General features: G+C 44.0%; 15 protein-coding genes and 4 long non-coding RNA genes across 36 annotated transcripts in view; 10 read left to right on the top strand and 9 right to left on the bottom strand.

Annotated features, from left to right (window-relative positions):
• The window catches only part of LOC144040049 (cadherin-20-like), a 93,122-nt gene extending 79,967 nt beyond the window's left edge, over positions 1-13,155 (top strand). For all 3 annotated transcript variants that reach the window (XM_077553835.1, XM_077553836.1, XM_077553834.1), the window contains 11 exons: positions 3,983-4,244; positions 6,442-6,736; positions 7,080-7,199; positions 7,277-7,444; positions 7,908-8,095; positions 8,166-8,425; positions 9,241-9,377; positions 9,594-9,715; positions 9,787-9,904; positions 10,674-10,925; positions 11,266-13,155. In XM_077553835.1, the coding sequence (XP_077409961.1) occupies positions 4,056-4,244; positions 6,442-6,736; positions 7,080-7,199; positions 7,277-7,444; positions 7,908-8,095; positions 8,166-8,425; positions 9,241-9,377; positions 9,594-9,715; positions 9,787-9,904; positions 10,674-10,925; positions 11,266-11,771 (2,355 nt within the window). In that variant the 5' untranslated portion in view covers positions 3,983-4,055 and the 3' untranslated portion in view covers positions 11,772-13,155. The remainder of the gene's footprint in view (positions 1-3,982; positions 4,245-6,441; positions 6,737-7,079; positions 7,200-7,276; positions 7,445-7,907; positions 8,096-8,165; positions 8,426-9,240; positions 9,378-9,593; positions 9,716-9,786; positions 9,905-10,673; positions 10,926-11,265) is intronic.
• A 366-nt stretch (positions 13,156-13,521) lies between these two features.
• Positions 13,522-16,069, top strand: LOC144040055 (uncharacterized). The gene is made up of 3 exons (XR_013289622.1): positions 13,522-13,724; positions 14,581-14,650; positions 15,537-16,069. It is a non-coding gene; the product is annotated as an uncharacterized LOC144040055 (long non-coding RNA).
• A 742-nt stretch (positions 16,070-16,811) lies between these two features.
• On the bottom strand, positions 16,812-19,269 carry LOC144040054 (uncharacterized). 2 transcript variants are annotated; one of them, XR_013289621.1, is made up of 11 exons: positions 19,109-19,269; positions 18,675-19,027; positions 18,493-18,605; positions 18,379-18,408; positions 18,115-18,156; positions 17,886-17,960; positions 17,758-17,808; positions 17,338-17,636; positions 17,178-17,258; positions 17,023-17,114; positions 16,812-16,950 (listed from the first exon to the last, which is right to left on the bottom strand). It is a non-coding gene; the product is annotated as an uncharacterized LOC144040054 (long non-coding RNA). The 2 variants fall into 2 exon arrangements; XR_013289620.1 differs by having other exon boundaries at positions 17,758-17,960.
• A 1,199-nt stretch (positions 19,270-20,468) lies between these two features.
• On the bottom strand, positions 20,469-35,166 carry rnf152 (ring finger protein 152). 5 transcript variants are annotated; one of them, XR_013289618.1, is made up of 3 exons: positions 35,045-35,166; positions 34,793-34,820; positions 21,554-21,693 (listed from the first exon to the last, which is right to left on the bottom strand). XR_013289618.1 is itself a non-coding variant. In XM_077553844.1 (2 exons), exon 2 carries the CDS (start codon positions 21,389-21,391, stop codon positions 20,786-20,788), a length of 606 nt encoding a protein of 201 aa, XP_077409970.1. In that variant the 5' UTR covers positions 21,392-21,547; positions 34,793-34,820; the 3' UTR covers positions 20,469-20,785. The 5 variants fall into 5 exon arrangements, 2 of the variants coding, with proteins under 2 accessions (XP_077409970.1, XP_077409969.1); XM_077553844.1 differs by lacking the exons at positions 21,554-21,693; positions 35,045-35,166 and adding an exon at positions 20,469-21,547; XM_077553843.1 differs by lacking the exons at positions 21,554-21,693; positions 34,793-34,820; positions 35,045-35,166 and adding exons at positions 20,469-21,547; positions 31,131-31,295.
• Positions 35,167-36,742: 1,576 nt separating this feature from the next.
• Positions 36,743-40,199, bottom strand: LOC144040050 (uncharacterized). 2 transcript variants are annotated; one of them, XM_077553837.1, is made up of 5 exons: positions 40,035-40,199; positions 39,713-39,967; positions 37,556-39,235; positions 37,035-37,121; positions 36,743-36,951 (listed from the first exon to the last, which is right to left on the bottom strand). In XM_077553837.1, exons 1-5 carry the CDS (start codon positions 40,069-40,071, stop codon positions 36,923-36,925), a joined length of 2,088 nt encoding a protein of 695 aa, XP_077409963.1. In that variant the 5' UTR covers positions 40,072-40,199; the 3' UTR covers positions 36,743-36,922. The 2 variants fall into 2 exon arrangements, with proteins under 2 accessions (XP_077409963.1, XP_077409964.1); XM_077553838.1 differs by having other exon boundaries at positions 37,035-37,118.
• Positions 40,200-42,057: 1,858 nt separating this feature from the next.
• On the bottom strand, positions 42,058-48,353 carry buc (bucky ball). Of its 4 annotated transcripts, XM_077553840.1 has the most exons (7): positions 47,847-48,350; positions 47,043-47,213; positions 44,539-45,891; positions 43,262-43,348; positions 42,871-42,999; positions 42,752-42,799; positions 42,058-42,679 (listed from the first exon to the last, which is right to left on the bottom strand). In XM_077553840.1, the coding sequence occupies exons 1-6, from the start codon at positions 47,851-47,853 to the stop codon at positions 42,780-42,782; spliced, it is 1,767 nt and encodes a 588-aa protein (XP_077409966.1). In that variant the 5' UTR covers positions 47,854-48,350; the 3' UTR covers positions 42,058-42,679; positions 42,752-42,779. The 4 variants fall into 4 exon arrangements, with proteins under 4 accessions (XP_077409966.1, XP_077409967.1, XP_077409965.1 ...); XM_077553841.1 differs by having other exon boundaries at positions 42,058-42,799; positions 47,043-47,201; positions 47,847-48,353; XM_077553839.1 differs by having other exon boundaries at positions 42,058-42,799; positions 47,847-48,349.
• Positions 42,711-43,617, top strand: LOC144040056 (uncharacterized). Its single transcript, XR_013289623.1, has 3 exons — positions 42,711-43,199; positions 43,277-43,409; positions 43,488-43,617. It is a non-coding gene; the product is annotated as an uncharacterized LOC144040056 (long non-coding RNA).
• Positions 48,354-49,497: 1,144 nt separating the features above from the next.
• On the top strand, positions 49,498-57,410 carry kbtbd2 (kelch repeat and BTB (POZ) domain containing 2). The gene is made up of 5 exons (XM_077553854.1): positions 49,498-49,733; positions 51,519-52,039; positions 52,861-53,026; positions 53,612-54,316; positions 54,912-57,410. The coding sequence occupies exons 2-5, from the start codon at positions 51,588-51,590 to the stop codon at positions 55,752-55,754; spliced, it is 2,166 nt and encodes a 721-aa protein (XP_077409980.1). The 5' UTR covers positions 49,498-49,733; positions 51,519-51,587; the 3' UTR covers positions 55,755-57,410.
• A 287-nt stretch (positions 57,411-57,697) lies between these two features.
• avl9 (AVL9 homolog (S. cerevisiase)) lies at positions 57,698-65,192 on the bottom strand. Its single transcript, XM_077553855.1, has 16 exons — positions 64,963-65,192; positions 63,667-63,787; positions 63,265-63,350; positions 63,080-63,151; positions 62,639-62,728; positions 62,500-62,566; positions 62,181-62,221; positions 62,023-62,061; positions 61,867-61,936; positions 61,417-61,796; positions 61,087-61,230; positions 60,807-61,017; positions 60,424-60,541; positions 60,046-60,099; positions 59,546-59,634; positions 57,698-59,107 (listed from the first exon to the last, which is right to left on the bottom strand). Exons 1-16 carry the CDS (start codon positions 65,044-65,046, stop codon positions 58,986-58,988), a joined length of 1,788 nt encoding a protein of 595 aa, XP_077409981.1. The 5' UTR covers positions 65,047-65,192; the 3' UTR covers positions 57,698-58,985.
• A 54-nt stretch (positions 65,193-65,246) lies between these two features.
• On the top strand, positions 65,247-66,934 carry lsm5 (LSM5 homolog, U6 small nuclear RNA and mRNA degradation associated). The gene is made up of 5 exons (XM_077553859.1): positions 65,247-65,753; positions 66,310-66,405; positions 66,490-66,517; positions 66,601-66,673; positions 66,756-66,934. The coding sequence occupies exons 1-5, from the start codon at positions 65,708-65,710 to the stop codon at positions 66,786-66,788; spliced, it is 276 nt and encodes a 91-aa protein (XP_077409985.1). The 5' UTR covers positions 65,247-65,707; the 3' UTR covers positions 66,789-66,934.
• On the bottom strand, positions 66,935-69,264 carry psme2 (proteasome activator subunit 2). Of its 2 annotated transcripts, XM_077553857.1 has the most exons (11): positions 69,060-69,260; positions 68,784-68,816; positions 68,611-68,673; positions 68,398-68,478; positions 68,026-68,065; positions 67,849-67,946; positions 67,699-67,767; positions 67,463-67,530; positions 67,332-67,386; positions 67,166-67,252; positions 66,935-67,103 (listed from the first exon to the last, which is right to left on the bottom strand). In XM_077553857.1, exons 1-11 carry the CDS (start codon positions 69,105-69,107, stop codon positions 67,023-67,025), a joined length of 723 nt encoding a protein of 240 aa, XP_077409983.1. In that variant the 5' UTR covers positions 69,108-69,260; the 3' UTR covers positions 66,935-67,022. The 2 variants fall into 2 exon arrangements, with proteins under 2 accessions (XP_077409983.1, XP_077409984.1); XM_077553858.1 differs by lacking the exon at positions 67,332-67,386 and having other exon boundaries at positions 67,166-67,283; positions 69,060-69,264.
• Positions 69,265-69,506: 242 nt separating this feature from the next.
• LOC144040668 (E3 ubiquitin-protein ligase RNF31-like) lies at positions 69,507-82,885 on the top strand. Of its 3 annotated transcripts, none has more exons than XM_077555048.1 (24): positions 69,507-69,566; positions 70,145-70,358; positions 70,967-71,113; positions 71,181-71,336; positions 71,407-71,466; positions 71,534-71,669; positions 72,576-72,725; positions 72,807-72,957; positions 73,959-74,065; positions 74,277-74,461; positions 74,639-74,869; positions 74,958-75,233; positions 76,011-76,196; positions 77,309-77,515; positions 77,668-77,841; positions 77,912-78,010; positions 79,328-79,417; positions 79,496-79,610; positions 79,681-79,793; positions 80,702-80,815; positions 80,892-80,940; positions 81,079-81,175; positions 81,328-81,493; positions 82,156-82,885. In XM_077555048.1, exons 2-24 carry the CDS (start codon positions 70,185-70,187, stop codon positions 82,222-82,224), a joined length of 3,252 nt encoding a protein of 1,083 aa, XP_077411174.1. In that variant the 5' UTR covers positions 69,507-69,566; positions 70,145-70,184; the 3' UTR covers positions 82,225-82,885. The 3 variants fall into 3 exon arrangements, 2 of the variants coding, with proteins under 2 accessions (XP_077411174.1, XP_077411175.1); XM_077555049.1 differs by having other exon boundaries at positions 69,542-69,566; positions 70,134-70,358; XR_013289792.1 differs by lacking the exon at positions 82,156-82,885 and having other exon boundaries at positions 81,017-81,175; positions 81,328-81,478.
• Positions 82,886-83,186: 301 nt separating this feature from the next.
• irf9 (interferon regulatory factor 9) lies at positions 83,187-89,079 on the top strand. 2 transcript variants are annotated; one of them, XM_077555050.1, is made up of 10 exons: positions 83,187-83,315; positions 83,592-83,707; positions 84,289-84,411; positions 84,823-84,994; positions 85,081-85,232; positions 85,396-85,477; positions 85,675-85,734; positions 86,760-87,134; positions 87,277-87,392; positions 87,474-89,079. In XM_077555050.1, the coding sequence occupies exons 2-10, from the start codon at positions 83,651-83,653 to the stop codon at positions 87,606-87,608; spliced, it is 1,272 nt and encodes a 423-aa protein (XP_077411176.1). In that variant the 5' UTR covers positions 83,187-83,315; positions 83,592-83,650; the 3' UTR covers positions 87,609-89,079. The 2 variants fall into 2 exon arrangements, with proteins under 2 accessions (XP_077411176.1, XP_077411177.1); XM_077555051.1 differs by lacking the exon at positions 83,187-83,315 and having other exon boundaries at positions 83,338-83,707.
• Positions 88,915-90,381, bottom strand: emc9 (ER membrane protein complex subunit 9). The gene is made up of 5 exons (XM_077555055.1): positions 90,187-90,381; positions 90,019-90,095; positions 89,876-89,945; positions 89,704-89,798; positions 88,915-89,328 (listed from the first exon to the last, which is right to left on the bottom strand). The coding sequence occupies exons 1-5, from the start codon at positions 90,379-90,381 to the stop codon at positions 89,148-89,150; spliced, it is 618 nt and encodes a 205-aa protein (XP_077411181.1). The 3' UTR covers positions 88,915-89,147.
• Positions 90,382-90,709: 328 nt separating this feature from the next.
• Positions 90,710-101,170, top strand: LOC144040670 (neutral cholesterol ester hydrolase 1-like). Of its 2 annotated transcripts, none has more exons than XM_077555054.1 (11): positions 90,710-91,898; positions 92,810-93,032; positions 93,727-93,796; positions 94,694-94,865; positions 95,081-99,915; positions 99,985-100,097; positions 100,182-100,211; positions 100,434-100,475; positions 100,628-100,678; positions 100,778-100,827; positions 100,946-101,170. In XM_077555054.1, exons 1-5 carry the CDS (start codon positions 91,764-91,766, stop codon positions 95,699-95,701), a joined length of 1,221 nt encoding a protein of 406 aa, XP_077411180.1. In that variant the 5' UTR covers positions 90,710-91,763; the 3' UTR covers positions 95,702-99,915; positions 99,985-100,097; positions 100,182-100,211; positions 100,434-100,475; positions 100,628-100,678; positions 100,778-100,827; positions 100,946-101,170. The 2 variants fall into 2 exon arrangements, with proteins under 2 accessions (XP_077411180.1, XP_077411178.1); XM_077555052.1 differs by having other exon boundaries at positions 100,628-100,702.
• A 1,411-nt stretch (positions 101,171-102,581) lies between these two features.
• LOC144040673 (uncharacterized) lies at positions 102,582-105,431 on the bottom strand. The gene is made up of 3 exons (XR_013289793.1): positions 105,222-105,431; positions 104,012-104,081; positions 102,582-103,118 (listed from the first exon to the last, which is right to left on the bottom strand). It is a non-coding gene; the product is annotated as an uncharacterized LOC144040673 (long non-coding RNA).
• A 6,957-nt stretch (positions 105,432-112,388) lies between these two features.
• On the top strand, positions 112,389-122,027 carry tnfsf10 (TNF superfamily member 10). Of its 2 annotated transcripts, XM_077554224.1 has the most exons (6): positions 112,389-112,592; positions 114,598-114,723; positions 118,156-118,201; positions 119,977-120,093; positions 120,713-120,981; positions 121,740-122,027. In XM_077554224.1, the coding sequence occupies exons 1-6, from the start codon at positions 112,485-112,487 to the stop codon at positions 121,947-121,949; spliced, it is 876 nt and encodes a 291-aa protein (XP_077410350.1). In that variant the 5' UTR covers positions 112,389-112,484; the 3' UTR covers positions 121,950-122,027. The 2 variants fall into 2 exon arrangements, with proteins under 2 accessions (XP_077410350.1, XP_077410349.1); XM_077554223.1 differs by lacking the exon at positions 119,977-120,093 and having other exon boundaries at positions 112,391-112,592.
• Positions 122,028-123,281: 1,254 nt separating this feature from the next.
• msl2b (MSL complex subunit 2b) lies at positions 123,282-128,815 on the bottom strand. Its single transcript, XM_077554222.1, has 3 exons — positions 128,674-128,815; positions 125,125-126,335; positions 123,282-124,724 (listed from the first exon to the last, which is right to left on the bottom strand). The coding sequence occupies exons 1-3, from the start codon at positions 128,813-128,815 to the stop codon at positions 124,425-124,427; spliced, it is 1,653 nt and encodes a 550-aa protein (XP_077410348.1). The 3' UTR covers positions 123,282-124,424.
• A 912-nt stretch (positions 128,816-129,727) lies between these two features.
• LOC144040224 (uncharacterized) lies at positions 129,728-133,746 on the top strand. Its single transcript, XM_077554225.1, has 4 exons — positions 129,728-130,869; positions 131,651-131,774; positions 131,906-131,978; positions 133,615-133,746. Exons 1-4 carry the CDS (start codon positions 130,692-130,694, stop codon positions 133,660-133,662), a joined length of 423 nt encoding a protein of 140 aa, XP_077410351.1. The 5' UTR covers positions 129,728-130,691; the 3' UTR covers positions 133,663-133,746.
• The last annotated feature ends 889 nt before the right edge of the window (positions 133,747-134,635 follow it).

Below are 134,635 nucleotides of genomic sequence, written 5' to 3'. Positions count from 1 at the left end.
CTTTTGTGCAAGGTGGGAAGTGAAAAGTACAAATGCTTTGCTACTGAACTTAGATGCATTTCCAGAGTGACTGGAAGAGTCACAGAAAGGAATGGAAACTATTTGCGATGTTGTGAATGGTGTGACATCACCGCAGCGAGACATCTTGTAACTTGTTCACAAATACACAAAGACGAAACGTGATACGCTAACGGCTAACGGCTAACGTTATTCGGAAACCATTCCTTGTTTTCGTGAAGATCGCTCGCTTTTGGAGGGTTTGTTACGCAGAAGAATCAATTCTTTGGAGTCGACCAATCAACGGGCAGAAGTCTTGTTTCCATTCGAAAACTCAATTGCGACTTGTAGACCATCTTATGGTCAAAACGGGGACTGTGTGGACCAGGACTTGGAATTACTTTTTTGTTGTGTTTTCAAAACAAGTCAGCGCTTTCTTAAATGGTTAAAAATGTGACTTGATTTTTATCGCTCTCCATTTTTCCGTTTCCTTTTTTTTTGTCTTCCTTATTCGCACGTGGTGGCCGCTGTGTGAGGCGGGCTGGACCCCAAACCCGACTTGAGACTGGGGAGTCGTGACCTGATGCCGTTTTTGTAAGAAGTTGAAGTCTTGGCAGTTGTCAGATGTTCTGCTGAGTTGTCCGATTCCGAGCACGTCCAAACTCCCGTTGGCATTCACACCTCAAAGCTCAACCTGAGCCAAGGTTCGACTTCCTTCTGATGACTTGTGTTTTGAAGAATCGGACCTGAGGTTGAGCTCTGAAGCTTTTTTTTTTTTTTTTTTTTTTTTTGTAAATCAACCGACGGCACCCGCTGCTACTCGGCGATGCCGTCTGACTTCATTTGAGCGGACGCGTGTCTTAATTTGACTGACGCTGATTGCAAACTCTCCCGCTTGATGTTTATGCGCGATGACATCATCTTCTCGCCCGGGCCCGCCGCCAGTTTCGTGTGATTTGATTCCCTCGTCAATGACAAGACCCGTTTTATGGCGTTCTGCTGAGCGCTAAATGAACCCGCCGGGCTTTGAGCGAAAAGTCGCAGCCTTCGAATACAGCAAAAGTATTGGGACACGATGCACCTTGTCTGCTTGATGTCGCATGCACTTCCGGCTGATCATTTGAACGTTCTTCTCTAAATACCTGTGAGAAAATTTCTTCCACAGTGACATGTAAAAGGTGTGTGTGTGTGGGGGGGGGGGTTATATCACATATGTAAAAAGTTTGCTTAAATTTGCATCGGTTCCAAAGCCGCCAGGCTGGAATCCGGCGTGCAAAATTGATTGCGCTTAACAAATTGGCCGTGACCCTTCGACCAGCCAGAAAAGGGACGGGAGCCTTTTTTCACGGCCCCTCCCACTTTGAAAGGCCCTTTTTCCACGGTGTGGGGGGTTTCTTTTTGCATGGGAGGTGAGCATATAGCGCAAACATGACCAGTGTGAAATTAACACTTGATTGCGCTCGGCGTTCCCAAATTGTACGTTTGCGCCACACACTGAGATGACTTTAGTGATCTCATCCAATTTCATGGGCAATCACACTCAAGCGGGGGCAGACCTCCGCCAAGGCGCATCAGAATCAATACACTCCTTCTCGACCCTGTTGCTTTCCAAAGCAAAGCATGGCTATCCAAATCTTGGTTTTATTCTTAAATAAATAAATGCATTTTTATTCTATATTTTTAGATGCATGGTTTTTAATTGATATTTTTATGCCCAAGAGGAAAAAAAATGTTATCTCCCAAACTTTGCTGCGTTTGCAAATTAATTAATTAAAATTTAAAAAGAATAATACAATTTAAAAAATACCTAAAATTTAAATGAAGTAAAAATAAAATAATAATTTAAATCCCCAAATCTTGTGGGTAGGGGGGGGGGGGGGGCACGGATCCCCAAACCGTGCCATGTTTATCCAAATTTCCAATAAACAGATGCTTCTGCTTTTAGAGTTTGAAATTAAAGCAAATCCTTTTTTTTCTCATGTTTTCCTTTATCCCCGTCTAAGAAATTCAGGGCGCTAATTATTGGACCGTCAGGCTTTCCTATTTTGTCGCCCACTGTTGGCCATTGCTATTTTTCATGTTACTTGGACAGGTTGTGACTGTGAAGACAAATTCATTGCATGGTTTACATTTTACATATTTGGTCAATAGAAATTATTCTGATTCTGAAATAAATAAATAAATAAATAAATAGATACATATAGATGGATAGATTTTATTTTTTTAAATGCTTCTGTTTGTAAATGGGATAGAATTTATGGATCCCACTTTTAATCCAGATTTGTACCAAAACGAAACTCTCTTCCTGCTTTGTATTTGAAATGTTTCCACAATTCTGCAAAACAACAAAATGTATCCTGTCCTTGGATGCTGAATTTTTGATTTGGCGCCACGCCAAAAGAGCGACAAAGTGTGTAAAAATAAAGAATGAGAGAGATTTAGTTGGCATGACGGCTTTGTGGTGACACATATTGATGAAGTCGTAGCGAGCTTCTATCGACTGCTGGCATTATGTGCCGATGATGAAGTGTGTTGTTGCTGGTGCATTTAATGGAGCAGCAGGTGGAGCGGCGCTGAGGCTGCCACTGCATGCGCTCCATCATTCGCTCCCGGCAGATGCCGGCGCTCTCCCTGCATCGCATCCTGCTTTATTTGCCCTTTAACCACCACACAAAAAAAAAAAAAAAGTTATTTTTCCCTTTCGGCTTCCAGAGCTGACGTCGCGTGTGTGCGTCGGAATGTAGTGGGAAAAGTTAAGCTCCTTCATATGATTACCCCCCACCCCCAACCGGCCACCTCTTCTTCGTCTCCCACCAGCTGCTCGCTCTTAAACAAGCCGCCAGCACGTTTAAGGCAGCCGCAAAGCCTCACAGGGGCGGAGTGGGAGCAAATTTGGCTTCTTTGTGGCGAGCGGCGAGGTGAAATGTCAGCCGTCCCGCCCGCCGCACGCACACAAAGCGGTCACGCCCCCCCCCAGCGACGGTGCGGACAATGATGGAGCGAGCTGGCAGATTGAGAGAGTCTGCAGACAGTGGCACAAAAAGCACAAAAGCATGATGGAGTCCAGCAGTCTCTTGGCCTCACAAAAGTGTCGCAAAGGCCCAGCAGTCCACAAGAAAACTTTGAGGCTCCTCCCACCCTCGCCGCCTTTTTGCCGCTCGCCACCTTCCGAGCAGATGCGTGCGTCCCAAGCGTGTCAAGTCAGACTTAAAAGAAGGCTTCATTCATTGTACGTGTGTGACTTGATTGCTCGTAATTAACTCAGCCATTTTTACTGAAGCAACCCCCTTCACTCCTGTCTGTTTTACTGGATTTGGACTGATCTTGCAAGGCCCACATAATATTGTGTTCTCTTGCTATATAAACATGGACTCTACCAAAAGAAAGATTAGAGTCTCTTCTTTCATCAGGAAAAAAAGTATATTTCTATAAGTTTCATTATTAGTCACGTTCCTGCTGAAAACAATGGCAAAAAGAGCTTGTTGCAAAATGGCCCTGGCTGATCTCTTATACTCTGCTGCCACCTGCTGGCCGTTTTTTGTAATGTCTATCATTGCTTTAAGCCACCTCTTCAGTTCAGAAGCTGCATCAAAGCATTCTGTATGAAAAAAAAACATCAAAACGTGTAAATACGTTTTTCAGAGTGAAGGACAAAGTATTAAAAACGTGTTTACACGTTTTTGGGTTTGAATGAGTTAATTAGTTTGCCTTGCAAAAATGGAAAAAAAATGCACCTCTAGATTGATTAATTTCACTTTTACGGCAACATTTTCAACACACGTCCATGTTTTATCCAACCAGACGTATCAAATGTTGTCGGACGATAGTTTAGAGATTCCACAACGAGGAGGACACAAAGAAAAACAATGAAGTAAGAACACATTGCAAAAACTTGCAAGGGTTCGACCGGAATACGCACGCTGACATGTTATGGCGCAATTTGCCAACGCTCGCTACTGTAACCAAATCCAATCACTGCTTTCAGGCACATTCCCACCCGCATCCGTCCGTCAGGAGAAAAGAGGACTGGAAAGAGGACTCGGTCGGTGGACGAGACGATGGAAACCCGCTCGGGATCACGACTGCACTTGATGCTCTGCGTAATGAGCCTCCTGCCCCACGGCCTGCTGGGTAATCATCCCGCCGACTCCACGCCGCGGGTGCAGAGGGTCAAACGAGGTTGGGTGTGGAACCAGTTTTTCGTCCTGGAGGAGTACACCGGGCTGGACCCGCTTTACATCGGAAAGGTTGGTCGACACGCACGCACACACACTGCGTCAATTCTTAACTCATTCAGTGCCATTGACGGCTATTGAGGTCAAAAATCCATTTTAACTAGGCTGGCATTGAATGAGTTAAGGTTTGACTTTAGTTAGTTAGTGGTTAGAACGATCGTGTTTGAGGTTAGGAGTAAGAATGATCTCTAGGCCAGGGGTGCTCGAATCCGGTCCTCGAGAGCCCCTATCCAGCCTGTTTTTGATGTCTCCCTCCTCCAACGCACCTGAATCAAATCATCAGGATCAGGCTTGTGCTTGAGCTTGCTGATGAGCTGATCGTTTCATTCAGGTGTGTTGGAGGAAGGAAATGTGGAAAACAGGCCTGCACGGAGAGTTCACGTTGTCCCGCTGGACTGTGGCGGTGAAGCGGTATTAAGCGATCATCCCTCGAAAGCCCCTTTTAAGACTGATGCAAACGTACCTAATGAGCGTAGGGGTGGTGGGGGGGGGGGGATTTCCCCCTGAAAAGTCCTGATCGGTTGGCCGGCTAACGAGTCCTGAGGGAAAGACGTCTGAGAAAAGAAAAAGTTGCTCCATCTACATTTGTGGACTCGCTAGAACTGGTCATTGGGGAGCCGATCTTAATCTGCTTCAACTTTGACCCGGCGCATGTTTTTTTTTAAATATTTACTAAAGCTGAAGATCTTGGCCTTGACTTTTTTTTTTTTTGGTCACAAAAATCCAATTTTCAAAGTGTGTCCTCTTGGAAAAATACTTTTTTTCCCTGTGACCAAGATGAGCATCAAGGGTTGCGTTGAGAGACCCTTGACAAAAGCCCCGAGTGATTTGCCATCAATAGGCGGCCATTTGCACTCCCGGACCACAAAAGGTTTCTGATTGCGCCGCACGGTCGGTCGTCCCTGGCAACAAAAGGGCGCCGATTGGCTTGTGATTGGGCGGCGATTAGAAGTGGCCGTCGAATCACAGCGAGGTCAGCGTTTGCTTTTCAGCTTGTTGTTTTACCGAACAAATGTCAAAATTAACATTGATTGCAGCGCTGCGTTGTTTTTAATTAAGCGAATTTGGAAGGAGCCCCCTGGAGGTTCGATAAAGGATTATCTAATCTGAAATGCAATCAAGAGTTGAGCCAGTTGGGCCCCCGGCTTTGAAATATTCTGATGATCTTATTACACCTGAGGTTCACTTCCATTTCTACGTCTACAAGACGACGTCTTAAAATAGAAGGATTGAGCACATTTTTGTTGATCTTTTTTTTATTTTCTGGAGATTCTTTTGGTCATCTGGGAGGGGTTCAAAGTCGAGCAACTGCTCCTCTGCGTTGAGAGGGGACGGACTATTTTTTTTTCAAGTGGAAGTCAACCTTAAACATTTCTTGACAATGTGATATGTGATCTAAACATGACATTTGTTGAATATGAGTTATGAAGCAAAATCCAGCCGTTTTTACCCATCTCAGGGGGCGGCCATTTTGCCTGTCGACTGAAAAATGACATCACAGTTGCTCAAAGCTCGGGCACCGACCAATCACAGCTCAGCTGTTTTCTGAAGCTGAGCTGAGCTGTGATTGGTTGTTACCCGAGACCCGAGCAACATTGATGTCATCCTCAGTCGACAGCAAGTGGCAAAATGGGCCAGGAGTTAGGATTGGGATTTGAATTGAGCCTATTGTACATATTGTAAAACAAGAAATAATGTCAAGAACATAAAAAAGAAAACAACTTGGATGTGGAAAGAACCTGGGGGGAAATTGGCTCTTTCATGAGCCTCTTTCTGTTGTTCTGCTGTTACTGTGGCAACTCTTTCACACTGATTGCGTCGTAACAAAAATCATTTAAATGATTTCCTTTGTGTTTTTGTAAGCACTGAGATGAAGAGTTTGGCACTGTTGTTTTCATGTGGGTTAGGGATTGGGGGTCACGGTTGCTTTTGGGCTTCGGGTTGCGTTTGTGGGGGTTATAGGATTGGAGCCTATGAATTGGTGATGGTTCGATTTGGGATTTATGAGTTAGGAGAAGACGGTTGGGGGTTCAGGGTTAATGGGTTACGACGTTCCTAAAAATCTGCAGTCTAGATCCTGAACTGAAAAACCTTCACAGAGTTCACGTTGACCTTTGACTCGATTGACTCTGAACATCCATCAAGTCCTTATTTTTGCCGATAAGCGGAGACGGTGACGATTTAGCAGCTGTTTTTGCTTTTGCCGCAGCTCCACTCGGACATGGACAAAGGCGACGGCTCCATCAAGTACATCCTGACGGGCGAAGGCGCCGGCACCACCTTCACCATCGACGACGGCACGGGCGACATCCACGCCATCCAGAGGCTGGACCGCGAGGTCAAGGCTCAGTACGTGCTGCGAGCGCAGGCCCGCAACCGCCTCACCGACAGGCCGCTCGAACCCGAGTCCGAGTTCATCGTCAAGATCCAAGACATCAACGACAACGAGCCCAAGTTCCTAGACGGACCCTACCGGGCCACGGTGCCAGAAATGTCCAAAATAGGTACCCTAAACAAATGTTCCATTTTCAATGATAATCCTGCTAATTGTCAATGCTAACGCTAATAGAGCTAGCAATTCTCTCAGAGATGCTAAATACGGAATGATTACAACATATGTTGAATTGAGGGAGGAGCTTTGTCAAATAGAGAAAGTGCTTTGCCGCCAAATTTGAAATCGTGTCACGGTTTATCTGTAAACTACCAGGATTGTCATAATTATAAATGTTCCATTTTCAGACCCCAATTTCCTGCACATGATCGTCATGCTAAGTGCCAATGCTAACGCTAAAAGATTTAGCAATAAGACCTTGTCTCTCAAAGATGCTATTATCTGTAAACGACCAGGAACGTCAGTGATTCAGCTGACCGCCACGGACGCCGACGACCCGACGTACGGCAACAGCGCCCGCGTGGTCTACAGCATCCTGGAGGGTCAGCCTTACTTCTCGGTGGACCCCAAGACCGGTACGTGAGGCCCGGGGGGGGATTGGGGCTCGATGTAGCTCTCCGGGTTGCTCGTAACCGTCCGCGTGTCCCGTCAGGCGTGGTGCGGGTCTCGCTGGCCGACATGGACCGGGAGACCAGGCAGAACTACACCGTGGTCATCCAGGCCAAGGACATGGGAGGCCAGCTGGGCGGACTCGCCGGAACAGCCCGCGTGGACATCTCGCTCGGCGACATTAACGACAACCCGCCCGTCTTTGATCAAAGTGAGATAACGCACACACACATACACACTTCTTGACATTTTCAATACAATATAATCATAACAGAAAATATTGCAAAAGACAAGCCACTCCCATTGTTAGTCGCCAGCATATTAGCGCCATCTGTCTGAACGGAAAGGATTCAAATTAGGCTTTTAAACCACACTTAGTTAAGTTCAAGTTTGTTTTTTCAAAAAAGTTAAGGTTTTTAGACAATGGTGGAATTTCACTGTAAAGTTTCAAGGCAGGGTTAGGGGTTCAAAGGTTAGGGGTTCAAAGTAGGGTAAATTCCTTAAGAAGCAGCGTTCTTTTTCAATTCTGTTTGGTTTGTTTGTTTGTTTTTTATTTCATGCCCAGAGAAAGGATGTTTTGTCTTGTTGTTTGTGGAACTCAGTGGTCATCCTGTGTGGAGGTTTGTCTCCCTCTGGTGGTGGTTTGTAGAATGACGATCTGGTCCTGCGCGCAGGGTTGTACCAGATGAGCGTCCCCGAGTCGGCGTCTGTGGACTCGGAGGTGGGACGCATCTGGGCCAAAGACCGCGACGTGGGCCTCAACGCCGACATGACCTACAGCGTCATCGACGGCGACGGCAGGGACACCTTCGGCGTCGTCACCGACCCCGGCAACAGATTCGCCATCATCACCGTCAAGAAGGTAGGGACGCCCCTTTCCAGGTGGGATGTCAAGATGGCCGTTGAACTGTTGTCACGTGTTTGACTGCCAGCCTCTGGACTTCGAGGCCAAGCGCAGTTACACGCTGAAGGTGAAGGGTGCCAACACGCACGCGGAGGCCGCCGCCGCCGCCCCCTCCTCCGTTTCCTTCCACGACGTCACCATCGTGCACGTGAGCGTGGACGACGTGGACGAGCCGCCCGTCTTCGACGCGCCCGCCTACCTGGTGGACGTGGCCGAGGACGCGGACGTGGGCACGCTGGTCAGGACGGTGGCCGCCAGGGACCCAGACGGCGACAACAACACTGTGAGGTCAGAGGGCACGCCGCCGACGCGTCATTAGGGACTCGCGCGCTCAAGACTAAACTGGTCAGGCGTACCTAATAATGTGTCTAGTGAAGACGCAGTGTTGTTTAGTTGCCAGCAGAGGGCGCCATTACATCACATTTAGAGCAGTCTCCTTTTTTTCTCATTCATCTCTATCGCCTCCTGCCTACTTTTTTTCTCATCCTTCTTGTCTTCTTTCACCTTCCCTTTCTTCTCCTTCTACCCACCTACTCCTTTTCCTCTTCATTCTCCCTCTCCTCTGCCTCTTTTCACCTCCTTTTCTTCACTTTTTTCCTCCTGATCCCCTTCTCCCCTCTTCCTCCTTCCCTTTTCTTCTTTTCCCTCTTGTGCTTCTCCTCTTCCACCTTTCCGTCCCTCACCTCCTCTCATCAACTTATTCTGTTTGTCTTCCTTTTCCTCTTCACTCTCCATTTTCTCCACCTCCTTTTTCAAATTATGCTTCTACTCCTCCACCTTTTCCCCTCCCTCCTTTTTCACCACCTCCCTCAATTCTCCTCCCTTTTTTCTCTTACGCTTCTCCTCCACCTTTTCCTCTCTCTCCTTTCTTCATCCTCCTCTTCCTTCCCCTCCACCTATACCTTGCTCTCCTCCGTCCACCTGCTTTTCCCCTCTTCCTCATCAGCCACCTCTTTTTTCTTCATCCTCCCCTTGCACTTCGGTATCCTCCTGCTCGTCTTCTCTTTCTCCTCCTTTTCCACCTCATCCTGCTCTTTCCTCCACCTCCTCCTTCTCTTGCATCTCCTCCTCCTCATCTTCTTCATCCTCATTTTTCTCTTCAGGTACTCATTGGACCGTAGCAGTGACCCGGACAAGTTCTTCTACGTGGACATCACGTCCGGCGCTCTGATGACGTTGCGTCCGCTGGACCGCGAGCAGCTGGGCTGGCACAACATCAGCGTGTTGGCCATGGAGATGAGTATGTGCGGCGCCACTTTTGCCTTTTAGCCAAAATGCAGCATCATAATAAAGAGGAATTGTCAGAAACAAAGATTAGGGTTGAAGCCAAGGGTTAGGATTTCAAAGTAAGGTTTCAAGATGAAGCTCGTGTTCGGGTTTCAAGTCTGAGGTCGGGTTTGAAAAGTTTGCGATGATTGTGCTGATGTTGGTCCGTGTGTGTGTGTGTGTGTGTCAGATAATCCTTCTCAGCTGTCCAGCGTGGCCGTGTCCATCCGCGTGCAGGACGTCAACGACAACGCGCCCACGCTCAGCGACTCCCTGGAGGCCTTCGTGTGCGACGGGGCCAAGGCGGGACAGGTAACGCGTGTCACCTGGCGGCAAGCGTGCGCGGGCGGCACGTCACCTGCTGACGCGCTCTGCCGTTGTAGTTGATCCAGGCGGTGACGGCGGTGGACCCCGACGAGCCGCCCAGCGGACATCACTTCTCCTACGCGTTAGCGCCACACGCGGCCAACAACCCAAACTTCACCCTGCGAGACAACCAAGGTAAACACAGTCGCCCCCAAGAAATATATACTGCATACAGACAAATGCTGGTAAAGTAAGTAAGTCCATTTTATTTATATAAGACCTTTCACAGACAAAAAGGTCACAAAGTGCTTCACAAGTAAAATGAATCACAACAATCAAATACACAATACACAAGTAAAACAATAGAAGATTTTTCAAAACATTTATATTTTTTATTTGAGAAAAAATTGCTAAACATTAAAAAAAAATAGATAATGGGTGAAAATTATTACATGAAAACTATATTTAATGTTGGAAAAACATACAAAAACTAGGTAAACTAATGTAGAGAAACTGAAAAATATTACGGGGGAAAAAATATGCATACATGTGAAAAATATAGAAAAAGAATTATAAAAAGAATTAGAAAGAGTATTATGACAAAAATATATATTTTTAAAAATAATAATACTAATACAAAATATTACCCCCAAATATAAGATTAAATTTGATGAAAAATACACATCTTATTTTAAAAATGCTTTACAAAAATAGAAAAATATTACAATATCTTTAGGATAAAAATGTTGGCGGGAAATTTATAAAATGTGAAAAAATATAAGTGAAAATTTGACAAAAATATTGCAAAATGTGGTCATTGTAATTTATTAAAGTAATTAGTAATTAAAAAAAGAGAAAGAGTTAGAGAGAAAATTGTTCAAAAATACAAATATTAAGGAAAAGTACCGACAAATATCTTGATAATACTAATCCATAATATCATTCCTTTTTCATGTGTCATTAGACAACACGGCGTGGATCCTGACACGTCGCGGCGGCTGGTCCCAGCGTGAGCAGAGCGTCTTCTACCTTCCCATCACTGTGACGGACGGCGAGGCGCCGGTGCGGACCAGCACCTCCACGCTGAGCGTGCGCGTTTGCGCCTGCGACCGCGACGGAAACGTCATGACCTGCAACCCCGAAGCCTATAGCTTGCCCGCCAGCCTGAGCAGGGCCGCGCTCATCGCCATCCTGGCCGCCATCTTTGTGCTCCTGGGTCAGTGACACACCACCAGACTCTGACTAACTAGTTAGTCAACTAACTAGCTAGCTATTTAACTCACTCATTCGCTAGCTAAAAGACTAACTAGCTAAGAAACTCATAAACTATCTTACTAGCTGACACACACACTAACAAGCCAGCAAACTATTTAACAAATTAACTAGATAATAGACAAACGAAATTGATTGCTAAAAATGATCTGGCTAACTAGCCAAAAGATAACTACCTAACTAACTAGCCAATACACAAACACATCATCTTAAAATAACGAAACAAGAAACTAAATGAGAAATTAGCTAACATTGTTTGTATTTTTTGGTTTGTGTTGTGTCAGTGATGATCCTGCTGATGCTGTCGCTGCGAACCCACCGCAAGAAACCGTACCTTAGCGACCAGGAGGAGAACGTGCACGAGAACATCGTCCGTTACGACGACGAGGGCGGCGGCGAAGAGGACACGGAGGCCTTTGACATCGCCGCCATGTGGAACCCGCGCGAGGTGCACCCCCACGTGGGCGAGACGCGGCAGGACATGTTTCCGGAAATCCAGAGTTTGTCTCGCTACGTGCCGATGGCTCGCGCCAGCAGCGGCGGCGGCGTTCACGGCTACGTCCTGTCCAAACTTCTGGAGGCCGACGTGGACCCGTGCGCGCCGCCCTACGACTCCCTGCAGACGTACGCCTACGAGGGTGAGGGCTCTGTGGCGGACTCGCTCAGCTCGCTGCAGTCGGGGGCGTCAGGCGGCGACCACGAGTACGACTACCTCAACGACTGGGGGCCGCGCTTCAAGAAGCTGGCCGAGATGTACGGCGTGCTGGACGCTAACTGTCCTCCCATGTGATAGCAACACACACAGCCTTCAAGAACCATCTGGAAAGAACACAAAGCACTAGACTGATTGAATTCCGCCTAGACAGGCCTGGTTTTAACCCTGCAGTGGCTCATCGGCAAGTTAGCTACATCGTCGAGGGCCTCTAATATGGCGGCAACACACGCCTTCGCGAACCATCCAGAAAGAACATCAAGGCAGACAGAATACCGCCTTAATGGGCCTGGTTCAGTGGATTCTAATTCAGGGCCTCTAGAGAGTCAACATGCTGAGGACATTAACAAAAAACTGTCACAGAAGTAGAATAAATCGTTCTAGCAGAAGAATGCCAACACCGCTGCCTCATCGGGTCTGGATTTTAATTTCTTGGTGTCTATTTATGTTGGCGCTAAATTATTTGAATAGTCAAAGATGTACAGCAGACTGGACGCTAAGAATCCTCCAAGGTGGTAGCGACACATACAACCTTCAAGAGTCATCTGGAAAGAACATATGAAGCACCAGAAAGTGACTGAATGAAACCTCGACGGGCCTGGCTTAAGCATCCAGTAATGGGTTTGCTACATCGTCGATACTGCTGCAGAGTTTCAACAAATTCACTGCGGTGTAAAGCGTGCTGGATGCTAGCAATCCTCCGATGTGGCGGCACAGAGACAAATCCGCCTCGACGTGTTTAGTTCAGTGAGTTACAATTCGCAGGCTCCAGAGAATCGACATCCAAGCAAGCACAATAAAAAATAAAATAAAAAAATAAAAAGGGGGCGGCGCCGCAAAAGAAGGTTGATAAGTCAGACAAAATACCGACACTGCCACCACCTCTTCAGGTCTGGAGCTTAATTTAATGGTCTATTTATGTTGAAGCTAACAAATTTGAGGATGTTATGAAGCCGTGCTTAAAAGAACTAGCCAAGATGTTTGGCATTCTGGACAATTCATCATTCATAAAGACAAACCGAATTACGCCTTGTCGGGCCTGGTTGTAACCCTTCAGTGGAGAAAGACAACTTTAAAGCACACGTGATGCAAACCGCATCACAAACAAAGAATGAATGATTCCCAGCAGACGACCGCCGTGCCGCTTCATCGGGTCTGGAGCAAAATGTATTGTTTTCTATTTATATGTGGGCTAACTTATTTGAAGGCAAGAAGCAGCTCACTCAAACGAGAAGTCGTCATGAGCGCCTTTCATCCGGGAGACCATGGTGCCAGCAGAGCCCGACGGCCGCGCGCATCGACGGGTTGGCCAAGTCGCCACGTGAACGCTACTTGACCACAGAGACTGTGGAGCGCAAAGACGCTGTCATCTGCATTAAGTGCCAAATGTACAAAGAACATTTTGGATTTTAAAACAAACAAAAGAGCACCAAAAGACAAACTGTGAGGGTACTTTTTTGACCTTTTTACTTGAACACGTGGGGTTGCTCATGCTACGCTAACGTAGTATGCAAATGTCCGTACTTTTTTGTATTCTTGCTAATAAAACACTCAAAAGCTAATTTGGTGGCTTGATTATGTTCTATCTAGTGCTAGTATATATATTAAGACATTTAAAAAATAGCCATGTATAGTAAGGCTTTTTTTTTTTAGAGCGAGTAATTTAAAATGCTTAAACTCCTCTAATCTGGACCGTTCGACACACATAAATGACAAATTTGCCCTCTAGTTTGCTATTCCTACGGCGTTTATTATTATTATTATTATTATTATTATTATTATTTTAGCTAGTTCACTCCGGACTCGGCTGCGACCCGGAAGTTAAACACCGACCGGAAGAGGAAATGAGAAATTATTTGGCTTGGCGTTTTTGCTTTGAGCACGTTGTCGCCTCCAAGTTACGTTAGTCGGTAATTTTGGATTGTTTACATGCACAGAAGCGTCCGCAATTAAGGAATATTGTCTCCACGTCGGCTGCTGCCCGTCTACCTGCACGTCATCTGAAGAAAAGTAGAGACGTTTTGTGAAAAGGTAACTCGTGTTCAATTTTTCCACGTTTTCACTGCATGGTCCTCTAAAAGTATATTTTTGTTTAAAACGGACAATCGTCCTTTATTTAGCGTGTCCTCGGTTGACTCTATTAGATCAATATTGTCCAATGTAAGTTGTGTTTATTAGTTTACTTGTCAAAAACGAGAACGTTTGAGATAATAATAATGAATACAAAAAATAACAGCAGGATTCAAGAAAATCCAGTTTGAGCATTTGAAAATGTTCTAATGAGTCAGTATTGCTGATGCCTCGTGGGATTAATTAATGCTGCATTCGAGGATAATCGGAATTTATCCGAGTTGTTTTTTCCAGTTCCGACCTGAAAGTGTTCGAGGCGGAAGTAAACAACCAAAATGGTGGATAGTAATAAATTTGTATTTTTATTTTGGTCCTCAAAACTCATTTTGACCTCCAGCAAACTTGCCTTCTTGCAATTTAGCAATTTTCCCGACTTCTCAAGTACGACACCCCCCACCCCCCCAAAAAACCGTTCAAGAGGGCGTTCCCGACTTCCAGAGGGCGGGGCAACAGCGGTTGGCGAAGCGGGTGATGGGCCTGAGAAGGGTGGAGTCAGCAGAGCGGAGCGAGCGGGTGGGGGCGGGGCTTAGGTTGCAATGCACTGACCTGCTTGCTCACCTCATGTATCACTTGCATTCTATGAAAAAATCAACAGGCAGCCTATGGTCAAAACTTCAATAATATGACATTTATCAAGTAGTGACGCGAATATATAAGAGTATTTCAATTGTATGAAAGCCAAGTGTTTTATGCAAATTGGCACCTACGATATGCAAATGAGCAGTACTCACCGCTTCCGTTTGTGTTTTCTTGACAGGATCGAGTCCGTTTGGGACGTGGATGGGTCTGCGCTCCAAACATGCAATTGGAAAGCTGCTTTTCGACAGGTGAGTGTACTTTTTTTACACCGAGGGTGTCGTGCTGTGTGCTTGAGGAGGCGTGTCTGATGCCACAAAGCCGTTTGTCAGTTAGACACACACCAGAACAACATTCAATAGTTCTGAACATGTTCTTTTTTTTAAAAAATCACATTGGTGTGGCCTACATGATTAAAAAATTTATTACTTAAAAAATGTAAACAACTTATTTTTTCAAATGTATTAAAAAAACCTTAGGTTGATATTATGTTGCCTACTTATTAAAATACTATTTTTACAACAAAAAAAGTATTCATAGCACATGTCCAGAAGCATTGAATGATGTACATGATGATTTGTGTTTGACCTTTAGAGTGATGGGTCAGCTAGTTGGTTTTTGGTTGCGCTCATCTACCTAATGACTTTCTGAACTGGCCACATTTTTAGGTACACCCTAGTTGTTGTCTTGACTAATGTATACAGGTTCTGATAGTAGATGGACAAGTCATGAGGTGTACCTAATCAAGTGTCCAAATATTAGGCCTTATTTCTTGACTATGCGTCTATTGACAGATCGCTCACGTTCACAAATGTTATGAGTTTTCAGACTGTCTGCATGTTTTTCCATGTGGTCTGTGAACTTCAACATGCTATTAAGGGATGTGTGCTACTTCGACTGCACATAGAAATAGTTTTAATAGCTAAAAATGCTTCTGCTTTTACTAATGATTCCACATGCTAACCTTTGTTGACGCTTTTCAACGGAGGCATTTTAATGACAATTTAATTGCTCACTGAGTTCCCCCCCCCTTTTTTTTGGGGAGGGGGTTGAGCTAGGTAGCATCGGACTTAGCTGCAAGCCCGAAGTGTTGTGAAATGAGCATGACTGACTCCTTTTGTTTTTGTTTCCCGACAGGATGGAGGAGGTCTTGGACGAGCACGCAGCCAACAGACTCAAGACTTTTCGGACATGTCGGATGGGTCTGCGCTACATTGACAGCAAGCTGCTTATGGACAGGTGTGTGCGCTATTTGAGGGCAAATGTTGTGTGCTTGAGGTATGTGATGTCACCGAGCCACTTCTCAGCGCGCTTGAACCTCTGCTTGATGTACGACACACAGCAGAACACCATTCAATGCTTGTGAACATGTGCTTTAAGAAATCAATTAATGGATGTTATTTTTGCCCACTTCTGAAAATAATGGTATTCAAACAAATGTCCAGAAGCATTGAATGATGTTCTTGTCTGTTAGTGTGTTTGTTGGCTTTTGGAGATGATGGCTCGCTTGTGTTCATGTGACATCACGCACACACACACAACATGGTGCCGTGTGCTGCTGCTTCCATGTACAGCCTGCCAACCAGTCTTTGTAACTTAAGTCCAACATTAAATTATTGCTGTGTCCATAAAAGTGCTTGTCTCAAGTCAAATATATTGTTGAAGTGGAATGAGTGTCTCCGTGTTTGATTTCCGACTGCACTGTGCTTGTATTCTCAGGGCCTTGGATGGATTGTACGTGGATTGTTCTTGAAGACGTTTGGTCTCACGTCCGAACTGGCTTTCTCGCTTCATTCTCAAGGCCAGATGGCGGAATTTTCAACATGAATCGAGGAAGCCTGCTCGGACCAGAGGCCAAAACATCTTCAAGAACAATCTGAACAATCCACTTGCAATCCATTCAAGGGCCCAAAAATGCTTTCTTGCTACAATGAAGCTTCAACATGCAAATGAGTGGGCATAGCTCCACCCACTTTAGAAAAAATCTTGAATAATTTACATAACTGGCCACTCCCTCTCAGAATTGACCTATCAGCTGGCTGTATGCAAATTAATTTACATAGCCACGCCCACTTCCCCAGCTCAACGTGGGGAATATTGCCTAATTTGCATAGTTACACCCATTTATGCAAATTAACAGGGCTGGAAATTTACATAAACCATGCCCATTTATGGCACCAACCAGTCAGATTCTAGCAATTAGTACAGATCACACCAATCATATTGCTTCCTGCTCAGGAATTTGCATAACCCCGCCTACCATGCAATTCAGCCACACCCCTTTATTTTGCAAGATATATTTTATGAAACATTCCAGGAAAGGTTTTGTAATGTTACAAGAAGATTTCAGAAAAGTTTCAATTTGTCAACTTTTATTTATTTTTTGCAGATAACGTGTTTGAATGGCAAAAAGGGAAAAAACTCAAGAAATTTTTTTTCTAAAGTTTTTATTTAAAACTGACAAAAAAAAATATTTGTTGTATGACTTGATTGCTGTCTCTTTGTGGTCACCAGATGAAGTTGTGAGCCAGCGGGAGCAGATCGTGCAGCCCTGAAACAAAAACGACATCAGTGGGTCAAGTCAACTTGTTTTACAGCGTTTTTGAAATGTGATAAAAGTCACCAGCCCCGAAGGAGATCCGACAACTTTTGTGCGATTTGGGCCAATCGCGCACACGGCTGCATCGCCAGGAAGCCCGCCATGTTCCTCGGCACCTGCGGCAGAATAACATTGGAAGACAGGAGAAGCTCGCCGAATCGACAACATTCAAAACTTACCGTCAACTTCAAGCTGATGGCAGCAATGCAGCACCAAGAACAAAAGTGTTGGACAACAGTCACTGCCTGGTCAAGTGGACTCTAAAAACAAAAAAGGACATAAAGTGCTTTTTTTCTCTTTTTTTTTTATGCAGCAAATTTGACCGAAGATGAAACCCACCAGTACAGAAGAGGACCTGCGACAGTCAGTGATGACGCAGCAGCATTCACAGGAAGATGACATGAAGAAAACATTGACGTGGCATAGCGTACTGGAACCTTAAACTTTATTTGCAGTGGACGAACCGACACACAAACAGGAGATGAGCAATGAACCAGTTCAGCTTCTCCTTCAATTAGCATGTCAAAAAAAAAAAAAACAGCTCCAATGAAGACGGTGTACAAGTTTGTATTTTTCCTCCCCACAAGTGCAGGATTTTGGTGGCCAGGCAGTTGGCCAAGTCAAGACCGGAAGCCTCCCTGCACAAAAAAATACAATAAAAAAAAAAAAGTGGTTAAGCTTTCCCAGGGATGCTTTGGCACCATTTAATTGACAAAAGCAGAAGAAAAGCAACATGTCGGTACAAAAAGGTAAGTGTACCTTTTTGAGGGTCCCGGGTGAAGCGCACTTCAATGCAGCTTTGGGGGAAAACTACAAAAGGAGAGAGATGTTCAAATAAGTTTATCAAATGTTCATGTCAGCCATTTTGTTTTGCAGCATGCTCAAACCCAGCGATGGCCAGCCTCGTTCACATTTCTTGTTCCTCAGGCAGCTCTGCTTCAAGTCACGATGCCATTTTTTACCTGCACGCGCATACAAAAAAAAAGAAGGTTGTCAGGAATTGTCAGTGCAAGTCACTTGACATGTCCTTACCCTCCTTCCGTCATCTTTACAGTGAGCTAAAACAAATTAAAACATGACATCACATTTTAACGTGCATGAGTGTTTGTGTCTCACCAGTGATGAGAACAGGGTTGAGCTGGACACAGTGTCAATGGCCTGCAAGACACGGAAACATAAGATAGTTAGCTTTGAAACATGCAAGCACGTTTAGCCAGTTTAGAGCAAAACAAAAAAAGTCTCTCAAAGCCTTAATCAAAAAGAGGGGAAGTAAGCAACTTGATTTCAAGGAGAGTCCATTCGCTTCAAGATGCAAGCCTGTGGACAAATTAAAAGTAGATTCTCATGAAAGTTGTCCATGTACAAACGCTGGCAACCTACCTTCTGCCAAACGGTGCTCTTCTCCAGACGCTAGAAAGGGAAAAAGTACGTCGTGTTACTCAAGATCTTCCGTTTCCAAGTTTAATAAATAAACGTTTTAAGTACTTTACTTACCGCGAGCATTTATTGCCAAATATTTCAAACATATGTGTTGGTGCCATTTTAGCACGCGGTTGACGTTAATTAACCACGATCGAGCAAACATTTTAGCTAGCATGCCAGCAAGGCTAAAAGGCGGAAAATGTGAACATGTTAAAAGTAACAAGTACGAGTGTCAGAAGAAAGTTTAAATAAACCTCTTGTCAAAGTTTTTGGTCATCTTGTCGAGATGAGTGGCGAACAGCAGGCGGAAGATGTCGACGTGATGCTGGCGAAGAAAAGAAAGATCGCTCGTCCAATTAGTCACGCCTTAAATAGGTTTTCGGTAACTACGTCATCACGTGATGTTTTTTTTTCAAAAGCTTTATTTAACCAAGAGAACAAAAAAAGTATTTAGACAGAAAATCCTGGTAAAAATAGTGAAGTTTTCTGCGGGGATCGAACCTCGCTCGCTCGTTCGATAGCCCATGTCGCTAACCATTCGTCCAAACGTTCTTGGCACTTCTGGTCCTCTAAGCCCTTATTATCCCAGAGAATGAAAAGCGGCGGCCTAATAACACAAATTCCATGAATAGAACCAAAAATACTGAAGTTCTCAAAGCCGAGATGGTCGAGTGATTTACGACTTTACCTTCGGTTCACTTGTTCTCGTGTTCGAGTCTCATTTTCTACACACTGTAGAATTCTTCGCAAGGTATGTTCGTGCGAAGATTTTCGACGTCCAATCTTGGGTATTTGTATGATTCTCACACGAGTGTATACACAATAAATCAGAAAAGATTCGCCATTTGTGGAGAAGGTTCTGGCCGAGTGGGGTGTGACAAAGGTTACAGTTGACACGGACTTCGCTTCTTTACTACTTTTAAAGGGTTAACTCTCAAATTATTGAAAATGAGGGCGAGGGGTGGGATCGAACGCGTTACCACCGGTACGGGAGTCGGTATTTTATTACATCCACCACTTGTTTACGTTACGTTGAGCAAAAATTAATGAAGGTGATGTATACGCATCTTTTAATCCGAAATTTACTAAAGGGTACCCCCAACCTTCACCCCTCCCCACATCCTGGTCGTCAACTATGTAATCTACTCAAGTACGAATCCAACGATTGTTTTTTTGATATTAATTAACAGCTCACGAACAAGTCAATCCTATTCCCAGTCATCCACAGGGGGGCAGTATTGCATCGTGTCTCGATTGCTTCTCCGTTTTCCTCTGAACTTTCACCAGACTTTGATTGACTCCACCCACACGGATTCTCAACGATTCTATTTTTTTTTGTCGAACTATTATTTCCTTGGCGGCTTTAATGATGCGCGTCTTATAACGGCACGCTTATTGTTTTATCACGTTATTGAACAATTACAAACGAGATGAAACCCAGATATCCTTACCTGAAACGTCACCCTTCCGAGGAGTGCGCTACATGCTGGGGACATGTGGTACTGCACCCAACCCACTAATTTCTATGTGTGAGCCGGTTTTCCACGTCTCCATATTCCAAAGCAGGTGAGGATCGTTACCAGGCTTGTCCTGAGCTTGCTGATCTGGATAGATTAAATATATGTTTTATTTGCACAAAACCGAGATCAGAAAAAAGTACAGAAGAGCCCTTCTAATTTGTTTCCTAACAAGTTATTGTCTACAAAAGTGTGTCAAATTATGTACTTATTCAAGCCAATTTGAATGTCTGTTTTTACATTAAATAAGGTCATTTAATTGTATGTTTTTTTTCTTAATCACCATTTTTATAACTAAAACTACTTTGATATTTAGTTAGTTTCTGTCTAATCTAAATTACAGGGTATTTTGTAAATTCGATAATTGGGGCACCTTCTTTCTCATACTCAATCTAATTGAATAAAAAACATTTTTGTACAAATGTAGCACTGTAAAGTTTTTTTTCGCAACTATTAAAAAAAAAAAAAGAAAGAAAGAGAGAGACTATAGAATTCAGGCATCAAATATAATTGCCAAAGTGGACAAGAATGAAGTAACGCATCACGTTTTGTGTTCAAACACCACAACTTTATTGACAACAAGTCACACACAGACGATGTCCTTTCCCACGCAGTTGGGAGTTCCCGAGTCCCCCAAGTCTGCATCCGAGGACTCGCGCCAACAACTTGAACTAATCATAAACTAAACAACCAATCAGACGAGCCTGAGTCTAGAATAACAAAAGGGTCAAAGGAGGAACTGGATGAGGTCTTGAGAGTGTTTGTTTGGGAATGTTTAGTCTCCAAAGGTAGACCTCCGAAAGGTGGTTTGGCATCCGGATGGGGTCAAAGGTGACCCCGTCGACGTTTCATCCGCAAGAGATGACGGTGAAGCGCTTGGAGATGCACGACATGTTGTGCAGCACGATGCCGAGCAGGAAGAGCAGCACGCACGCCACCAGCACCACCGTGCACACGCCCGACCACGTGGACCCTTTGGCCGCCCCGCCAGTCGCCGGCCCGCTGGCCCGCCGCTCCCCCTCGCCGTCCTCCCCCTCCAGAGGCTGCTCCTCGGGCACGCTCACCACCGCCACGCCCTTCCGCCCGCCGCCCGGCAAGAAGCGGCACGCCAGCAGGCTGGGCGCGCGGTCGTCGTCGGCGGGCAGCGGCAGCACGTAGCAGCCGCTGCCGGCCAGGCGGATGAAGACGGGCGTGCGCTCGGAGGCGTGCGGGATGGCCACGGCGGCGAGCGCGTCGGGGTCGTCGGGCAGGTGGGCCACCGAGAGGCCGGGCGGCAGCTTGGTGACGCCGCGGCACCACGGGCAGCGGATCTCCTTGTGGCTGCTGCGCATTTGCGACAGGCACAGCGAGCAGCACGTGTGGCGGCAGTCCAGCAGTTTGGGCCGCCGCCGCGGACTGAAGTAGTTGAAGCAGATCTGACATTCCAGAAGGGAATCTTGGGAAAGAGTCTCCATGGTGAGAAAAAATATGTCCCGACGATCCCTCAAGTGCGTCTCGATTCACCGCAAAGACTGTTGAGAAAACATCCTCGTCCTCGATGCGCTGCCGACAACCTCGATGGCGCCGCGGCGACGTCACGGCCTGCTAGCGCCGACATGCTCGTCGTCCATCTGCAACAAAAGAGACATCAACAATTGAAGATTCAAATGAGACCTGTCATGAGATTTTTGCATATTAAAATACTTCCCAGGTGTTTTGGTAACATCCCTTCAGTCCAGTGATTCTTAACCATTCAACCTTGGGCTGCGAGCGCCATCTAGTGGGCCACAAAGTCATTTCAGTTTTGTAACAGGCTTTGTTCACACGCAGCAGGGTTTTTTTTTTTTACAGGAATATTTGGGCCCCAAGATTAAAAAATATTATTATATAATAAAGATTAAGAACCCCTGCTTTGGTCAACTTTACATGTAAGCAAACAATAAACTGGTCACCAATGTCAGGACAAGGGCCCAACCAGAATTTGATTTGATTCCGACATTTTGCAGAAAAAAATTATGATAACCGATTAATTGGGTAATTCATTAAAAAATGAAATAACTTATTTTTCTCAGTCACGTTTTTTTGGGGGGGTGAATTTTATTGTCTTTGCGTTGTGTTATAACGCGGAGGGGAAAAAATAGGCCCATTTTTACCGATGACAAAAGATGTCATTTCGTCCGATGCGAAAACGCGAATCCAGTCTGCTGATTGCGAACGGTGGAAGCAACTTGACGGCGAGCGAGGACGCGAAGGAAATGAAGCGGCTGAAGGTTGCCGGCGGGCGTGTGGGAATATCGAGCCACTCGACATTTGCCTCGAACCAAGAGATAATCCTCGTCTCTTTTCCCGCAAGGGAACGTCGCCTCTTTCTCCTCCTCGTCTTCCTCAGCAGCCCATCAGGATTTGCCTGCATTTGTCCTTCACCTTTGACCTGCATTTCTCCATCCTTATCAAATAAGCTTACAGAGCAAACCTTGCAGTACCATCATGAAGCCCCGGGGGCAGTGTTTCTAAACTAATTTGAAACCCAACCCTAGTTTCAAACCTTAATTTGAGACCATACCTCTATTGGTGATTGGTGGATACATTAATGTGATATCACGACTTGTTTTACGTGAGAGAGGAGGTCAGAGTGGGTTCGTGAGAGTTTTCCAAAAGTGCTGACTAATGAGTTGGTGGCGAGTGAGCGTGAAAAAGGCTGAGTCAGCACTCGGGCCGCTTCAGCGCCCGTGAAAATGATTTCAAGAGAAACAATCAAAGACGTTTTCATAAGAAAAGGGGAAGGGGAGAGTCATCTCTCCATCACACTCACTCCCTCGCTTTTCATCCTGTTTTCCCGTTTTATTCTTAATCTATCGCTCTTATTCCACCTCTTCTTTCATTTGCTCTCCCTCCCTCCCCTTCCATCTCTTTCTCTCTCAAGTATCTCACACTTCTCTTCCACTCATTCTGTCTCTCTCCTTGCCCTCTTTTTTTTATCCCTCGCTCTTTTTGCCACTCTCCATCTACCTCTCAGGCATTCCCTCTCTCTCCTCTCCCTCTCTATTTCTTCTTCTTTCATCCCCTTTCGCTCTCTCTCTATTATCCTCTTTTTTTGTATTTGTTCTCTCCCATCACTTTCTTTTTTTTTAGTTTTGTACTTTTTATAGCATTCATTACAAGCCGAAATACGTTTGTATGAAGTGCGAACCATTCGTTGCTAGATCCACGTTGGAAGGCAGGGGAATTGATGTGGGCGTGGCTGTGGCGTAACCATGACGACCGTGGGCGGAAACGGCAGCCTCTCGGGGTGCTGTTCAGAGGTCGCCTTAAAACAAGCAAACGGCGATGATGTCATTTGATTTACGACTTCAAGCTACTTTGTATGGCCCACTTAAAACACACGCACGCACGCGTGCACACACACGCTACTAGAAAATACAAAAAAAAGAACGAAAAAGCAGAATTGGCTTTGACGTTTTTGTGTCGTATTTATTTAATTGTGTTATAGTATGAGTGCACCAGAGGGCAGTGGTGACGTCACTAATGCAAAATTATCAGTTTTATTAAGTACTGACAACTTAATTCCCAAATTTTTATTCTTATTTACTTAATTTTACTTTTATTATTTTATATTATTATAATTATATTAATATTATAATTATTTTATAATTTTACTTTTTACTATCTTATTTTAAACAAATTTTTCTTATTACTTTATTTACATCAATACATAAAAGTAATTATTACAAGATGTAAACATAGAGTTAGTATAAAGTTTATATTTGTTTTGTAGAGCTATGAAATTATTGTTTTTTTTGTCCCCAGCGTGATTATGAATAATTTCACCAGAGGGTGATCATGACGTCATCATGGGCAGGTGGCTCACACACATAAACACACTAGAGGGTTAACACGCACGCACGCACACACACACACACGCATACTCCCTGAGGGCATCCACATACAACCAGCCAAAGGGAAAGCGTACGAGTTAAAAATAACCACCATGGCCGGCAGCAAACGCACGCACACGCGCGCGCGCGCGCACTCGCACACACACCAGCCACAGGGTTTGAGGACGCAGCAAAATACCTGCAAGAAAAAGCGCAGCTCGTTAAATGCGAGCCCCCATCAAGCTAAAAATGTCCGGCAAATGTCACGCTAAGCCCATCCGGCGCTTGGCGTGACGAAAGCGTGTTCCTCTTAGCACGCATGTTCACGCAACAGGAGCGCCAATAGGAGGCGCTGTAGGCCCTCACTAGAGCTGTGATTGAGATTTTGGTATCGATCGATAGGTTCATATCATATTATGGTATTTTAAATGTGTCCGATGGGATTGATACTAGCTCTTTGGTATTGATACAATACCAATACTCAATTTAGTATCGATTCTATCAATACTTGGATCGATCGGCACAGCCCTTAAGCGCTCACAGATAAAAAGAAGAAGAAGAAGAATGGCGCAACAGTATGAAGGTCGATCATTCATGACAATGACGCTAATAAACATTAATTGCTGCATTTTACGACACCGCGTTTTCTCCTGAACGGTTGCCAAGTGCATGCGGCTGGTCACCTCGGGTCTCACACACACACACACACAGACACACGCACACACACACACACGCACACACACACACACACACACACACACCCACACACACACACACACTTGTTCTTGGCTTGATGTGGCGGAACTGGCTGTGCAGACAGTACAATATGAGAACGAGGCTTTATGAAGGTCATACACTAGAAATCCAACAGTAGGTTTATGTGGCGTTTCACCCTCATCCCGTAAAGATGGACAACGATCTCGTTGTCGCGTGGACCATCACGCTGAGATGTACGCAGACGCAAGGGAAAAGACATTTCATACTGATGTGAGGACGTCAGCGCGAAAAGACGACAAAAAGGTCGATCGGTTTGATTGACTGCTCGCGTCAAAGCGATCCAGATGACGGACAGGCACAAATCCGTCACGCCGACTAAATGCACAACTTTGTCTAGCGAAAGTCGGATCCGGCTCATAAGCACTTACTTGATGTGTTTTGTTTTTGTTTTGTGTCAATTTTACGTCACAAGAGTTAAGTTGTCGTGCGAATAAGCCCGCAATGACGGCGATGTAATCAGTCAGGACACAAAAGTCCGAATGAATTGATTTCAGTCAACACTCACGTGCAAACACACACACCTGGATGCACTTTGGTCCACCTGAATCATGTGCTCAATCGCATTACAGCAGAGGGTGGATGCACTGTTACCTCTGCCAAGGAGATTAGGTTGGGATCAGCAATCGCTAGCGTTGTGTACTAAAAAAAATAAAAAATTAACAGTTGATTAGCTTCCTGGAAAAAAGTATAGAGCCGGCCTCCGGGACGATATGCTAAACCATGTGAGCAGGTGACTGTGAAATTAGCAGTGAAGCTAGCGGGATGAGTAAAGTCACTGTAATGCTAACATTAGATGCTGTTGACGAAATTAGCCTGCGGAAAAGTGCTGAACTTTTAAATGACATCCAAATCACATCACAGCTAACCTAATACCACCGAGCTAAAACGTGAGTAAGGATGAATGTAGTCACTGTGCCGCTAACATTAGCCGACACTTAACATACAGCAGGGGAATGTTTAGTTGGCGCTAAACAAATTAGCTCACGGAAAACTGCTGAGGAGTCAACTAGTTAATGATATCGTGTCCAAAGCACATCACAGGCGGCCTCTGCTATGCTAAGCTACACTAAACTAATACTGAACTTCATTAAGAAAGTGAATGTGACGTTAGTGATGGTGCTGGCAACCTTTGAAAGACATCACTCCAAATCACATTAGCGCTACAAAGTTAATTCGATGTAGTATCGCTAAACTAAGCTAACGCTAGCAGGCTAAATACTCATTTGTTACATGTTAATGCGCAACATGTAAATGAAGTTAGTAATGTCTATCATAGCGCAGATAACATTAGCAAGCGGCGCCAATTTTTTCATGATGCTAAGCTAACATAACACCAACAGGTTAAAACGTTGTTGCTGTTGATTTCTTTGTTGTTGTTTTTTTTAAGCCCACAAAGAGAACATGCTAACTCAACACCGGAAGATCGGAGCCTGGATTGTGGCCCCCAAAATTCAGAACTGGGAGGCGGTTGTCTTAACCACTCTTCCAACGTGCTGCCTCCTCACGCACGTCTTCATCTCAATTCAACACATCGTCTGCCTGATTGCTTTTCCTGCAGCAGCATCCCGCCAATTAAAAGACTGAATGATTCCGTGCTCGCGCCGTCGGGAGGCGGCTAGCTCGCGGGGGTTTCTATCTCATTAGCGGCATCATTGTGTCCCACGGCGGCCGCGCGGGAAGCCTTTTAATAACATTTTGTCTTGTGTGTGCGCGCCAGCGATGCGCCCGCACACCGGGTGTGAATTCAAAAGTGGGATTAACCCGAAATCCGATTCGTTCAAAAAGCAGCGAGCGACGCAGGTGTGGCCTCTGGTTTGCCATCCGTTAGCTCGCTTGACCTTTTCTTTCTTTTTTTTCTTTTTTTTAATCAGACACTGAAAAAGTAGCCTGAAGTGTTGTAGAGCCACAATTCAAAAAACAATTAATTTATTATTATTTATGATATATTTATTAATATTATTATTATAATGTATTTAATAGATTTACTGGTCATAACATAAAATTAAAAGAAAAAAATTAAAAGCCATGGGATAATTGAATTTTAAAAAGTATTTAATAGAAAGTAATGAAAATAATGAATACTGTCATTTTATTTATTTATTTATTAGAAAATTAAAAGAAAAAACATTAAGCAACATATCTAAGAGAAAATTATACCAAAAAACTAACAGGTAAAATACAGAAATAAATGTAGTGGAAATATATAAACATAATTTCTAATGTAAAGAAAATAAAAGGGAAAAATCATTTTGAATTTTTTTTTTTTTAATAATTTGAAAGAAATATAATTAGAAATAAACTGTAAAAATTAGAATGAAATAAAATTTAAAAAAGTTTAAAAAAATAAAAATATATATGTATCTTTAAAAGCCCCGGGATTGTCTGACAACCAACCCAGAGTTTCACCTGAATTCAGTTGCGCTAACCTCCAAAACACCTGAAACATTCATACAAAGAATCAAAGAAAGACGTCATTTGATTTTTGAAGGAATCCAAAAATAACCTTGCTGAATGCGCCTGGTGGAAGATTTGTGCTGTCACGCTGCTGCAGCCCGCCTGGCGGCCGCCATCGGCCCCTTTCTCCTCCTGTCATCAACATGTGTGGGAAGGCCGCACGTCACGTCAGTCAACAAACATCTCGGGGGACGCGTGCGTGTCACGCAGCCTCACACGCACAGCTCGCCACCACGCCGACACCCGTGACCGCCGCCGCGACGGACGCTAGGCCAGTAGAACCCCAACAGTTTGCTGTGCGCGTTCACCAAACAATTCTTTACCGAGGAGCCTTTTCATGCGATGGAACGTTTGCTGGCAAAGTGATCACAAAACAACCATTGACCGTTTCTGCTGTAAAAACAGCCTGCAGAAAATCACCGCGTAAATACAGCCACTGCCAAGCCAATAAATACGACCACAACAGGAAGTTTTCTCGTCCTCGACGGCAAAAGCCAGCCAAACGATTTTTCGAAGCGTTCGGGCCGGGCCATTCGTCAGCGCTTACAATCCGTCCGGCCAACTGAAACGACGACATCGATCACGGCCGCAGACACTCGCGGCATAACAGGAACACCCGCGAGACGGAGATTGATTCCCAGTGCCGTTAAAAGAGAGAAGGAAGGGGGGGGGCGAGGGGGCTGGTCGAGAGGGTTCGAGGTATTCACCTTCACAGAAACTAGTCGAGGACACACGTGGGTTTGTTTATATCTTTTCACGAGTGCAGACTAAAGTACCGCCGATGAATTCGGTCTGAAAGGGACTTGACTCATTGAGCCATTTTCAGCAGTAAAAAGTTAAATATTTACAAGTTGAATACAATGAATTCCTTTAAAAGTCATTTTTCCACTTGCTGTCGACTGAAGATGACATCACCTGTGTTGAGGAAGTAGCTAACGAGCCATCCCCACTTTTTTTCTGGGTTTGGTCAGCAAACTGAGCCATGATTGGTCCTCGGCACAGGTGATGTCATCTTCAGTCGACAACAAGTGGAAAAAGGACGTTTTAAAAGGTAATCATTGTACAAGTTATGATATTAATCATAGACAAAATATGAACTTTATACCGCTGATAATAGCTCCACGAGTCAAGTATCCCTTTAAAATAAAATTTCCAATCTTATGATTTTTCTGAGCATTCACTTGCACCAACTTCCGCTGAAATAATAGAATTTGTATGTATTCGCAGATCATGTGAAAAAAAAAGAAGAAGACTTATTTCAAACATAGATAAGAAGATACAACCATGCGGCTGCAAATCATGGAGTGACTTCTCGCGTCATGTTTTGTGCGGTGGCAGATCTCAAGTCTGTCTCAGTCCAGCCTGGAGAGGAAAATAATCTTTTTTTGCATCCCTTCCTTTTCCCCATCTGGCAGGTCGCGGCCCTTTTCCTCATTAGTCAAGGTCAACGACGCTCCCAAAGAGAACCGGAACTGGCTTCTTCATCATCATCATCATCATCATCATCATCATCATGACAGGTAGGAGGACCGAGAAGAGGAAGGACGGCAGCCAAGCCCGACAATGACCTCACTTCGCTTCGGTATCTTGATTCAATTTCTACTCTCGTCTTGTTCGGGGTGACACGGAAGCTTCCAGATCCGCCGGGGCGATCAAGAAAATCAATCCGAGTCTCGCCCTTACACGGCACGAAGCATTGAAAGCTTGAAGAACATCAAAATCAATTGGGCGAGAACCTGCAACGATGTGCCTTTAAGGGGCGTGGCCTCAGTGTCATCAGAACCAGCACTTAGTCGGGTTAGCCGTTTAGCAAGCGGTTAGTTTAGCGCTAGCGAGGTAAACAGGCAGGCGTCTCAGTTTGGTTGCTGCCTCCCTGCGCTTCCGGTTTTGGTTGACTAGGTCTGCCCACTTCCCCTCTCTTAACCCCCCCCCCCCAAAAAAAAGACCAAAAAAGACCACAAAGTGCCTCGTTAAAAGGCGGCGAAAAGTCAACCGAGGACAGAAAACGTTTGCAAAATGCGTCCCGACAGATGGAGAGCAATCTCGCAGCCGAGCACGCTCGGCCTTCCAGGGAACGTTTCGGGAATGCAAATGAAGCGCAGGTGCGAGCCGATTGGGAGGTGAGCAGTAAAATTCAAGAGGAGAGAAGGAAGCCTCATTAGCTCCGCATGCTAATCAGGCGAGGAGACCGATCAATAGCAAATGTTGCCTGCGCCAGGCGGAACGTTTGTTGAGATTCATGTATTCCGCTTCAAGAAAATGTTGAGAAATGTCAACATAAGTGGAAAATAAATCTTAAAAGTCTTTATGTATTGTATCAGTATGGATGAGGTGCTTAAGAAATACTGTTTTTTTTGTCACTTCTGTTTTGTATGCTATTTCACCTTCTTTGGTTACATAATCGGTGAAAATTGATGGGGAAAAAATTGAAAATCATCTTCCTCATGTGACATCCGGTCACAATGCTTTACATTCGTACATTTCTAACTGTCAAATATATAATAAACAGACATATCAAACATATTAGCATTTCCAGAATTCAGAAACAACATTTCTCACTATTAATTATAAGTATACTACGTGTCTCTCCTTACTCAATTGGGGCGATCTCGCAACGTCGCTGGAAAAGCCATCAGCTGGGCGATAGCGCCCTCTAATGGTTTATCCTTGCAATGCATGTGTCAGATCATATACGTCTGGTTTTTAATTGGAAGAAATATTATATTCATGAAATAGAGGGCTCAAAATGTCTTTGAATTTAATATGATACGGGTTAAAGGGACATTCAGTGATCCCTAGCGCCATCTAGTGGCGAACTAATAATTCATCCATTTTAAAAACCAACTTTGCGAATGTAGTTAGCCCGGTCGGTGTTGCATCGAGTTTCGGACCCAATGGGTCGAGCGCAGCTTACCTTCCCCATCTCGAGCCTGCAGGTGGCCTTCACTAACTCCCGTGATTCACTTTCTGCTTTGTTCTCGCTTTCACGTTCTGTTTATTAGCTTTTTTTTTTTTTCTTCTTGTTAGCTGCTCCGGCTAATTCTGGCTCGCTCGGCCTTTCGGCATCGCTCATCGGCCAAGATGCTCGTTTGCTCACACGAAATAAGAATTGGTGTGTTTGTAATGCTATTTTTTGACCACTAGATGGTGCTACGGCTCACTGAATGTCCCTTTAAATCATCCAAGTTTCACCAAAATTTGACTGCACTTTTCCACGATCCCTGACCCTTCGCCATGCTTGTTTTTCTGCATTCATCAAGCAAAAAACTCCTTGGGGGAGGTCATTACATTCCAGCATTGACAATTACAGGGGTTCCCTCAGGGCGCAATCGGCCCCCTTGGGGGCCCTGAAGCCACTTAGTTCATGAGGCCAAAGTGACGCCTTGCTTGAGATTTGAGGGAAAACAGCAAACTAGGGAATGGTTGGTATGTTCTGGCGGATTTGTAAACATCTCATTTCACACACACACACACACACGCGTGCGCACACACACGCGTGCGCACACACACACGTGCGCGCGCACACACACACACGCGGAGTCAGAGTTGTAGACAAGAAGCAAAAAGATGGCAGGCAGGAACGCTCGGTTAAAACTCGGTAATCCAGCAGGCAATTACACGCCAAGATTAAGTCGACACTTCCGAAAAGTGAGATCACATCCAGTTTGTTATTTCAAGAAAAAACACTTTTGGAAAGGGGGGTGCGAGGGGGGGGGTTCTGGTGTGACCTTCCATGATTCCAGCTCTCACACTAAAACCAGCTGCGAACATCGATGAATCGACAACAATGAAAATCAACCTTATTGTGAATCCTGATGACTTCAACTTTTTTCGGGGGGGGGGGGGTCTACTTATCTGAGTGTGACTGGGACAATGGCGACGTGCACGCGCAGCACGCGCCGGTCGCAAGCGCGCACACAAAGCAACAGCATCTTTGCGTGAAGGCGAACGCACTATTTGATCCAGACACAACACACAACAGCAGCCGTGCACGAAAACACACGCCCAGTGCGCACGTGCGCACACACACACACACACACGCACACGGCAGAAAGACACGAATCGTGACAGCACGGACGAACAAAAGGCGCAAAAGGAAGACACTCACCTCGTGCGCCAGCGTGCGTGTGTACGTGGTGTGTGTGCGCAGGTCGTCCTCGTCGGCGTGTGAACGCGACACAACAACACGAGCGGAACACAACAAGGAGCAGAGCAGGCGGCCGCCTCTCCTCAGGCGGACACGCCCTCCCTCCTCCGCCGCGCATGCGCACTCACGCACGCCAAGCTTGTACAAGGCACGTGGGGGGGGGGGGGGTATATGTATATGTACAGTACCACTACTTTTCTTTTCGTAATAATTTAAGTGTTTAGAAGGGTGGGAACTGTAGCTCAGTAGATGTGTAACTCCGCCCCCGATAATATTAATATATATTTTTCACAAGCTCTACATCTTGGCCACACTAACAAACTCCGAGACATGCGAGTACCTGTAAAATTGCTCTAAAAAGCGAAACCTGATTAGTCGTTTCTTTGCCACGAAGCGTTTCTGTTGCTTGTTGACTTTGTTGCTAATCAGCCGCCGTCAGGCGAACCCTCGCAGGTTATTGATCTCGAAAAGGAAAGAAAACAAGGACTCAAGGTTGCATCCCGCTCGTGTTTCTTTATCCGCCGGCGATGGCGATGAATGACAATTAAGATAATGGCGCTCGGGATCAATGTCACTCAGCGATGCGCGCGGCTACGCTAATTAGCTGCAACTTTTACCGAAACTTTAAAGTGGCGCTCACGCTACGCTAATTAGCTGCAAAGTGGGCGAGATTAAAGGTTTTGTCGCGTAATTATACACCAATTTTGTACTCCTGTTTATTCATTTTTCCCTGGACAAACATTGAACCCGTTTAGCGTGTTCTGTTCGGTCTTTTAGAGTCAGCGTTTCCCACGAGGGTTCCCAGAATTCCTTGCAGCCGTGCTATGTTTCATTCGAATGTCCTCCATCTTGAAACCCAAATAAGCCTGATGTGAACCCTGACCTTAAACCTTGAAACCCCTACCCAAGCTTCAAACCCTAACCCAGGCCCAACTCGAAACCCTAGCACTCATTTGAAGCCCTACTTGGAAACCCTGCCCCTTGTTTTTAAACCTCACTTGAAATCCGGACCCTGTTTTGGAACCCTGATGTGAAAACCCTACCTTGAAATTCCAATGCTGGCTCGAAACCCTATACTTCTGGTTTGCAGCCTTCTTTTGACCTTTGGCTTTAAAGCCACATTAGAAACAATATGATGCAATTTGATGTCCCGCACGTGTGAAGTGAGTCGCGTTTAGATTCCCGACCCTGAGCGTGGGCTCACTTTGCCTCTCGTAACCATGACAACAGCTTTGCAATTTCTACTGTTCCATATGGAGCACGTCGGAGCCTTTTTGTCCAAACGCAATCAAAATTTCCTTCTCCGTCTGGAAGGTGACCTCGGTGCAAAGTTGTATAATCGGATCCGCCGTGACGGGAGATTGAGTTTATTCCGGCTGCATGCGCAAGGTCCGCTCCGGCCGGGAGACGGACGCCCGGGGACGAGCGGAATCACTTTACTGGGCCGAGATGGAGATTCTGTAAGCGGGTTAACCTTCGTATCAGCGCCGCAGTTTTCCTCACACTGACAAGATCAACTTTGCGCTGGCAATACCACTCGGATAAACACCAAGAGTTGTCTTTCTAGCTTTGAGGAGAAATTGCATAAGCACACAATGCAGTATCTTCTGGACTAAATGACAGCTGCGGTCACACATAAACATAAATTGATCACAAACATACAAATATTTACTGGGAAGCCCCATAAGTTTTATCTCTAGCTTATTCCTTGCAAGGGAAAGGAGAAATTACATACTGTATGTAACAAAATAATCATAGTTGACAAAACCTAACATTGAAAAAAAACCTCATTTGTTAACGAAAAAAAATGCTTTTAATAAGATAAAAAAGGAGGGGTGTCAAAATGAGTGCATTCATTTTGAGTTCATTTAAAGTTCCTTTAACGCCATTAATTTTAATTGAATGTGCAATGCGATTAATGACCGTCCCTTACTTGGAAAACCTGTACTCGGGGAATTCCAGTCGCAATGCAGCAGACACGTCCGCGTCAAAATTTTGCAGTAATAAATGTCATAATAATGCACATGTTTTTGGAGACCGGGCTCAAGTTGTATTTTACAATTTTAAAAATGTGCAGAATTTCACGAGTTACTTCATGTTAAAGATTAGATCGCTCTTAATATGAAAAGAAAAACGTCTTACAAATGCGATTATGCCATCTAGTGGCAAAAAAATGACCTCAACACAAATCAATATTGCACTCGTTTTTTTACAGTACATTTTTCAAAATTTGAACTCAATTTTATGAATTATGAAATTACTGTATCAATGGCCAAAAGAAGCAGCCACATTTCTATTTGTTTTACTTTTTTCCAGTTTCATGTAAGTCGTGCGATTAATTACGATTAAAAATTGTAATCACCTGACACTCCCAAAAAAAAAAAAAAAAAGATCCTATGTTTATAAAACTAATTAGGAATCAAGCAAAAACGTCCTTTGTTTTGACCTTTGTCAACATCATTGACGGGAATTTGGTGTGAAGACTCGCATGTGGTCGGTTGGCTGCAAACAGTCAGCAGCAACTTTGCTCCTCCTGCCGCGCTAATTAATTCTCTCATCTTCTCTCTGTGGGTGATGAATGATCGCCGGCTAATTTGCTTTTCACTTTGGACACGTCGTTGAAGTCGGGGCGAGGGGAAGACGGGTTGAAGGTGGGGGCGCCGCCGACATGGCAGGGAAGGAGGAGGAGGACGCATTAACATCTCGGAAATGAAGAAGAAATGGAATTTTCAGGCCCGCCGTCTCGTTTTTTTTCTCTCATCCACAAACTGACCTTCACTTCTCTTCCCTCCTTCCATCTTTCCTACCTTCATTTTTTTCTCCTTTCCACCATTCTTCCCGCCTTCATTGCGTATCCTACCTTCCTTCCTTTGTTCCTCCCTTCCTTCCTTGCATCCTCCCCACCTTCTTTCTTTTTTCTTCTTTCCTTGGTTACATATTTCTTTTCATCCTTCTTCACTCCCTTCTTTCCTTCCTCAGCTACTTTCTCTCTCGAATAAGTTAAGTGACACACACACACCTTGACATTTCTGCAATGTGTGTGTGTTTGCCCCCCCCCCCCCACCCCCCCTCCCTTTAATCTAGTTTGTGCAGCATGCGCCGGTCTAATGACCTTTTTATGAGCTGCATGGTCTCCGCCGGGCGGGCCTTAGACCATTTCCAAGGCGTGACGGTAAACGTGCTCACCTGAACGCGGCACGGCACCGCTGGCCATCCGCCCGCGCTGATCCGTGATACGGCCAGCCGGCCGTGATGACGGATTAAAGGATGGGGGGAAAAGAAGAACGTGATATCTACTGTGAGCAGGCGGGAGATCAATTTTTTGGACTGGAACAGCAACAAACAAGTCGTCTTCAAGCTCGGGCGCGCGTCTCAATCTCAAAACCCTAACTTGAAGTCCTAACCCGGCCTTGAAACCCTAATCCTTTTTTTTATAACCCTGAATTGTAACCCAAACCAGTCCTGAAATCCTCAGTTGAAAACTTAATTGTGAAACGCATAACACATTTGTCTGTTTGTCTTGAAAGACGAGTGAAAATGCTCAAAATCAGATGGCACTCTAGAGCTTGTCTTTTTGCAGAACGTTTGGCAGTAAAACAAAAGGAAGAAAAGGTTTTGCTTACCTTTACTACATCCGCCGTCCACTGCCGCCTGAATTAGAAGACAAGACGAACTTTTTTAGCCATTTACTGATGGGTTCTAGAATTGCGATATTACATGATACCATGTCGCGTTGTTGCAAAGAGCAAAGTTGACTGTAGCCACAAAAGTGTGGAAACACAAAAGTCGAGGCACTCTCTGATGGTGGATCCATCTGCTATTGCTGCTAAACACCGCCGCGACCTTGATTGCGCCCTTCACACACACACACACACCTGAGCGTGGGAGGCCCCAGAGGAACGCCAACTGCTGCCAACCTGACCAAGCTTGCTTCCACTGAGCCGAACAAGAGTTGTGAAACGCAGTGGCGAGCTGCGCCTTTAGTATGGACTTGCCCGATTTAATTCACTTTTAATATCAGCACTATTACTGTATTTTCCGGACTATAAATCTCTTCGGAGTATAAATCGCACTCGGCCCAAAATGCATATTTAAGTAGGAAAAAAACATACATAGTCGCACTGGAGTCGCAAATCGCATTAAGTATATCTATTATTGGATAGTATAAGTCTAGAGTGCCCTCTTGTGGCTGTCGGTGAAATTATATTCCCCTGGTATACAATATTTTTTGCATGTACTGTATAATTCGCTCCAGAGTATAAATCGCAGGAACAGCCAACCTATGAAAAAAAGTGTGATTTATAGTCCAGAAAATACAGTATGTTGAGATTTTAGAAACCATCAATCTAACCATCGTCTAAATATTGATATTTGGAGATTTTGAATCTAATCCTAAAGTCAGAAAGTTCATAAAATTTGTATTGAGAATATTTCAGCTTCTCAGTATAAATCTGTCCAAATAATAGAAATTGCTTCCCATGCATATACTTTCTGGGATTACCCAAACTAAACTGAGGTTCATCTTTGAATGGATCCAAATGCAAAGGTCATAGGTGAACTTTATTATCCCAGAGGAGCAATTTCTTTTAATCAGTACATAAGTCCTCAAGTAACATACATGACATCTAACACAAGTCTCCGTGTGTGTGGAAATAATCCACATTTTCCAATTTACTTGCCCTGCAGCCAAGAAAGCTATTACTGTCCAGCTTCACGTGCTGCACCACATGATTCATTCAGAACGACTGCCGCAGCAAAATCGGCCTAATCACCGGATTCAATACCGCGTGAACTCTAATGGTTTTGATTCAACAGGATTCATTATTTATTCAACACGTTTGTGCGTTTGCGTGCCCCGCGGCCTGACATTACATATGATCAGCCAATAATGGAGTTCACAGTCGCCTCCGCAGCTTGATAAGAACACTGCGGTTTATAGTCTGACATTCCTTTGAAAATGGGGGGAATCAAATGAATACGGAAAGTCATCATTTCAGTTTCCATAAGTCACCTGACATCGATAAATTTATCAGGAGTTCAATGCTAATGTTAGCATTCAGTCTGGAAACAAGGCCTTAATGTACTTTTATGTCAACGCTAACATTAGCATTGTTACTAGTATTAGGCTAAATTCTGGAATCAAGGCTAGAATGAACCACAGCTCAATGTAGCATTAGCATTGATTTGGAGTTGTTTGGCCAAGATTTACAGCCCAGTGCTACTGCTAACGTTAGCCACACGACATCGATATCAGCAAGGTCATTTGCTTATGGGCACCAATTTGGAAAAAGCTAAATCTTATTTATTCTACATCTTTTCTGCTAGCATTAGCATGCAAGGTAGATTGTGGATGTTAATCTCCAACTTGGCAAATCATTTTTTTTGTTTTTACTGAACTTTAGTCACCATAAAAACGTCAGTAATTGCTATGCTCTCTGATATCTCAGCATTTCATCTTTACCTTCAATATATCTCTCAGAAATACACCGACTTGTCTTCCACTAGACTAGGCAGTTACTGTTGTGCTCTGCTGCCCCCCACCTGTGACCAAGTGTTACTACACAGTCTTCACATTTCATTTTCATGATCATTTTATTCAGTGCAAACGATGCGCACACAAAAAAGTAAATAATTTCAAATCTGTGTTTATTTGGTGATCAATAAATAGTGAACATTGTGATAGTCTATACAAAAAAGTGGAAATAATTTAAGTGTCCCAAACATTTAAAAGTGACGATTGGTGCTCGTGCAAATCAGCATCGTGCGTCTTGTCTATAAATTCCTGCAAATAAGGGAAAAGAATGTTAAACATTTCACAGTTTTTTTTTTTTTTTTTTTTTTTAAGCGAGACTTGAGATGAGTCACCTTGTGATTGTGACATCTTGTGTTTCTTCAAATGTGGTGATCTCGTGCTGTCAGGATTGGCCGTGGCCATTTTCCGTGATTTATCTGCTGGACGAAAAGTTGCACAAGAAAATCATTTTTAAAAAAAATCGGTTTCTAGTCAAATTCTAAACTCTTAACGTGATGCTTATACAATGTTTCACCTCCAAAAGGCTTATTCTGTTCTGAAGGGATATTTGACTCATTGAGCAATTTTGAGCAGTAAAAAGTGAATATTTTTCTGTCGACTGAAGATGACCTCACCTGTGCTGGAAGTAGGCAACAACCAATCATGGCTCACCTGTTTTCTGGGTTTGGTCCGTAAACTGAGCCATGATTGGTCCTCGGCACAGGTGGTGTCATCTTCAGTCAACAGTAAGTGGAAAATTTTGTTTTTAAAAGGTATTAATTGTACATGAAAAAATAAGTTATCAAATTTATTCTGGACAAAATATTCACTTTTTACTGCTGAAAACCTTCACTTTCATGGTCAACAAGCACACCTGTTTGCCACCTGCGCATCCAGTAGAGCTGTTCTGCGTTCCTCCATTTGTCCTGCGGCGATACCGGCAAGTTCTCGTCCAGCTCTCGAATGGCGTTGCCATGGGGACAGTGGCGCGACCCCTCCCGAGCCACAAGTTGGCCAGTCTGCGCTTCGTCACACGTCCAGTTCTGCTTGGAGCCCAGCGGCCTCTTCTGCCCGTCAGGTCGCCACGAGCCGTTCTCCGACGACTCGCCCTCCGTGTCCAGTTGGCGCCGCGGAGCCCGGATGTCGGGGACGGACGCTTTCCTGGGATGCCTCTTGTTGGTGTGGGACTTGCAGTCGTCGCAGGTGGACATCAGGGCTTGGTTGCGCTGCTGAAAGGGGACGGCCTTTCTTTTGAGGGCCGGGCCGGACTTGGCCAAACACCTGGCGCAAAGTCGTGGACTCTGAGTAAGGATGTTCTCGTTGAAGGTTCTGGTGAGGCAACACTCGTGGTCGGAGAGGCTTCGTTGATCAATCTTGCTTCTTGGCTTGTATCTCTCCTTGGGCTTGCGCACCGAAGGCTGCTCCAAGTCCAGTTTCCTCCTCCGACTGGGAACTTCTAAGGCGGTCCGGTTGACTGCTTGGTTCTGCTTTTTGGGAGTGGCCGGCATCCTGCTATAAATATTGACTCTGTCAAAGTCCGCCTGCCAGCTGCTGGAGGGAAGGTACGCGGGTAAGGACTCGAACGAGGTGTCCTGGTGTTCCTGGAAGTTCAAGTCTTGCTTTGGTTGGCTTTCATCTTCCAGGCGAGATCTTCCCAAAGCAGGAGAAAGAGGCGCTTCTGCTTTGCGCTTCAGCTCAGGACATTCCTCCATGGCATAACGCACCTCAGCCTCACAGATCAGCTGATCCTCCTCAGAAGGACCGCCGTCTCCTGCAGGGGGCTCATCCGTGGGCACTTCCTCGGCAATTCCCTCGGATTCTTCTGTGAGGGTCAGCGAGTCGGGGGAGGCAAGCAAAGTGTCCTCCACGGACCACACCGGTCGCTCCTGCGCTTGCGATTGGACACTCAGCTGTAGATCTTCCTCGGCAGTCATCTCCTGAACCACCATTTTGGACTCAATGATGGCATCTTGCTCCTCCAACTCCAGAATCTTCTCACCGGGAGTCCCGAGCACGAGGATGTCAGGACAAGCGTGGTGCGTCCTCTCTGCGGGGATGTCCAGCTCATCGTCCGTGGGGAACCCGAGGGAGACCTCCTCCGTCTGGCGAGACTGAAAACGTTTGAGTCCCACCGGTGCGTCGCAGCACTCGATGGTCACCTCCTCCGTCTGGATGACGAAGCTTCCGTTGGGAGGAGCTTCCACTTCCAGAGTACACTCGTCACTATCTGGTTGGGGGGGCCGACGAGCCGTCCCGCTTGGCGTGTCCTCACCTCTGCAGACTTCGAGGGCCTCAGGGTTGCCTGAAACTGGATTACTGGGCATATGGGCACCGCTGAGCGGTTCCGTTTGGACCTCGCTGCTGGTGACTTCTTTGGCCGGCACGTTGTGCTGGTAGCGGTACCTGCGGGCGTGGTAGGCCATGGTTCGATAGTAGTAAGGGTTCAGTATGCGCCTGTAGTCTGTCAGGTGATGGTGTGTTTGGGGCATGATGAAGGCGGGATGCTCCATGTAAGGATTGTGCTGGTAGTGTGGAATCATCGGCATTCCGTAACCTGAAACGATGCAGCGATTCATTAGGAGGAATGTAACTATATCCAAACGTCATGATAGCATATCACCATATGAAGTTCATGTTATAGGTGGCGCCACCTATTGGTGAAACGCGGGCATTGCAGGGACAAAATTAAATGAATGATTTTGAATTTTTTTCTAGCCTTATTGGATAAATTCGGCGGGCCGGATTGAAAAGCATAACGGGCCGTATTTGGCCCGCAGGCCGGGGTTTGCCCATTTCTGCACTATGGGGAGGTTGGCGATTTAAAAAAATATAAATAATCACAATAGTGCAAAAAAATTCCAATATTTGAAATTTATTCATTTTAGATTGATTTGCTCCACACACACACACACAAAAAAAATAGAAATTAGTTGTGGAAATACACATATTTAACATTAAGTCATTGTAATGAAATTGCCAATTGTGACTAATATTGAATCATTAAAATGAGGGATTAGAAGCACAAACCAACCTAAAGGCGGGCATCCGAAGTAGGGGTTGTAGCCGAGCGGCACGGCCATGGGCAGCGGCCAATGAAGACCTTGCATGGGCAGGAACGGCTGCGAGGGCTGAAGGTAGAAGAGAGGCTTGTGGCCATGCTGGCTCTGCCGTTGTTGCTCCTCAGCGCGCGGCTCTCCTGGAGGCTCGTGGGCCTGCGGAGCGCCACGTGGCAGGTTGGGACCGCGAGGGCCCGAAGCGTGACCATCGGAAGAGTCTGCCTCCATTCCTGAGAAAAGAACGACGCACTTGGAAGCGTGTTGAAAGAGCAAAGGAGGGGAGCTCAGTTTACTTACCAAAAGACTGTGCGGGACAAAGCAAGTCAGCTCTCATAGTAGCATTTGGACCCAAGTTGCAGGTGTGCACTCCTGATATTGCTTCACTGGGGGGGGGAGGTCTCGCACTGATTGGATGGCCCACAGCTGGTGAGCGCCCAATCACAAATGACCCACAGCTGAGCACAGTCAGTCGCAGAAGGAAAAGCTAATGAGGCAAGCCAGACTGCTGGGAAGTTTCTCATCAGGGTTGACCTCAATAAACAAGGCAGCAGATTTCAAAAGTGACCCTTGCGTTCTTTATTTAGATGCAGCTTGGGAGAAAAAGTTTAGACACCCCTATTTATAATCAATAAATTGGATGATAACGATGCACTTTTTGGCTGTTTTCTTTATCATTATGTACATTCGAGCAGAAATCACTGACATAGCACTTCTGCTATGGCTAAAAATAGTTGATGTCATCTTTGATTTGACAGTTGGTTTTCTCTCAAGGTAAATTTTCTGACTTCTATCATTTGTGGAAGGCGGCGAAAGCCTTTCATGCTCAATTTGGCCAACTTTGGAAAGGTTCCGGTTGCATGTCACGAGGGCTGGACGATTATGGGAAAAATAATAATCACGATTATTTTTTATTAAGATGGAAATCACGATTATTCATTGATTTTAAAACGTAATATTTTTTTCAACTACTAAAACTCAACTACTCAAAACTATTATGCCCAATCATCCCTTCATGTTGAACATTTTATTCTTGAACCCGATTCTTTTTGTCAAGTATAACCTTATACATATATGAAATTCAAGCCTCTTGCATTTTCATTTTCAAACTTTAGCATTACAGTACCGTCTTTATCATATTTATTTTATCTTATTTCCACAAGTCTGGGGGCTATAGTGGGCTAACCTGGGACCTCAGTGATTGTATTTTGTGCTATGTCATGTGGAAATATTTGTATCCTTGAATTTTGAGGGAAAGAAAATTCTGTTAATCTTTAAACTAAAAAAAAAAAGGACGATAAAAATACTGTATACTAAAACAGAACTTCTACTAATTGCAAAACAAATACTGGGTGTTCCTGCGCGTTCTGGCCTCTTAGGGGCAGTGTAGTGCCGTACATCATGGTGAACACGCTTACAATGAGGACAGAAGAAAGTTCCGATTGAATTATATTAAAATAACTCGTTTTTCACACATTGGGAAGAATTTGTGCCTTTGGGTAGTGATATTTTACCTGTGCGTATGTGTCTCCACAGCATTTGTGTGTGAATATTCGTTATTTGAAGGACCATTACTCCCGAAGTTGACGTTAACTTCCGGTTAGCATTTGAATGGGATCATTCAGCTCTTTACCAGCGCTAGACTCGCAATATTTTAAAAACGAAGCATGTTTTGTATTTATATACACAGAGTATGTAATTCTCCATACCGTGTGTTTAGTTTTACTGTTAACTCCAACTGGAGTGTCATTAACAGCTTACAGGACGCTTAGGGACGGCAGAATTATACTGATTCGCTCCGGGCTAGCTACATGGTGCATTCAGGGTCCTTTCACAACATAGGAAACTTTTTAGGGAATGTTTTAATGATGGAGAGAAGCCATAATCGAAATCGAGATAAAAATGTCGGTTAATGGTCCATCCTGTATGCCTCACAGAGGTTCTTGGTTTGATTCTCCGTACAGGACTTGCAGTGTGGAGATTTGCATGCTCTTCCCTTATTGTCAAACAACACATCTGCCCCACAGTTTTGAGTTTCCATCTGAATGTTTGTCAATATGTGCCCCTTGATCATATTTTACAAAACTACCTACAGTATCGGTGGCTAATTAGTGTAGTATTTACAGTAAATGCAACTTTTCATTACCGATAGAGTTACTCGGGTTGCCTTATATGCTTACGCTGTTCATTTTCAGTGTTTCTTTATTTTCCATCTGCTTAGACATCGACAAGTGAAAGAAAGCTGGTGTCATCAAATCTCTGATTGCATACAACACATTCACAACATTTCAGTGTTTGCAGTTGTAATAAATAGAAGACAAAGTGACTGGAACAACATTTAATTGGACTGCCCCAAACAGTGACAACATTTGAACCAACTTCAACACAACATTTGTGATTTTCAAACGCACGCAAGGCATAAACTACAGCGCGTTTTCAAAAAATTGGAATATCCCCAAAAAGTTTTTTTTATTTCCATAATTCCGTTTAAAAAGTCGAACTTTCAGAGATTAGAGATTCAGGGCCCACAATTTAAGTGCTTTCATGTATGTTTTTGTTTACTTTTACATAATTTGGGTTTCTAGCGCATAAAATCCACAAAGACAGGATTCAAATTTTTTTTAAAATCCTGTTTCTGTGGGTATTATGAGCTGGAAACCCAAATTATGTAAAAGTAAACAAATACTTGAAATCAATTAAATTGTAGGCCCTGAATCTATAAAAGTTTGACTTTTTGAATGGAATTTATTTGATTTTTTGAAGATATTCTTTTTTTCTTTTTTTTTTAAGGATCTGTAGGCCTACGCAATTTTTACTATTTTTTGTGCTAACAAAAAAGGCTTTATGCAATGAGTGCATTAACAATTGGTGCTCTACGGTGCTCTACATATTTTTTTTATTTTTCGAAAAATCCTCAATCTGCCATTAACACCATCACAGGGGGCCTGTGGGTGGAGAAATTGTGATTAAGAATATTCGTAATAATGATAAGTGACATTCCACACATGGTAACTTACAGTCCAACATAAGCCAGTCGTGTAAAATCTATCTTCTGAGTAATGGTCCTGGAAGAAAATGTGAGACATTGAAATTCACAGCACACAAATTTTATTTTATTTTAAAGAAAAAAACAAACCTCTGTCCCAATCCAAGGACGGCAGTCCCTTGGGGTGGTCGTCGTCATCGTCGTCATCATCATCATCATCATCTTCCTCCTCCTCTTGAGGCCTTTGTTTTGGCAGTTCTCTACATGGTGCACTCGACTCTGTCAATCAAAGGCCAATTAATGACATGGCTGTGTTGATTCGATGCAAGTGTGAAGCCAAACTAAATTCGGCACAACAAAGCAGCAAGTGCCCAAAGCCCCTCGGGCTTGAATCTCTCAACTAGCTCCCTAAAGAAAAAGAAAACTGAAGAAGAAGAAAACCGGGCGTTCCTGAATTTGGAAAGTTGTCCAGCCAGCAGGTACGTATTGAAATGTCAAATGCTCAAGTTGTACATGACAAATAAAGTAATCGTCTCTGGACCTTGTTGCTGTGGAGGAGATGCTCTCCATCGCTTCGGAAAACCTCCGCTGCCGTCGGCCCTCCTGAGTTGTTCCGACCCGCCGTGGTCTGTGAACGACCACGTGACTGCTCACAACCTCAATCGCCATCAATCAGTTCATCAATCCAGGTACTTTAATGCAGTGGTCCCCAACCTTTTTTCCACCACGGACCGGTTCATACTAATCATAGCCGTTTCTTCCTATAGGCCAAGTCGGCGGCTGCCTAGGGCCCCCATGCCACCAGGGGGCCCCCAAGCTCTATAATCTCTATAGCTCTGTAGTCTTACATGAGGACGTTTAAAATGTCCTGTCTTTATCTGCCTCTAATATGTGTTTATTACATCCCCTTTATGCTTAAAAAAATAAACATAGGATGTAAATAAAATAAAATGTGATGATAAGCAGTGGCTGTGTGAGAATGATTGACAGCTACCCATCCCGTTAGCGAGAGTACTAAACAAAACTGACACCGTGATGGCATCACAAAGATGGATGTTTGGCGACTGATCGACAAAAGGCCACAAGAAACGCAAATTCACTTTATGTACCTGTCCTAGCAGCACAAACACCATAACGAGGGCAACAACAACGCTTTAATATTGTGAGGTCACCATGGTAGTGCTTATGAAGGATACGAGCAACACGAAAACTGGGGTATTTTTTGTAGACATAATAAATGTGAAGCCACATTTTTATATAACTATATTAGCAGCGCCCTCCTTTTAAATGCGGCAACATAAGGCACCACAGAACAAATCTAAAGTCCATGAGTAACTCATTCACCATAGCGCTAAATTAAGAGGCACTCGCTGCAGAGCGGACCATCATGCGTAGAAATCACCTGTAGCTGTAAGTCCACGTACCTTTCTTTTTCTTCTTGGTCATAGGCTCCTGTGTTGTGTTGTCTCATCACTGGGCCTTTTCCCCGTTGCAAAGAAACTTTCCAAATGCGTCTGTTTTGTACTCATTTTGCTAACTTGTCCATTAGCATCAGCGCTACGCGACTGAGATAATTAGCATCTTGACATGTGTCAATCCGGTCACTTTTCAAAATAAAATATTTTTAAGCATCAATTAAGCGGAAGTACGGTAATTCTTCCAACTGTGCGGCCGGGCGGTTGGGGACCACTGCTATGATGCCCTCGCATGTGGGCAAGGAGAGCCATTTATTTTTGCGTGCTTATGTTAAAACAAAATTTATGCTTCCAAATAACCCCAGCTTTAACCTCCCATGCGACCCTGCCAAATAATACGTACCCTGACAGGTGATGCACCTGTCGCTGCTGCCGCTTGCCTCTCCAGGTTTACCGTCATAAGCCTGGTTGGGTTTAATCCATTTGTTCTTGGGCCTGGCAGACAGCCTCCGTGGAAGCGCGGGAGGCTTCCTGGAGGAGGGACGCTTCCTGAATGGCACTCGGATCGGCGGCTCCCTACTTCTTCCGTACCCGACGTCGTCCTCGGAGTCGGCGGCCTGGTCCCTATACTCCTTGACGCTGTGGAATTTGCTCCGACCGGCGTCTTTGTGCAGACTCTTCCCACAGCAGTCACACATGGGCTTCTTGGCTTGTGCCAGCTTTCTGCCCGGGTAGGCCCGCCTGGGGAAGAGGTCCGAATCCTCCAGGTCTGTGGAAAACATCTCATCATGAGAGGAAAGCTCATCCAGGGACGGGCTGAGGACGCTCGTGCTCTCTTGACTGGAATGCATGGAGAGGCGGCGGTAGTGGTTAGGGGGGGGCAGCGAGGGCGAGACACGTGATCCGGCCCCTGCGGTGGAAACATTTTCTGAAGGCATCTGGAGGATCTTGTAATCGGCGTCGCCGTCACTCAAAGCTTTCCAAACATTTTTGTCATCCTTGAGCTTCCCGGACGACGGAGTCAGGGAAGGCAAAGGAGGCCTGAAGTAATCCACTTGCTCCGCGATGGCGTCGGCATCACGTTTTGGAGTGCTGTGATCGGCCACAGGAATACCCGGCGGGATATTTGTGGCTTCTTCTGGATCATGGGGAGCGAGGAACGGTTCCAGCGACGGTGCATGCTCCGGATGAGGACCATACATGTGAACGGAAGAGCTATCAAGAGGCCACTCCCCTTGCAGCCTTCGAGACCGGCAGATGTCAGGGTTCAAGGCATCCAAACTCCTGTGGCTGGATTGAGCGTCATACACGGCCGTGGTGGAGTTGCCGAACGCCCCAGCCTGAGACTGTAAACGGGTCGCATCCAGCCCCCCTGGCACAAGGTTGGCATCGCCCTGCTCCTCATCTTTCTTCTCCTCGACCAGAGAGAACATCCCAGAGGAGTGCGAGGCCACCCCAGAGTCCAGCTCCCGCTCGCCGACTCGCATCTTGTTCAGGTACTCCAGCAGCTTGTTGATGGCATCGATGGGGTCCGTCTGGACCTCGGCGCTGGTCGTCTCACGACGCCTGCGAGGCCGCGGCTGATAAGGACGGTGGTGCGGCGAGTGCGGGCTGCTGTCGTTCCAGGTGGGCGCGTAGAAGCGAGGCTCAAACGTGCGCCGGGAATCCATGGGAAACATCGGGACGGGAGAGAAAGTAAAGCCGGGATACGGCATGTACTGAGGAGGAATCATGTAGGGACGGGCAAAATGAAAACCTGCATTTTAACACACACAAACAAAATCAGCTTCAATAGAGATATGCAGGAAGTCACTTTACAATAGTAGGGCCCAACACTAACTTTTGCTATGGTGCTACCAACTTTTTCAGTTTATTTGTCATGTTTCATGCAACATGAAAAAATAGATATCTTGGAAGTGGTAAAGTCACAAATTTGTTTGCATTATCGTTAGAATCTGCATTTAATTTCTTACTGATTTACAGTTTAATACGTGTGTGACAGAAGTATGACAAACAAGACTACATGCAGGGATGTGATTTGACCAAAGTGAAATTATCTGAAAATTTAGCCGGGGGTCTGGGGGCCGCTGGCACCCAGCTAGGTCCAGGGCAGTGCCCTGGTGGGGGGACAAGGGGGGCGAAACCCCCCGGAGCTCATGGGTTTTCCGTGTTTTTAAGTACTTTCAATGCACTCACATGACAAAGAAATAGACAAAACAGCATAAATTTTCAATGTATATTGAACTATCCCATATAAAATGGCAGTTTTAGTCAACTCAAAATCAGTCACATTCAAAAACATTGGACTGCCTTTGCTTTTAAAAACTATCACTGAGAATATCATCATATCTAACTCATGTGATTACTAAGTTAACACATAAATAATGTTGAAGAGTTCAAATTTCATGAACAAATAATTGTATCATGACCAAATGAAAAGTAACTCATATTAGAGCATACCACAAATGTCTTTGTTATAGCAGAAGATGTTATCTGTCGGAGTCATGTGCATACACAATGAACTACTTAAAAAAAAATATCTGATTTTTTTTTTTGGGGGGGTAAAAAAAGCGGAATTCCGCGAATTAGCGGAAAAATCACATCCCTGTTACATGTTAAATTTGTAAATTTAAAACTGTAATCTATAATAGATATTGTTTATTCTCATTGACTTTTTGCTGGGTAAAAAAATTCGCAACGCAAAAACGCAATTAGATAATTTTCCATAATCGTTCAGCCTTAGTAAATTTTATACATTCTATTTTTAACATAAACCCATTTTAAAAAAATACAACTCCTTGGACTTCTATCTGTACAACATGCAAACTCTGGAAAGTAGACCTGAAACCCGCTGTGCTGGCCGCTTGAGACATTTAATACTTATGTGAAGAAATTCAAATTTGATACCTGTGGGCACACCAAAGTGGTTGTAGGGGTTGTTCATCTGCCAGGGTTGATGATGGAATAAAGGTTGGGATGGAGGCTGCACAAAGAAAAAGGGTCTCTGGTCCTGGTGGTGACTTCCCTGCTGGTCGTTGCCACCGTGATGTGGTGCCTGAGCTCCGTCTGGGGGGAAATCTGATTGCATGACATTTTCAGTATAAGTAACTAAGTACACATTTTGTGTTACTGTACATAAGTATTTTCAGTAATGTGTATTTTTTTTTTTTACTTGTACTGTACATTAAGTATTTTCAGGCATTTGCACTCTAGCCCCCCCCCCCCTTTTTTTTGTTTTAATTTTAATTTTTTACTTGTACTGTACATAAGTATTTTCAGGCAGCTGTAATCTAGTTTCTTTATCTTTTTTTTCTTCCTTGAACTCTCTACATTTGGCACGGGTAAATAGGGCCTACATGCACCTGAAGTGTAGTCGTTCAAATATTAGCCAACTTGCATTTTTTTGTTCATCAGTTCTAAACTTTAGCAAAGTGAGAGTGCATCGTTTTGATAAGGTATTCACTCCAGTTTTTTTTTCTTAAGCAGCATGCAAGTTAAAAATGCTTCAAATCCACGGGAAAAAAACGTTTACTTTAATCGACGGCTAAAAAAAATACTTTTGCAAGGGCATTTCGGAGCCTGTAATTTATTTTCTTCTTACTTTAACGGGAGTTGAATCCGCTAATACTTTTTGGTGCGAGTACTTTTAAGTCACGGCAAATGCTGATGTGAGGTGCGGCCTGCTATAGCATCAAATGAACAATTCCTTACCTTCCATATCGTTTCTCTTTTCTTTTCTTAAACTCGGACCGTCCCAAATAAAACAACAAAGAAACAAGACGGACGACAAATAATTATTAGCAACAGGTTTTCACGTTTAGTGCCCAAAACGTTGAACAAGTCGCAAGGCCTTGAGCGAGAACACGACGTCGACTGACAAAAGACCTAGAACCAATTAACGGCCTCACTTGGCGGGCAGGTTTACACGCATGCGTAGGTATTGACAATTCCAAAAAGGGGTCACAAATCAAAAAGTCGGATTTATCAGACTCTGAGCCCTCAAAGCGTTTGAGGCGTTTTAAATTTTAGACGACTGATTCCGATTTCGTCATTCCAAATCACGTTGTGTTACGTGAACATATGTCTAGTATTTACATTTGCCTCGAACGCCTTAACCTTTGACACAATCCGAGTGGGATTAATCTGATTTCCCACTTTCCTGCATTTTTTTTCCTTCAGGGAAGTGATGCTTTCCAACTATATTATATCGTCTCTGTAGAGGTTTCCTCCGGCCACTGGGGGTCACTAGAGGATTAGATTTGTAGCACTGTCTCGCTTACTACGGTCAGCAGTTCTCCCATTTTGTTGTATTGCCTACAGGACATGTTGTTGCCATAGTGTTATTCTCAGTTTATATCAAGCTTCTGACGTTATTAATGTGAATCTACATGTTTCATACATTATTATTAGTTTGTTAGTTATTCTCGATGTTGTTTATCTGTTCTATGTGAGTTTATAGCCATCTTATGTTTGTACTCCTGGCTCCTTTATCAATGTCAATAAATGCTAATTGACATTGAGGAGTGTGTTTCTTAATGAAGGAGCGTTTAATGCTGTGTCCCTGGCTGTGCTTCCAACACTACCGATGTGTCTGAGGCCGTCGCTCAGCACGGAGGAGGCGGGACTTTCGGATTTTCACTCATTAGCTTTGTTTCAGTTTCCGGTTTGCAACTTGTGGATCGCCTTTGTGCCCCTCAGTTGCGCATTCCCGTCGACGGGTGAAAGGATGCGAGTGTGTCGTGTGTCAGTCTCAGTGTTTCAGATAACTGAGACGCCCTGCGCACTCCAGATCATCCCTAGTTGGGGGTACGAGTGTTGGAACGCGACCAGCAGTGGCCGGAAATGGCGCTGATGTGTAAAAGTCGGAAGTCCGTGGTATTTGCCCCGTAGGAAAAATCATGGCTTTGTGCATCAGATCCCACCTGTCCATGCATCAGCTCAGGTGCCACGCACACACGCACACACACACACACACACACACACACACACACACACACACACACACACACACACACACACACACACACACTCAGACTAACGAATAAATATATACATAAATTAATAAAAGTACACACACACACTCAGACTAACGAATAAATATATACATAAATTAATAAAAGTGATGGACTGGTCTGTGTGTGCCTGTTTGGCCAGTTAAAACGTTTAAGTGTTTTTTTCTTCTTTTTTTAACGAATGTCGTTGCTGCGGTTTCACGCATGCGCAGTTTTCTTTCGGCGAAACGAATGAATGGGTGAATGGAAAAAATAAATACCTACATATATAGACAGTTAGGGTGGTGGTGTGGCACCAAAATATGTTTAGTATAGCGGTTAGATTATTTTACAAGTTTAAGTGAGGTTGAAAAAAAACGAAGGTGTTTCGGCAAAAAAAATGTATACGCATGCGCAATGTGGTCCTTCGGCCTCCACCGCGCTTTGCTTCTAGGCGCTTAAAAATGCGCTGGAAGGTTGTGAGATCGGCTCAACAGAATTCAGTTATTTGCTGTCGGAATTCAACTTTTGGACTGAAGTCGGCACGTCCCGCTGGGAAGAAACTAATTTGGGACGCTTCGTCGCTTGGAGTCATCATCAAACTACCGTGAGAAAAGCATTTTGTGTAGTGTTTGAGGGGTCCGGGAGGGGGAAGAGTCAGACGAGCGTTTAGCTGCGGCTAGCCATTAGCCATAGCCGTGTCGTTGATTCTAGCAATGGCCGCCCCCTCTGTGTTGGCTTTCTTGTCTTTTTATGGGCACATTTGAAACATTTGACTCGATTCTGGTGATATTTGACTTTGGTTCGCGAGCAGGCGGCGTGATTGACGGTGCGAAGACGGGCAGCTAAAGCTGCTAACTGCCGCGGCGTTGCTAACGTTACTTGAGCCGCGTATGGAACATGACTTGGAGGCGGACTTATTTAGACGTGTACTCGATTAAAAGACGAGCGCGCACGTCTGCCAGCTGCCCGGAGATGATTTGTCGGACACTCAATGATTAGTACAGTGTTCAGTACAAATGTAATGAGTTAGAAGAAGAGACTGGTTTTGTTTTTGGATAGTGAAGTGATGATGGCGAGCTAACCCCGCTTAGCCACCGTAAGGTTGCATTGAAAACGTGATGGCAGGAAAAGTCACTTATAATGAATACGAAAAACACTTTTGCTGTTTGCCACCATTCAGGGCTTGAAGTAAAACTGTCCAAAATAAAACTTGGCGAGAAAGATGTCATGCCATTGCTAATTCAACATGCGTGAATCATCCAATCCCGATGAGCTTTTAGCGTGACAACACACATCACAGGGGATTCTCGTTTATTGAAAACATTCTCCCCCATGCCTAAGCAGCGTGGTGGGCGAGTGGTGAGCACGTCTGCCCCACAGTTCTAAAGTTCTGACTTTGAATCTCTATTTGCTGTGTTGCGTTTGCACCCCTTTCTGCGTGGGGTTTCCTCGTGGGCTCCCTCCCTCATCCCAAAACATAATTTTTCCCAAACTGTATTTCACATTTCAATTTAGTTGATTCCACTGATGATAAGCTGTATATGTGGTGAATAGACGTCATCTACCTAGAAGAAGCTAAGGTCAGCAAGCCTCCTTTGGACATCAAAGAGGTGGAACATCCGGCAATTTCTGATATTTCTGAAACTCAATGCAAATGCTTCCTTCCGGTGTAAACAAACAGCGTATTGTATTGCTTTTGCCTGTGACTAGCATGCAAAACAGGCATATTGTTATAGTAGTCAAACAACAATTCATAACATTTTGAAATTTAAAAAAATCCTCACAAATCAAATTACAACGTTCCAAAGTCCAATGCTTTTCAATGAGCGGAAAGATTTATTTCACCGCGTTGACCGCCTTTCTGACTTGTGACATAACCTCGGAGTTGTCAATTGACAGCTGCCACGGACGCGTAGAGATTCTCATAGGAAACTTTACATATGCAATGCAAGCTAGATAGTTGGCTTATTTGTAGAAAAATAATACAATGCTCACCGACATATGGTCTTTATCATCTATGAAGAGCAAGTAATAATGCTGCCATACTGAAAATCTGAGAGAGTATAGCCGCCGTATGCCCGTCGTATACTGCCCAAAGGTGGCCAAGGTTCACACACCATAAGGAGCAGCGCAATTAAAGAAGGAAGTGTGACAAAAGCTTCAATTCTTTTTATTTTTACATTTCTGTGGTGGGTTTCAAGTTGCTGGTGTCTTTCAATTTGTTCCTGGGTCAAACTCTGTATAGGAAATGTTTTCAAGTAACATTATCAGCAGTCATACAAGTAAAGCGGTGTTAAGATGAGAACAACAATAAACCTCAGGGGTGTTTGTCATCGGCTTTTCCGTGGAACGTGTGACTCATCCCAGCTGCGCTTGTTGTCTCCTGCAGGCTGCCGCTGATATAGTCGTGTTGTGACGCTGCCTCCCCCACTGCCCCTCAGTGCCTCTTTGCCGCTGTATGACCTCTAACCTCCAGCCTCTGGACGACATCAAAGCAGAGATTCCTTCCCTCGGAGCTCACGAGCGTGTCTGTTTGCCTTTTGCCTCGGAGCCAAGGAGCAGAAGAGCGACTCTGCTTGGACCAGAGGAGCTGTCAGACCCCCCTCCCTCTTCCCAGTCCCGGAACCCCCCAGAGAGCCGTGGTTTTGTTTTGTTTCTTCTTCCTCGTGGTATCGAGCCCGGCTCGGCCGGCCGTGCGCACTCTTCAAAACTGGGGCGCGATTCGTGTGATGCGACCATGTCGGGCCTGGGCGAGCGCCGGCCGGTCAACGCGGACTACGCCGTTTCCCTGCTGGAGCAGCTCAAGTTCTTCTACGAGCAGAAGCTGCTGACGGACGTGGTGCTGCTGGTGGACGACACCGAGTTCCCGTGCCATAAGATGGTGCTGGCCGCGTGCAGCTCCTACTTCAGGTCAGTTTGTTTGCCTTTTATGGATGCAGAGTCAATCCTCACTATTTGTCTGGGTAAGGCACCAAGATGGGGCATACTTGGGGAACATTTGCAAATAGTAGACAGTGCAGGTTTACTGTTGGGGGGGGGGCATAATTTTCCATCGTTAATAAATCACTCTTTTTAGTGACATAAATGTGCATGGTGACAATGCTTGGCCTGATTTATTGCCTGCTGACACAGGAAGACTTCATCTGTGATGTCACGTGTGATGTTCACGAAGTGTGATAACACACACTACGTTCCACCATCATGCGAACGTCGTAGCGGGGTGTGTGTCCCTTACCCTACCCGCCAATGCATTCCAAGAAATGCCCAATCAAAAAAGACACCACTCACCTACTGTTTCCCATGCACTTGTTCTCTGGTGTGAACATGAGAGGCATTTCCCCTTTAGGATTCAGAGGCGTCGCACCGCTTCCTCTTAAATGCCACTCGGTCCTCCTTGCTCCCTCACACACGCACGTCCATGCCTCGCTTGGCGTGAGCGAGGCCTGACGACGATGTTGCCGGCAAGTCTGGTCACGTAGGTCCCGCTACGAGAGAGGAGAGTGCAGGACTTTTGCTGCAGGGTTACATAATTCAGCATGGCAGATTTTAAGCCCGCCACCAGCTCAAATGCAAGCAAAATACAAAGGAAATAAGGAAACAGATTTCATGTTTTCCATTGCATCATGTTGGCGGGCTTAATTCAGCGAGGAGATGACTGCCTCGTTCCAATTGCACATGCAGGAAAAAAAACGATTGTTGTTGACTTGTATGTGGTGTCGGTGTGTGCGCAGGGCGATGTTCATGGGCAGCCTGAGCGAGAGCAAGCAGACGCACGTCCACCTGAGGAACGTGGACGCCGCCACGCTGCAGATCATCATCTCGTACGCCTACACGGGCCACCTGGCTATCAGCGACAGCACCGTGGAGCCGCTCTACGAGACTGCCTGCTTCCTGCAGGTCCACTTTGGGATCTTTGATTGATTGATTGATTGATTAAAGTCATGATGACATTTTCAAAGAAGATAACATTTAGCGCTGTCACTATCAAATATTTTTATAATCGATTAATCTATCCATTATTCAATTGTTTACAGTTTATTAACCTTTTTTTGTATAGTGATTAAAAAAAAGGGGGGGGGCTGGGGGTTGATGTTGTACTGTGACAATGGTTCAGTCATTGTTTTTCAAATTTAAAAACAGATGTCTGCAAATGTCGTATTTTTTGATTAAACACAGAAGATAATCAGTCTTCTTTCCTCAAGGACTACAGAAATTAGCGAACAAATAAATACTGTTGTAATATGCTGAAATCAGAGGATTTGGTCAATTTAAACTCAAATAAAAATGGCTCCAAACAATTACTTGATTATTAAACTAGTTGTCGATTAATCTTGACAGCGCTAATAACTGTCAGAATTTCAGTCCAGAGAATGATGTACAGCAAAACAAAAACAGTGCTTTTCTTCCCATATAAGGATGTTTTATCTATGCAGTTCACCAACCCGCCTTCTTCGCTAATATTTTTCTCTCCTCCCCGTCCAGGTGGAGGATGCGCTGCTGCAGTGCCGCGACTACCTGGTAAAGAAGATCAACCCCGGCAACTGCGTGCGCATGCTGAGCATCGGTGACCTGTTCAGCTGCAGCGAGCTGAAGCAGAGCGCCAAGCGCATGGTGGAGCACAAGTTCCCCATGGTGTACCGGCAGGACGCCTTCCTGCAGCTGTCGCACGAGCTGCTGGTGGACGTGCTGAGCAGCGACAACCTCAACGTGGAGAAGGAGGAGACGGTGCGCGAGGCGGCCATGCTGTGGCTGGAGTACAACATGGAGGCGCGCTCGCAGCACCTGTCGTCGGTGCTCAGCCAGATCCGCATCGACGCGCTTTCCGAGGTGACGCAGCGGGCCTGGTTTCAAGGCCTGCCGCCCAACGACAAGTCGGTGGTGGTGCAGGGCCTCTACAAGTCCATGCCAAAGTTCTTCAAGCCGCGACTGGGGATGACCAAGGAGGAGATGCTCATCTTCATTGAGGCGCTGTCGGAGACGCCGAGCATGAGCGTGATGATGCCGCCGGTGCCCGCCGCCATGGTGTGCTACAGCCCGCAGGCCGACAAGGTCTACAAGCTGTGCAACCCGCCACACAATCTGCAGAAGATGGGCACGCTGGTCACGCCCGACAACGACGTGTTCATCGCCGGCGGCGAGGTGCTGCTGGAGAACCCCTTCGGCCGCGGCGGTGGTGGCGGCCTGCAGGTCAGGGTTATTATAGTTTTGGAATTTTCATTTTAGTTACTTTTTATTTTGTTTTGAGTTTTGTTTTTAAATTTTGTTAGTTTTCAGGGTGGTTCTGTTAGTTTTAGTCCGTCCGTCCGTCCGTCCAGTTTTAGTTTAAAAAAAAAAAAGGTAGTTTTTAGTTAGTTTCAGTATTAGTTTCGGTTTAAAAAAAAGTGTATTACTTGTGCACAATATTTAATAAACACCACGGTAAAATGATAACACATGGTAACACATTTCTTAACTAGCGTTGCATTTCGGCTGAGTTAAATGGAAAAAGCAGGTGAGCCGAGCTATTGGGGCCAAAAGTAAAGCAGGCAAAATTGAGGCGCGACGTCATCTTAAGGTGCTTTACTATTGGCTGCTGCTAGATGATGTCACTTTTGTGTGACACACTTTCAAACGTCTTTATTCTGATTTAATATTGAAATAAAATTACTTAAAATACATTTTAAATCATCCCTTAAGGGGTTAAAAAGCATTTTCGTTTTTACTTTATTTCATTAATAAAAAAATAAATATATATTTTGTTTTTTCCCGTTAGTTTTCATTAACTCAAATAACCTTGCTGCAGGTTATGGACTCGGTGGACAGCTTCTTCTGGCTGGACGCCCAGCAGAACACCTGGGTGGCCAAGACGCCCATGCTGTGCCGCCGCCTCAAGCCCTCGCTGGTCTACTGCGACGGCTGCATCTACGCCGTGGGCGGCGACAACGTGGCCGGCGAGCTCAACCAGCGCACGGTGGAACGCTACGACCGCGAGAAGGACGAGTGGAGCATGGTGAGCCCGCTGCCGCTGGCCTGGAGCTGGAGCACGTGCGTGGTGGCGCACGACTGCATCTACGTGCTGACCCTTGACCTCATGTACTGCTACCTGCCGCGCGCCGACACCTGGGTAGAGATGGCCGTGCGCAAGACCAGCCGCTGCTACGCCTCGGCCGTCGCATTCGGGGACCTCATCTTCTACCTTGGCGGCCTACACATGGTTGGCGGGAGCTCGCGGCTGCCCCCCGGCGCCGCCGATGGCTCCTCGCTGGCCGTGGAGATCTACGACGTCAGCAAGAACGAGTGGCGCCAGGCCGCCAACATCCCGGCCAAGCGCTACGCGGTGCCGTGCGTGCACGCCGTGGTGCTGCTGGACGGGCTGTGCATCTTCATGCGCGAGACGCACATTCAGGAGCGGCCCAAGTACGCCATTTACCAGTACGACGTGGAGCTGGACCGCTGGTACCTGCGGCAGCCCGTGTCGGAGCGCGTGCTCTGGGAGCTGGGCGACCGCTTCCACTGCGCCGTGGGCAAGCTGTACCCGTCCTGCCTGGAGGAGTCCCCGTGGAAGCCGCCCACCTACCTCTTCTCGGTGGACGGTGGCGAGGAGTTTGAAATAGCCTCCGTGCCGGTGTCATTCCCCCTCGTATAGCTCTGAATCGGCCCCCCGACGAGCCGGCCGAGGCGGGGCACGTGAACCCTCAAAAGGAGGCGGCGACTCGGGGACATTGGCTGCAAACGTAAAGATTGTAGTCAACTTCTTTCCTTCTTGATCTCATAACGCAGCGCGGGGGGCGGGGTGGGTTGTGGGCGCATTTCCCTCACAGTTCCCACGTTCAGTGGTTCGAATCTGTTGCTTTACTGCGTGGAAGTTTGCATGTTCTCCCCGTGCTTGCGTGTTTTTTTTCTCCCTGCAGTTACTCCGCTTTTCTCCCACATTGCAAAAATATGGCGGCTCAATTGAAGACCTGCAAATTGGCAAAAAGTCTGAATGAGAGTTCACTTGCGTTTGACGTTTAGAGGATAGCCGCCTATTGCCTATAGGTCTGTCTCACAAGGTGGTGGCAGAGCATTACTTATGACTAAATGCTCCTTATTATTTCCTTTAATGCTAAGATACCACCAGATGGCGCCAAAGCAATACTTTTCAGTCTTTCAATGAGTAAACAGGTAACTTCCCCCTGCTGCCTTTCAGTTGAGTCAAGCTGCTGATGGGACTTTAAACTCAGCGGCCACTTCCTGTCTGAAGCCTCTCAACGGCCACTGAGGTGTTTTTTTTTTTTTTGGGTGTCACCTTGTAATAGAAGAGTCACTAAAAGGTTTACTAGTTCACAGATGGTCAAATTAAGGTCAAAACACATTTTAGGCTCATTCTGAAATTTCATTTGAAAGCCAAAAAATAAAACTTTTTAGGAGTAGTCTGAGTGCCCTGCCACCGCCTCTTGGCCAAAAGTCAGCCCGGATAGACTTCATCATTTCACCGTAATAATGACGCCAAGCGCTACCTAAAATAGAATGGCTCATCTGTAGGTGCTTCAACCTTTGCTCCACCCCGCCCCTTTGTCCTTCGACCGTGATTGGACAATCTCTGCAGCGGAGCCGAGAAGGAGCTCGGGATCAATCGATCAAGCGACTGGCTGGCATCTTTCTGGGCTAAAGAAAAGAGACTGGGGGAAAAGCCTGTCGCACCAACACGGGGTGAGGCGGGGAGGCCGTGTTTTTTGCTTTGGTTTTTTATTTTTATTTTCCCCCCTTAGGTTGGGGGCAGCAAGGGCAACTGCAGGTCCAGTCGCTCGCCCACTGCGCTCGGGGCCTTCCACACAACCGTCAGGTTATACGCCTCACGCTACGCTGATGATCGACATTGGTAACTCAAACACACACACCTCCACTATCAGCATTTCTCATTTCCAAGCTGCTCAATATGATAAATATATCTATTTTTCATATGTTTAAAACTCGTGTTACAGTGTGTGGGGGGGAAATAACCAGTTCTATTTTGTATTAGTGTTTTGTTTTTTATTTAATGTCAGACAATTACTGTAGTGCGACTGTGCTAGAAGTTGGTCCTCTCATTGGGTACTGTTGTTCTTGGAGGAGGTAGCGTGAAGCAGTCTTGCGGGCTTCATTGTTGCTATGGAAACCGGCCCCTGGCAACCACTAGCAGTCGTCTGGCGGGGTGGGACCTTAAACTCATGAGCACAGGTGCTTCATGGCAGACGTTTTGAGCATGTTTGGCTGCATCATATTCCGTTGGCACTGTTTTTTCAATGAACATTAATTTATTAAAAAGAATACCCCCAAAATATTTTCGTTTGTGTCCCATTTGAAGACTGACTTCAAGATTTACAAAAGGCCTTCATTTTTCAATACAGCAATATAGTTTATTTATTTTTACATTACAAGCATCTTCCAAGAAAATATTTTTGTCATCCTAAACATGTTTTTTTTTTTTTAATTTATAAAATGTAATATGTCATCAGATGAATAACAACAAAAGCAGCTTCACTTATAATTAAATTAGGAACACTCAAGGAGGCCAAAACGTTTCTGAAGGACATGCTCTTATATACTGTCATTAAATTTGTCACAGCATACAGAAAAAATGATTTTATTTTTTTTTTACAAGACAAGTTTGCGAACATCAATTTCTCCAGTGTCCTGACAAAACATGAACAGAGATTTGATCTGTGAACTTCGTACACAAGAAATAAATAAGACCAATAAGTAGGGCCACAAACATGACGAGCGGGTGAAAATCAGTTTTCATTCAGGAGGTTAAATTATGCAAAGATTCTTGTCATAACAACGTGGCTGTTCTAGTGACAACATTCCTACGTACAAATCTTATGTTTCAGAATATCTTTCTTACTTTCTGGTGTGTTTCAGCTAAAAGAGGCACCTTACTAGAATAAAGTTTTATGGTCTTGAAAAGCCACAAAAGTGAACGACGTGACCGTCAATGTAAGACGATTATCACACGTTTTCTATCTCAAGAAAAAGTACTTTATAAAAAAAAATAATAATAATTCCCTTCAATAAAATGTCATTTTAAAAATGTGGCTGCTAAGCTAACCTGGTGAGGTTCCACATTCGTTACTATAAATGATTTAAAAACGTTAACATTTTCTCATTTTGGTTTAAGTGGCACAATACCCGACAACTAGGCCGATACCAAGGTAGCCACCCTGTGATCAAGACAACTGGTGTTTACACGGTCAATTACGAAGGTGACCAAATGTGATGGTACCAACTTCACCTTACCTCTCAAGACAAATCACGCTGCCACCAAGGAATCTTAACCGTTGCCAAGGTAACCAGCGGGGACCAAGGGAACTGGACAACCACGCTGTTACCAAGGTAACCACACTAGCCAAAACCATTGTTGTGTTACTACCGTGTTGTTGCCAATAACCTTAGTTACTAAGGCTACCTTGCTGTTAACCGTGTTGCCAAGACTTGCACGCTAAGTTCTAACTTGCTACCATGGCAAGCAATTTGTTCCCAGAACAACTGTTGATTACAAGGCAACTAGGTTGTAATCCACTGAAGCTGTCAAGACGATTACAACCTGTAATGCTACAAAACACCTTCACCAAGGCCACCGCACTGTTGCCAAAGCAACCATGTTGACATCGGGTGCCTCCAAGCTAACCACACTGTTACCAAGGCAACCACAATGTTATGACAAGCTGGGCTGTTGTAGTGGTAAACACGGATGACGTCAAAGCTACAGCATCTGCTGCCAGTCACGGAAGGCACTCCAGCGATCCGGAACGGCAGTGATGTGAACGGCGGTCACGTCGGCGCCGCTTTCCTGTCAACAGGTCACGTCTCTGGTAGCGGTGGGAGGGGCGGGGGAGATCATCCCGACGCAGGCAGGTCAGGGTTGGTCCTGGTCGGTGGGAACATCTGGATGGGGCACAGCGGCGGGCTGGGCCAGGGTGGAGAACCAGGACGACATCGCCGACTTGGCGCTGGTTAAAGCTCCGCCCACTGACTGACCTGAGACAAGATGGGGGATGGCCAGTCAATAGGAGTGAGTAAAGTCACTTTTATTTGTACGGTAGTCTCACACTTCTTTTAATATGTATCAGTTTACCTTCAGTGAAGCATGGTGCTTCCCAGAGATCAAGTTAGAAGAAAAGCATTAACATTTAAGTTTTTTTTTTAATGGCACTCTATAATAACGAACATAATAAAAACAATTAAATGGAATTTCAATTATTCAGCGATTCAATTTAATGTGCTGCGTTTTCTGCTTTGCTCGCCTTGGCCACTGGGCGGCAGTATTGCATCATACAGTCTTGTAGACACAAACAGATTCCTTCCTTCTCAGAAAGTTGCTGTAATACACTATAGTCTTGTTGTAGAGGATAAAAAAAATATTTGCTTTTGTTTTATCTTTAATTTGACAGTAAACTACGTTTACTATGCTCTTACCGACGGCCTTCCCGGTCTGGACCACGCTCCTGCTGGTGGTCATCATGGCGTTCCCGATCTTCTTGCCGCGCTCGCTGTTGTGCACCGAGCTGCACACAAACAAAGTTACAAAGTCCTTGAAGAAGAAGAAGACAGACAGACAAGGTCGTGCGTAGAAAAGATATATATATATTTTTTTAAATAGGGTTCTAAATATGTGTAAGCTACCACTCAAAAGTTTGTGCTTTCACATTTAGTTAAGTGTACGTAAAACAGCTTGTTTAAAAAAAAAAATTAAAAATCAAATTTTTTAAATTATGGGCAAGCAATTGTTTTAATAAAATTAAGGAAGTACCCAGTCAATGCCAGGGGAAATATAGACAACAAAAACCCTAAGCCCGGATTCGCGCCCAGAACCTCTCGACTGTGGGGCAGAAGTGCAAACCACTAGGCAACTGCGCTACCTTGCTACGTCCACGTGACTTTTTGTTGCTGTTGAGTTGCAAGTGGGCGGGACTTACTGTGTCAGACGCAGTTTGACGTCGGTGACGCTGTACTGTCCCTGGAACGGATGTCTGCAACGCACAAGACGACGTTTGTTAAAGAAAACATAAATTGACACATTTTATCCTTCAATTTAACGCCCCAACCCGGCCTACATAGGTTCATGATTGCTTATAGATGCCACAAGATGGCAGTAAAGCTTTATTTTCCATTAGGTTAATGGCATTAATTAAATTCAAATGAAGCTCCTCCCCTTACGCCAACATAGTTCCTTGATACCAAAACAATATTTTTTATTAGATGGCATCAAAACGGCAAATCATGGAGCATAGGGCATAAAACCAAACACACATTTCTGATATTTGATTTTGGTAGAATGACAAAAGCGGCGTTACCCCGGCGTGATGGCGGCCATGGCGGCGTGCTTGTTGCTGTGCCACAGGCGAAAGTTGTGTGTAACCTTCCAGCCGGCAATGAACGGGGCGCCGTAATCCGCCAGAAGCCTCTCATTATCTGCCACAAAAGACCATACTTGGATTTCTCTTCCGTCAAATTGTATTCCCGGCAGGCCATTCTCTTCATTTCTCTCGGCGTGGAGGATATATTTTATTTTTTTAATCATATTATAGCCTCTGTGTTGCCATCTCAATCTAATCTATTCAGGACCTTCAGAATCAGTCGAGTTGATATGATTTCAAATGTTTGTGTGTTTTTTTTTGTAATGATATGAATATTGATAGTGCGTCCTCAGATTACATGTTGCTGTGACTCCTCCCACCTTGCTGCAAACAGGACGCCAGCAGGGCGTGAAGGTAGAGCGCGAACTGCGCCCGGATCCACTCGTCGCCGCCCTCCCAGCCCGTCCCATCCAGGAAGACGTCGTCGCGGTTCTCCGTCACGTGTTTCAGCAGGTAGTCGGCGAAGCGCAGGTCGGCCGTGGTCAGGCCCAGAACTTTGCGCAGCTCGCCGTCGTGAATCTGAACGCCGGCCTGCGGGTGAAGAAGCCGCTCGAGCTACTCCATTCGGATACGGCGTTCTGAGGGTTTTTCCGTGCTCACCTCCTCGACGTCCACCACGGCATCACTCAGGTGCCTCTGCTGGCGGAAGAGGATGTTGGTTGCCCCGGCGACGAAGCCGCGCACCGCCACGTCCGACAGAAGGTGGTGCTGCTGCAGGGCCATGTAAGGAAGACACAGGAAACCCTGCGCCAAGGCCGAACGCGTTATTAGGAACACCCATGACCAGTCCTGGGTTTGTCTATAGGTTCCCTGTGAACAACTAGCGACCTATCCATGGTGTACCTGGCTTCCCTCCCCAAAGTCAACACTTTCACCACCCGTTTAAATGAGCAAGTTAGCGTGAGTGCCCAAATGTGGATGTGCGTTTACTTTTGTGAAGATGGCGAGCGGCATGCCGTACTGATCCTCCTCCAGACCCGACAGCAGCCCCTGCGCAACGCCGCCCTGCCCCCCGAGCGGCTGCACCGTGATGGGCGCACCCTCCGCCCCCTCGTCCAGCACGCCGGGGTCCAACGTCTCCCAGTCGCTCTCCGACGACTCGGGGGACGAGCGGGGCGGCGGCTTGAGGCGGGGCTCGCCGCCGTTGCTGGAGGGCGACGAGCGGGCGTCCCCGTCGCCCCGCAGCTCCGAGGCCGACACGGACACGAACTCCTCGGCCCCCGAGACGCTCGCCGCCAGGTTGGAGTCCTCCGACACGCTGCTCTTGGGTCGGTAATGCGACGAGTCCACCAAGCCGTGCTCCAGCATGCCTGCGGGCACACGCACGATTATGGTGAGTCCTGTCCCTAATGAAGTGGCTGCTGTTTGAGCGCAACGCACCTGGGAACAAAGACAGGACGGTCATCAGCGTTCCCACGAGTCTGCTGACAGGCGACACGTAGAAGAGGACCTATGGAGGAAACCAGTCGTCAGTCACAAACGAGTGATGCAAACAGGAAGTAGAGTGTGTGTGTGTGCGCGCGCTTGATTTGACACCTTCTTCTCCAGCAAGATGAGCTTGAAGAGGATGAGAACCTGTCAAGATGGAAGACGATCACTTTGAATTTGGACATTTTCTTCGGTTTGTGTTGCATTTTCTACACAATGTACCTGCTGCCCCAATACTTTTGTCCACATTTCCCTTCATCTTTTACCTTGTGTCTGAAGTGCAGGATGAGATCTCGCGGTGACAAGCCTGCAGAGGGACGAAAGAGCTCAACGCTAAAGGCGCAAACAAGGACATTTGGGCAGAGGTGGCAAATCCAGGTCCAGAAAGTAAAAACCCTGCCACAGTTTGGCTTTAGCCCAAGGTGCTAGCTAGCTAGCTCCATAGCAGATAAACGAGCACCATGGGAGCTAACTAGAGAGCTAGCTAACTAGCACCTGGGGCTAAACCAAACTGTGGCAGGGTTTTTACTTTCTGGACCTGGATTTGCCACCTCTGCATCTGGGTCAATTTTGACGACCACGTACCGAGGAAGACCTGCGAGCCGTCCACAGCGGAGCCCCGCAAGGAGCCGTTCATGTGCTCGTAAAGCTCCTGCGGGGAAAAAAAAACAACAAAGGTGAGTGGTCGGCGTCCACGCGCCAGGAGCGGAAGACGCTTTCTCACCTTCAGGATGGAAATTTGAGAGAAGTCTTTCTCCTCAAAGTAAGCGTGCGTGATGAGCTGCAGTTTGGCTTGGAGAAGACCGAACACAGGCTGCCAAAACAACAACGTTCATGTGGACAAATGTTTTGGGACACGGCTCTTCATCAATCAATTAATTAGACAGTAGATGAGTCGTCATATTTTTTACATATTCTGAAGGTGTTTCTATAGCTTTGACCAAACTCCCCATTTTTGTGATTTTTCACTTCCTGTTTAAGTGCTCCATTACTTTTGCTTTATATTTTGCACTTGTTGTATTTTAGACATCCTGATCCAATTGTCCAAATTTAGCATTTTTTATTTTATGCAGTAAAGGTGTCCCAACATTTTTTTTTTGCCCTGCTATCGGTACTCGCTCATCCTTGATTAGCAACATAACATAATGTTAGCGGCCCGCCTCACCACCCGGCTCAGCACGCAGACGCTCTTCTGCACAGTCTCCCGGGTAATGTCGGCCTGTCGGACCTTCAGCGCCTGAAAGCCCCACACACACACACACACAAAATGTAATTGGCTCGCGGTCAGTCAAATGTGGGAAGTCACCTCATCACCATGGCAACCAGGCCTGGCGGGACAAAGTGACCGACCTTGGCCTCGATCTGCCGGTAGCAGGACACGCCGTAGACGCACTTGGTGTCACCGCCGAGGGGAGGCAGGTGGAAGTAGACTGTGTCTGCGGGATGACAAAGTTTCATGTGTGAGGGGCGGCCATGTTTGTTTGACATAGGCGGCTATATTAGCATTCAATTAGTTAGCATCGGGAGGCTGTCAGTAACTTTGGACTGAGTCGTGTGACCTGTGACTCACTTTCTCTTTGCGGGAAGTCACATGACCACAGCGTGACCAATCAAACTGGAGCCGTTTTATTTAAATTGTATTTATATTCTTATTATGATTCTTTTTGTTTGTGAATACAAATAAAACCAGGTGAGAACTGCTGATGGGAACAATTGGTGCCAACGCGTCGTGCCAAGCACATGCACTCGTACCTTCTTGGTAGTTGTGCGCTCCGTCGGGCAACGCTAGGAATGGGAGGTACTTCCACTCCTCGGGCAGCATGTTGCTGTCATGACCTTCGTGCGGCATGAGCGGCGGGTAGGAAAACTCCACCTGATGTTCAACACAATAACAAAAAGGAGATACGTGAAAGTAAAACTCAGGGATCCAACAGATTGTTTGCTAAAAAAAAGAAAAAGTTTTATTTATTTATAAAATTGTAAACAACTGTGAGTGTTCAGAACTGTCAGAGTAGTTAAACTAGTCGCGTAAAAGTCATGCATTTAGGATGTGTAACTGTATACTAGTTGCAAGCTATGGAAGAAGAATAGCCTGTTGGTGGAGTCGCACGCGTCCAGCGCAAGCGTGCTTCTTTTGTCATGCTAAAGACAAAATGGCCACTTGGCCGCCTCACAGGTGTTGGTTTGCAGAACAGGTTTTGTGCACAACCTCAATTAAAGCCCGACCGGCAGGTTTGGCTTCCCACCAACAAAGAAGACAACAACACAGGACCATAAAGATTGTCCGCCAGGTAACCAAAATCCTAACTCTGTTTTAAAAACATGACCTAGGCTCCATAGTGTCCATACCCTACTTTTAACCCTGGGTCGGAGACTCTGAAACCTAACCAAGTTTTGGAACCCTTTTAATTTAGGCCCTAAACTTGACTTCAAACCATAATTTGAAAGCCACCCTAATTTAAATGCCCAACAGTGGTTTGAAATTCTAAATGAAAAAAACTCAAAACCAGACTTGGAACCCTACTTTAAATTCTTAAATACCAGCTAGACACCCTAGTTTGAAACCCTAACCATGAATAAACCACAAACCTAGGTGAAACCCTAACCCAGTTTTGAAAGCTCTAATTTGAAACCGTAATCCAAGCTAGAAACCCTACTGTGAACATTTAAACTCTTCTTTACTTACTTGAAAAATTAAGATCCCACACTGCAATCGTTACGCATGCTTGAAACCCTAATCATATTGAAACACAGTCCCTGTTTTAAAATCCTAATTTGAAACCCCAACCATGACTTGAAGCCCTACTTTGAAACCGCAACCCAGTATTAAAAACCCTACTTTGAGACCCAAATGTTGCTGTGCGTCTTTTGTGCGGCGACACCTGGAAGGATGTGCAGGACGTTACGTAACCGCCAGAAAACAGCTGATGCATCATCATCATCATCATCATCATCACCACCACCCCTGCTGCTTTCGCGTAGTCGTAATGTAACAGTTAGCATGTTGCTATCGATGTAAGCAGCATCAGCAGCAGAAGGTTGACGGACCTGGCAGCCCTTCTTGTGGTGAAAGCCGACCACCACGATGTGGAGCACCGCCCCCCGTGGCTCGTCTATGTCCTGTGGCTCCATCCGCTCTTTTCGGGGTTCCCACGAGTGGGATGTAAACACAACAGCGAAGGAGCCGCGGTTTAATCCAGTCAGCCCACAGCTGAGTGAAACACTACAACAACAAGCACAGCACCGTTCGACTGGTTTTCACTTCCGCTTGGTCAGAGCGAACAAGAGAACGTCACACAGTCAGAGAATGTATTGCCAGCCACTTCCGACTTCACCCACTCGACCTCATGGTACACGTAAACGATCATAGGACATAATTATGAGTGTTCTATGTGCATGTCGTTATTGTTTGTCGGATATGTTATAAAGACTCATTTTATCTAGCTATTGTTAATGGTTTTGTTCGTGTATGAGTACCCAGATATCCGACGCAAACGACGGACTTGTGTCCAACAAAATTTTCTTGACTTGGACTCTGTACTCTTTGAAATTGAACGTTTACGTCAACCACGGTGTCACGTGGTTCTTCATTGATTGGAGTCTGTCCTTCAGGTTGCACGTCTTTGTCAATCATAAATTCAACCGAACACCCACATCGATTTAAATTCTCATTTATATTCGACAAGAAAGCACATACTCGACGTCGGCGGCAGATCGTTGGTCGATCCGGGCTCGACTGCTGTGGTCTGGTTTGCGGCCTTCAATTGCTTCTGTCTGATTGCTTTCATCAAACATGGCGGCAACTCAAGCTACGAATCCTTCTCAGTTGCTCCCGTTGGGTTTGTACAATTTCATCATTATTTGGGAAACATACGCCAACATTGTTACTTTGGACAAATGACCTTGAACACACTAAAATTCACCATGCTGCCAATATAAGATAGTAAACTTTTACTGATGTTGTAAGCGTCATTCCTTCTCCACGTGCCAGTGACATTTATTTTTTCATATGAAAAAAACAAAACATTTTATTGCTTAATGTAGAAAAGTCGAAAGTTATGCTAACTGTTGTAGCACGTCCTGAATCTTATAATTATAAATGACGACCACAATTCTTTACATTCATAAGGCACAATAATGTTTGTATGACAGTACAGGGCAACGCGTTTTAATAATGCTCAGGAAATTAAATCAATGTTATTGTTATAAGTAAAATCTATTCTGTCCTAGGGCTATCTTTAAATATATGTTGTTGTTTTTTTTTAATAATTTCTATTATTTGTCTGGTAGTTAATGCTGGGTGGAGGACTTGCGAAGATAGTATCATGAGAAATAATCTATCTTGCCCTGTTGATGTATTTTTATGTATGTGAAAGTATGTTTTTGCCGTTTCAGAGCTTGTGGACAAGTGCATCGGTTCTCGCATCCACATCGTCATGAAGACCGACAAAGAAATCGTCGGCACTCTGCTGGGCTTCGACGACTTTGTCAGTATCCTAAAAAGCAAATTAGTGTATGTTTATCATGTTTTGTTTTCTGGTCGCGGAGAAGATTCCTTAACTTGTTTTGTTTAAGACATGGTCCTCGAGGATGTGACGGAGTTGTAAGTTGTATTTTGTTTTATTCTTTAGGTCGTCCGACTTTATTTTTGTTTCAATAATGAGACCTTCTGTTGTTGTGATTTAGTGAAATAACACCAGAGGGCCGCAGAATTACCAAGCTGGACCAGATCCTGCTCAATGGCAACAACATCACCATGGTAACTAACCCAGAGTGACAACTTGGTGTATCATCAGTATAAAGGATGGAAATAAATCATTTATTTTACATTTCCTGTGCAGCTCATCCCAGGCGGAGAAGGCCCGGAAGTTTAAGACCAGGATTTGTTAGAAGAGTTTTGTGTTTCAATTTGTTTTTGTTTCTTGTTCTTTAGCCAAGTGTGCACTTTTTGTAGGAAAAAAAAAAAAACTTCTCGTTTTGGCAATAAAAAAAAAAATGACATGAAGCGCACACAAACAAATGAGACGAAGTGTTTTATTAATTGAGTGTTTAAGCCAGTTTATCTGATTAATCAGGATTTTTTTTTAAATGGTCATGGGTTGCCCGTTTCAATACATGGACGGCTTCTCCTCGCCTTTGGGATTGGTCACCTTCTCCATATTCTTGCCGATCATGTCGTAAAGTTCCACCTGGAGAGAAAGGAAAGTAGTGAACGAAAGCGTTTGTGGAGTCACTCGTTTGTTGGACTCACGTAGAAGCTGCGCAAGTCCAGGATGATCATTCGGATGTCGGAGTAGACGGCCACGTCCTTGTCATGGACCAGCGAGCGGTAGTCCATCTGGAAAGAAAACAAGTCCTGATCCATGCTCCTAAAAAAAAAAAAAAATGCTTGTCGTGAAGTTTTACCAACAACTCACCACGTGAGTGTCTTTGGAAGCTTTGCCCACAGCATCTCCTCTCTCAAGGAAGTACCTAAACCAGATGACGACGCTCGCCCATCAGAACAGACAATTTGGCAGATTTTTATTTTTCACGCCTCTGCACGTACTTGTTGATGGCGGTCTGGAAGCCTTCCACTTTTGTCTTTACCGCTGCGATTCTCTCCAAGATTTTCTCCTGCAAGCCAACACGACGAGACAGATTGAAACCTTTTCGCGTGCCTTATGGCGTGGGAACGATATTGAAATCAATCCTACTATGACATCACAGTAGGGCTCAAATCTGAACAGTTGACTGAATCCCCTTTAAAACGTTCTTACTTCTGCCGTTGCTTTTTGAACGCACCTGAATGGCGACGCCAAAGTCGTTGCCGTCTTCAATTCTGGGGATGAGGTGTTGAATCCAGCACGTGATCTGCACACAGTCGCGTTTTTTTTTACTCCGAGCGTCTGTGGAATACTGACCCAGCAGACGCGTGGCCGGTTGGTCTCTCACGGTGACGATGGTCTCTCGCAGGCTGATGATCTCGGGTTTCAACTTGCCCACCAGCGCCAAGATCATCTCGTGGGACTTGATGAAGCCGCATTTGGGCTCTGCGGGAGCAAGCGGAAGGTTCATGACACGATTACAACCAACATCCTCACACCACAGGAAGCATAAAGAATACTTGACTTTTCTGCTTCTTCTCTTTGTCTTCATTGGTCTCCATTTCCTGTCACAACATTACATGAAGCATTAAGAGACTTACAATCAGTTTTGTTGTCTTTTTGCGTAATGATTTCTTGTCAGAACTACTGCAACGGTGCCTTTAAGGATTTAAAGAAGCTCCACTACAAGGCTGTGAATGTTTGTTCAAGAGGTTAAAAGGGTCAGTAAGATAAGTGGTTCTAAAAGTATGGTAAGTGGTGTGTCAAACTCGAGGCCTGGGGGCCAGCTCTGGCCCACCACGTCATTTTAGGTGGCCCGTGAAAGCAAATCATGTGCGTCATGTTTAATAAAAAACGTTACGTTTTTGCAAGATTTTTTTGTTTTAAATCCTGTCACCTCATCATCAGGCACGGGCGGGTCAGGGATGGGGATGTCCAGTGGAGCTTTAAGCGACGACATGTCCGTCACGGAGACATCCTGACAAGAGACACATAATCAGTTGACTGCTTTGATAGAATACATGCTAGTGACTTTTCAAATAAAGTGTAGCTTTGATGATGGTGTGTGTGTGTTGTTGACGTCCCATTGTGTTTTCTTGAGGACTCTGACCTGGAGCAGAACATCCATCTGGAGGATTTTGGACGGAATGAAAGTGGAGAAGAGATTGCTTGCCTTGAGGGGAAAATTAAAATCATCATGCATCTCATCATGAACATTGAGAACATACTGACGATATTTGTATTTTTGTTGTATTTATATTTGAGCACATTCCGAGCACAAACCTCATTAAACAAGGATTGGTGGAAGGTTTCCACCTGCAAGACACGACAAACATCGAGAAACTTGAAAACAGATAAGAATACTGTAACTTCTCCTAAACTGCTGACTCATTTTTTTTTTTCATTTTACTTTCGTTTTGCGTCAAGTGAATGGCTTCCATTGCCAGTAACATTTAATCTCGTCTATTAGGACACGTTGGTGATGCTTAACATTTTAGAAACTTTCAGCAGGCGATTTTCATGTCACTTGCTTAAGTTTGAAAAGGAAAAAAAACTTACCCTAGCTGCATTTTCGCTGCTTATCTTCAACCCAGTACTTTTGGGCATGATGGCCAAGAAACTTTTTATTTTTCAAACAAGAAAAACCAAAAGGCGAAAGTCAGAAAAGGTACAGCAATAGGACAACGTAAAGTCCGATTTTATTTTATTTCCTCATACTCTTGAGTTTACTTTCGATTTGATGCCCCGCCTACCGTCTGGCGTCTTACTGATAAAAAAAACACTTCCGCGTTCACCTTCAATACAAAAGTTACAATATTGTTCATTAAAATAACTGACATCACTTAATTGCATTACGTAAATGCGTTTCTTCATCTGGTTTATAATTCCTTTGTCCGCTTTGCTGGTAAATGTCGCTTTGAAAACCACAAACCACGCCGGAAGTACACTCAGTAGCGTTTCCATATTGCTTTTATTGTGAAAAACAAACCTCACCAGACCAGAAGTACAGTCAGCAGCCAAACTTCCGCCTTTGTGCTGACATCATGTTCACTCGATCAAATTCAGGTGAGGCAAAACGATACAATCGTTAATGTTTTCTTAATTTGTTCTTAAATGTTGTCTTTTGGCCACTCAGGGGTTAAATTAAAAGTAGAGTCAAGTTAAACGGTACATTTATGTACGCGGTGACGCTTCTCGTCTCACTAAAGTTTGAGTATGGAACGTTGACGTTTTGCTTTTTTGAAGTTGTCAACTCCATCAAAGACCAAATATTTATTGACACTACAGCCTAATGTGTATTTTGGCATTTGTTATTTTCCTCTTATATATATATACTTATTGTTGACAACACTGGAAGATGCAAGTTGTTTTTCTCTGGACTTCCCCTTGGCGTCATGAAACCGGCCAATACATTTTTAGCTCATCGACACTGCCAAGGGAAACATTTATAGAACATCTAACTCCCAATGTTTTTATGCGTTTCAGTTCAAGTTCTGATGTTCTTATACATTGTGGATGATACATGGGAAATATTTCCTTAACTGCAACAACAAAGTGTTGCTGACAGATTGTAACACGCAAACACACGATTGTAACACTTTGCTGCACTTTAAGTGTTCTAAAGTCAAATAGTCTCCCCCCAGTTTGTTTGCAGTGAGCAGCAGCAGCAGCAGCATTATCAAGATGGAGGCAGCGAGGAGGAGAGGCCTGGCCCTCCTTACCTCAGGCATGGCCCAGAGCTTGAAGGCCGAGGTTCAGTTGATGGCCAACTTCCTGATGCCGCTGTCCCAGAAGTACCGTCACCTCAATGTGGAGACCATGCTGAGGGAAAACGTGTCTGGCAGCGACAGAGCTCAGGTCAACACTTAACTCGTAATTTCGCATGATGGAGACGAAGGTGTTTTGTACATTTTTGTAACATTTGGCTGGTTAGGGTACATTCAAGTTGAACTTCCTTGTGACGGGTTCATCATCCATTTTGTACTGCTTAGCGTGTTTGGGGGTCATGGGTGAGCTGAAGTCGATCCCAGCTGACTTTTGGCGAACACTGGACTTGTTACTAATGTTTATTTATTTATTTATAAATAATAAATTAAGACAGTTTGAAACATTTAACACATTAATCATTGGAAATGGTATGAACACTTCCATCCTAAGCTCTATCACAATTAAAGTTATTCTGAACCAGGGTTTGAGAGCTACTGTCATTTCCAAAAGCATTGGAACGGCAAGGTCCTTCATCTTTGATGTATACTGAAGTTTTAGTGGAACCCTCTGGAATGACTTTGCACAAACGCATAATCAAGAAATTTGGAGTTTTTATCAGTGGCAGTCGTGGCAAGAACAGATCCTGTTTTGTCTAAATTGGCAAATTACAAATTGTGAATATGTTGATTCCACTTAATTTGACTTTTTTTCTGTAGTCATCAAAACTGTTCTTGAGAACGGAGTCCTCTTCCTACCAGGTGCTGGAGTCGTTGAATAATTTGATGAAGGCCTTGAACATCCTGGAGAAATACGGTTGCAACCTGACCAGCCTGACCAGGCCCAAGTTCTGGCGCAGCGTCAAGCACAACAACCCGGTCTTCAGATCCACTGTGGACGCCATGCAGGTGAGCGCCGCCACTCGCGTCCCGGTGACTCCGGAACCAGCGACCAAACGGAGATGTCGTCGCTCAGGGCGGCCGCAGGGTGCTCTTCCTTTACGGCTACACCAAACAGCAGCCGGACGGCCTCAGCTTCCCCGATGACGTCGCCGAGCCTGACCGGGAAACTGTCGCCATGGTGACGCTGGAAGTTATGACATTGCGTTCTGAGTTGGACATGCTTATTAAGGTATGACTTCTCCAAAACAAGATTTCCGTTGCCTCTGTGGATTCACAGCGTCTGATTTCTTTATGTTTAGGGAACGCATCCTCATCAGGAAGTCTTCAAAGACTTTGTCCCAGATTTGGCCATCCAGCAGGTCTGCTTAATATTTTGCACCCTTCCAAAGCCAAGGTACTGATTTTATTTCATTTTTTGTCTTCCAGGATGCGATGGTGGCTGATGCCGCCGTGATCCCACCGCAAGAAGATAAGTCAGCACGCAAGCCACCACCTCCGCCCGTGCTGCCCAAGCCCACGCTCCCCAAAATCGCCGGACAAGCTCCCAAACCGCCTTCATCATGTCAGTTGCCCACACATTTTTACTTAGTTGAGAATCATTACTTTGGGGAAGGGACTGTCCTAAAAAAAAAGCAAAGGAGGGCCAAAATTGGAGTGGAATTCATTGTACATCCATTTATGTTGATGCGCAGTTTTTTCATCAGGTGCTCTGAAAGGCACTTTGAACGTGTAACAAATAGAATATGAAATTCAAGGGCTGTTTGTATTCTAATCTATTTCCTTTATTCTCAACTTCTATAAAAGCGGGTCGTGGCCAGGGTTGTAAGAATTTTGGATTCTTCTTTATAGTTATGTTTTATTTCATTTTGACTTTTTTTTTGTTTTGTTCAATTAGTTTTAATGAGTTTTTTTAGAGCAAGTTTGTTAGTTTTTTTATTTTTTTCAATAATGTGTCGTCAAGTTTTTATTAGTTGAAGTATATATTTTTTTGTTTTTTTAAATATATGTTTATATGTAGTATTAGTCAAAAAAGATGGGGGGGAAAAAGTCACTGTGTAATAAAGTAAACTACAATTCTCAAATAACTATTTAGCTACCAAAATAAATACTGTACATTTCAAATTAGTGCTTAAAGCTCAAGTATGAAATGAACTGACAAAGATGAAAATGAAGGACATTTTTGCGATAATTATAGTTCATTTTACTTAGTTTTATAAACCTAATATGTAGTTTCTAATCGTTTTTTTTTTTTTTTTTAAATGTTCTTAATTTGTCAACGGAAATTCTTTATCAGCCTTACTTTTAGTTATTTCATAAGTTTTTATTAACTATAATAAACTTTGTTGCGACTCGGTGAAAATGGGATAATGTAGCTTTGCTGGCTCCCTCTAGTGGTCCACCAAAGAATCACCTCCCAAGTACGGTTGAGTGGTGTTCCACTATACTGACTTTGAAATTGTGCGTGCAGCGGGCCAGTGCAATCTGTGCGGCGGCTCGGCAGCGGTCGTTTGCCCCTCGTGTGACAACCAAGCCTTTTGTGACGCCTGTGACGACCTCTTCCATCGCCATCCCGCCAGGACCAATCACAAGCGAGACAGAGGACTGAAAATCATGCAGGGTATGCGGGTTCAGACGTCACATTCACAATGACAATCATGTGTCTTTGCTTGAACATTTGTAACATTTCCCACGTGTGAAGGGATGTGTTCCATTTGCGGCGTCTCTCCCGTGCACGCTCAGTGCGCCACGTGTGTGCAAACCTTGTGCCTCAAGTGCGATGGGCTCTTCCATTCGCACCCCGAGCGCAAAGGTCACAACAGGACGGTGCTCGTGCCCGCCAACACCAACAGGTATGGGCAGCAGACTGGAAACGCCAAATATCAATGACGATATACAAAATAATTCATGCGTTTTTTTTCTTCTCACCTTGTGTGATTTTATTTCTTCCTCCTGATACCAAACAAGCTTTAAAACTGTTTTTACCCCCCAAAAATTGCTATACAGTGCAATTCTTCTTGTTTGAGGGTCATTAAAAAGCAATAAAAGTCAGTAAATGTTTTGAGCTCAAATTAAGGCCATAAATAACATTAAAAAGCATTAAATATGAAGTCCGGAAGTATAAAATTTTTAAATACAATGGATGTAAAAACATTGTTGTTCACGCTTTATTTTACATACATTGTGCAAAAGAGTCACTTTTATGCAACTTAGCAATAATAAAAGTGATCAAAATATCTGCATTTTATGGTGTCTACTTGTAATTTGCAATGAACCAAATGGCCACAAGTTGCTTCTTGTTCCCAATTCCAATTGCTTGAATTTGAAAATAAATGTATTATTCCTGTCACCAATGTCCAACATGAAACACTAATCCCACCTAGTGGCAGAAAAGTACCTCAACACAACTCAATGTTTTACCCTCCTTTTAACAGTTTAGTGTATCTTTTTATCTTCAAATCACTTTATGAATTACTTAAAATAAAACGACTGTATCAATGATCGAAAATATACAACCACCATTTGTATTTGGTAACCACATTTGTCCACTTTTATGTTAATTGCCAAGTGTGTGTGACAAAATTTGCCCCAAAAAATGTTGTAGAAAATGTGTTTCAAACAGATATAACGTGCGATTAGTTGCAAGTTAATTATGGAAATCATGTGATAAATCAGCTGACAGCCCTAATATATAAACATGCACATATATGTGTGTGTGTGTCTATATATGGCATGGCATGGGCATTCAATTTGTTTTAAGTTGCAACAAAAAGGATTCAATTAGACAATATGAATATCTGCTGGGTTTTATTTTGAGTGCAATCGTTGTTTAAGCGTCATTTCCTGCTTCCAGCGCGCCGCCGTCGACGTGGACGTGCGTTCACTGCACCGCCGTCAACAATTCGCCCAACTCGCTCTGTGCCACCTGCCAACGCGGCAGCTCCGCATCCCTCAACGCAGGTGAGATGGTCTCCTCGCTGGTGAGGCGAGGCGAGGCGACCGGGTGACTAAACCTCGTCTCAACTCTGATTGCGAATGGCGGGACATTTTTTGGGGAAAGTCTCTGAAAATTTTCCATCCGGAAGTAATAAACCTAAATTCTATGAAGATTTTTTTTTTTTTTGACATCCGTGCAAACAAAAGTGATGAAATGTCAATTGTGTGTTGATAGAGTGGCAATGTAAGAGCTGCACGGTCATCAATCAAGGTAGCAGCGTCCTGTGTGAGGTGTGTCAGCGCCCCCGCCTGGCCCCGCCCCTCTCTAGCGCCCCCGTGCTTTCCAGCCCTGCTCCTGCTCCTGCTCCCGCTCCTGCTCCCTCTCCTGCTCCTGCTTCTGGTTTGGACATGAAAGAGCAGGTTGGTTGGTTGGTGCAGTTACACTTTGAAAAAAAAATCAATCCGGTGTCTGTATTGCTTGTTTTTTGTTATTGACCTATTTCTGATCTCAATAACTCCACGTTTCTCAGCCGGTGACACGAAATGTTCCTCCGGAAGGCGTGACCACCCGATGGATGTTTTTTTTGTCTTCCTTAGTCTCATTGGACGTGTCAGTTCTGCACCTTCGTCAACGTCAAGTCCGCAGACGCGTGCGCGTTGTGCGACTTTGCGGGCAAACCGGGGCAGGGACCCCCGCAGCCTCAGAAGACCCCGGCCGACGCGACGCAACAACGCGCGTTGCCCAAGGCCAAGCCGAGAGCCAGTTTGAATCTGAAGAGGCAGGACCGCATGAGGGAAGACGGCCTCAAGCTCGTACGCCAGATCAAAGTAGGAATCTCGTGGTCGCGGCAATTCTTATTTCACGAGACATGACTTTGACCAGCTGACAAGTCTCTCCGTCAATGTCGGCCCGCAGGAAGCCGAGAAGCGCGGCATCAGCCCCGAGGAAGTGTACGCGGCGCTGTGCGCGTGCAACGGCGCCAACGTGGACCCGTGCGAGTGGCAGGCGGCGGAACTGCCCCACCTGCTGGACGAGATTTGCGCCGTGGCCACCTCGGTGCACCTGAGCGCGTCGGCGGCCGGCGGCGACGCCCTCAAGCTGTCCAGGGCCGAGGCCAAGCTGGCCTGGCTGGCGTCGGAGGGCGACACCCAGCGAGCCGTCACGCAGCTGCTCAGGGACCGACAGATGAAGGTTTGCGACCCGATGCCGCGCACGCATCGGAATGTAGCTTTTTCATGTCTGCGTCTGAAATGCAACGTATACAAACACGATTGTTCTGTTTTGGATGCAGTTAAAATTTACAGCAGGTGGTTTTTCATGTCTTTATTTTCGAGTGTCCAATCCAATTTGCAGGACATCAAGCTTAGATTGGCCTTTTACGTTGGCACATGATTGGCGTCCGATCCGGAAGAGAACTGATGAATTGCACGCTTGTGATATGAGAGTTGAAAATGTGAATTGTGTGACTTAAAGCATTCACAGTAAAATCCGTTTTGGATGGTCAGCTTTGCTCTAAATCTTTTTGAATTACGTCCAACGAGATGGCCTGGCACAAAGAGAAGCCATAAATCGAAACACTTTCTCAAGCGCATCTTAGCTGGAGTTCACGACGAGATAAGGTCAAATAAATCAAAACCTTTTAATGAGCCGCCGAGACGATTCTCTGGTTTAAATCTGTCAAACTGCACAGCATAAAGCGAGTTGCCAAATGAAATATTTGAAACAAGGTCACACAGATGACTCGCATACTTTGGTCAAGGCTACAAAACAAAAACAGTGAACCTCTGCTTAACACATTCCAGATGCACCTGCAATAGGTGAAAATCTTTCTTATAGTATAAAAACACTTTAATACTGTATAGTGCTCTTTTTCTGATTAAAAAAAAAAAAACGTTTTTAAGGGTCCATTTAATTTCATTGACGTGATTTGAGTTAACGTACAAAAATATTGTGTGTGTGTGTGGACAGATGAGTGAGCTCCACTCTCTGGGCTTTCGGGACCCGCGTCAGTGCGAGGAGGCCCTGCGGCAAAGCGGCGGCGAGGTGAAGGGAGCCCTGGCCCTGCTGCAGCGCCCCCTACTGGATGACTTCCACAAGCGCATTTGGAGCGAGCAGCCCGAGCCGCCCGTGGACCCCAACGACCCCAACAAAGAGGTGCCCTCTTAATATGCTGCCATTTGAGCGTTCATTTGGTATCCTTGATGCTTGTAGCGAGGTACTAGCGTGCCCTTTGACCTCATTAGTGGGACAATTCAGCACACTCGTAGAATGACCGTTTCTTATAAAAATAAAAAAAATCCCCACTTTTGCCTTTTAACTCTTTGACTGCCAGACGTTTTCAGAAAAGGGATTGCCGTGGGTGCCAGCCGATTTAAGCATTTTTGACTGATCTTTCAAGGTCCACAGAAAATTATGTGTTTGGACTATGGAAACACACATACTACCAAATGAAAGATTGGACTCTCGTCTTTCATCAGAAAAAAAAGTTTGTTTCTACCTTATTCCGTTTTTCAGTAATCAACAATAGAAAATGGTTAGTTTCACCTCTGTTTTGAAAAAACGTATTTTAACGTCTTTGGCACTCCTCCATAGGATTTTACTAAACGTTATTTAACGTTTTTGGCAGTCAAAGAGTTATTATGACATTTCTTCCAACTAGTATGACTAGTAGAGTACAGTTGTCAGCTAGTGAAGCATTTTGTCTCACTAGTAGCATGTTGTTATACTAGTAAGATGGATATATACACAGGTGGAGCAACTGAGTTTTACTAGTATATATATATATATATTTTTTTTTTTACTAGTACTTTTTTTTTGTACTAGTACATTTTTACACACTAGTAGGAAAACCTTTGGACCTTAAGCTGGATATCACATAATTGCACAAGAGGCGTCTTAGTAGCATGTGGCAGCAAACTACTAGTGCAATAGGGCAACTAGAAGATACTAGTATGGCAAAACTGTACACTACTAGTATTTGGTGGCTATAAAAAAATCTAATGGTTAACATCTCAAGCTTCACGAGTAGTACTAGTAGCACACAGATGTCAAATTCCCCCCCCACTAGTCACATGTTGCTGTCCTACTAGTATGCCAAAGTTGTTCTACCAGGGAAGCTCCTCAACTCACAATTGTCCAACTCGTGAGTGCAAAGAGCGTACTAGTACTTGAAAGTGGAGACGACGCATACGGAAAAAAATATTGGAAAGGTTTTCCTTGCGCCGCCCCCGGATTCTTGGACTCACAACCCTCGTCGCACCCCGCAGCGGATGTGCCGGCGCCTGCTGGCACTTTACGGCCTGCCCAGCTGGGGGCGCTGCGAGCTGACGCTGTCGCTGCTGCAGGAGCCGGGCGTGGCCTACTCGCTGGAGGACGTGTTGCAGGCCGTCCGCGAGTCGCATGACCGCGACTTCATCAGGCGCGTCCTCAACAACGAGTGTCCGTGCTGCCTCAGCATCTTCCCGCGGAGCAAGGTCCGAAAATAAAACACCAAATCGGATCGATGATTTATGTGTCTATTCATTTCTAATGTGTATGTACTCTGTATTTATTCAATATGGATGGAATGAAATGCATTTATTTTATTTCAACTGACAAAATCGGTGTTTGCGGCTTGCGTGCGCAGATGCAGTCTCTGACATCGTGTCAGTGCTCGGTTTGCCTGGAGTGCTTCACGCAACACTTCACCATCATGGTGCGCGACAGAAACATCTGGGACATGGTTTGTCCCATCTGCCGCCAGCCCGACATCACCGACCCCGAGCAGCTGGACAGCTACTTCTCCACGCTGGACATCCAGGTGCGGGGGGGCGGGGTTACAGAATGGGTCAGACGGGCCACGATGACCTGGCTGGATTTGTGCTTTGCAGCTGCGGGAATGTTTGGAGCACGACATCTACGAACTCTTCCACAAGAAACTCACGGAGCACGCGCTCAAGAAGGACCCCAAGTTCCTGTGGTGCTGTCATGTGAGCCAAAGTTGTCCTCATTTTGAAACGCAACGAACATCTCAAATTGGGACTGAATGCAAACCTGCAGCACAATCAAAAAAACAACCATTTGGTACAATAATGAGAATGCAATCAATTCAATTTCGATTATTACACTCCACAATTACAAAATTGGCATAACCGTAAACAAAAATAAAAGATTATTAATACTAGGCGTGTCAAAATTAGTGCGTTAATTTAAAGTTCCTTTAACGTTTTTTTAACGCGCGATTAACTCTTTGGCTGCCAAAAACGTTAAATAACGTTTAGTAAAATCCTATGGAGGAGTGCCAAAGACGTTAAAAGACGTTTTTTTTTTTTTCAAAACAGAGGTGAAACTAACCATTTTCTATTGTTGATTACTGAAAAACGGAATAAGGTAGAAACAAACTTTTTTTTTCTGATGAAAGATGAGAGTCCAATCTTCCATTTGGTAGTATGTGTGTTTCCATAGTCCAAACACATAATTTTCTGTGGACCTTGAAAGATCAGTCAAAAATGCTTAAAATCGGCTGGCACCCACGGCATCCCTTTTCTGAAAACGTCTGGCAGTCAAAGAGTTAATGACCTCACTTGGTCTGTAGTGGGGGAATTCCAGTCGCAACGCAGCAGACACGTCCACGTGAAAATTTTGCAGCAATAATAATGCATATATTTGTGGAGACTGAGGTCAAATTTCACAAGTTACTTCATGTTAAAGATTAAAGAAAAATGCACTAAGCTGTCACCAGTGTCTTACAAATGCAATTATGCCATCTAGTGGCAGAAAATGACCTCAACCCAAATGAATATCACACTCGTTTTTTTAGTACATCTTTTTAATTTTAACTCAATTTAATGGTTTAATACGTGCACTTTTTTTTTTAATAGCTAATTTAATAAATCTTGTTAGGTCCCAAAGAAACTTGCATAATTCTAGTGTTTCAAAGAAATGTATTTGTCTTAATATTTTTTCACGTTTAAACACGTTCTCGCTTTTGCACCAACAAACAAATGATCGTCCTAATCGTGATGACATATTTCCAGATGAATCGTGATTCATATTTTCTTGATAATTGTATTCCGTTCAAATCTGACACGTTGAAGTAAATTCTATATTGTGACATGACATTGGCCGGCGACCTGTCCAAGGGATTTATTTAAATAATATATTGACACTTGGTCCCGATGCGGACACTTTCGCTTCGAGGTGTACTCGCTTTTGTTGCCAGTTGTCGACCTTAGAGCAGCCAATTGTCACTTCTTCCCTGTTTGTTTTGTTGACCGTCTCGTGTTTGTCGGTGTGATGTGACGCAGTGCGTGTCGGGCTTCATCAACGACGGCGACCAGCTGAAGGTGACGTGTCTCAACTGCTGCAAGAGCTTCTGCGCCAAGTGCAAGAAAGCGGTGAGTGGCGACCGGCGTCGGTCACGGCTGACGGGCCGCTTGGATGTGCTGACCGCTTGATTGCTTGCGTCTCGTAAGTGGGAGCCTCAGCACCAGGATGTGACCTGCGAGCAGTTCCAGCAGTGGAAGCGGGACAACGACCCCGAGTACCAGCGGCAGGGCCTGGCCGGCTACCTGAGGGACAACGGCATCAGTGAGTGGCGCCGTTGGTTGGCTTGAGTGGCGAGACACGGACGACCGATCGTTGCCACCTGTCGTTGCAGCCTGTCCTCACTGCCGCTTCCAGTACGCGCTGACAAAAGGCGGCTGCATGCACTTCAGCTGCTCCCAGTGCAGGTACCAGTTCTGCAGCGGCTGCAACAACCCGTACTACACGGTGGGTACGCAACGGAGGACGCGCTCAAGTTCCAAGTGAAATTCTTGTAGGCTGAAATGGCCACGATTTTTAGGCAGACGCGCATGGCCAAGCTACGCTAGCTTTGTGGTCGACTGTCGTCATGTGACTGCTCAGTTTGATTGGTCAAATGGAGTCGAAAGTAGAGTCAGGTTGGATTGCTGAAGGAGTCATGTGACCAAGTCCCAGCAACCAAAATAAATTGCATAAGCGATCATAAGCGGCTGGATAGAAAATTAAAAGGAGCGCGCTGGATGAATGTATCGAAATGTAGGCGAGTAAAAGTATCTACTCAAAAATCAAGAAATGACTTTAGTCATTGTAACTTATTAACACTGACAAGCAGTATGAACTTTATGGCAATAAAATAATGACTAATTAAAAAGTGAATATCAGAATTCATTTGATCACTAAAGAAGGAGGTAACGACCAATCATGGCTGAGTTTGCAGACCAAACCCAGAATACAGGTGAGCCATGATTGGTCGTTACTCGTTAGCTACTTCCTCAGCACAACTGATGTCATCTTCAGTCGACAGCAAGTGGGGAAAAAAAAACTTTTTAAAGGTATTAATTGTACATGAAAAATAATGAAGTTATCAAATTAAATCTGGACCAAATATTCGCTTTTTTGCTGTTGAAAATGGCTCAATGAGTCAAGTGTCCCTTTAAGACAATTTGGTTGTAATATTATAAAACTCCTAATATTGCTAGAAATCCATGAGAATATTGTGTTGTATTAGTTGCAATATTATGAGAAAATTGTTGCAACAGTACTTTTTTTTCTTCTACACATGTATACTTATACTTGAGTGCAGCATGTGAAATAAAGGTGAGATTTGTTTTGTCCCCCCCCAACACACACACACCCACTTGTTCGCGGCATTGCAGACGGGCTGCAGGACCGAACAGTGCTCCATCACGGGCCTCCACGCGCATCACCCTCGCGACTGCCTCTTCTACCTGCGAGACTGGGAAGCCGCGCGGCTGCAAGCGCTGCTGAAAGTGCGACCACGCGATTGTTTTCTCCACTTTGCGTCCGATCGTTTGCTCACATGCAACATCTGCTTCCACTCGACAGAAGAGCGGCCTGGACTTCAACACTGAACCTTCAGATCAACTGCAAACGGGTGAGAGGTTTTTGTTGTCTGTTTTTTTTGGTACCTGCTTAGCGAGTGGATTAAAGAACGCAGGGGTCCGTTTTAGGCCCACTTTCGCTCTCCCTTTGCTCCTTCGCCCGGGAAATGTTGACCTCGTGTGTGACGCAGACACGTGCGGCGTGATGGAGCAGAAAGACGAAGGAGGTCGGCCCCTGGACTCGCCGTGTGGCGTCCAGACGCAGCCGGGCCAGGCCGGACTCTGCGAGTGAGTATGACAGCCACACGCATGGGGGTTCGACATCTTAAATATTGCACAGGTTTAACATTTGCAATCGTCAGACGACGACGACGATGATGACAAAAAATCCTCGAAAACTCATTCAAGTATCAGACCGGACGAGTTGTTGTTACGTGCAGGAAACACTACCGAGAGTACCTGGTCAGTCTGATCAACGCCCACTCGCTGGACCCCGCCCCTCTCTACGACGCCCACGACCTGATCCGAGCCTGCGAACGCTACCATGTGGACACGCGGCGGACCGGGAACGAGGACGACAACGCTTACCACGCTCGACTGCGCAAGGTGAAGTTCTTTCTTCGGTGGTACCTTGACATAAGAGTGCTCTTATTTGAACACTCAGCGTATCAAGGTAAAAATCACAAAATAACAGTAAAAGGATGACATTCGGCAATGAAAAATGAATGAATGTTTCTAGTCCAAAAGAAATTGACAAATGTACACAATTGAGTAGATGAGAAGTGTAGAAACACTTTTTTCTTTTCTGGTTCTGGAAACACTCTTGATTATCTTTCGGTCTTAAGAGCATTCAGATCTTTGTGGACCAACAGTGAAATTACAAAATCTTCCCTTTGACTCTCGGGTGGCCAGTGTAGAGATTTGAGAAGATTGTGGAAAACTCAAGTAAAAAAAAAAATAATAATTCAAAAAATACGTCATGATTTAATTAAAATTGATTGCACAGTCAAGTTCAATTGAAAATAAACAAAATGTTTTTGAAAGATAAAATTCAAATGTTTTCAACATAAAACTACAACAGAAGTGTACAACATTTTTGCGCTTGATTTGTGGTCGTCGGTGGTGTGATCATTAATCACAGATAAGTGAGTTCACTCCACTGCAGTGCATGAACCGTCGATACGGGGAAGCATTCTTCCAAGCGGGCTTCGTACAGCGTCTGCTAGCTTGCCGGCTCATGTTGTTTGACCTTGATGCTTTTCCTGCAGAAACTGATGGAGGTTCCGCTGGGCGAAAAGGTTCCCAGGAACGCGACGCAACAGCCTCACACGAGCTGAGCCGGCTTCCTGTCTTCAAGTCCGGCGAACAGAGTTCAGGGTACACGCATGTTGATTCATAACGAGTTCACCGTGAGTCACTGTTTAATGTTCAACGTTTGTCAGGTGACAACAAAACTGTTTAGTTTCAAATGTATGAAGGTGATCACTTTTCTGCTCAACTGATGAATATCAATACTCTCCTAATAATTCCGTGTGTGACATTTTATGAGTCTAATTGTCGCAGTTATTTTGATTTTGATTTTTTTGGGGGGGGAGACACAACTTCAAGAAGTGCATTGATTGAGGATTACCAGCACAGCTGACAGAAGTGGTTTTTTTTCATGTTTTTTTTTTTTAGCAAGCACATCGTTTTGTTTTGTTTTTTGTTGATCTTGTGACAGCAAGTCACTTTTTCTGTCTGTTTGGAGGGGTGCCGTTAAGGAGCCACAACACTGACAATAAGATTTGGTGTTGGTGGGGGAAAAAATGACATTGCATTGACATTGACACAAGTATTGGCATTCTAAAAGGTTGTATTGAAAAATAAAATACAGACATTACAAAAACACTTTTTTTGCATTATGATGTCTTATTCAATGCCAATCTGACTCCATATGCTGTAATACACAATTGGATGTAAAATATGTGCCTTGCCTCAATAAAGTTTGACAAAAGAAGATACCTGAGCAGGTAAATGTGTAAATTTGTCCTCAATATTGTTGTCAACATTGTAAAACAGATTGAATGTAAGCACAAATGTAACAGGAAGCTTTTGAGCGGGTACAAAGCTGAGTGCCTAATTAATTCGATGCAAGCAATTTCTTTTTTTAATTTATGGTATTATGTCAGAAACATGTCAATCAGACAAATGAGAACTCATTGATATTAGCATTTTGCGCGGCTGTATGCGTTTGTGTATTTTGTCTCCCCCTGGTGGTCAGCAGGTAGCTCGTTTCCTTGGAGTCACGTGATTTCTGATAAACGCCGCTTGAGCTGCTGAAGCGCGTTCTCGCGTTTCCAGTGTCTGCCATACACAAACAAGCAGGCGCGCACGCTCGCACGCTCGCACACGTCTCGAAACAGCAGAAGCAGCGTCGGCTGCCGGCGAGGTAAACGAAACTTAAACCCACTTCCGAATTGTCACCGCGACCATTTTCGATGCGCTATCGCTTTGCTAAATGTTTTTCGACAAAAATAGCCGTTTGTCGAGTTGGGAATATTTTTGATGCTTTGCTTACAACGAAGTAACGTTAGTGTTTGGCTCAATGAGGAAGTTCCGTCTTGCGGCCCGGCTGTATTTTATATCAATGTATTATTTTTTTTATTGATGAACTAATGAAAGACGTAAAGGCTTTGTCTTTTCTTTCTCTCGTTTTCTCCCACAGCGTGCCTGGGAGTTGCTTGCTTGGGAATTGCTTGCTTGGGAGTTGCTTGCTTGGGAGCCATGGCCCCTGCGACGCGGCGATGCAGACGCAAACTGCGCGCGTGGATGGTGGAACAGGTGCGCGTGCGCGTCGCAACCGTACACGATCGGCATCGCGTGATATCAAATCGCTTCCAAAAAATACTTAGAGAACATTTTGTTATTTTTACCTTAACCTTTTTTTTTTCTTCAGGAAAATGTTTACTGTTTTTATACTCGGGCCAAACCATCACTTGGCATTTTAGTGTTAAGTAACTAAGTGTAAGTGGAGCTACATTTAGACAAAAGCAGTCATTTGATGCCATTTTGTGGCATCTTTGTGCCAAGGAATTGTGTTGAAGCGAGTTGAGGGGCTTCAATTAGACAAAAGAAGGGCTTTGCCACCATCTTTTTGTTGATGAACTATTTTTAAATTATTTGTAGTAAGTAATGCTTTTCTACCATTTTTTGTGGTATTTTAGCAACTGTTAACACTTAAAATGAGGTTAATGAGTTTCTCTGAGAAGCTGTCCGTGTTTCACACAAATTGTGATGTTTACTGTATTTCAAGTGCCGCTTATGTTTTGTTTACCTTCCCACGGCCCAAGAAAAACAAACGGTGTCATTTCATATTTCCAAAAATGTGAACCTGCCAATCAAAAGGTGACGCGTGTCGACAGGTGAGCAGCGGCAAATTTCCTGGCCTGAAGTGGGAGGACGAGGCAAAAACCATGTTCCGCATCCCGTGGAAACATGCCGGGAAGCAGGACTTCCGCAAGGACGAGGACGCCGCCATCTTTAAGGTGAGCCGTGTGTGTGTGTGTGTGTGTGTGTGTGTGTGTGTGTGTGTGTGTGTGTGGTTGTTAGAGGTTTGTCTTTCCTAACAAAAATAATTGGGGGCTTGCTACTGCTTACACAATGTTGGCCTTTTGCTCAAGTTAAGCGTAGCTGCGTATTCTCATTTCTTGCGTGACTCATCTCTGCTTCAGACACACACCAAATGTTGTCAAGTTTGGGCGGCTCCCATCTTGAAATCCTCCACAACCTCTCATGTCGTCATTATTGATCATTAATAAAGTCACTTTTTAGTTTATTTAGTTAGTTGCTAGCAACAAAAAGTTGTGAGCTTTGCGTTTGTAGCCATTGTTGTAAGCCTTGCATGTCAGCAGCGCCACACAAGTTGGCAACAAAGAAAACTGTGTTGTGTTGTTGAGGCGTGGGCGGAGTTCAAGGGCAAGATGAGCGACTTCAACCCGGCCAGCTGGAAAACGCGCCTGCGCTGCGCCCTCAACAAGAGCCCGGAGTTCAGCGAGGTGGTGGAGCGAGCACAGCTGGACATCTCGGAGCCCTACAAAGTCTACCAACTGGTACCCGACGCCGAGCAGGGTCAGACGTTTGCATTTTTATTTTATTTGGTTTGATTCAATGAAACGGGCATATTAAATGTGATGCTGGTTCGTGTGTGCGTCAAGGGACGCCGGAGCGGAAGCGTGAGAAAAGCGTCAAGAAGTCCAAACGCAGGAGCAGCAGCAGCAGCAGCAGCAGCAGCAGCAACGTAGCGGCCGGCGAAGACGTCGCTCACGCCAAGCGCGTGAAGATGGCGGACGACATCAAAATTGAGCTGGTGTGTGTCACATCGATCCGAGCGTACAAATTCAAAGCGACTCGTTTACATGTGCTAAAGACGAGCAAGAAGAAAAGCCGGGCTTGTTGTCTTCGCATTCTTTGTGCTATGTTGTTGTTAGCATGCTAGCTTGCGTAACGTTTGTTTTGTGGCTGCGGCTCAGCGCGCTCAAGACGTCGGACTGCAGACGGAACATTTGCCAGAACCGCATCCGGTCCAGATGGACGGCGCCGCGCAGGAAACTCGTGAGTTCGACCAGTCGTTACAAATAACGCCAATATGGACAACTACACTTTTTTTTTCTTTTTAATTAACAAGTATTTGTTCATCTTAACTTTACAACGAAGTGGAAAATGATCAAAAACCGAGTTAAGCGACGTTTCGAGCACTTTTCGGAACTTTGACTGACAACGTTGCGCTTTTTGCATCTTCTCTCGTGCAGCGCTCCGCGAGATCCGACTGGACGTCCGCATTGAGGAGAGCCTCGCGCCTCCTCAGGAAGGTAAACGCTCCACTCTGCTCCACTCGGTCCGTCGTCAAATGCAATTGAACAAACGATACATCCGAAATAAACTAAATGTATATAGATTTAAAAGTTTGGGAGAAGTGAAATAAAAATACATACGATTGTATTAATAACTTGTGATGGTCAAGTAAACAATCCCAGGCTTTCAAGGGGTTATTGCTACTTGAGACGTGGCTGCCCCCTTGTGGACATTTTACAATTAAGAACTAGAAATTTGACAAATAAAAAATTGACATTAATTTCATGCAATTTTTTTAGGAAAAATGCTACATCGGGTTATACTTTAAAGGTCTTTCTTTAAAATTATCTGTCATTGTCCTTTGGGGGAAACTTAAAATATCAAAGGTACTAGCGGTATTGAGAGTTGAGCACTAAATTGCACGTTTTAATTTAAAAAAAAATGTATTTTTTTTTTAAGTACTGAAAGTTGGAAATACATTGTTAAATTAAGTATCAAAACTATAACTAAAAATACATAGTTATTCAAATGAGTAGCAAAATAAAGGATAACAATTGCATATTTAAAACTAAATTTTTTATGTGTTTTAAATTTGATAGTAAAATTTCTAAACAAAGTATAATAAATCAAGTCAAATCTATTTTGCTATTTGCTATTCTTTTTTTTAAATTAAATTAAACTTTTTAAGTGAAAGATCAGAAAACAAAATGTAATAATTCAACAAATAACAAAATTGACATAAATTGCAAATTAAGATGTAATTATATTTTTTTAATTCTAAGCATGAAAGAACATAAAGTAGGATTTAATACATAAGTTAATAGTTTAAGTCTCCATATTTGCAAATTATAAATTTATAAAAGTGAATCAATTGTAATAAATCAAAATAAACACAAAATTCACACTTTTTTAAGTATAAAAGTAAGACTTTTGAATGAAATGAAATACAATCAATTATTAAAATGAAAATCACTGATCACATTTGGAAATGTAAAAAAATGCTACTAACAATAACAAATCTTATTTGTTTGACGTTGCGCAGACAAGGACTCGCTGCACGTGACGGTGCACTATTTGGGCCAGCAGGTGCTGAAGCGTCACATCCACGGGCCCGACGTCCGCGTCCTGTACGCGCCGTCGTCCTCGCCCGTGCCGCCCACGCCGGCGCCCGACGTCTGCTTCCCGCGCATCCACCTGCCCGAGCCGCCGCCCTCGCTTGCCGCCGACAGGGCGGCGGCGCTGCTCTCCCTGCTGCCCTTCATGGAGAAGGGCGTGGCGCTCACGTCCACCCGGCAGGGCGTCTACGGCCGCCGCTTCTGCCGGGGCCGCGTCTTCTGGACGGGGCCGCACGGCCTGCACAAGTTGGAGAGGAAGTCGGAGCCCGTCCTGCTCTTTAGCAAAGACGTCTTCAAGCAACGTGAGTGGAAACTTGTTTGGATTCTTCTATGTGAGCAAAATCATGTTAAAAGCGCCATCTGCTGGTAGTGAACAGTTTTTCAGAAAAGATACTTCCAGTTACTTTTTTCCCAGTTGAAAAAAAAAAACAAATTATCATTCAGAGCTGGACAACTTCCGCGTGAACGGCGGCCAACCGCCGCCGTGCAGTCTCACGCTCTGCTTCGGAGAAGAACTCGACTGCACCGAAGATCCGGCCCAAAAGCTCATCATCGTTCAGGTACTCGAGTACACGGGATGCCACTCCCAGCTGTTCCGACAATGTCATTCCAGTTGTGTTTTTTTTGCTGGCGGATGTCAGGTGACGCTGCCGTGGGCCGAGCAGCAGGTGCAAAGCGCTAGCGCCATCCTGGATCCCTTCGGGTTCCTGCCGTCTCCGCTGGACGAGATCACGCTCAACTTGGTGACCGTGCAGACGGACGAGCGGACGCCCTGAGGGAAGCTCGAGTTCGTCCCCAACAACACTGACGTCACTTTTCTCATCATTTTTGAATTCCGCCCGCCTCAAGGACGATCTTGAATGAAAAGACACACTAGCAACGTGAACAAAACACTTTGGCTGGAAAATGACAATTGCAGCCCCTAGTGGCCAATTCCAATTGAATGCCAACATTTTATTGTATTTTTTGGGTGTATTTTTGGGGACAGAAAATGTCTACACACCCCTGTTAAATGCCAGGTTGTTGTTGTTTTTTTGTTAGATTAAAAATAGAAAAAGATACATTTCAAACGTTTTTTTTTTCACCATTAACCTGTACACCTTGCAAAAGTGTGCACACCCTTTTATAACTGGGCGTGTGACAGCTCTCCGAATTCACAGTGACTGAAAACTCATGTTAAATGTGAGTCAGGACACACGAGAACATTGTTGGGGTTAATCTGACTGCCTTTTAACACCAGTTTGAATGTGATTGGCTCATTCTGAGTAATGAGGGGTGCACACTTGTGCAACCACATTATCAGCAGTTTTTGTTTTTTTACTTACCTTTACCAAAATATATATATATTTTTTCAAAATAAGATTGGAAATAGTTTTATTGATCTTGGTCTCAATTTTTTTTTTTATATCACAAAAACCTGGCAATTGCAAGGGTGTGAAGACTTTTTATATCCACTGTACATTTGAAGGGACACATTTCCAATATGAATGTTTACATTCTGAGAAGCACATAAACAACCCATCAGTTGTCCAAATTGTAAATAACTCCACAACATGGATGAACGTAATCATCCAGTAAATTGCACACAATATGAAATGTTAGGTAACGTTTACTTATCCTGGACTGACCCGCCCACCATTCATTTAAAGTGGAACCGTCCCATTTATTTACTTATTTAATGTTCTATGCACCTCTGTCATATTTTAGAACATATTTAATATTTTTGCTCTGACTAATTTAGATTTTAGTTACGGCTTTATGACGGGATCGGGCAGCCGCCCAAGCGTTTACGTCACACTCGCATCGGCAATGATACGTGTTACATTTGTATTTATTTTGACGTCCCAATTGTCACACTTGAAACAAAATGTAAATTATGTCATTTGACTGAAGCATTTTTTTTAAGCAAACGTTAACTGAGGGATCATAATCATGTCACAAATATATTTGGCTTTTTTTTTTTCAATCTTATGCTCTTGTTCGTCACCGAGTTGAGGAGCTACATTTAGAAGTAGTGCTTTGTCGCCCTCTTGTGGCATCTCCAGGTTATACACTTTTAAAAAACTAACAACAAAGACAGTGCACGCGTTAACCCGTTTTTATTAATTAAACACACACCCTGATACGTTAGGGTCTTTCATGTTATCATTGACGGAGGGAGGGGCCGAGGGGCACATGTTTCTCTTGTCCGTCGTTAGGTTGTGTTAGTGTAACTAAAGAAGACTAACAATAAAAGTTTCAACTGGAGACTCGTCATCCTTCCGCATTACAACAAGAAAAGTTCATGAATGACTTTCAGCACGTGTCCCGTGCGTTTAGATGTTCCCATTGGCCGGTGAGGCCAGCTCGGCGATCTTGGCGTTCAACTTCTGATTGGTCCAGTCTCTGGTGATGTCATCCAGGTGGCTGTCGAAATCCACCAGGAGCGAGTGGTCGCCCGACTCCAGCATCTGGCCGGCGATGGCGTGGGTCTCTTCCCACTGCCTCAGCATGATCCTGGATGGAAATTTATTTTAGTTTTTTTAAATCAGGTGAATCACGATTTCAGAATGATGCGATTGGATGGATAGATCTATGCTAATTATTATTAACTCGTCAATAGAGTTTGGCTAAAGCTAGTGGACTTGGACAAAATATTTAAATATGTTTCATTCTCTTTTTTAAGTAGCAACAGTTTGAAAGTGTATAATTAGAGTCCCAGCTATGCTAATTTCTATTAGCTTGTCTTTGCCATTTCTCATTGTAGGTTAGCATTGAGCTAGCTAAGATAACTTTCGTTTAGTGAAATTAGATATTTGAGTTGCTTAAATTGAAACCGTTTAATTATCTTTTGTTTTATTATTATTATTATTTTCACTTTCCCTCACTCACGTGTGCTTGTCTTTCAGCATCCATCTGGAGTCTTTGCGTTCGTACATGACGATGGGAGGGACCCGGTGGTCTGGAGACATTTTGCTCCCGTCCAGCTGTAAAGATGACAAACATCACAATAGATGAGGACGCGTCATCTGGTTCGCTACCAAAACGTTCACGTGCAACTAACCATGAGCAGAACGGCGCCATCAAACTGCTCGGCGATCTTGTCGGCGATTTTCAGGGCTCCTTGTGTTGGGCTGTCAAAGGTTAGTTGGTTCCATCACCGATCTTGTAACTTAATTTAATTGTCGAGGCAACGTGGAGACTCACCTGCTGTCGGACACGCAAGCGTTGGCTTGATAGTATCCCACAATCCTTTGCTGCGTCTGCGAGCACCACACGTCCACCTGCAACATCACCATATTTAGCACAGGTGACATCAGAGTACGTTAAAAAGCCTCATGTTTAACAAGTGCATCCATCTTGACGGGTTCTTACCTGCGTGAGGGCCAGCTGGGTGACGGGCGCCAGGGACAGGTGCGAATGTAGCAACGGCACGCAGTCGGTCACGCAAACGGCGCCCCCCACCGAGCTGGAGGACAACAGCAGCCCGTTGACGCTGCAGCGGGGGAACAAGCAGGCGTGCAAGTACATCTTGACGTAGGCCCGGCATGACAGCTCCACCTCGCCCATGACGACGGATGCGGCGGAGGACGCGAGCGCTGACGGGCCGGCTTTCGAGGATACAATTGCTCCGAACCGGGAGACGGAGCGGTCGACCAAGAGGCTAAAAGTAGCTGGCTAAAAGTGATGGAGAATGTATTAGAATTAGCATCTACACTAAATGCAGCCTTACGTCGAGTGCAATATAGATATAAACGCAAAAACGTCGGCTGTCGCCTGCTAAATTCAACTTGTTACCAAAAGCTAGCGATCCATTTAAATATATCACCAGTAAGAACGAACACGCTAACGAGCCTTGTTGACAGCTACTATCCAGACGAGAGGCTACTGCTGCTAATGCTAACGGTTCGTTCTGTAGCCAAGAACAATCATTGGCCGACGTAGTAACATCGTCTTTATCTGATTGGACGAAACGCTTACCAATCGTTTGCGGTTCCTTTGCAATATTACGTTCTATTGTCTCGCAGATCATTGGTTAACGTTGTGACCTGCTATCACCTGATTGGAGGAAACGCTTGTCAATAATTTGTGTTCTTCGGTTTCGCTCAACTTGCTCTTATGTTATTGGAGGAAATGCTTGTCGATCTTTTCTCTTTCTTCGGTACCCTTTACCAAAAAGAGAGAACAAATAAGAAAACATTTTTTTTAAGTTTAAATTTAATATTGTATTGTAACAACTGTAAACGGTGTATTCCTTTTTTTAAACTCAATGATTGGCCAACATATTGACGTTCTCTTGCATGATTGGAGGATATAATTTTAACAATTTTGCTTTATTCTTCTACGTATTCTTCTTTTCCTCCTAGCCTTCCACCGAGAAACCGCGACATAAAAACCTACAACGTATTTCTAAGGGACAGTAATAGTTCTTAGCACAAACCTCAAACGTTTACACGTCATGACATCATGTTTTGTTTTTAAAGACAATCTAATCGTACTTCTTAACAGGATCAGCAGGTGGCAGTGTTGGACCAGCTATGACAAATGAACGTTTCTTCAACGTTCTTGGTGTTTATGTTCCGAAAACAAAATGTTAACATCGCGTGTACGTCATACGCGTTGTTATATTTGATCTTATTCGATGTTTATTTCATTTATTTATTTTACAATATGTTCCCTTATATTCATTAATCTATTCCAACTGAGAGAACTCCGTTTCCCGGTTACAACGTCGTTACACAAAGCCTACGCAACTTCCGCAAACACACCTTCAAAATAAGAACCGACTCTCAACATTTCATTGCTCTCGTGCCCAGGCGATTATCGCGAACAGCAAATATTGCTTTATTTTGAAATCGGGCTTATTGCCCGGCGTTCAGCATCGGCCTGGTCCAACCTGAGCGAGCCGGGCGGGGAGGCCCCGACCCGGTACACTGTCTGACGGCCGAGCGATGAGGTTCATTTTCACCGGAGCCGTGCTGCTGGCGGCGGCCGCCTACTACGTGTACCTGCCGCTGCCCGGCGGAGTGTGCGAGCCGTGGAAGTTGATGCTGCTGGACGCCCTTTTCCGGGGCTTCATGCGTGCGGTGAGCCCTGACAGGACAGCTGGACGGGGGGAGGGTTCGAATGGGGGGATGTTCGTTTATTATTTCACCTGTGGATGAAGAACAACACAAATTATCGTCCAACTCTTTTTAAAAGCAGTATGAGTCATTGTCGTTGTTATGCTTATTATTATTTATTTTTTTAAACTGACAGATAATTAAATAATAATAACACTAAAATGTCTATATAAATATATAAAATTGGGTTTAAGTAATACAATAATTCTGAGTTTTTTAAAGATTCTATTTGTAGATAAGAATTATAATTAATTTAGCAAGCATTATTCAGGTCAACATGAAATGTATAAAATGATTTATAGTGCACAATAAATAAATAAAAAATATATCTATCTTTACTCATAAAGTTTATGGGGAAAATGTCATAATGTTGGTAACATATTTCTATTTTTTTAATTGACAATAGCTCAGATTTATTTATATGGAAAATAACTTCTATTTAATAAAAATATGCCACCTGGCAAGTGTGGTATAGCAGTTTAATAACTGAAGCCCAATTGTTAAAATGTCATTGAAAACTGTCAACTCCTGTAGTATTGTGCACATGATACAGTATCCTTGTACAATGATACGGATTTGTTGAAATTATTATTAATAGAGAAGTGACCACATGTCACATGCACCCAACAGGATTGTTTCAAAGGAACTAAACTATATGAAACCATAAATAATAAAAAAATATATATAGTAGCAACAACTGCAGTTTGCTTCAAAGTAACCTTTTCAAGCGACCTTTGACCCGCATTTGCGTAACTGAAAAAAAAAAAACTGTGCAACGTGCTGTGCTTGTTCTTGAATGCAGCTCGACGGGCTCCCACGCCCGACTGCTTTCACTGACTGACCCCGGGGCATGCTTGTGTGCTGTGTGCCCGCAGGGCGACTTGGCCCAGGCGCTGGGCTTGTGCCACCAGGCGCACCTGCTCAACCGGGTGGTGTCGTTGGCTGAGGTGATCGAAGCAAGCTCCGATCCCGACGTGCTCGTCAGCGACGGGATGCTGGGGGGCGTGCCCGCTCGCATCTTCGTGGCCACGGGGGGAGAGAAGAGCAAAAGGGGGGTCGTCTACTTCCACGGCGGAGGGTGGGCGTTGGGTTCTGCGCGTGAGTACAACCTCTCTGGTTTTTCCCGGGGCCTTGCAGCAGAGGTCGCTGTTGACCCTGGGAAACAAAAGTGTGCAAACTGAAATGAAAGTTATAACTCGTCAGTGGTGACCTACGGAAGCATTGCATTCGCTTGGGGTGGGGGGGGGAACTCCTGTTTTTCTGACTCATTTTTTCGGCGAGCTTAGTTTTTTGTGTATTTTTGTTTCTTTTCTGTTTTCCTGAATATTTTATTCGGCCATTAAAAAATATTCTGAAAAATAGGAGGGAAAAAACATCGGAATATTTTCGTTTTTTTCAAATATTTTTTGGGGGGAATGTTTTTTTTAGGACAGAAAAAAATTGCAGTAAAACATAAAAAAAATATTCACAAAAAAAAAAAAAAAAAAAAAAAGCTTCCTAAAAAAATATTTTTGTTTTCAAGTCAATGCAATGCGCCTCTGTTATGGTCTGCAAGTATTTCAATCAAGTGGCCTCAAATATCAGATTAAAAAAATGTGTCCGCATTTTTTGTTGTCTGCTTGGTTGGTCAGACTAGCAAACGCTTTTGTAACAATCTGCATACATGAAATAATCAGCATTATGGTGTGAGTAATATGATGAATTTTGTTTTGTCGTACCACATGCACGTCTTTCAAAATCCCGCCTTAGATTTGATTGACATCACGTGACAACTCCTCTTCCTCCTCCACAGGGATGCGATCATACGACTTCCTGTGCCGCAAGATGGCGGAGGAACTGGACGCTGTCATCATATCTGTCGAGTGAGTAGCAAATATTCCAATACATTTTGGGGGGCAGAAAGCGGATGGAACCCGATTTACAGTACCGTACCACCATAATAACCAAAATTGAAATATATAATTCAGTAGGAAGAAAAAAGTATAAAAAGTATATTTATTGTATACGGAAGCATTCACTTGAAAAAAAACCCAACTATTTTTCTGGCCGATTTTTTCGGGGAGCTTTGAGTGTATTTTTTCTTCTTCTGTTTTGCTGAATATTTTCTTCTGTTTTTCTGAATATTTTGTTTGTCATTAAAGAAAATCCAGAAAAACGAGAGTGGGGGAATATTCAGACAGAAAAAAAACTTCAGAAAAACAGATTTAAAAAATATATTTTAAAAAACTGAAAAAAATATCCTGGTGCTCTGTTTAAAAAAAAAAAAAAAATCCGTTTTTATTTTTTTAAATGTTTTTTCCCCATTTTTCGGAATATTTTTTCTGACAAAAAAAATACAGAAAAAAAACAAAGCTCTTACCAAAATGTTAAAATTAGTCAGAAAAACTTTTTTTTCCAAGTGAATGCAATATGCTTTTTTAATTGTAAGCTAGTCTAACATTATGCACAGCTTGAACATGAAAAAAAAAGAACTTCAATAATAAATGAATTGAAATGTCTTGTAGAGGAAAAAATTAAATTGTACCTAATTAAAATGTCTAAAAACAAACAGTTGTAAATAATTCAGTAAAAGTATGAAGCTTATGATCCAATTGTAAAAAGTTGAAGCCACTACAGTGATTATTTCACTTACCACCAGAGGGAGCCCACGTACCACACAGAGAATCTTTGAAAAGCTATTGCTAAGTCATCACAACATTCATCCAATTTTCAGTGCTTCTTCCTGTTCCTGTTCTTATTTTACGCCGATGTTGCCGTAGCTACCGTCTGGCCCCGGAGGCGGTCTTCCCGGACCAGTACCACGACGCGCTGGCGGCGTCGCGGGCCTTCCTGTCCGAAGAGGTCGCGGAGCTTTACGGCTTGGACCGGAAGCGACTGTGCGTGTCGGGGGACAGCTCGGGCGGGAACCTGGCGGCAGCCGTCGCGCAGGAGGTGAACCAAACTTTATTGGCATTGTATTCAAAACAAAAACAGCGCTGAGCGTTTAGCACGGCTGCCTCGCAGTTCTGAGGTTCCTGGTTTGAATCTTGCCGAGTTCTCATTTTGCTTCCTCAAAAACGTGGTGGTTTCATTGTATAAATGAAAAGTTTGAATGGTTGCCGCGGAAACCAAGTCAGTTGAAATGGAATGCGTGTGCGTGTGCGCAGCTGGGCTCCGACGTGACCCTGACGGCCGGCTTCAAGGCCCAGGCGCTGATTTACCCGGTCCTGCAGGCGCTGGACTTCCACACGCCGTCCTACCAGCAGAACCGGGCCGTGCCCATCCTCTTCCGGCCCGTCATGGTCCGCTTTTGGCTGCTCTACCTCGGCGCCGACCCGTCCCTGGAGCCGGCGCTGCTGGCGAACAAGCACAGCGCCCTGGACCAGACCGCCATCAGCCCGGCCGCGCGCTCACGACTGAACTGGACCGCTCTGCTGCCGGCGGAGCGCAAGAAGGACTTCCGGCCGCTGGTGGCGAAAACGGGCTCGGCGGGGCTGCTGGGCCGGCTGCCGGCGCTGTTGGATGTGAGGGCGGCGCCTCTGCTGGCGGATCAAGACGTTTTGTCTGGAACGCCCGCCGCTTACGTGCTGACGTGCGAGTTCGACGTGCTGCGGGACGACGGGATGATTTACGCGCAGCGGCTGCGGCGGGCCGGCGTGCGCGTCACGGCCGACCACTACGAGGACGGCTTCCACGGGTGCTTGTCCTTCGCGCATCTGCCCGTCATGTCCGACGTGGGCCGCCGCGCCGTCGACAACTTCATACGCTGGCTGGACCAGAACCTCTGAGCGACGGGCCGGATGGCTTCACTCTCGACTTTTTTTATCACGACGTCACGTGTGCTGCTGGTAGGAAAGCAAACCGTCCTTTCGGTGTCATGAGATAACGAGCGAATGAGAAAACAGCTTGAATGCTGATTTTCGTTTTGCCGGCTGCTATTGGGAGACTTTTTCAATCTCCAGAACCAAGTCGGCTTCTTGTGGACGGACGATCCCAACCCAAACCTTTGGAGGACCGAAACTGCCAAAATTAAAAATCAATCAATGAATAAATGAAAAAAAATTATATAAAAAAATAATTAAAAACTTAAATACAAAAATAGAAATAAAAACAACAACAATATATATATACATAAATAAAAAATAAAAAACGAGATTCAAAAAATACAAATATAAAAATAAATGTGGAAATAAGTACAAAAATAAATACCTAAATATAATTAAATATCAGTCAATAAATAAGCCCAAGACACATTTAGGACCGCCCCCTCATTTGAATAACATTTCATCCTGTCTGCAACATGAAATAAATATATGTTTTTATTAATCAATTGATATTTAATTCTATTTATAGATTTATTTTTGTATTTATTTCCACCTTTATTTTTACATTTTTATTTTTTTAATCTCATTTTGTATTTTTTATTTAAACAATTTATATATGGATATATACATATTTTGTTGTTTTTATTTACATTTTTTTGTATTAAATGTTTAAATTATATATTCTATATCCGTTTTTATTTTCTCTTTTATTCATTTATTTATTTTTAATTTTGGCAGTTTTGGTCCTCCATACCAAGCGTGGAACTTTTTTTGCCAGCACCGGAAGGCTGAAGGCAGACATTAAGACCAAGAAAATAAAAACGCGAGCCAAAGACGAGATTGACATTTTTAATGGCTCGATTTGATCACTGGAAGCTTCCTGCTTTTCATTCCCGCTTTTGGCCAACTTGGCCTTTTACTCGGAAAAGTTCAGACCAAACAATGAGCATGGGAGTGGGCTTGCACACACACACACACACACACACACACACACACACACACACACGCACAAACGTTTACACATGAACACACTTAAAAAGACTGACGCATGCAAACACATACCTGATACAAGCACACCAAAAGGCCCAAACACACAACATATGCATGCACACAAAACAAGTACATAGCATTAAAATTGCACACACACACACACACAAATCAAGTACAATAAGCAGACATGAAAAGACCAAAACACACACTCGCATGCTGAAACATGTTTGATAACGTATTAAAGGAAGGGCGTGTCCTAGCTGTGTGCGCTCTCTGGACGGTGCAATATGAATATACTGTGCGTGCATGTGAATGACATCATGAAAATGTGAAATTTACAGTAGTGAATCTGTTTCTGCTTTTTTGGGGGGGGGGGGATGTTGCTGAACACATTGCGGCCACAATATTAGGGACACATGCCCGCGTGGCCCGCGTTGCTGTTTTTGTGCTCACAATCGATACGGATGAATTGCTTTGGTGCCATCTTGTGGCAAGGAACTATGTTGTAGTGTGATGAGTAGCTATGGCGAGTGCTTGGCTGCCATTTTGTGGTATTTATAGACAACGAGGGACCTTTTGGGGGCTGTGGGGCATCCATGGGTGGTGAGCTGACACCAATGTCGGGACTAAGGTTATTTTACTTCATGTGATGGGGAACGAATGAAATGGCAAAAGCTACAATTGGAAAAACATTTAACAAAATAAAATGCCCAACTTGAAACTGCATTTTACAAAACGGAGAAAATCTTTGTTAATGAATTGGATGACATCATCGCGACTCTGCGAGCTTGTTGGCACTGGCGTGTTTGCGTGAACGAACTGCAACTGCATCTGCGAGTCATCCGGCGGCCTCGCATGCCACTTGGAAAGCGCCCAGTGCGGCTTGGACCGGAAAGCCGGCCCTGACGTGCTCGCGCTCGCGCCCGCGCTCGCGCTTGATGACGCGAGCCGAAGCACATGCAGAGACAACGACGACGGGAACGACACGAACCAGAAGAGGACGACGAGCGGCCTTTGAAGTGCCAATCTTCTTTACGCTCAAATTTGTTGAAGGGAAGGTCGCGCTGACTTCCACTTTGTTCCTCACAGACGCTCCCAATGTGTCTCTTTGTGTCCTCGCCATGAAATAAATTCATGTGAACGCTGTTACGCGTTGTTGCTTTTTACTGAAAAGCTAAATTTACGGGCTGGGAGTTGTTTTAACAAAGCAACGACTATCGACTGAAACTCTTTCCATGAGGTCACGTTTCGTCTTGAACCTCGCTTTACAGGGTTCTTAACAATTTTTTTTTTTTTTTTAAAAATGCTATCCTTGAAAGAAAAGACTTGGCAAAATCGAATTGATTAAAAGCACGTTTTCGTTACTGTTATGAGAAAAAAAATATTGAAAAATTCACTTTTTTCGTGATTTTATAATTTTTTCATATAGTCCAAAAAACACAGTGGCGTAGCAACATTCCCCAGCAGCCATTCATAGCATACATAGTGCATCATTTTAAAATTGCGCATCTATATTTTCAATAAACGATCACCATTAAGTGAGCAGAATAACAGGAAAATAAAATTACTAATCATATGGCTGTTTAAAAAAGCTTTTTTTCTTAAATAAAAAATGTAAATAAAAGCTTTACTCTAAATGGTTGTTTTAACTTACTATACATCGTTTAAAAAAAAACACCTTACTATACATGGTCGTTTAAAAAAAAGCCTTACTACACAATATACATGGTCATCTTTATTTAAAAAAAAAAAAAAGAAGCATATGACCTTTTGCACGACGTCACGTGATCACGTGACTGCCCTATGACGGACGGAAGGAAGTGACTGTTAAATGGATTGGGTGCAGTACCACATCACCCCAGCAAGTTGCGCACTCCTCGGAAGGGCGACGTTACAGGTTAGGATATCTGGGTTTCATCTCGTTTGTAATTGTTCAATAACGCGATAAAACAATAAGCGTGCCGTTATAAGACGCGCATCATTAAAGCCGCCAAGGAAATAATAGTTCGGCAAAAAAAAAAAGAAAAAGAATCGTTGAAAAATCCGTGCGGGTGGAGTCAATCAAAGTCTGGTGAAAATTTAGAAAAAAACGAGAAGCAACCGAGACACGATGCAATACTGCCCCCCTGTGGATGACTGGGAATAGGATTGACTTGTTCGTGAACTGTTAATATCTAAAACAATCGCTGGATTCTTACTTGTGCAGATTACATAGTTGACGACCTGGATGTGGGGAGGGGTGAAGGTTGGGGGTACCCTTTAATAAATTTCGGATTAAAAGATGCGTGCTCATCACCTTCATTAATTTTTGCTCATCGCAACGTGAACAAATGGCGGGTGCAATAAAATACCGACTCCCGCACCTGTAGTAACGCGTTCGATCCCACCCCTCCCCCTCATTTTCAATAATTTGAGAGTAAATCCTTTAAAAGTAGTAAAGATCCGAAGTCGAACCGGAGTCCGTGTCAACTGTGACCTTTATCACAGACCACTCGGCCAGAAACGTCTCCACAATTCGCGAATCTTTTCGCATTTATCGTGTATACACTCATGTGAGAATCCTACAAATACCCAAGACTGGACGTCGAAAATCTTCAACTATGATGGCCGAATGGTATAAAACTTTGCCTCCGATTCACGTGATCCTGGTTCGATCCTCACTTCGCACTAACATATCTTGCGATAAATTCTACAACGTGTAGAAAATTTGTCTCGAACACGAGAACAAGTGAACCAAAGGTAAAGTAGTAAACCACTCGACCATCTCGGCTTTGAGAACTCTGGGATTTTTGGTTCTATTCATAGTTTGTTTGTCTATGCCTATGCGTAGAAGTTTTTCACTCTATGGGATAATAAGGGTCTAAAGGACCGAGAGTGACAACAGAGTTTGGACTAACGGTTAGCGACATGGGCTCTGGTACGAGCGAGCAAGGTTCGATCCCCGCCGAAGACTTCACTGTTTTTACCAGGATTTTCTGTCTAAATGCAGTCGACCTTTTTTTGTGTTCTCTTGGTTAAATAAAGCTTTTGAAAAAAAACAGCACGTGATGACGTAGTTACCGAAAACCTATTTAAGCTGTGACTAATTGGACGAGCGATCTTTCTTTTCTTCGCCAGCATCACATCGACATCCTCCGCCTGCTGTTCGCCACTCATCTCGACAAGATGACCAAAAGCTTTGACAAGAGGTTTATTTAAAGATTCTTCTGACACTCGTACTTGTAACTTTTAACATGTTCACATTTTCCGCCTTTTAGCCTTGCTGGCATGCTAGCTAAAATGTTTGCTCGATCGTGGTTAATTAACGTCAACCGCGTGCTAAAATGGCACCAACACAAACGTTTGAAATATTTGGCAATAAATGCTCGCGGTAAGTAAAGTACTTAAAACGTTTATTTATTAAACTTGGAAACGGAAGATTTTGAGTAACACGACGTACTTTTTCCCTTTCCAGCGTCTGGAGAAGAGCACCGTTTGGCAGAAGGTAGGTTGCCAGCGTTTGTACATGAACAACTTTCATGAGAATCTACTTTTAATTTGTCCACAGGCTTGCATCTTGAAGCGAATGGACTCGCCTTGAAATCAAGTTGCTTACTTCCCCTCTTTTTGACTAAGGCTTTGAGAGCCTTTTTTTGTTTTGCTCTAAACTGGCTAAACGTGCTTGCATGTTTCAAAGCTAACTATCTTACGTTTCCGTGTCTTGCAGGCCATTGACACTGTGTCCAGCTCAACCCTGTTCTCATCATTGGTGAGACACAAACACTCATACACGTTAAAATGTGATGTCATGTTTTAATTTGTTTTAGCTCACTGTAAAGATGACGGAAGGAGGGTAAGGACATGTCAAGTGACTTGCACTGACCATTCCTGACGACCTGCTTTTTTTGTATGTGTGTGCAGGTAAAAAACGGCATCGTGACTTGAAGCAGCGCTGCCTGAGGAACAAGAAATGTGAACGAGGCTGGCCATCGCTGGGTTTGAGCATGCTGCAAAACAAAATGGCTGCCGTGAACATTTGATAAACTTATTTGAACATCTCTCTTTTTGTAGTTTCCCCCAAAGCTGCATTGAAGTGCGCTTCACCCGGGACCCTCAAAAAGGTACACTTACCTTTTTGTACCGACATGTTGCTTTTCTTCTGCTTTTGTCAACTAAATGGTGCCAAAGCATCCCTGGGAAAGCTTAACCACTTTTTTTTTATTGTATTTTTTTGTGCAGGGAGGCTTCCGGTCTTGACTTGGCCATCATGAAGAAACTGCCTGGCCACCAAAATCCTGCACTTGTGGGGAGGAAAAATACAAACTTGTACACCGTCTTCATTGGAGCTGTTTTTTTTTTTTTTGACATGCCAATTGAAGGAGAAGCTGAACTGGTTCATTGCTCATCTCCTGTTTGTGTGTCGGTTCGTCCACTGCAAATAAAGTTTAAGGTTCCAGTACGCTATGCCACGTCAATGTTTTCTTCATGTCATCTTCCTGTGAATGCTGCTGCGTCATCACTGACTGTCGCAGGTCCTCTTCTGTACTGGTGGGTTTCATCTTCGGTCAAATTTGCTGCATAAAAAAAGAGAGAAAAAAAGCACTTTATGTCCTTTTTTGTTTTTAGAGTCCACTTGACCAGGCAGTGACTGTTGTCCAACACTTGTGTTCTTGGTGCTGCATTGATGCCATCAGCTTGAAGTTGACGGTAAGTTTTGAATGTTGTTGATTCAGCGAGCTTCTCCTCCTGTCTTCCAATGTTATTCTGCCGCAGGTGCCGAGGAACATGGCGGGCTTCCTGGCGATGCAGCCGTGTGCGCGATTGGCCCAAATCGCACAAAAGTTGTCGGATCTCCTTCGGCGCTGGTGACTTTTATCACATTTCAAAAACGTTTGCTGTAAAACAAGTTGACTTGACCCACTGATGTCGTTTTTGTTTCAGGGCTGCACGATCTGCTCCCGCTGGCTCACAACTTCACCTGGTGACCACAAAGAGACAGCAATCAAGTCATACAACAAATATTTTTTTTTGTCAGTTTTAAATAAAAACTTAAGAAAAAAAAATTCTTGAGTGTTTCCCTTTTTGCCATTCAAACACGTTATCTGCAAAAAATAAAAGTTGACAAATTGAAACTTTTCTGAAATCTTCTTGTAACATTACAAAACCTTTCCTGGAATGTTTCATAAAATATATCTTGCAAAATAAAGGGGTGTGGCTGAGTTGCATGGTAGGCAGGGTTATGCAAATTCCTGAGCAGGAAGCAATATGATTGGTTGGTGCCATAAATGGGCGTGGTTTATGCAAATTCCTGAGCAGGGAGCAATATGATTGGTGTGATCTGTACTAATTGCTAGAATCTGATTGGTTGGTGCCATAAGTGGGCGTGGTCTATGCAAATTACCCACCCTGTTAATTTGCATAAATGGGTGTAACTATGCAAATTAGACAAAATACCCATGTTGTGGTTGAAAAGTGGGCGTGGCTATGCAAATTAATTTGCATGCGGCCAGCTGATAGGTCAATTCTGAGAGGGAGTGGCCAGTTATGTAAATTATTCAAGATTTTTTCTAAAGTGGGTGGAGCTATGCCCACTCATTTGCATGTTGAAGCTTCATTGTAGCAAGAAAGCATTTTTGGGCCCTTGAATGGATTGCAAGTGGATTGTTCAGATTGTTCTTGAAGATGTTTTGGCCTCTGGTCCGAGCAGGCTTCCTCGATTCATGTTGAAAATTCCGCCATCTGGCCTTGAGAATGAAGCGAGAAAGCCAGCTCGGACGTGAGACCAAACGTCTTCAAGAACAATCCACGTACAATCCATCCAAGGCCCTGAGAATACAAGCACAGTGCAGTCGGAAATCAAACACGGAGACACTCATTCCACTTCAACAATATATTTGACTTGAGACAAGCACTTTTATGGACACAGCAATAATTTAATGTTGGACTTAAGTTACAAAGACTGGTTGGCAGGCTGTACATGGAAGCAGCAGCACACGGCACCATGTTGTGTGTGTGTGCGTGATGTCACATGAGCACAAGCGAGTCATCATCTCCAAAAGCCAACAAACACACTAACAGACAAGAACATCATTCAATGCTTCTGGACATTTGTTTGAATACCATTATTTTCAGAAGTGGGCAAAAATAACATCCATTAATTGATTTCTTAAAGCACATGTTCACAAGCATTGAATGGTGTTCTGCTGTGTGTGTGTCGTACATCAAGCAGAGGTTCAAGCGCGCTGAGAAGTGGCTCGGTGACATCACATACCTCAAGCACACAACATTTGCCTTCAAATAGCGCACACACCTGTCCATAAGCAGCTTGCTGTCAGTGTAGCGCAGACCCATCCGACATGTCCGAAAAGTCTTGAGTCTGTTGGCTGCGTGCTCGTCCAAGACCTCCTCCATCCTGTCGGGAAACAAAAACAAAAGGAGTCAGTCATGCTCATTTCACAACACTTCGGGCTTGCAGCTAAGTCCGATGCTACCTAGCTCAACCCCCCCAAAAAAAGGGGGGGGGGAACTCAGTGAGCAATCATGCCAAATTGTCATTAAAATGCCTCCGTTAAAAAGCGTCAACAAAGGTTAGCATGTGGAATCATTAGTAAAAGCAGAAGCATTTTTAGCTATTAAAACTATTTCTATGTGCAGTCGAAGTAGCACACATCCCTTAATAGCATGTTGAAGTTCACAGACCACATGGAAAAACATGCAGACAGTCTGAAAACTCATAACATTTGTGAACGTGAGCGATCTGTCAATAGACGCATAGTCAAGAAATAAGACCTAATATTTGGACACTTGATTAGGTACACCTCATGACTTGTCTATCAGAACCTGTATACATTAGTCAAGACAACAACTAGGGTGTACCTAAAAATGTGGCCAGTTCACAAAGTCATTAGGTAGATGAGCGCAACCAAAAACCAACTAGCTGACCCATCACTCTAAAGGTCAAACACAAATCATCATGTACATCATTCAATGCTTCCGGACATGTGCTATGAATACTTTTTTTGTTGTAAAAATAGTATTTTAATAAGTAGGCAACATAATACCAACCTAAGATTTTTTTTAAATACATTTGAAAAAATAAGTTGTTTAAATTTTTTAAGTAATTAATTTTTTAATCATGTAGGCCACACCAATGTGATTTTTTTTTTTTTTTTTTAAAAAAGCACATGTTCAGAACTGTTGAATGTTGTTCTGGTGTGTGTCTAACTGACAAACGGCTACGTGGCATCAGACACGCCTCCTCAAGCACCCAGCACGACACCCTTGGTGTAAAAAAAGTACACTCACCTGTCGAAAAGCAGCTTTCCAATTGCATGTTTGTAGCGCAGACCCATCCACGTCCCAAACGGACTCGATCCTGTCAAGAAAACACAAACGGAAGCGGTGAGTACTGCTCATTTGCATATCGTAGGTGCCAATTTGCATAAAACACTTTGCTTTCATACAATTGAAATACTCTTGAATATTCGCGTCACTACTTGATAAATGTCATATTATTGAAGTTTTGACCACAGGCTGCCTGTTGATGATTTTTTCATAGAATGCAAGTGATACATGAGGTGAGCAAGCAGGTCAGTGCATTCCAACCTAAGCCACGCCCCCACCCTCTCGCTCCGCTCTGCTGACTCCACCCTTCTCAGGCCCATCACCCGCTTCACCAACCGCTGCTGCCCCGCCCCCTGGAAGTCGGGAACGTTCTGAATTTTTGCTGAAAAATTTTTTTTTTTGGGGGGGTCCCACTTGCGAAGTCGGGGGGAAAAATGTACCCCGACTTCAACAACGGACTACAATGTGACGCCACTTTATAATTGCGACCCCTTTGGAAACACAGACCGTGAATGGTAAAAGTTAAAATTAAAGTACCACTGATTGTCACACACACCCACAATTTACTCGAGTATTAAACTAGATAGCTTTCTTCATTCATAAATATTCGCCATAACTCCACGTAACACAACGGACGTGACCTCCCTCCATGAAACTATACGGTGAACTACTGAACTGCATGAAATGCTTGTGAAATAGGATTAAAAACCATAAATGAAGCTAAATTGCAAAAAGGCAAGTTTGCTGGAGGTCAAAATAAAAAGACACATTTATCACTATCCACCATTTTGGTTGTTTACTTTCGTCTCGAACACTTTCAGGTCGAAACTGGAAAAACAAACTGGGATAAATTCAGACCATCCTCGAATGCAGCATCAATTAATCCGACAAGGTATTCCAGTATTCCTGATTACTGACTCATTGGAACATTTTCAAATGCTAAAACTGGATTTTCTTGAATACTGCTGTTATTTTTTTGTATTCATTATTATTATCTCACACTTTCTCGTTTTTGACAAGTAAACTAATAAACACATTTTACATTGGACAATATTGATCTAATCGAGTCAACCGAGGACACGTTAAATAAGGGACGATGGTCCTTTTCAAACAAAAATATACGTTTAGAGGACCATGCAGTAAAAACGTGGAAAAGTTGAGCACGAGTTACCTTTTCACAACACGTCGCTACTTTTCTTCAGCTGACGTGCAGGTAGACGGGCAGCAGCCGACGTGGAGAAAATATTCCTTAATTGCAGAGACCTCTGTGCATGTAAACAATCCAAAATGACCTACTAACGTAACTTGGAGGCGACAATGTGCTCAAAATAAAACAAAAACGCCACGCCAAACAATTTCTCATTTCCTTTTCCGGTCAGTGTTTAACTTCCGGGTCGCAGCTGAGACCAGAGCGAATTAGCTATTATAATAATAATAATAATAATAATAATAATAATAATAATAATAATAATAGTAATAGTAATAATAATAATAATAATAATAATAATAATAATAATAATAATAATAATAATAATAATAATTAATAATAACACCGCACGCAAGGCATATTGGTCCAGGTCAAAGGTTATGCTTCCCCAGTTCAGTAAACATGGCGGCGTGTGACCCCGATATAGAGTACTTTGAGCGTTGTAAAGTGGATTTTGTAAGAAACGGGGGTGCAGTGTTACAGGGAAAAGAAAAAAAGAACTCGTGGCCCTTGCTTGGGCATTGTCCTTCCAGAAAGCCTCAACTGCATTGTCAACTAAAAAGCGCAACTGCACTCGACAAATCAACTTTCGATTAACAAATACTACTGGACGGGAAGATGAACTGGTGGAAACGTGTGCCGACACACACATTTTATTGGGACTTGAACGACAATGTGCCGCAGTGTATTGTATTTTATAACAATGTACGAATCAACATCTTAATAATTATGCGTCTTAAATGTATTCTGGGTTAATGAGCTTCGGCTTCATCCCGTCAGCCCTTTTTCTTTTCGGATGTAACGAATATATGTTGTGTTGAAACTGTCACAATGATATGTCCGAAAGGAAAAATGAATGAATCAAAAACAAAAGAGTAGGAACAGGAGGCTGTCAACCATAATTCTGAATCTCTGCTCAAGATTGATGTTGACGGTTGTCAGATGACTATTTCTATTTTACTTAAATCTGTTGGCCCTCTGGGGGCCCCTGCTGGCTAAGGGGCCCCAAGCAATTGCCTGCCTTGCCTGATGGCAAGCTATCTGTCTGGGGGCAGGCAGCCCACAGCGCCCCCTGGGTTGGGGGTGTTGCCCAATACATGCCAAAGGACGTTCCAAACGTTTCTGAAGACATTTTTAACTTTTCATCTTTTGCTTTACTTTTTAAAACACCCCCCGATCCCAAGAATATTTAACGTTTTTATTCATTCCAGTGGGCGGCCATTTTGTTGACTGAAAACGACATCACAGTGCCTCGCCAGTGCTCAGTTTGCAAACATCACATGACAAACCTAGAAAACAGGTGAGCTCTAATTGGTTGTTACCGAAGCCCCGCCCCAAACTGTGATGTCATTTTCCATCGACAAGTAGCAAAAAAGGGGTGAATTTTCCCACAAACTCAGTATTAAGCAGAATGCCACTTACCTGTCAAATCGCCCGCACTCAAGGAACTTCCACTGCTCGTGCTGTCGTCGTCGTCTGGCGGTCTGAGCGGAAGGACGTTTTCCCGCCATGTGTGCGACACATGAGCGCTAACGAGCGACACATGCGCTCCTTGTGTGAAGTCGACGATCCAGTGTTGTGGAGGAGTATTGATTTGTTTTCAGCTTGAGGCTCGTTTCCTGCGCTGCGGTTTGGCCGCTAACCAGCGCGGAGGGCGGAGGCATGCGTGTCACCGCCGCTTGTTAAGGACTTTTCATGCTGTCACCGAGCACATGCACGCACTCAGTCAAGGCCCTTTCACGCTGCACTTGGCATATCCTTGGTCGGTGTTCACCACGGAACGGCGCAAGAACAATTGCGCTCCGGCGAAAGCCTGCCCATATTTGGAAGTGGTTGTTTAGCAGCTGACCAGGAAGTAGTAGCCTATAGTAAGAATTTTAAAAATAAATACATAAAATAAATAACCTGATGAACAGTAAGACAAGAAAAAACCTACACACAACTGTGTGTGTGTGTGTGTGTCCCAACTGTCCCGGGGCCCCTTGACAGCTCCGTGCCCAGGGGCCCTGTTTGAGCTTGTTACAGACATGCAGGCAAGCAAAAGGGCAACAAGACATCCCGTGGCGATTCGACTGTTCTCGCTGATTGAAAACAAACATGTCTGCCACACATGTAGGGGGGGGGGGGTCTGTGTGTAAACCCCCCCCCACCCCCCACCCTCATTAATCCGAGGCCAGATGATGAGGTTGAAGAAAAACACAAGCGGTGGCGGCGGCCATGAAAACAAGCAGGCAGAATGTGAAAGGAAAGCTGCGGCTGGGAGGAATTCTCCGGGGGGGGAATGTTATCGCCGCCGCTGAGGGTCACATTGTTCACTCTTCCTGACAGGCCCGATGTGTGGGGGGGACGTGGGCGGCATTGGGCACTGGGGGAGGCAATCATGACTGGGCCTGGGCTTGGCTATATCCAAGCTTTTGTTGCCTGCTGGACAGAAAACTAAGACTCGTACAAAGAAAAACAATTTCGCGAAAGCTGTTAATGAATAAATAAATAATAAAGTGGGGGTGGGCGTGGGGGTCGGAGGAATAAAAAAAAATCGTAAAAAATATTTTCTTTAAATTCTAAAAAAATATATATTTTTTTTTAATTGGTCATTTAGTTACTTTTTAAGTTTTGTTTAGTTTTTAAACAAAAACGACAACTTTTTCTGTTAAAATTAAACTAGAGTCTAAACTAAAATAGTACTATTGGAATATACTGTATGTAAAAAAAATCTGTAAAAAAAAACAAAAAAAAAACTTGTAATTTAACTTATGTTTCAGCAAAAATGTTTTCCCCAAAATACATTTTTTTTGTTTAAAAAGCACATAAAAAAGGACTACCAAAGTTTCTTTCTTTTAAAATTAAGATATTCCGCTTGAAAATGTATTTTTTTTATTATTATTCTTTTCTAAAAATATTTCATCCCCAAAAAACGGATTCATCGTTTGTTAAAAAAAAACATCCTAATATTTGGACTATTAGTTTGCTTAAATAATTACACAAATTGTAAAATAGTTCATATGGTTTTCTTTGTAATATTTGTCTAAAACAATTTTCTCCAAAAATTTAACTATAAATTATTCTAAAAGTCTGTCTTTTTCTTTAAAATAAACTTTTCCTTTCTCAGCTTGATCTCTTCAGCATATTTGACCTTTCATTTTTCTTTTTTGGAATTATGATGTGTGACGATGACGTCGACTCTCTAAAGGGACAACGTGTCAACATTTCCAGGTGTGACGTGATCCTACTTCCACGTGAACATGTGACCTCTCAAGACACACAGAGCAATTCAATTCACACACACACACACACACACACACACACACACACACACACAAAAGCACACTTTCAATTAAGTAATTTCATCGCATCACAGACTTTAATTGTTCACTCATGTTTGCCTGTGAACTTTACGCCACATTCCTCGATTGGAATTAGACAACACGCACACACACACAGAAGTTGTCAATTCAAGAACACAAAACCTAAGTTGAGAAAAGCAAGTACAGGCAAGAAAAAAAATGTTTGGAAAGTCCCCAAAAGTTTGTAAGGCTGTGATTGGTCAGCTGTCAGCTTGCTGGCGTGCCCACATGGCCAAGCCCATTGTGTGTTTGTGTGTTTGTGTGCGTGTGTGTGAGACGTTGTCGGGAGGGTGTTGACTTTTTGGCACGTCGACGAGGAAAGAAAATTTATCAGATGATGTTCGCGTTTGGATTCTTTCTTTGTTTTTGTAGTGAATTTCATCCTGTCAACGCGTCTGCTCGTTATATCAAAGCCCCAATGAAGTGTTGTTGGTTTTTTTTAAACTCATTTGTGTCAAGTCTTTGAAAATGTGGCCTCCTCTTTGTTCTCATCACCTACTTGTAATAACCCATCTTGGCCAGCAGTCGTTTTATCTTCGTTGGATGATATCTTAATCTGTGTGTCTGCGTGTGTGTCTCTTGCCAAGGATTTTAACAAAACAACAACAGATGCTACAAGAGTAATATTCATCCATGTTCAAGATAAAGTTGGATTTTCAAGGAAGGAAAGTTGTATTTTTCGCAAAAACAGACCAAAAAACTCCTGATGTGTACTTTCGATCTTGCATCTCAAATCATCTTTCCCTATTGTAATGAATGCAAACGCCATCAATCCGTTCCAGCCTCTCAAAAAAATTGTTCTTATGTGTTCCTCATTGAGAAAAAAAAAAAACTTTCCCTAACATTGCACTTTATGAAACATGCAGTAATGACATATTTCAATGAATTTTTGTCACACGTTGCATAAATTGAAAGGCCATTATCTTGCTGTTCAAAGGCCACCTGAGACAGACAGACAGACAGACAGTACACGGATATCTGTACAATCTTGACGGCTCAGCTCCTCACAGATGAAAAAGAAAGCATGACTGTGTGTACGGTTATTGTGTCTAAATGTGTTAAAATATCACTTGTTTAAAGGATTATATACCTGATTAGCATTAGCATGACACTAGCAGACGAAAGGCTGTGTGGTTGTTCTAAACAAGGCTTTTAGTTTTATATATATATATATATATGAGCACACAATTGTTAACATATGATTTTTTTAACCACTTTAAAAAGGACATTAAAGTCTGTCCAGCCGTTTTTTTGGTGAGTCAGCAGTGAGAGAGGATGCTGTCATGAACTACCATGACCTCTGTGCGCGCACGCCCACACACACACACACACACATGCACGCACACACACTTGCCCCCCGCAGGCCTCTAAGGCGTAGCACTGAAGTGTAACTTCAGCGTCGAGTGTCTCCTACGGGCCGGCGGGGCGTACGATGCAGATTGAGGCCAGATGTTGGTGTTCCTCATGTGGCCGCCAGCCAACCAGCGCCAGCCATTTATAGGCCGCGACGTTCCCAACATGCAACAGGGCGCCGCCCGGGAGGCGGGGTGGTGACCGCGGGGGTCAGCGGGCCGGCGGGCGTCTTCCCGTTCTTACGCCGACTCTATAAAGTCGTCAAGTGGACACACACGCGGGTGCAATGGGAGTTGAAACGAGTTACATCAGGAGGGGGGGTGGGGGGGGGACGGTCCACTTGTAAATGTTTGACTTTGATTGTCTTCCTGCGTCTCTAAGTGAGACTTTGTCCCTGAACGCCACACAGGAAGCCCATCAACTGCACGCACAGCAAAGAAAAGGAGACTTAGCCTCAAAGCTAGCACATTAGCCTCATGTTTCTTCTGTGTGTGCGTGCGTGTGTTTATAGCCTATTTCGAGTGTGTCGGCACAGCAGGCCAATAATAAAAGCAACGTGCTAACAGCAGGCAGTGAAAGCAACACATGTACTTTGGACTTTACTGCTTTGTTGTTCTTTTGTTTGACGTTCTTTGTACATGTGCCCCTAACCATCAAATCTTGTTTCATGCAGCCGTTGAACATTCGAAAGACATTTTTTTTTCTTTCATGTTTCTCATGAAATGCTCCTTACGTTTGTTAGCGTGCTAGCACGGGCAAGCCAAAGTGCCGCACGTCGGCGTGTTTGCTTTTCCCTCCTCACAAATTATCAGCCGGACACTTGATATTCACAGCACACGAACAATTTGGCCCTCACAGTTTTTCACATGTCAAAGTATTCAAACTTTCCACAATTTTTGGCCAATTCTCTCCCAAATGACTGGATCCAGGGACGCTATCTAGCTAGCCAGCTACTCAGCTGTTAATTTTTTTTAAAATGGTGGTTGATTTTGAACGTAAATAGATCACCAGGTGAAAAATGTCATCAATCAAGATGTCATCATATGATGACAAAAATCACCAAGAAACATGTTTTTACTCTCATAGTGTCACATTGCGGGGCGACATCACCGATTTTTTGCCTTGTGTATGTCAATCGCACAGTTGTCATAGCGATTCATACGATGAACCCATTAAAAGGGAATTAAATAAATGTGTTAAATTCCTCCCCTTTATTTCCAAATTCACGTTTGCGTTCTCATTGGCGTCCTCATCTAATTGGTAGCAGGCGTTGACCCGGAACTAGATCTACTTCCTGCTTTCGCATCTAAGAATCATGGGAAATGTCATTTGTGACCCGCGTGAGCTAACAGCGCAGCCAGCTTCCACTTGCGAGATAATGAGTTAGATGCCATGGCTTTGCAATAACATGGCGACCTTTTCGTTTGATCCCGTTGCACCATAATTGTGTATGTTGTTGGTTTTCACTGTTTAGTTTTTTAGTACCGTCCAATTTCAATTTTATTTAGGCCTGTAAGCTTCATTTGTTGTTAATAATAATAATAAATAAGAAGCCACAGACTTCCGACTTCCGTAAGTAACACGCCTACGCTTTTTCCAAAAATAAGAAAACTGAGCGTACAATGTTGTATTTGAGCGAAGCTTTTTGTTTGAATGTTGGGTTGACTGCATGCTTTTGGTTTTTGTTTGTTTATTGATTGTTGCTGTTTGTAATTGTTGTTGACCTTGTAATTCGAAATTTTGATTACTTGTACTAAATTGTGTCAATTAAAAAAAAAAAAAATAATAAAACGCTGTTTAAGGTTACTCTCCGAAGCAACTGAGAACTGAGACACCCTACACACTCGCAACCATTAACAGCAACGCGCAATTGATGGGCACAAAGGGCGGCAGTGTTAGTATTGGGACGCGGCCCATTATATCGCAACAGTAACCGGAATTAGCATAGTGTGTGATTTACGGAAGTCCCGCCTCCTCCGTGGCATACACCCCCATTAGCGGTGTAAGTAGATGAAGGATGAGTGAGTACATTTGGTGAAATTAATTGTATATTTAATTTTCAGCGAAATTCGTTTTTTAATTTTGAAAATCTGGTCATTTTAGGCTTACGTAGCATCACATTGTAATTTCCCATGCGACCTCTTAATTAAGAGACCAAATTCCACTTCGAGAGGAACTTGAGCTTCAATTTTATTGCGAGGAAATGAAATTAAAATGAAGCTTTCCCAAGAAGGGCCACAAAAAAAAAGTTTTTGTAGCACACAAAGGCAACAATGTAAAGGGTCCTCCCCCTGCCGCCGCTTGGCGGGGAGAGTTGAGGAGGTTCGGCTGCAGCTGCGGAGCCTCCCCCGTCTCGGCCCGTCCCGGCCCGGCCCGTCCCCCGGCAGCCTCCTCCCAGCCTCCCTCCCTCCCTCCTAGTCTTCTTTCCTCCTCCTCCTCCCCTTCGTCACTCCTCGGCTATTGTTCGTGCTCGCGTGCTGGAAGTCTATCGGGCCGATCGTGGCCGCGTACCGGGCGGCGCTCTGTCGCCATGACGGGCTCCGCTCCAAAGTTCGGAGTCGTGCTGCTGCTGGCCGTCCTGCTGCAGACCGTCCTCGTCACCGTCACCGTGCTGCACTTTAACACGTCGCTCAACCAAGTAAGTCGCCGCAACTCGCTCGCTGTGCAGCGCAACAATTATTAAGTAGATGAGCGAGCGAGCGAGTCATTCAGGAGGTCAGTTAGGAGGTGTGTGTGTGTGTGTGTGTGTGCGTGTGTGTGAGAGAGAGGAAATAAATCAAATAAAGTAAATAAGTATGAGAAAAGTAAGTCAATAAGAGGAAGTAAACGAGTGAGCGAGTAAGTAGCTGAGTCAGTGTATAACTATGTATACAAGTAAAAGAGAAAGTAAATAACTAAGTAAATAAAAGAAAGTAGGCGAAATAAGTCAATGAGCGAGTAAGGACAATAGTTGTGTGTTGTAAGCAAATCAGTAAGTATGCAAATAAGAAAATAATATGTGTGAGGGAGCAAGTGAGTACATGAATACATTATTTTAAGTACATGGGTAAGTAAGCAGGTCAGCAAGTACGTAGGCGCATGGTTTGTAAGTAAATGTGAAAGTAAATAACTAAGTAAATGAAGTGAGTAAGTAGGAAAGTGGGTAAGTAAAGGTCAGTAGGCAATCAGGTAGAAGAGTAAGTAAAGAAGTAAAATAAAAACTAATTGAGCGAGTGACTAAGTTTGTGAGTGAGTAAATTGGTAAGTAGCGATATAAATGTAATTGGGTTAGTAATGAATTGAATGAGTTACTGTTAGTTAATAAGCAAGTTCGCAAGTAAGCAAGTAAGTCGATGAGTAAGAGAGAGACCGGTAACTAAGAAAGTGAGTGAGTGAGTTAATAAGTAAGCATGTGAGTAGGCGAGTAAGTCAGTGAGTGACTGCACGAATAAATGAGTGAGTTAGTAAGTGACTAAGGCATTCCAGGGACTGAGCAAGTGAATAAGTAACTAACCAAGTAAGTGAGAAAAACAAAAACTAAGTGAGTGAGTTAATAAGCAAACGTGTGAAAATGTAAGTAACCAAGTAGTCAGTCAGTCAGTGACTACTTGAACATGCTGACACTTGTTTTGTTTTCATTCTTTTTGGAAGTCACCAAGTACTCGCTTCTGTACTTAAGTAGAATTTTCCGGTACCTCTACTTTATTTTCTGGTGACTTTTTTTTTTTTTTAACTTTCACTTCCTACATTTGAAAACAAAAATCGGTATTTTCGACTTCTTACATGACTTTTTTCAACCTCCGCAGTTGATGACACAACGTAAGAAAGATGACTTTTTGTTGTTTAGAAAGACGACGATCAAATTGGAACATAAAATGCGCCGGAAGAAGTTAAAGATTTTTTTGAGCTCCCGTGAACAATCAGGAAGTTGTTTTTTTTTATATAACTGCGTGTGTGTGCGCGCGCGCGCGCGACTCTTGGATCAAGTCCAACAAAGTCAAGTTGAATCAGTGAGTCATGTGAAATGCAGAGAAATGGATACTCATCCTCATCTGAATGATATTTCCCAACCTTAGTTAAAAGTTAGCCAACATATTTTTATATTCAAACAATCTCACAGCACACTGAAATGATGAAAGTGATGATCTCAATATACACCCAAATCATTTTTGGAAAAATAATCTAAGTGCCATATTTTTCCTCTCAATAAATTAACTCATTCACTGCCATTGACGGCTATAGACGTCAAAAAATTCATTTGATCTATTTCTATTAGTTTAACATTTTTCCCACTTTTGTTAACAAGAGTTATGAAAACCTAGATTTTTTTTATTGTATTAGAACAGATATAAAATGTGTGATCAATCGTGAGTTAACTAGTGAAGCCGAGCAATCAATTACGATTACAAATTGTAATTGCCTGTTGCCCCAAATTTTTTATAATCTTTTATTAAAAAAAAAAAAAAAAGATTAGAAAAAATAAATTATTATATAAAAATTATTTTATTATTTAAAAAAGAAAAGATTAAAAATTAGGGGCGTCAGGATTTTAATCGTAATTAATTGCATGACTTCACTAGCTAACTCACGATGAATCACAAATGTTATATCTGTTCTAAATGTACAAATGTCATCCTCACCTCCATGCCGTCTTCCTCCGGCAGCTGAAGGAGACGTTCTCCAGGAGCAGCGTGTCGTGCCTGAACGGTTGGGATCAGCAGAGCGTGTCGGCGGCGCGAGACGATCCGTGCTGGCAGGTCACGCAGCTGCTCCGCCAACTCATCGACAAGGTAAGACCAACGCAAACTTCAGCCTCACGAGATGTTTCCCCATTTGATTTGCTCAACTCTTGTTGAAAATTCACAATTTTCTTCATCCTGTAACATTTCTCTTGGCGGGTTTTCTTTTATATCTTAACACCAAAATGTTCCACATTAGCGCAATCAATGTCCGCTAGCTTAATGCTAACATCTGATGTGAAAGGCTACGGGGGCCAGCTAACGGAAGTTAGCATAAATGTTTATCGAGTATGAATCTGTTCTTCTGACAGCAACACGTCAAAAAATGCGGGCAGAAATACTCGCAGGCCTTCCAATCTCTCTGTTCTGTGGGAACAAAGACTGGAGATTAGTTGGGAATTCAAACAATTGTCCCAAGAACCCATAAAAGAAGATTGCTTCCAAATCTGCAATATAGCGCGGCAGTTTGAGCAAACAATGAAGCGATATAGCCTGTGAAAGGCGTGATCATTTATAGTCATCATAATGCTAATAATAAATAATATCACGTTATATCATTTCAAGTGCGCCGACATAAAACATTGTGCCCTTTTGAAAATCACCGCTCTTCTATGAACTTTTGCTTGACACGGCGACATGACAGTAACGAATGTAGTTGTAATATGTTTATGATTGCGCTGGTCCATCTGCACCGCATCATCCCGAGAGCTGTTTCCAATATTTCCGCGACCTCGTTTGGTCACGAAGATTCTCGCAAATACATTTTCAACAATTTAAAGTACAATAACAAAACGATTGAGAAACCGTTAGCGCCGCGATTGGCAATCGAAAGTGAGCTGGATGTTCTTTGTCGAGGCGCAATTAGTCATCATTGAAGATCATCATATTGTGTAATTAGTAGCCATAATCGTTCATAATAACATGACCACAGGGAAGGATGTCAAATCCTGATCAGTCTCTGCTTCGATTTTAGCATTTGAAAAAAAATCTCTATAATCCTGCTGTATGTTAGCATCTGAGCTATCCTTTTTCAAAATGGTTCCCGACCGCAGAAAAAAAAAACTCACAAATCATAAAGGGACCCAAATTGTCAAAACGTGACGTTCTATTTTAAAACGTGCACATCTTCACTCTTATCTGCTGCTTGTGTACTTCGATCTATAAAGTATTTATACACTCAAAACACCGCCTCTAATCTCTCTGGCTAGCATGTTTCCATTTTTTCTTCGGATTCATGAAAATGTTTTATTTACCAACAAAACCCAAACAGAGTCACTACAAATCCCGAAGTATACACAACTTATCTATCATCCCAATGGCTGCTCTCGAATCATTGGCGGTTGCTATCCCACCTGAGATTGACGTCAACACAACGCCGCATCCAAATCGTGCGCAATTGCTAATTTAATATGATTTCAAAAGAGATAATATGATGCCGTCTCTCATTAAAAATGTATAATACACCAACAGCCAGTCGGCAGTGTTAGCGAATTGTGGCTAGCAGCTAACCGCACGTGCTAGCGACGAGTGGCTAGCTGCTAGCCACGCGCTGGCTAGCCACTCAGTAGGCTGGCGAAGTTACAACGTCACTTCCAACGTGTACGTTGATGAATTATTACTGTCATCTATCATTTTTCTTCTATGATCGCGGTATCAATCCGAGTAGCGACTTTTGACCCAAACAATGTATTATTGCAAAACCATCCTCTTGATCAGGTTGCTGTCTTGCTAAATGTTAGCATACCAATTCCTTGCATATTAGCATTTATTTGCGCTAATCTCCCGATGAAAAGTACCTGACCACACAAAGTTGAATTTTTATCCGTCTGCCTTTTGTTTTTTTCTGCACTCAGGCTGCTTTCTTGCTATATGTTAACATACCGTCAAGATTTTTGCAACAATAGTTACAAATTGGAACCAAGACTTACCACTTGTAAGACTTCTGATTTTGTGGAGGCCAACTTTTGAGAAGAGTTCTCACAGCTGGCCATAAATCCTCCACAAATGCGCTTGACTGACTTGCAAAGGGTAGCAGGCCCATAAAAATAAATGTAAAAAAATGTAAATGAATGTTTCTAGTTTATAAAAACATTTCTTTCATGTGCCGTCCAAATCACTGCGACGTTCGCATGGAAGTGAAAAAGAAAGAAAGAAAAAAAGTGGAAGATGTTAATCGGACCGGCCCGGCACAATGAAGTCATTGACGTCTGCTTTGTGATGCGATCCCCTCAACTTGAAGCGGCGCTGGAATGCGTGCACCTGCACACGCGCACACAGAGCAGGCTTGTGCCGCCATCCCGGCAGGAAGTTCTTGTCCCGTAAATGAAGACATAAAAACGCCACGAGGACGCGTCTCAGTGGAGCAATTAAGATAACAACATTGGTTTATTGTTTTGGGGAAAATCCATCAAAACTTCCCCAACATTCTTTACGTTTCAACTTTGGATCAAATCCATATTTGGGATTAATGAATATACTTTTTTTTTTAATATATATATATATCATTATTGTTTTTTTCTTCATTGTTTTTATTTTTTAAATAAAGCTGCCATAACAAAAATAAATGAAGTGAAATGGAATCCAGACTAGATGTGGACTTAATTAGGCTCTTTATTGCAAGTCCACATGTGTTGTGGACTCAATCATATCTATTAATATTCATGATAATATTCAAACTAGCGATCTCCAACTGAAGTCAATATCGCGCTCTACGAGTCCTGTTGGACTGGCAGGCCAACTTCGCTTGAAGTCGTCGATGCCTCCAAGGGCAATAATAACTTTTCATTTGTTAAAACAAGTCCACTTCCATTCAACAATTTCCTTTTCCTTCCGCCGTCCGTCACGGGGCAGCCACGTGATCACGTGACGTGGGTGCAAATGGGTCAATAAAAGGTTGAGCATGACCTCGACGTCGATGCTAATTTGTGTTAGCATTTTTGCTCCTTAACACAAAGTAGCAGCCAAGAGAAGTGAAGAAAAGCGCTTCCTTTTTTTGGTTTGTTTTCAGCCAAACAAATTTCAACTTAATCCTCACAGGGTTTCGAGCGCCGGCCCGTTACTGCCATTTGATTGGTCCGAGTGAAAGTGTGTGCGGCCAACTGGCGCCCGTCGTCCGTCTGTCGCAATCCGTCCGCGTTCGCACATTCAACGTCAAGCGTTCTCTTTGATATGTTTTCATCCCGTTATTATATTAATATTGCTGGTGAGAGCTTCCAGATGATTTATCAGGCAACCGTTGCGTGCCGTTGGATGGATTTGATGTTTTTTGCGGAATAGCAACGGGATAGCGGCGCTATTAGAGCTTGGATTACATTCCGCAGATCGCACCCAAGGCCGACTGGCTATGATGTCGTCTTTATTGTCAAGTCGAGGACGTTTGGCGGCGCTTCAGGGAAGCTTCTGGAACGTCGCCGTTTATTGTGCTTGTATCAATTTGAGAGACATCAAAAGTCTGATGTGTGTTTTCCTTTTGTTGCGGCGCAGTCGATGTCGCAGCACTACCAGAAGCAGATCTCGTCTGCGGTGAGAGGTGAGGCCCGCAAATACCACAAGCGGCAAGATTTAAGCTTGACATCACATTTCAATGGCTTGTCAAACTTTTCGAAAGTAATTATTAGGTGTCACGAGTAGTGAGTTAATTTTGAGTTAATTTAAAGTTCCTTTAACGCCACTCATTTTTTTTAAATGCGCAATTCATGACCGTCCCTTACTTAACAGTAATAAATGTGATAATAATGCAAATATTTGTGGAGACTGGGGTCAAGTTTTACTTCGCAATTTTCAAAATGTGCAGAATTTCAAGTTACTTCATGTTAAAGGTTAGATCGCTCTTCGTATGAAAAGAAAAATGCACCGAGCGGTCGGCAATGTCTTACAAATGCAATAATGCCATCTAGTGGCAGAAAAAATTGGCCTCAACACAAATCAATATCACACTCGTTTTTTACAGTACAATTTTAACTCATTTTAAGAATTATTATGAAATCAAAGTATTAATGATTAAAAGATGCATCCATATTTATATTAGTTTAATTTTATTCCTACTTTTTTAGACTTAGAAAAAATATTTATTATTATCATTGTACATTTAGAACAGATATAAAATGCGCAATTCATGACCGTCCCTTACTTAACAGTAATAAATGTGATAATAATGCAAATATTTGTGGAGACTGGGGTCAAGTTTTACTTCGCAATTTTCAAAATGTGCATAATTTCAAGTTACTTCATGTTAAAGGTTAGATCGCTCTTCGTATGAAAAGAAAAATGCACCGAGCGGTCGGCAATGTCTTGCAAATGCAATAATGCCATCTAGTGGCAGAAAAAATTGGCCTCAACACAAATCAATATCACACTCGTTTTTTACAGTACAATTTTAACTCATTTTAAGAATTATTATGAAATCAAAGTATTAATGATTAAAAGATGCATCCATATTTATAGTAGTTTAATTTTATTCCTACTTTTTTAGACTTAGAAAAAATATTTATTATTATCATTGTACATTTAGAACAGATATAAAATTTGTGATTAATTGTGAGTTAATTATTGAACTCATGCGATTAATGACGGTTTAAAAAAATATATTGCCTGACACCCCTAGTTTTTATAGTTACTTATTACTAGTTGTTCCAAAAATAATTGAATTAGTCATTAAATTCTTGCATTACTTTTTTGAAAACCTTGGTGGTTTTACTTCCTCTACAATTTTTATTGGATTTTTTAAGAATTGTGACAATAAAGCGAAATGGAAATGCTACAAATAAGTTTGACAATTGTTGGGAGTGGACTTGTTTTTATGAAAAATGCTAATTTTGGCTATGGAAGCAGATTTTGCAAATACGTTTTGGGGGGGGGGGCGAATAAATTGAAATATTTCTGGAATGAATAAAATAAGCAAAAATGAATCTTTAGTTGACACTCGCTGCCATATGACGTCATCACACGGTGCCGTCTCCTTTCAACATTCGCAAAATAATAACAAATGGCGTAAGATGTCGTCGCATGTTCGTTTTGCGCATTTTCACCAAATTTGCTCGACAATTTCTCAATATTTTGGATGGAAACCCCGTTTATGTATGTTAAGACCAATTCTGTAGAGTGGATTAGCATAAATGGATATTTTATGCATTGCAATATTTATTGGACTTCAAACTCAAAGTTTTCTTTACTATGGGAAGTTTGAGTTGTAAACAATTTGAAAAGTACGCGCATAAGAAAGTATTCAGTAGAAATGCCATATAGGAGCATAATAGTGCAATAATATATTGTCCATTGTTGCTGTTGGACTGACTTCCTGCTCAGATGAAGTGTCTCGGGTTCTGCCCTCGCTGGTGGCAGCGGACGACGGCGCGTCGCCGCGGCCCAAAGTCGCCGCTCACGTCACCGGAAGCTTCGCACCCAAACTGGAGGGAGGAGCCGGTGAGACGTCAACAATAGAACACAACAGAATGCGATTTTGCTCGACCGCCGGCGGGAAAATTCCACTTTTACAGCAGCAGACAACATCGGCAAAACATCTGCGGCGTATCAGCGACAGATGTTTTGCCATTTTGAAAGTGCGCAGACTTGCGCAGCCGCTAGCTTTGACTGCTGATTGGTAACGTCAACAATCATCAATGGCATGAATGATTGGCAGTCGGCGGGTATTGGGTTATTTACAGGAAGGCGGTCTTACAAGCTCTTTAAATTGTTAGCAAGCGAGCCACTAATTGCCGACAGATGCCACGAGATCTAAATATAAAAGTATTGCTTTGGTGCCTTCCTGCAGCCAAGAACGATGTCGTCAGGCAACAGACTTATGGAATAGAATAAAAGTGATTTACCGCCATCTTCTGGCATCTGTTGGCAATTACAAAACTTTTTGGGTGGTCGTTTCAGATTTTTGCTAATTGAGTCCAGTGAATAACCAGGATACTTTTTGTGATGTTTGATGCGAGATTTAGTTGTAAACAAAACAACAACAATAAAGGAAAACATGTCGTCAACAATGTACCAAATACGGCAAACGTGTTGCTTGCTTACCTGTCGGCGTGTTCAGTCTCCGCAGGAGCAAAAGCGGGCGCACGGCCTGTTTACGGCCAGAAGATTTTGTGGTGGGAGGGCGAGAAGGGTCTCGCCTTCCTGCAGGACATGCAGCTGGTGGACGGCGAGCTGGTGGTCCCGCGGCCCGGCATCTATTACGTCTACGCGCAGACCTACTTCAGACACGCCCGCCCCCTGGACCAGGACGCCCTGGAGGGCGGCGGCGGCGGCGGCGACGACGACGACGACAGAGGAAGGCCTCTGCTGCAGTACATCTACAAGAAGGTGAGGGCGCTCTCGTGCATTTTCCACACGCTATACCTGAAAAAGCGAAAAAAAAAAAGTTGGCCTTCTTTATTATTTTTTGCATAAAAATCTGACTCTTGATTTAAAAAAATAATAATTATTACAAATTTCTATCTATTAATTTAGATAGAGGTGCAACAATTAATCGACAACTAATCTAGTATAAAATTAATCCACAACTATCATGATCATTTTCCAGATCTTGAAATAAATAACAATAATAATAATAAAATTGCAAATGTCCTCAAATGTTCTTTTTTCATCCTCATGAAAGCAGATCAGATCTTTGTGTTAAGTCGAAATAAGACATTTGTCAACATCTGCTTTGACTTTGGAAAACAATCATCAACATTTTATTTTTAATGAAACCACTAACTGAATCATAACACATTTTGTATATTTTCTGCACTGGCAATCTGAAAAAAAGTCTTCTTTTTTTTAAATAAAGCAATGAAAATTATTATTTCTTTTTTTTTAAAAAAAAGGAAGGTTGACTTTCCCTTAAAAAACGGTTTTACTTTCCTTCCTTTTAGCATAGAACAAATTATTGTATTTTTTGTGTGTGTCAATAATATGTTCTACGCAGCTGGTCTAAATATGGTTTCCTGGTTAATAATGCGTTAGTGGGGGGGCGGCCATTTTGACACTTGAAAATGCACATCAGAAAGAAAAAAAACAGCTACGGAATGCATTAAAACCCCAAAATGTCTACAAGCCTTTTCTCCCTCTTGTTGCAGATGAGCACTTACCCGGATCCCATCCTGCTGATGAAGACCAGCCGGACCTCCTGCTGGTCCCGGGACTCTGAATTCTCGCTGTACTCGGCCCACCAGGGTGGGCTCTTCTTTCTCAACAGGGGGGACCGCCTCTTTGTCACCGTGACCAACGCCTCCGTTGTGGACATGGACGAGAAGAGCAGCTTCTTCGGGGTCTTCCTGATCAGCTAGGCCACACGGGGGCGCCGTTGCACTTTGAAGCGGAACCTGCCGGACATTAAACGTTCCGAGTGAAGGATAAACGCGGGGGGGGGGGGGGGGGGGGAGTAAAGTGACGGCGCGAAGTGAGGTGGTGATCGACACCGCGATTCACAAGCTTTTCTTTCAATTGGGGGGGGAGAAGATACCCAACTCAGCCACTAGGAGGCTCCCAACACAACAAAAGATGCAAAGTTGCTGCACATTTATTCCATGTCCTTTATACCCACGTTCAAGTAATGTTCTTTGTCCTCATTACTATGACAATTAACCACAAACTAACTGTATAACTAGTAAATAAAAAAAATGTTAATGAGGGTGTATTGGGAAAAAAAAACGGTACTAGTAAGACAGTCGTTCCACAAATGCGCTTAAGTGTCTTACTAGTAAGGACAAAGTATACTAGTACAGTACGTGGACATATTCAGGATATGTAAAAGCTCAAATTAATTTCCATAGTATGAAAAGTCCAATTGAAATTCTAAAAGTGACTACTTGCTGCTAGCTAACATAAAAATTCCTTCTTGTAGCCAAAACAAGCCAGCATGTGAGCTTTGAAACATTATTATTTTTTTTTTAATCTTGTTCCGAGCATTTCTCGCCAATGTTCCACATTAAATCAGATGATCCGACGAGTCATTTTGTGCTTTTTAAAAGGCACTTGAAATTGTTTGTGAAAAGTCTGTTGTCAAAGCGTTCGTCTGACAATGTCAGGAAAAAATATTCTCTTTGGTGTAGTTTTGTCATCGGCTAAATGCGTGTTGAGTCTTAATTCCTCTGAACAGTCAACGTACGTGTGCTTGGCTTTAAGAATAAATTTTACATCGACCAAAGATGACACGGCTGTGGTGCAAAACTAGTGACTCGCCGCATTTTTGCTGATTTGCCGAACAAGTCACCTATTGCAGTTTTGGCGCCCTTTGATGGCATGTTGGCAAAAAATAAAGTTTGATGAGAGTTTAAGTGCTTTCTGAAGAAAAGCATCCCTTTGCTGCCATCTCGTGTCATCTATAGGCAAACGCAATCCCCTTTGTTGGAGCGTTAATTACTCAGATTTAAAAGGGACCATTAACAACAATCAATATATTGCTTCTCAGTTGTAAATAAAACATGAATGTAAATATGTTGGATCTGTAAATATGTTCAATAAAGAGTTTGCGAGTTTATAACAAAATATCACTACTTTGTCAAAGTTTGTTTCCCTCATTTTGGAAATTGATTTTAAAGTGCCATGCTTGTTTATGTTTAGTGCTGCCATCTGTGGTCAAGCGGCAGAAGTGCATCAAAGACCCAGTCACACTTCAGTCAACGGTTTGATTTTCTTTCTTTTTGTGGAAATATGATACAGTTATATTACAGGTATTCAAATGCCCCAGGAGGGTGGAGATGGTGATGGGAGGGTGTGAACCAAAAGCCTTGGGGGCGGGGGACGGGGGACGACACGAGACACTAAATGCTAAGACAGCAACCCTCAAAAAACTCCCAATAAATAACTCGTAACGAACATTTGAAAACAGATCAACTTCCTCGTCCTTTTAGCAGCAAGTTGGTGAGGGAAAAACAAAACAAACAAACGACACCAACGACATGAGGAGCGCCTAAACACGAACCAGCACGCTAACGCCTCCACCAGGAAGATGAACAGTAAACTCACATGGAAGGTTGTTTTCACTTCCTGTCACATTATTTTTTTTCACTTCCTGCCTCGCTCGCCAAAAATATACGCGCCTGTGACACGCACTTCAATCTTGTGATTTTTCTATTGTCCTCGTTGGGGGTCGTGCCAACACACAAGCATTCACACTCAACACTCGCACCTGTGGACAATTACTTTTCTTCAATTCAACTTGGATTTGAACCCACAAACTCAAAAATGTGTGGCAGACGTGCTAATTGGGTCGGGTTGGGGCCACGTTAGAGTCATGAGATTTTTCAGATGAAAAGGGTCCAATTTTAAATGTATTTTAATTGATTTATTTATTGTATTATTTTCAATTTAAAGTCTAGAATGAAATAATAGTTGTTTTTTACGCGATGTATCGGATCAGGACTTGGCAAGGGCAAATACTCAAAATCAAGTGACTTGGACTCGGGTTCAAACAAGCATTCTGACTCCCATTCACACCAACGGACAGCTTTGTCTTCAATTCATTTAACATGTTGGAGGAGAACACGTAAAACTCCACACAGGAACCCAGATTTGAACCCAGAACCTCAGAACTGAAAGGCAGAAGTGCTAAACCACTACTCCACCGTGTCCACGCCGCTTCATTAATAAAATAGATCCTGGCTAAGATGTCCCCCACGTGGCTGCTTCACATACAAAAAAATCCTCGTTATAAATTACAACTGTCAGTGATGACGACGACGAAGCGAACGGCGCGACCAACAAATGTGTGACGACGCTAAAGCAACGGAGGCGCCGCGTCCCGGGTGCGAGGCGGAGAGTCAACAGTCAAAGTGCATCTCCAACGAGTCGTCAAAGGCCCGGCCGTCGTGGCCCGCCGCCGACAGGAAGGCGGTGGCGACCGGCGAGCCCGTGGCGGCGGCTACGTTGAGCAGGGCGGCGCCGGGGGGGCCGCCGGGCGGGCCCCGGAGGGCGGCGGCGGCGATGCTGGTGAGGTTGATGCCCAGCGTCAGGCGCGTCTGCTCCAGGGCCTTCTCGGGCACGGCGAAGGCCTCCAGCTTCTTCTCGCCGTTCGCCATGTACGAGTTCTGGCAGCCGCGGCAGATGCACTCCTGGCACGCCTGCGACACACACAAAAAAATAACAAATGACATTTTAGATATATTTTGTATGAATTTGATGTATGATTTTGAAGCACTCATTTTCATGCAAGAACGACAAATGAAAAGTTGTGCGCCTCAGGTGTAGTACCACATTGTGCCACAACATGGTTGGCAGCACCGTGCTAAGGAATACTTTCGAAAGTGTTTTAAAACATTGAAATGTGACCAAGCATGTTGATGTAAAATGTAAAAGTACTATCGTCTGACTGAAATCTTGATTTCAAACATGCACGCAGTGAAATCAAAACACATCAAACAAAATGAAATAAAAATGAAAATACTCCTACCCTGCTCTATTTCCTTTTGATCATTATATAACAATGGCTTCATACGAATAAAGTCTGATAAAGCTCCTCACCTTGCGATTGGAGTAGCACGGACAACGCTGCCCCCTGCAGGTGAGCACCGACGGGTTCTGTGTGGCGCGGCCGCACTTGCAGCCTTTCTTCTCCACGGGCTTTTTGTACAGCGGCTTGGAGGGGCTGGGGGGGTGACTGAGCGGGCGAGCGTGAGAGTGGGGGGGCCCGCGGGCCTGCGAGCGGGGTTTGGGGGCCCGGGCCTTGGCCTTCTTGGGGCCCCCGTGGTGCTCCCCCGTCTTTTTGGGCGGCTTGCCGGACCCCAGGGGGCCCTTGCCCACCTTGGGGGGCCCGCCGTTGGGCACGGGCGCCATGTGGAAGTGGGGCGTGGCGGAGGGGAAGTCGTACACGGGGGTGGCGCCCAGGCGAGGGCAGTGGGGGCCGCCGTCAGGCGGGGGTCCCCGCAGGAGGCTGTCGATGGGGAGGGGCCGCACCTTCTCACTGTCGCTTTCCGAGCGGGAGCGTTTGCGGTGGCAGCGAGGGGGTCCTCGGGGGACGGCGGTGGGGGATTGAGGAGGGGGCTGCGGGTGAGGGCGGAAGGGGTGACAGCTGCTCTCCAGGGGGAGGGCGGGGCAGAGAGGCCCGTTGACGGACAGCGGCGTGGGGGGGTCGTCGGGCTCGGTGTCCGTGTCCAGAGTCCGTAGAACTTCCTCCACGCTCAACAGCAGCGGCCCCCCGCCATGCTTGAACTCGTCGCCGAAGCAGGACACGTCGCAAAGGCCCGCCCCGCCCACCGCCGGCATCTCCTCGCAAAAGTCCTCCTGCTTGACGAGCGCTCGGCCCGAGTCCAGCGAGGCGGCTAGTCCGTTACAATCGTGCAGCCCGTTGACGCCGACCGCCTCGTCGTCCTCCTCGTCGACCTCGTCGGGATGCGGCGCGTCCTCCGCCGGCGCTTCCGCTTCGACGGCGTCGGGCTCGGGTTCAAGCTCATTCTCGGCCAGCCGGAGGCCCTCGTTGAGGACGGCCTGGAGGTCGGGCGAGTCGGCGGCGGCGGCGGCGATGTGCGCGGCGAGCGGCGAGTGCGTGATGTACAGGCACAGCTTGCGATAGCAGCGCACCAGCAGGGACAGCTGCCGGTTCTCCTGGAAACGCGAGTAGTCCTTGCACCAGCTGCACGACGGCTTCAGCTGCATCCGTTGACCTTTGCACCCGCGGCACACGTAATGCTGACACGACGAGTCGGTGGGCGCCATGGGGTCCTGCAGCAGGTTGCCTGCGCCGCAAGATGCAGGACAGAAAATGACAGAAAACACAATTACTAGAGATAAAAAATATTGGTGTCAAAAATGTCCTAAAGCATATGTTGAATGAATTATTTATTTGATTTGTGCAAAAAAATAAATAAAAAAATCTTAAGACAGGACATTTTTGTGTTAAAATTCCAACAAAAAATTTAGGGATACCTTAAAAAGTAAAAACAACAACAACTATTGTTTTTGAAAGTAAATCAATGTATCTTTATTTGACTTCCAAATAACAACAAAAGATGCTGAGACTTTCCAGGGTCAGGTTCAATAAACATTTAAATAGTTCCTACATCTTTAAGACATTTAACAGTTTTAAATCGTATATCTTTCATCGGCTGTCAGATTCTGAAAGAAGGCCAATGGTCATAAAAACGCCGAGTTGTGGCGCCGATAATCGGTCTATCTCCGGAACACACATTTGTTTGTTTCCTGACCAAGCTTGCTTATTTATTTACTCAGTGTTCCCTTTTGAAATTCATTTAAATGTCGTTAATCCCTTCCAGCCACAAGAAAAAAAAAGTTTATTTGGAAACTATCCGCCATTATTATGCTCAGATGAAAGCCCAGTCTAACATAAAAGTAGTGCCTTGGCACCAACTAGTGGCCTCTTGTCATCTCGTGGCATTATGGGGTGTTACTTAGTAACTATGTTGAAGTGAATTATTGACCGTTGTGTCGAGCTTTGCCGTCATCCATAGGCAACCTTTTGAAGTATAAGTAGACAATTTGATGTCTATTAGCAAAGAGGAAAACAAATTCAAACGATTAATCCGATTTTTTTCCCAACGCAAATTGCAATAAATCCACTGCATGTGTGACAACTCAGCATAACCCAAAACCGTCTTCTCCTCACTAACCAAAATCTTTCCAAATTGCGTCTCGTCTTATCAATGCCTCCTTCTCGCCCGCCTCCTTTTCTTTTTGGTGTCGCTTTCCTGGGTTGGCATTATGTCGGGAATTGATGAACTTTTCCTCCTTCCTGCCCCCTCACAGCTGCCCTCAAGTGTGTTTATTTATATTCGGCGGCCACAAGCGCTCTTTGAGCGCCGCTTCCTTAGCAACGCTGGCCGCTGAGGTCTGCAGCTGCAGACAGGAAAAAGGATGAAGGCCCATTGATGAGGGCGACCGCTCCTTGTATGGGTCATATTGATCATTCATTCACAATGAGGAGGCTAAATATGAACGACAGCGGGGAAGGGGTCTAATGATAACATCCATATATTCATTTTTTATGCAATGTGCACCCATTATAGCACAGATTTTAAATACTTGTTTGTTTTTAAGATTTTTTTTACAGTGTGAAGGATGTTATCCTAATTCTTGACAGTGAGAACAGGTGCAAAGATGTTTTTTTTATTTTTATAAGTGTAGATTAAAAACTTTTTTTTTTTTGAAAATTATATGTTTTTAAGAATTTTTTACAGTGTGAAGGATGTTATCCTAATTCTTGACAGTGAGAACAGGTGCAAAGATGTTTATTTTTATTTTTATAAGTGTAGATTAAAAACTCTTTTTTAGAAAATTATATGGTCTCCATCTATATCATGTTCCTGGAACATATGCCCAAAATAAACAACAAGTGATTACAGTTCAACTAGTCTTCAATGGCCATTTTAAAGTCTTCAATGTATAGAAAGTTTTTTTTCTCTCTCAAGGCAGACATGACAACATGCAAGAAAAAATAAAACACAACCAGTACTATGATGTATGGCTTTACATTTACCTGAGCAGCTATTTTTGTATGTTTTTTTAACCATTAAAAATGAATTGTGCTTAAGTCCCACAGAATTCCAAAGGAGAGTGCACAAGAGCACAAAGGGGGTGTGTCGTGATGCTGTAAGATGCGTTCACTACCCCTGGAAAAAAAACGGAATCACGTGCCACCAAGAGGAATATGTCATCATTTTTTCCTCACGATTGAATTGCTGACGTGCAAAACATGTTGAAAACAATAATTTTTTTGACGACGGTAATAAATATTAAACTCATGACGTTATCTGCAAGATGGCAAAATTTCAATGAATATCAAATAGCGGAAGTTATACGTCAGAGCCTGGACACACTACGTGATTCAAAGTAATATAATGAGCGACGACGTTACATTGCGACTCAATTGTGAATGATGACATTTGGTTCTTCCGACAGCACTTGAACGCGGCATCATCCAAAACGCTCGCATGGCTGCTGACAACAAGCACGCAAAGCACACCAGTCAGTCCGTCAGTGATGAAAACAAAACACATTTGAAAACCTTCGTGCATGCGTTTGGACGCGATTGTAGCGCTCGGTCGGTCACTGACTCACCGCAGACCAAGCAGGACACGGACTGCCGGAAGAAGGGCAGCAGCTTGCACAGTTCGGCCAGGGCGCGGGGGTCTCGGGGGTCGCACTGCAGCACCGAGCGGCTCGCCGACACGTAGAGCGACGTCGCGTTCACCGGGTTCATCGCAGCGGCCTGACCCGGCGAGCCGGTCCGCTCGGTTCCGAAACTCCGATGCGTTCAAAGCAGCAACAAAGTGTCCGGGAAACACAAACACGACACGCGCTGAATGGACTCTGGGGGCTCTGACGACAACATAGAGGGTCCGGGTCTTAATCGCGTTTTCCTCAGTCCCATCCCGTATCCATCCTCGGTGCAGAATTGTTCACAAGTGGGTCCTGGTTCGGTGGAGCATAGTGTGCGGACGGGAGTCCGAACGTCGCTTCAGAGCCGCTCGGCCGGGGCTCTCACACGGGGGCTTTGGTGAAAAAAATGACCCGGTTTGCTGCGGGTGCCCCGCGATACTTCCATAGTCGGAGTGCGTGCCGGTCTCGGTTTGAAAAGCGGCCGTCGTGCCGGTGTCATGTAAGGCGGTCTGGGTACCGGACCGGTCGGCTTCCGCGTCTTGTTATTGTTCGCCGAGATTCATGGCGGCGCACAACAAACCAGAAGGCCGCGGCGTCGCCAACAAGCTTTCCTTCGGCAGTAGGAGCACCGCCTGGCCGCCGACGAGCTAGCAGTTGCCCCCGGTTAGAGTTAGGGTCCGTCAAGGAAGAATTTCGCGGCTCCTCCGGTTCGGTTGGGGCCGAAAAAAGTGCGAGCAGCGGAAGCCTCGGGCTCTCGTGACCGCGCTAGCCGCCTGCGCTACACCAGAAAGCGGGCTGGAGGAGCAGGCCGCCGGGGCTCCGCACGGTTGTCAGCGGGGCTCAATTCTTCCCGTCGTTCCCCTCGGTGGGCTTGAGGCGTCCTGAAGGAAGTTTGGAGCCCAGATAAAATCCTCTCAGAGCCTCGGTGGAGCCAGCGGCGAAGAAAACGGGATTTTTAGTCCGTGTTTGTGTTGGATGCTACAGCTAGCAGCGGCGTATTCCTCATACCGCCCGTCTCCTTTCCCACACACGTCCACATGGGGGTGCTGTGGTGCAAATCTCGCGAGGACGGTTGTGACGTACGATGACGTCACGAAGTTGTATGAATGAAAATTCTCTGATAGATAAAACAAAAAAAAATCTCTGATAAAGATTTATTTTTTAATCTCTGATAAAGATATGAAGTTTCTTAAAAAATATATTTAAAATGTTTTTTTTACCACGGAAATTAATTGAGTCTATCAGCCCTTTTCTTTTTATTCTTCTTTGTATCTTTTTGATATTGCAAGTTAACTCCCGTTACTACCTCATAGAACGGGAATAGCTACCTTTATTATTTTTACCATGTAACATTTTAAAGAAGTTTGAAATGAAAAATAAATCTCATATAAAGACAAAGTTGTGATATTTGCAGAAGTCATAAGTATATTTTGAGCCAGTGATGACTTGAATAGGGTAACCACATTTGGTCATTTTGCAATTTTATGGCTTCAATAAAACCTTGATTTATATGGCATATACTTTATTTATTTGACAGATATGTGGTTTACCTCAAATTTAGCTATTCTAGCCAGTATTAATATTTTGGCACAAACCGAGTTAGCACATAGTCAGATATTATCAATACACTCATCAGAAGACAGTGAAAAGCAATTAGCATGTTTGCCTCACAGTGCGGGTTGTTGGTTCGAATCCTGGCTCCCCTACAACCTTATTGAGGATAATAGAAAATGGACAGATGATTGTAATACTCCTGTTAATATTTAGGACACAGCTTCCTTCCTTGGCCGTGACTAATTCCTATTTTTGGGGTGTTTTCAGCAATGTTTTTATGATCATTATGACCCGTGATTCCCCCTGAGTCACACACGGTACTAAAATAAACATTTCAGCATATATGGGCACGATGATGCCAAACTCCGGCAGCTTCCGAGCCTCTTTCTGACTGCCAATTGATATTTTCCATTTTCACACACATGTGCACGCTGCACATGCTTCCTATTTTGCCGCGTGCCATCGCAGTACATAAGGATGACACGCGTCAGGCTTCCATCACATCCAGTAGTCCATCTTGGTGGCGTTCGACGATGTGGACCACTCTCGAGACCAGATGTTGGATTTTCCTCCTTACCCTGGGACTTGTGCTGATACAAGGTACATCTGTCACACAAACCGGCAATGGCAGGTTGGACCTTTCTGTTGATCTAAAAATATCAGATGCACAGGCTAAATTCTAATATTTGCTCAATTAAACTAATTTCGTTTTTTTTCCCCCAACAGCAGGCTATTCTCTTTATTTGTTCTTGTCCAATCAGATTCCAGCCTGTGTTGCCATGTCAAGCTAATCTGCCCCCGGATCTTTCGGAATTAAAAGTAGCGCTAACCCATGTAACTTAAAACTATTATTAGCAATGTGCTAGCAACTGTTTCTTTAACCAATCCGAGTTCAAATTCATCCTCACAGGCCTTTGATGACATCAGAATTTTTCTGTTACCTGATTGGTTGTTCGGCGCAAAACGTTGCAGCCAAGTTTGACAAGGAAAATCAATTTTTAGGGAGCTACACACATTAACACGCGTAATAGTTAGCATCTCTGTTGAGATGCTGAATGGTCGGTCGGAGCCTCTGATTGGTTCGTCAAGTTTGACAAGCAAAACACATCTGTAACCGTCTGTACATTTAATAATCAGCCTCTTTGGTAATTTGATGCATTTTTTTTCAGTCATGTTATTGAATAAATTGATGGCGCATTGCTCCAGATGATGAATGAGGCCGTTATGTGCCGCGATACCGCATTTTTGTAAGCCAAGGAACCAAATGCAAGGCCCACACTCTCAAAGGAGAACTGTTGAACCAACTTATGACTAAAAAGAGAATTTTAGACCATCCTTTTTTAGAGTGCAACACTGCAGATGTATAAATTTTTTTTTGCAGTGGAATCCAACGTTCCGGACGTGCGACTGTCATGCTGCGGCAGCGTCGGCTACAGGAGGCTTCCCAGAATCAAGCGGTGCTTTGAGCAAAAACCACGGGAGGACTGCAAGCAGCACGCCTTCCTGTAAGCTACACACACAAACAAAAACACAAACGCAACATCGCAGGAGGCGTCTTTTGATCAGGATCGTCCCTGGAACTCAGCGTGGGTGTTCCCAAATTCACCCCTGAAGCAATAATTGAACTCTTTTGTAGCATCGTAACCAAGAGTGGCAAACAGTGGTGCGTCAGTCCTGCGGCCAAGTGGCTCAAAGACAAGATGGACAAGGTGAGCGCGTTTCAACACTACTCGCATACTCTGCTGCCACCTTCTGGCCGTTTTTGTAATAACTACCATTGCTTTAGAAGCTTCTGTTAACTCTTGCATAAAAAAAATGTATACATACGTTTTGAGGAATGAAGGACAAAGTATTAAAAAACTTATTTACATGTTTTTGGGTTTGAATGAGTTTTAATATCAATTGGAACAGCTGGGGCCCCAATATCGACTCCTGTGGGACACCAGAAGTATCTTTGTATTGGTAAAGAATGTTGTTGTTTTTTTTTTAAATCATGGGTTGCAAAACATGCCGTCGTAGGCTTGAGGTAGAAAAGGGCTTGAGAAACAAAATCAAACAAAAGTCGTCCAGATGGAATCGGAACTTGTTGAGTCTCTCAATCTGTTGATTAGTCACTTTTTGCACTCGCCCAGCGGTTTCCGCCCTCCACTCGTCTCAACTATTTCAGGCTCTCCTGACGACTGACTCATTGCCAGATTGCCAAGATTCGCTAACGACCGTCCGTTTTCCAACCCTCCTCGCCCGTGACCTTTCTGCCTCATCACCAACCACGACTTTGGCCTTTTTGCTTGTCAGCCGTGACTGGCGATTTGTTGCAGCGGAAGCCAAGTGTGAGTTTCCAGCTCGCTTTTATAAAATGGCATCCAAAAATCAACATCATGTAGGCTTGAAAATTGATGTTGATTTTGAAAATACTCTTAGTTGAAAAAATGGCTCCCTGTTTTTTTTCTCTCCATAAGACACCACAGAGCCACCCACAATGAGACCAAAAAAACCTCCATCTTGTTTTCACTCAAGTGCCATCTTAACTTGAATAGCGAAAGGAAAATCATGTTGCATCCAAATCGATGTTTACGATTGACCACAATGAAGCTGAAGTATGTTTGACTGCTAAAAGTCACTTTTTCACGCAGCAATGAAATGTCTTCCAAGGGCACAATCTGGATTGAATGTGAACTGAATTAAAAGGATCCTCCCGCCATAAAAAGTGCAGTCAGGAACAGTCTGCTAACGTAACGTCTTATCTTCTAAAAACGGTCACAGTGTTTTATGGAATAAAGTGAGTGCCAGTAAAACTGCGCCGCATGTGCTCCTTTTCCCACATGTAAAGAGTTCAAAGGCAGTTTTTGTATGTTCGGAGGAGGATGAAGACGGGCTGCCCAAAGTGGTTGTGACATCTCAAGTGACAGTCGGAATGTTACGAGCACAAAAAGAAGAAGGACGTTCCCACCGCGCGTTAAAAGGAAACCGAGAATCTTGCGTCAACGCTTCCTCACACGCAAACAAAATCAGCTCTCGTTACCATCAAAGCAAATCATTTCACAAAAGTCTCATTGCCTAACATCTCATATGGAACGTCATAGTCAATTAATTAATTAAATGTAAATGACTACTACTAGTACTATTCTACGTATAGTGACCCTAACCTCATTGTGCAATTGTAAACCTTTAAATAACTTCAATGTCTCTTCCATGGAAGAACGCTGAAGGCGTGTCATTCTACATTTGGGCTCTCCTGTAAAACAACCCAAAATAAATCTGCGCTACAGAAAAGTTTATAAAAAATAGTTCACTAAATGTGCAATTGTGCTAATTTGCCACACCTTCTGTTTATCTTCCATTTAGAACAAGTTGAAGTGTCCTCCGGATATGTCCATGTGGAACACCAACTGATCACGTCCCACCAGAGTTCTCGTGACAATTTCTATTTATTGCTTTTCTACAAGAATATTACTTTTGTCAAAAAGAGTTTGTTTTGTATATTGGTTCGTATTTAAAGTAACAAAAATAAATGATGACTGGATATTTGACTGCATGAGCTCATTGCTGCTGTTCCTAAGTATAGTGCTGCTATTGTCCACCGGGTGTCGCCAAAAACGAGCGAGGATGTGAAACTGCAGACAATCCAGGGCACTAGTGTTTACGACACTGAATTACTTTTTTTTTTTTTCTCTCTCTCGGCGCTACCACCGCCTTTTGTTGACATCAAGGATATCGAACACACACTCAATCAAATTTATGCCAAGAATATAAACAAATACAGAATGAGGATGTGAAAAATCCTGGAAATTATTTTGGACTTTATAGTGTGGTCCCATGAGCAAGCTGTTATTGTTTCTTGATCCAAAAAAAAAAAAGAAATAATGACAATCCATGAGAAATAGAATAGGTGACATGAACAATAGGATTGTAAACACTTTAAACATGATCAGTGATGAGGGTTGCTGTTACCTCATCCTAGTACTTACTGTAGGCCTATAATACGATCCAGCTCACACGCGCACACGCACGCACGCGCGCACACACTTGGTGATGACACCGACTCGCACGCATCCTTCCTGTTTGTGCGAAAGAGGGAGAACACACGCATGCGGAAATCACGGACACGTTTAGAAATCACGAATGATGTCAACATTTTCCCTTCAATCAGCACTTGCTTGACACTTGGCACATTTTTGGTCTGGGCGTGTACTCTACTGTGCTTGATGGCTTGTTTACGTTGTGCTGCCACGTTTATGTTAATTACATAAAAAGAACAACTATTTGTTCTAGCAACAACTATCTTACAAAAAAAATACATGTTAAGTCATACTTGATCATTAGCTTCAAAGGAGGATATGACCGCAGTCAAATGAAATTAGAACTT

The sequence above is a fragment of the Vanacampus margaritifer genome, chromosome 20, assembly GCF_051991255.1.
Source record: "Vanacampus margaritifer isolate UIUO_Vmar chromosome 20, RoL_Vmar_1.0, whole genome shotgun sequence".
Taxonomy (NCBI): Eukaryota; Metazoa; Chordata; class Actinopteri; order Syngnathiformes; family Syngnathidae; genus Vanacampus; species Vanacampus margaritifer.
Note: the sequence above shows the minus strand (reverse complement) of the source record. Positions and strands in the feature narration are given on the sequence as shown.

Bases quoted from the DNA above. Each gene is read 5' to 3' on its own strand.
- rnf152 (XM_077553844.1), bottom strand. From the start codon at position 21,391: ATGGAGACTCTTTCCCAAGATTCCCTTCTGGAATGTCAGATCTGCTTC.
- LOC144040050 (XM_077553837.1), bottom strand. From the start codon at position 40,071: ATGAGAGCTGACTTGCTTTGTCCCGCACAGTCTTTTG. The intron at 37,122-37,555 runs GTGTGCTTGTTG...CTTTTCGTCCAG, and splicing joins GATGCGCAGGTGGCAAACAG to CAGATAAATCACGGAAAATG. The intron at 36,952-37,034 runs GTGACTCATCTC...CCTTATTTGCAG, and splicing joins CAAGATGTCACAATCACAAG to GAATTTATAGACAAGACGCA.
- buc (XM_077553840.1), bottom strand. The intron at 45,892-47,042 runs GTATCAAATTTG...GTTAAAATGCAG, and splicing joins CCACTTTGGTGTGCCCACAG to GTTTTCATTTTGCCCGTCCC. The intron at 42,800-42,870 runs GTTTGTTTTTTT...ATTTTCTTCCAG, and splicing joins GTCCTTGGATTGGGACAGAG to GACCATTACTCAGAAGATAG.
- kbtbd2 (XM_077553854.1), top strand. From the start codon at position 51,588: ATGACCTCTAACCTCCAGCCTCTGGACGACATCAAAGCAGAGATTCCT. The intron at 53,027-53,611 runs GTCCACTTTGGG...CTCCCCGTCCAG, and splicing joins AGACTGCCTGCTTCCTGCAG to GTGGAGGATGCGCTGCTGCA. The intron at 54,317-54,911 runs GTCAGGGTTATT...ACCTTGCTGCAG, and splicing joins GCGGTGGTGGCGGCCTGCAG to GTTATGGACTCGGTGGACAG.
- avl9 (XM_077553855.1), bottom strand. From the start codon at position 65,046: ATGGAGCCACAGGACATAGACGAGCCACGGGGGGCGGTGCTCCACATC. The intron at 62,729-63,079 runs GTGAGGCGGGCC...TTGTTTTGGCAG, and splicing joins TCTGCGTGCTGAGCCGGGTG to CCTGTGTTCGGTCTTCTCCA. The intron at 62,567-62,638 runs GTGAGAAAGCGT...TTTTCCCCGCAG, and splicing joins CTCAAATTTCCATCCTGAAG to GAGCTTTACGAGCACATGAA.
- lsm5 (XM_077553859.1), top strand. From the start codon at position 65,708: ATGGCGGCAACTCAAGCTACGAATCCTTCTCAGTTGCTCCCGTTGG. The intron at 66,406-66,489 runs GTATCCTAAAAA...GTTTTGTTTAAG, and splicing joins GGGCTTCGACGACTTTGTCA to ACATGGTCCTCGAGGATGTG. The intron at 66,518-66,600 runs GTAAGTTGTATT...GTTGTGATTTAG, and splicing joins CTCGAGGATGTGACGGAGTT to TGAAATAACACCAGAGGGCC.
- psme2 (XM_077553857.1), bottom strand. From the start codon at position 69,107: ATGCCCAAAAGTACTGGGTTGAAGATAAGCAGCGAAAATGCAGCTAGG. The intron at 67,768-67,848 runs GTGAGAGACCAA...GACTGTGTGCAG, and splicing joins TGCGAGAGACCATCGTCACC to ATCACGTGCTGGATTCAACA. The intron at 67,104-67,165 runs GTGAGTCCAACA...CTTTCTCTCCAG, and splicing joins TGGACTTGCGCAGCTTCTAC to GTGGAACTTTACGACATGAT.
- LOC144040668 (XM_077555048.1), top strand. From the start codon at position 70,185: ATGGAGGCAGCGAGGAGGAGAGGCCTGGCCCTCCTTACCTCAGGCATG. The intron at 71,114-71,180 runs GTGAGCGCCGCC...GTCGTCGCTCAG, and splicing joins CCACTGTGGACGCCATGCAG to GGCGGCCGCAGGGTGCTCTT. The intron at 81,494-82,155 runs GTGAAGTTCTTT...CTTTTCCTGCAG, and splicing joins ACCACGCTCGACTGCGCAAG to AAACTGATGGAGGTTCCGCT.
- irf9 (XM_077555050.1), top strand. From the start codon at position 83,651: ATGGCCCCTGCGACGCGGCGATGCAGACGCAAACTGCGCGCGTGGATG. The intron at 84,412-84,822 runs GTGAGCCGTGTG...TGTGTTGTTGAG, and splicing joins AGGACGCCGCCATCTTTAAG to GCGTGGGCGGAGTTCAAGGG. The intron at 85,233-85,395 runs GTGTGTGTCACA...GCTGCGGCTCAG, and splicing joins ACGACATCAAAATTGAGCTG to CGCGCTCAAGACGTCGGACT.
- emc9 (XM_077555055.1), bottom strand. From the start codon at position 90,381: ATGGGCGAGGTGGAGCTGTCATGCCGGGCCTACGTCAAGATGTACTTG. The intron at 90,096-90,186 runs GTAAGAACCCGT...GTGATGTTGCAG, and splicing joins CCCAGCTGGCCCTCACGCAG to GTGGACGTGTGGTGCTCGCA. The intron at 89,946-90,018 runs GTGAGTCTCCAC...AACCTTTGACAG, and splicing joins GCTTGCGTGTCCGACAGCAG to CCCAACACAAGGAGCCCTGA.
- LOC144040670 (XM_077555054.1), top strand. From the start codon at position 91,764: ATGAGGTTCATTTTCACCGGAGCCGTGCTGCTGGCGGCGGCCGCCTAC. The intron at 93,797-94,693 runs GTGAGTAGCAAA...ATGTTGCCGTAG, and splicing joins GCTGTCATCATATCTGTCGA to CTACCGTCTGGCCCCGGAGG. The intron at 94,866-95,080 runs GTGAACCAAACT...GCGTGTGCGCAG, and splicing joins CGGCAGCCGTCGCGCAGGAG to CTGGGCTCCGACGTGACCCT.
- tnfsf10 (XM_077554224.1), top strand. From the start codon at position 112,485: ATGACGGGCTCCGCTCCAAAGTTCGGAGTCGTGCTGCTGCTGGCCGTC. The intron at 114,724-118,155 runs GTAAGACCAACG...GTTGCGGCGCAG, and splicing joins TCCGCCAACTCATCGACAAG to TCGATGTCGCAGCACTACCA. The intron at 120,982-121,739 runs GTGAGGGCGCTC...CTCTTGTTGCAG, and splicing joins TGCAGTACATCTACAAGAAG to ATGAGCACTTACCCGGATCC.
- msl2b (XM_077554222.1), bottom strand. From the start codon at position 128,815: ATGAACCCGGTGAACGCGACGTCGCTCTACGTGTCGGCGAGCCGCTCG. The intron at 126,336-128,673 runs GTGAGTCAGTGA...CTTGCGGCGCAG, and splicing joins CGTGTCCTGCTTGGTCTGCG to GCAACCTGCTGCAGGACCCC. The intron at 124,725-125,124 runs GTGAGGAGCTTT...TGTGTGTCGCAG, and splicing joins CGTGCTACTCCAATCGCAAG to GCGTGCCAGGAGTGCATCTG.
- LOC144040224 (XM_077554225.1), top strand. From the start codon at position 130,692: ATGTGCACGCTGCACATGCTTCCTATTTTGCCGCGTGCCATCGCAGTA. The intron at 131,775-131,905 runs GTAAGCTACACA...ACTCTTTTGTAG, and splicing joins TGCAAGCAGCACGCCTTCCT to CATCGTAACCAAGAGTGGCA. The intron at 131,979-133,614 runs GTGAGCGCGTTT...TCTTCCATTTAG, and splicing joins TCAAAGACAAGATGGACAAG to AACAAGTTGAAGTGTCCTCC.